The sequence below is a fragment of the Lampetra planeri genome, chromosome 78, assembly GCF_965212315.1.
Source record: "Lampetra planeri chromosome 78, kcLamPlan1.2.h2, whole genome shotgun sequence".
In the NCBI taxonomy this organism is placed as follows: Eukaryota; Metazoa; Chordata; class Hyperoartia; order Petromyzontiformes; family Petromyzontidae; genus Lampetra; species Lampetra planeri.
In genome coordinates, this window is record NC_136183.1 from 3,249,040 (window position 1) to 3,393,218 (window position 144,179).

The 144,179-nt window shown below is 48.4% G+C and overlaps 3 protein-coding genes across 11 annotated transcripts; 1 reads left to right on the top strand and 2 right to left on the bottom strand.

Annotated features, from left to right (window-relative positions):
- The first annotated feature begins 2,124 nt into the window (after window positions 1-2,124).
- LOC144738179 (uncharacterized) lies at window positions 2,125-12,661 on the top strand. 3 transcript variants are annotated; one of them, XM_078621174.1, is made up of 2 exons: window positions 2,125-2,258; window positions 10,821-12,661. In XM_078621174.1, exon 2 carries the CDS (start codon window positions 11,469-11,471, stop codon window positions 12,462-12,464), a length of 996 nt encoding a protein of 331 aa, XP_078477300.1. In that variant the 5' UTR covers window positions 2,125-2,258; window positions 10,821-11,468; the 3' UTR covers window positions 12,465-12,661. The 3 variants fall into 3 exon arrangements, with proteins under 3 accessions (XP_078477300.1, XP_078477302.1, XP_078477301.1); XM_078621176.1 differs by having other exon boundaries at window positions 2,128-2,258; window positions 10,851-12,661; XM_078621175.1 differs by having other exon boundaries at window positions 2,145-2,258; window positions 10,848-12,661.
- Window positions 12,662-21,048: 8,387 nt separating this feature from the next.
- LOC144738134 (uncharacterized) lies at window positions 21,049-87,209 on the bottom strand. Of its 7 annotated transcripts, none has more exons than XR_013589146.1 (6): window positions 87,004-87,209; window positions 71,751-71,864; window positions 66,625-66,746; window positions 50,520-62,860; window positions 48,694-48,766; window positions 47,655-48,357 (listed from the first exon to the last, which is right to left on the bottom strand). XR_013589146.1 is itself a non-coding variant. In XM_078621072.1 (4 exons), the coding sequence occupies exons 3-4, from the start codon at window positions 37,008-37,010 to the stop codon at window positions 22,751-22,753; spliced, it is 2,397 nt and encodes a 798-aa protein (XP_078477198.1). In that variant the 5' UTR covers window positions 37,011-37,738; window positions 48,694-48,766; window positions 50,520-61,372; the 3' UTR covers window positions 21,049-22,750. The 7 variants fall into 7 exon arrangements, 4 of the variants coding, with proteins under 4 accessions (XP_078477198.1, XP_078477196.1, XP_078477197.1 ...); XR_013589145.1 differs by having other exon boundaries at window positions 47,655-48,495; XM_078621072.1 differs by lacking the exons at window positions 47,655-48,357; window positions 66,625-66,746; window positions 71,751-71,864; window positions 87,004-87,209 and adding exons at window positions 21,049-24,836; window positions 36,700-37,738 and having other exon boundaries at window positions 50,520-61,372.
- A 9,240-nt stretch (window positions 87,210-96,449) lies between these two features.
- Window positions 96,450-129,386, bottom strand: LOC144738227 (uncharacterized). Its single transcript, XM_078621221.1, has 5 exons — window positions 129,286-129,386; window positions 127,774-127,964; window positions 122,479-123,574; window positions 115,693-115,760; window positions 96,450-104,266 (listed from the first exon to the last, which is right to left on the bottom strand). Exons 2-5 carry the CDS (start codon window positions 127,926-127,928, stop codon window positions 103,108-103,110), a joined length of 2,478 nt encoding a protein of 825 aa, XP_078477347.1. The 5' UTR covers window positions 127,929-127,964; window positions 129,286-129,386; the 3' UTR covers window positions 96,450-103,107.
- Between the last annotated feature and the right edge of the window lie 14,793 nt (window positions 129,387-144,179).

Sequence of the window (144,179 nt, forward strand, 5' to 3'; positions counted from 1 at the left end):
TTAGGTTAGGCTAGACGACTAGAGAGAGCGCATTTATATTTACGTAATAAAGGACTCTTAGGCGATGTAGGTCTCCTTCTGTCCTTTATTGGGTTCTTGTCTCGCACCCCGCGATATCCCCGGTCGGACCCGCACCTCTTCCCTCGCGTGCCCCGCACGCCGTTCGAGTCCTGCGCTCTCTCTGCAGCCACACCGCTGCCCGTGTGCCCCGCACACTCTGCAGCCACTCTGCTGCTCCGTGTGCTCCCGCACACTCTGCAGCCACTCCGCTGCTCCACGTACACCGCTGGCCGACGGTGCCGTGACTCCAACCACGTGGCAAATGGTGCCACTCCTCCGCCAGCACGCCGCGTGGCTTCTATCTTCACTCTCGACTCCCGATCCCCTTCCGGCTCTCACCCTATATCCTCCTCCTCACGTGACCCTGACTCCTCCTCCTCACGTGACCCTGACTCCGCCCCCACTCACCCCGACGATCAGGCTCCCCCTCCCCTATACTCCGGCCCGCGTGAGTGGTGCGGAGGCAGCGCCCACCTTGTCCTTGCTCGCATTACATTTACGCGATCTAACCCAAAAAAAATGTTATGGATGATATTGGTCGCGAAAGTCTACGTGTTAAACTTGCTTAATTGCCTCAGCAATTCGGAGTTTTGTATCATATCTCATCACAAACACTCGAAGAGCACCCCTAAGTGGCAACTGCCTCTGTGTGGCATAAGGTGGCCCAGCACTAGCCTGCATGTGGACATGAGTCTGTCAGTCAGGGGTGATAATTAATGTGTAATCTCAGTTGTGCATTTTCTGGATAATATTTGGAATTTCCCAAATTTGTACAATGACACCAACATGCAAAGACCTATGTGTTTTGAATGACACAATAGTATTTTTACATCCACTCTTTAAGCAGACGGTGCATATTTTGGTTGAGGTTACTGGAGTAGCCAGGGGCGCCTGTCGGATTTGAACCTTGAACCTCTGCAATAAATAGAGAATGCGCTACCACTTGGCTTCCCTCAACCTGAGTGTAGGCATGCCAACCAATGTTTCTAACCAGCGCAGATGTTCCATTTAGAGGGGTCCACGTTTCACATGCCTAGAGAACGGAGGGCATGACTGTTGCCGAGAAGACCCGGTGCTTCATGTGGAGCGACAGGCCAGGTAGCTTCCACACAGCATTGTAGAGCTGATGAAAAGATAATGCCGCCGACTGATTCGGACCACCCAAACACTGTACACATACGCAGTGTAGACGTATTGTGTACACACAATGTATTTACAGCGTACACATAGTCTGCACATGCACTGTATACACTATACACAAACACACTAACAAAAACGACTGCCATTCGCCAATACGTGGTGGTGACGTCACCATGGCGCTTGTGCCAAGCTATGTGCACGTTAAGGCCACGTGTAGTGTCGAACTCCCACCGGCAGGAGGTTACAGGGCAGACTCAGGTGCCATGGTTCAACTGAAATGACTGGCCGATGCACCACCTGTGCCTCCTAGTGTGCTAACAGTGTACACAAACACGGTGTGTGCGCGCACACCGTGTGTGTGTACACAGTTTGTATACAGGGGCCGTCCATAAATGACGTTACGCGATTTTGGACGCTTTTGACCTCCCCCCCCCCCCGTCGTCACACGACGTCACAAAAAGTCAGACACCCCCACCCTCAAATATGACGTCACAAAGGTCTGCCCACCCCCCAAAAAAACATGCTTCAAATCGCTTTAAACTATTGTCATTGCAGTGCGTATTTAATGTGGCGCTACACTCTGATGTTGTAATAGAAAACATTTATTAAAAGTCTATTTAATGAAGTCGAACGTGTTGTCTATATTTATTTAAGTTGCGCATTTTGATGTGACGTCACATTTATCACACCCCCCCCCATCGTCACAAATCGTCACAAATGTCTGACCGTCCCCTCCCCAGTTGCGTGACGTCATTTATGGACGGCCCCACACACTGTTCACACAGTTTGTACACACACACACTGTATACACAGTTTGTACACACAATGTTCACGTTGTTGAGCTCGCGCACCCAAAGGGTCAATGTTCAATAGATGGATCAATGGAATCTTAATAAACTTAAACTCTAACCCCGCTCTCTGACGTCACCACTGCATTACCTCATCGGCGTGAGGGGGAGGTTTACCCCGCTAGTGACGTCATGTAACCTGCTGCCGCGTGACGTCACGAGACACCAGGAAGCTGCCGGTCTCCGCGCGCGCGCTCACTGAGATCCGAGGTGAGAAGTTCACATCGTGGTTGTTGTTGTCGTGGTGGTTGTTGTTGTTGTTTACCCAGGTAGAGCCTCGCTCCTCTCGTAGGGATATCAATTGAGTAGCAGCGAGGATGGAATCGATGTCCAGGTTGGAACATTACAACGCGGGGCCTACCCATGCGGGGCCTTGCCTCCTGCCCTCGCCTGATTGCATTTGCTTTAATTCTCTGCTTAAGTTTAATTTGTCTTCATCTGGCTCACTACTTTGAAACTTTGTTTCTTTTAAATATTTCTACAGTTTTTTTTTATCTTACCAGGTCAAGCCCACTTCAGCTGCTATACCGCTCTTGTTTTCAGAAGCGACCTGCCCACAACAAAGTGTAGCTATACTACACTTTGTGTAGCTATACTAACTCTATAGCAGTGTGTAGTGGCTGTAGTCGTAGCTATACTAACTCTATAGCAGTGTGTACTGGCTGTAGTCGTAGCTATACTATATAGCAGTGTGTACTGGCTGTAGTAGTAGATATACAAACTCCATATCAGTGTGTACTGGCTGTAGTAGTAGCTATACTATATAGCAGTGTGTACTGGCTGTAGTAGCTATTCTAACTTGATATCAGTGTGTACTGGCTGTAGTAGTGTCTATACTAACTTTATAGAAGTGTGTACTGGCTGTAGTAGTAGCTATACTAACTCTATAATAGTAATCTTTGGTTCTTTCGTTGAGTCATGTAGATAGAAAAATAATACAAATAAAGTGAATAATAACGTGAATTAAAAAAAACCCATTAATGTAAACTGTAGCCTGGTTATTAAGTTTTGTGAGTGTACTGGCAGTCTATGATGTAGACTATAGAAATGGTTATTAATAACTAAGAATAAGTCTATAGACTGCCAGTACACTCGCTCAGCTGAATAACCATTGCTACAATCTACATTATAGACTGCCAGTACACTCACCAAATTTGATAAGCAGGCTACAGCCTACATTATAGAGTGCCAGTACACTCACCAAGGTTAAGAATGATGCTAGTCTACATTATAGACTGCCAGTACACTCACCCAGCTTAATAACCATTGCTACAGTCTACATTATAGACTGACAGTACACTCACCGAGGTTAAGAACCAGGCTATAGTCTACATTATAGACTGCTAGTACACTCAACCAACTTAATAACCATTGCTATAGTCTAATCTTGATTTTAAGCTTTCGTGACTGCAGGAATCCATACTCTTTGGTTCTTTCGGTAAATTCACGTAAATAGAAAAAATAATAGATCACGACGTTTCGATCGCAACTCAAGCAACTGTCATCAGGTGTGAAACAAACAGCAGGACGACTGCTGTCGTAGGAGAAAGAGCTGCTGCAACAAGAGTTTTTATAGGATTTTGGTGGGCCCAACCCAAGGATAAGTGGGTGGAGCTAGAGAAGGAATTTGTACACAAATGTGAGAGATTAGTATGTCAATGTGAGACAGCCCAGCCACCGGGGGTGTGCCAATGAGAAGATTAGCATGTCATTGTCAGAGAGCCCGGCAATAGGAACAAACAAAATCCCTAAGAGCACGAGGTACACATGGTGAGAGAGAGACACAGAGAGAGAGAGAGACACACAGAGAGTCGGAAATAACAGCTCACATAAGCAGGTAGGATGGAAACATCAGTCAGTTAAGACTTTACTTGGTTTATAACGTCCTTCCAATGATTGCTCAGTGTGTACCCATCTTCTCAGTTGAAGTTGTGTCTGTGTTTATATATCTGGATGGCTTCATGAACATGAACACATCTTTGATGATAGCCGGTGGGTTTGCAGAGTACCTTCGTCTTGGAAAAATCAATTTCGTGTGAGCCCACAGCATTAAAACAATGATCAACAATGGCAGAGGTATTGACCCTACCGTGTTTCAGATCTGCCTTGTGTTCGCGAACACGGTCTGAGACATGTCGTTTCGTTTCCCCAATGTAACTGCTGCCGCAGCCACAACTTAGTTTGTAGACACGAGGGTATTGCATGTCAGGAATCACATCCTTCACAGATGGGATCAAATCACGGATTTTGTGTACTGTTTTGAAACAAACCTCGATCTTGTGTTGGTTTAAGATTTTTGGAAATATTTTTGGTAACCCCTGCTATGTATGGCAAAGTGATGGTTTTGATTGGATCCTAAGATGGTTGTCTCCCCATGGCTGGGGAGACAGCTTTGCAGATTGTACTGTCAGAATATCCATTCATCCTGAGGGCTTGGTGTACGTGCTACAGCTCACTGGCTAAGTGGCGCTGGTCGGAGATGCAACGGACTCTATGGTGTAGTGTTTTGATTAGGGAATTATCCTGGGCTGGATGGTGGTGGGAGTCAGGCTTTAGATTGGCATCCATGTGGATAGCTTTCCTGTAGACAGTGTCCCAACAAGCCATCAGGTCTCTTATCGATCACAACATCCAGGAATGGTAGCTTGCCATTTTCCACTTGCATGGTGAATTTGATAGATGGGTGTATGGAATTGACGTGGTTGAGCGTTAATATGGCTACTATTATGGCCAGTACACACTGCTATAGAGTTAGTATAGCTACTATACTTTTTAGCAGCGTGTACTGGCTGTAGCAGTAGCTATGCTAACTCTATAGCAGTGTGTACTGGCTGTAGTAGTAGCTATACTAACTCTAAAGCAGTGTGTACTGGCTGTAGTAGTAAGGTAGAACCCATTGGGGTACCCTCATTTTGTTTGTGGAATGTACCATTCCAGGTGAAGTAAGTGTTGGTAAGGCAGTGCCTTACCAAAGTTGGTACATCTGGGTTCAGTCACTGTTGGACCAAGTCTTCAATGATTGCAATGGTGTCAGGTACATGTACCTTGGTGAACAGGGAGTCTACATCGAAACTGACAAGCAAATCATCGGGAGACAGTGAGATGTCCTTGATTAGTGAAACCAAGTGAGCTGAGTTAAATACAGCTGAGGTGGTCGTGCCCGTGAAAGGAAGCAGGGTCTCAGACAGAAATCGGGCCAGTTTGTAGGTGGGTGAGTTAACGGTGAAGACGATAGGACGGAGCAGGGTACCTACTTTGTGGATTTTTGTAAGGCCATAAATCTTGGGTGGTCTAGCAGCCGAAGGTTTTAGAGAGAGCTGCTTGGTCGGTTCGATTAGCGAAGTCGAATTAGTGATGATATTGTTGGTTTTCTTAGCTAGGCGGTTGGTGGGATCTCTATTGATTTTGGTATAGCTACCATCATTAAGAAGGTCCTAAATTTTGTTGTTGTAAGTGGTTCTATCCATGATGACAGTGGCATTGCCTTTGTCGCCTGAGAGGATGACAATGTCATCTCTCTTTTTTAATTGAGTGAGTTCAAAACGCTCGTCCTTGCTGATGTTGCTAACGGGTTTCTTCGCGTTTTTGAGGATTGCAGCGATTTCAGATCTTGCAATGTCTGCCAGGATGTGTCCCAAACCTTTGAGGGCTATGTCGACCTGGGCAATGATATCACACACTGGGATGTGTTTAGGGGAGACTGTGAAATTCAACCCTTTAGCTATTACCGATTTTCGGCTGTCGGAAATTGGGCTGTTACTCTGATTGATAAAAATCTTGTTAACATGTGACTTTTTAATGTGTGGCTTGGGCTTCTTTTTTGACAGGAGGTTTAATTTAGCAATAAAGTTAACTTTACATTTAGTTGACATTGAAGTAGCTGAATAAACTATCATGTTATCTATATGGTCCCAATCAGTTTTTATGACATTTTATCTGTTAATGCTAAGTGTGATTGTAAGAGAGTCTTGTCTAAATTATCAAGTTAAAATTGGAGCAATCTTATTCTCTCTGAGATTAGAGCTAGGTTGGCCCTAAGCATAGTCTACATTATAGACTGCCAGTACACTTAACTCTGATTAAGAACCAGGCCTACATTAGTGTTTCTTTTTATTTTTACTATTTCGATTTTAATTAACTTATTTTTTTATTAAGATTTTTCTATCAACGTGACTGTACCGAAAGAACCAAGAATATAGTACTTAACAGTGCTTTGATAAGGCCTAGTCCCATGCAGGGCCCCCGGCCTCGCGCATGCGCAGATGTGTGCTTTGGCGCGCGCTCAGCGTAGTAATATAATCATTAATAGTACTAAATTGTTATACCATGGGACCTCCTTCGCCTTTTGGCGTCCTCTGGTCTAACACTGTTTGAGACTAGGCTCGAAAGAAAGCTGTCTCTGGTGTAGACCAATCAGTTTCAAGGACATTGCATATAGTATCCGTGATTTTTTTAGCATTTTGACTGCAAATATTGTGGTTAATGCAGATATGAATCCTTGTAAAAAGGTTTCAGTTTTGTTGGCAGAAAAAAAGGTAGAACAACCCTATTATTATTATTATATTTTGGTACTGGCAAAGGAGGTCTAATGATGTAGATGCTTACCCCGAGCCCTCATTACTTTGATAGTGCATTGTCTTTGAGCTGTACGTCTTTTGGCGTCATCTGGTCTAGCACCAATTGAGACGAGGCTCTAAAGAAAGCTGTCTCTGGTGTGGACCAATCAATTTCAAGGACAATTAATATATTATCAGTGTTTTTTTGTTTGCATTTTGACTGCAAGTATTGTGGTTAATGCACGCATGACTATGTAAAAAGGTTTCAGTTTTGTTGCCAGAAAAAAGGGGAACAACTCTATTATTATGACAATGCATATACTATCAGAGCATGTTTTTTTTGCATTTTGACCACAAATATATGTGGTTAATTGCAAAGGTTTCAGTTTGGTGTTTTAACTTCTTAACACCAGTTTTGTTGCCAGAAAAAAATAGGAAAACCTATTCTTATACTAAATTGTTAATTTAACTACTTTAAAGTTGACGGACGCAAAATACGATTAGCGCTGGCTCACCACGGGGCTTATCGCATGGTACCCGGGTACTTTTTTTAAACAAAACTCCACGGTTCGTGAGTCAAATCCGTCACAAGTTTCGTATACAGACAGACGGACAGAAAAACAGACAAAAATTACTTGTATAGGTAAGATGTTAATGATCCATGTGAAATGCATGTGTATTTAAGAGTTTATCTTTGTGGGGAGCTGTAGCGCAGTTATTTCACTGCATTATAAACTCTACAATTAGTTTGATTATTGCCAACGGCAAACATGATTGATAACACTGCGTAACAAAAAAAAATTGTCCCTGCATAGTAAGTGTTATTTTCTAATTGCTTATGCCTCAAAAGTACAGAAAATGGCTATTATTCCCCACAAACTTTGCTTTTGTGACCAGGACAGTGATATTTTGAAATTTACCTATTTTCAATGAGAAAATGTGTGCATTTGTGTCATTGCTTAACATAAAGTCCTGGTCACAAAAGGAAAGTGTGTGGGCATAACCAATAAAAAAAATCGCACTAGCCATCCATGAGGCAAAAATCGTGTTACATAGTGTAAGTGAAAACTGAACTTATTGTGGGCCTTGCTATGTTGATTCATCTTGAATTAATTACATGGTGAAGTGTGAGGAAGCATTAATACTGAGCAGATGAAGGTGGCCAGGCATGGTTCTGGACACACCACCTTTGTACCATGCCGGTGTGTGACAGTGTCAAGTTTGTATTTGCAGTAAAGTATATTAACTTTTGAACATGTAGGTTAAATCAAAACAATAGTTTAATTTAGTTTTCCTCTGGGACTTTTTGAAAAAAAAGGAAACGGGAAAATATCTCAGCACATATGCAGCTGAAGTTAGATCTGTTCACCCGAGCATTCAAGCAAATCTGAGCCTGGCTTCCACCTCGAAGTTTCGATTGAACTATTCTTTGGTTCTTTCGGTTAAGTCACGTCTAAAAATAAAATAATAAATTAAAATAATAGCGACGTTTCGATTGCAACACAAGCAATCATCATCAGGCATAAAAGAAATAGCAACAAAAATCTAACTAGAAAACTATAGACAGACATACAAGCAGACAGACATCACAAGGACACAGAGAGAGGGGTCGTTTCTGTGACGGTCCCTTAAATATAGAGAGGGGAGGCGGGGACGGAGAGAGGGAGGGGGCAGAGAAAATTAGCATATCAATGAGTGGACGGCAACGTGTTGCTGCTGCGCAAGTAAGATGACGACGTGGCACGGCACGCAAGCTTGAAAATTAGGAGAAAGGCACACTAAAATTAAATAACCTCGCAAAATATCGAAATGTGATGTAATGCAACACAGAGAGTCGGTCAACACACAATTAACGCATAGCCTGGTTGATTACGTATTTCAAAGATTGCTAAGTTAGAATTTAAGTGTGAAAATTCCAAAGAGAGGACACAGGCAGAGAGAACAAATAGCCAGAGAGAGAAAAAAGATAAGCTTAAAACTTCCCCGTAGAAGTGGTTCAATCTTAATTTTTGGAGCTTTCGTGACTGCAGGAATTATTATTTGGTTCTTTCGGTTAAGTCACGTCTAAAGATAAAATAATAAATTAAAATAATAGCGACGTTTATTAATTTATTATTTTATCTTTAGACGTGACTTAACCAAAAGAACCAAAGAATAATTCCTGCAGTCACGAAAGCTCCAAAAATTAAGATTGAACCACTTCTACGGGGAAGTTAAGCTTATCTTTTTTCTCTCTCTGGCTATTTGTTCTCTCTGCCTGTGTCCTCTCTTTGGAATTTTCACACTTAAATTCTAACTTAGCAATCTTTGAAATACGTAATCAACCAGGCTATGCGTTAATTGTGTGTTGACCGACTCTCTGTGTTGCATTACATCACATTTCGATATTTTGCGAGGTTATTTAATTTTAGTGTGCCTTTCTCCTAATTTTCAAGCTTGCGTGCCGTGCCACGTCGTCATCTTACTTGCGCAGCAGCAACATGTTGCCGTTCACTCACTGATATGCTAATTTTCTCTGCCCCCTCCCTCTCTCCGTCCCCGCCCCCCCCTCTCTATATTTAAGGGACCATCACAGAAACGACCCCTCTCTCTGTGCCGATATGTGTCCTCTCTCTGTGTCCTTGTGATGTCTGTCTGCTTGTATGTCTGTCTATAGTTTTCTAGTTAGATTTTTGTTGCTATTTCTTTTATGCCTGATGATGATTGCTTGTGTTGCAATCGAAACGTCGCTATTATTTTAATTTCTTATTTTATCTTTAGACGTGACTTAACCGAAAGAACCAAAGAATAATTCCTGCAGTCACGAAAGTTCCAAAAATTAAGATTTCGATTGAACATTAATTTATGTATAATTGTTTTTTTACCCTTCTATCTGGCAATAAAACTGACGCATTTTTACAAGGAGCCATGTTTGTATACACCGCAATACCTGCAGTCATAATATAAACAAAATACATAACTATGATAATGTGCACTGTCCTTGAAGTTGATTGGTCCACACCCGAGACAGCTTTCCTTAGAGCCTAGTCTCACATGGGTTGGACCAGATGATGCAAAAAGGCGCACAACTCAAAGACAATGCACCATCAGAGTATGAGAGCTCGGGGCATGCATCTACACTATGGGAACCTCATTTGCCATGATAATTGGTTTAATACACCTTCTATCTGGCAACAAAACTGACACCTTTTTACAAGGAGTCATGTTTGTATAGACCGCATTACCTGCAGTCATAATACAAACAAAAGACATAACTCTGAGGTTCCCATAGTGTAGATGCTTGCTCCGAGCTCTCATACTCTGATGGTGCATTGTCTTTGAGTTGTGTGCCTTTTTGCGTCATCTGGTCTAACCCATGTGAGACTAGGCTCTAAGGAAAGCTGTCTCGGGTGTGGACCAATCAACTTCAAGGACAGTGCACATTTTCAGAGTTATGTCCTTTGTTTGTATTATGACTGCAGGTATTGCGGTCTATACAAACATGACTCCTTGTAAAAAGGTGTCAGTTATGTTGCCAGATAGAAGGGTAAAAAAACAATTATCACATTTTTACTGGCAAATCAGGTTCCCATAGTGTAGATGCTTGCCCCGAGCTCTCATACTCTGATGGTGCATTGTCTTTGAGTTGTGTGCCTTTTTGCGTCATCTGGTCCAACCCAGGTGAGACTAGGCTCTAAGGAAAGCTGTCTCGGGTGTGGACCAATCAACTTCAAGGACAGTGCACATCAGAGTTATGTCTTTTGTTTGTATTATGACTGCAGGTATTGCGGTCTATACAAACATGACTCCTTGTAAAAAGGTGTCAGTTTTGTTGCCAGATAGAAGGGTAAAAAAACAACTGGCAAATGAGGTTCCCATAGTTATTAATTTATGTATTTCTGCATAATACAAATAGTATTATTTTCAACACACTTTGCTATTATAGCTGAATTTTTCTTAAATATTCCTTTCATAGCTAGACAGCCGAAATTGTGTGCTTTGAGTTTTGGGTAAACATTCATTTTGAAGATACTAGAGCATCCAGGCATATTTATGACCATTGGCCCTCTCATTGTGTACCTTAACAGCCCGCGTGATGAATTGGGGAATTATTTTCACTATATCATGAATATATGAATAAGTTTAGATATGCAAGTCATATGTGACTGTGTATATATGAATTCTTCTGTGCCTTGATACTGATGTAGATGGTGTGGATATGTTTTTCTGTCTGCAGCTGACGCTTCATCTGACTCTTCCTCAGCAGAATTGGTCTGATGGAGCAAAGGGACTCGGCGCAGCTCGGTACAAGAAGGAAACAATGCGACCAGCATGCAAACAGCAAGGATCGTAGGGGAGTTTGACGCAGCACCAGAGAACTCACACAGGAGAGAAACCATTCAAGTGCACTGTGTGTGACAAGGCATATGCACAGTCATCAACTCTTCAGATCCACCAGAGAACACACATGGAAGAGAAACTTTTCAAGTGCAGTTTGTGTGTAAAGGTATTTTCAGGTTCATCTCCTCTGAAACGACACCAGATAACACACAGGGGAGAGAACCCCTTCAGGTGCCTTTTGTGCGATAAAGCATTTGCAAAGTCATATCTTCAAAAACACCAAAGAACACACATGGGAGAGAAACCCTTCAAGTGCAGTGTGTCTGAGAAGGCATTTGCAAAGTCATCAAATCTTCAGAACCACCAGAGAACACACACAGGAGAGAAACCCTTCAGGTGCACTATGTTTGAAAAGGCTTTTACAGAATCATCAATTCTTCATGACCACCAGAGAATGCACACATGAGAGAAACCCTTCAAGTGCACTGTTTGTGAGAAGGCATTTGCAAAGTCATCAAATCTTAAAAAACACCAAAAAACACACATGGGAGAGAAACCCTTCAGGTGCACTGTGTGTGAGAAGGCATTTGCAACGTCAACAAATCTTCAGAGCCACAAGAGAACACACACAGGAGAGAAACCCTTCAGGTGCACTGTGTGTGATAAGGCATTTACAGAGTCATCACATCTTAAAATACACCAGAGAACGCACACAGGAGAGAAACCCTTAAAGTGCAATGTCTGTGGAAGCGCATTTGCAACGTCATCACATCTTCAGAGCCACCAAAGAACACACACAGGAGATAAACCATTCAAGTGCACTGTGTGTGAGAAGACATTTACAGAGTCATCACATCTTAAAATACACCAGAGAACGCACACAGGGGAGAAACCCTTCAAGTGCACTATGTGTGAGAAGGCATTTTCAGATTCATCACTTCTTAAAATACACCAGAGAATACACACAGGGGAGAAACCCTTCAAGTGCACTGTGTGTGAGAAGGCATTTGCAAATTCATCACATCTTCAAAGACATCAGAGAATGCACACAGGGGAGAAACCCTTCAAGTGCGCTCTCTGTGAGAAGGCATTTGCATGGGCATCAGATTTTCATCGACACCAGAGAACATACAGGCATCAGAAGATCCCCAAGGAGTGTCGTCTGAAATCGACTTGTGAAAGTCAAAGTGCTGCAATGAGCCCATCCCTCCTGAAAAAAGAACCAGAAGTACATTCCAGCTTGGACACTATGAAATGTATCAAGGTGAAATGTGAAGAGGCGATAGTGAAGAGTGAAGAAGTGAAGGTAAAATGTGAAGATGTGATGGTGAAGAGCGAAGATGTGAAGGTAAAATGTGAGGATGAAGATTCAACTCCAAAATCGGACCTTCACATCGATGGAGGCAACGTGAAGCAGGAGGAGAATTCTGACTGTGAGGCAGAGCGAGGCAACTCTCAGCAGTTTGTGGAAGTTGAGGTGTGGGTGGACTTCTTAGACAAAACAAAGTCAAATGGAGACCCGGTAGATGTGTATGCTTGAGACAATGATGCCCCACTAGATTCACCTTTGTCACAGGCCTTTAATGAAAGAATGTGAAGTTGAACGCTCAATTCAGTATTTGCAGACCTGTGGGTTGGGTAGTTCTATATCAATTTATAACATTTTTGACATGCGTTTTTCTGGATTTTTTTGTTCTTCTGTCTCTCACTGTTCAAATAAACCTACCATTAAAATTATAGACTGATCATTTCTTTGTCAGTCAAAAAAAAAGTCAAAAGTCACTTTATTGTCAAGTGTGTTACATGCATAACATACAACACAGATGAAATTACAGTCCTCTCTCTTGGTCCCACGGTGCAACCAAGCAATAAAAAAATGAATCACAATTAACAGACATAAATAAACAATAAACAATCGGCGATCAACACAAGATAAATAATCAAAAATGTAATAGACTTAAAATAAACAACAGTCAAGAATTATAAAATGTAAAATATTATTTAAATAAAGTATTTAAAGAAATAAGATATTTAAACTGGTGTGGTAGTGCGATGTAGTGCAATGTGCAGTCCAGAGATCAGGATGTACGAGTGAATGTGTGTGTGGGGGTTGGGGTCAGGGGGCAAAGGGGGGAGGGTGGGCAGAGGAGGGGAGTGATGGTAGAGCAGGGAGGGAGTTGAGTCTCCTGACAGCCTGGTGAAAGAAACTGTCTTTGAGCCTGCTGGTCTTGGCCCGAAGACTCCGCAATCTCCTGCCTGACGGCAGCAGGCTGAAGAGGCTGTGAGATGGGTGGGTGGGATCACCTGCAATCTTGATTGCTTTGCTGGTGATGCGGGTGTTATAAATGTCCAGAAGAGGGGGGAGAGAGACACCAATGATCCTCTCAGCTGCTCTCACTATGCGCTGCAGAGTCTTGCGGCAGGACACGGTGCAGGTGCCGTACCACACGGTGATGCAGCTCGTCAAGATGCTCTCAACGGTGCCTCTGTAGAAGGTGTGCATGATGGGGGGCGGGGCTCCTGCTCTTCTCAGTTTGCGGAGAAAGTACAGGCGCTGTTGGGCTTTTTTGGCCAGTGATGCAGTGTTGTGACTCCACGACAGGTCTTCAGACGTACAAAATCAGCAGGGGATCAAATACTTTTTGCCCTCACTGTATATATATGTTTTACTTCCAACCCATGATGAGAGGACGGAATACATGGTGACAGCAAGCACACGCATGCACAACAGGTCACGACTTTAAAGGCCACAGCGCCCCTTTTTGACAGATACTGCAAGTCTGATGCAAAAAATGTTTAACGCTTCCAACCCGTTATGGAATTGTGGGGAACGCTGCCCAAAACGAATACACACAAACAGGGATACAATTGTGTTAAAAGCTTTCTTTTCATCACATAATCTTGCCGGCGAATGTATTAAAGCCCTTAGCCAATTGATGCACATTTGTTAGACAAGCAAGCATACTACCGCACACCATTGTTCCAAGGCATTACGTTAATTGCATAATCTAACAAATGAATTCATTGAGGTCTACCTTTGCTTAGGCACATGTTTCTTTATTACTGTTCGTATGAATATTGTCACATTAATTAAAAAACGTTTTCCTGTCGCTGTGTATGATCACCTTACTCTGAAGAATGAGCCAATTGTTCTGTTACCCAGTTTGACAAACAATTATTGAGGGTTAAATGTACGGATCAATGAGGAGGACATCTCCAGGAGTACTGTGTTGGCATTCCTAGCATAAGAGTTCGCATGTTAGAATGTTATGTGTTTTTTAGAGATTAAAGTTGCTTAACACAGAAGAGTCTGAGTGGTGCCTTTCTAAGTCCATACATAATATAAATTTTAAGAACTGTATCCTGCGGAGTGATCTGAATTTTGAGACCTGATATAACACTAAGGCATAATCAGTAAAAGTTAAAGTGAAAATCATTGTATTATCCTGATTGATAATTCACTGGTCAACACACTTTTTCTGGCATAAGGTATTCCAACGGGTTTAATGTAATTTTGGGGTGCTGCTTCCAAATCTAGCATCAGTTTGTGTCTATCACATCAGGTTTTTGAGATATCAAATATTGCATTTTCAATAAAAACTGCGGAAGAAAAATAAATAAATGTGGATATCTACATAAAATGATTAACACTAAAGCAGTCACTGACTCGCAACAACTTGCAATCATAAATGACAGAGTTAATTTCGGGTAAAATCAATGAAAATGGGGTATGCCGATAGCATAAAATGAGATGTGATAGAGCAAATCTGAGATCAGATTTGGAATCAGCACCCTGAAATTAGTCTAGAACAGCTGCAAAAGTCCAGGCCAGAAAAAAAGTTTTTTTTGTTGACCAGTGATAATACAACCCTAGACAACGAAGCAGAAGCTAATGATCATAATTGAATTCATTAGCATAATTACATACACTTGCATAACTGAATACAATTACACCTACCTAATTAGCATACACGCAACATTTTCATGATTAAATAAATTAGCATAATTTCGGGAACATTACAGTTTTAAAAAAGTCATTTCATTTTTTACATTTTATAATTTTTCAGACCGAATATATACAACAAGTGGAAAATATATATAAGCAAGAATGCAAGAATAGAAATCAGCACTGCTCAACGAAACACCCAACTACGACTGGAGAAGTCCAAACCATCAAGCACATCACCGATGAATGCTCCATCCATGCACATCCTGGCGGTATCGCTAAAATTCACACTGCATCAACCACATCATTGGACTGGATAAGAAACCTTTGCATTCATTCATGAAGATCATTTAAAATAAAAACTGTTGCTTTTCACAATGCCATATGAAAGAAGAAGTACTGCGAGTGCTCGACTCCGGGGATTGCCCTCGTGACTGGCAAATTGATAGGGAGCTCTGCATCGTCAAAAGCCACGCATCACGGAGAGTTTTTTGTTGTTGCGTCATTGAGGCTGCCAGCCATGGCTGGTGCTCGCAGTATTGCAATACAGACGCGGGGAAGAGTGCCAAGCATTACTATTCCCGGTGGCGAGATCGTTCTGTACAGCAAACACGATCATAGTGACAATCGTTCGGATTGTGCTCAGATCAAAGTCAACCCTTTGAGGGAAAACTGGTGCAACCACTATTCGTGAGAGTGCCCCTTGAAATCGCAACTCACAGGCGAAGTTGTGTTGAGGGTCGGATCAGAGACTGACACGGAACGATATAACTTGATTTGTAGCGTGTCCTCTGTGCAGCACGAGTCGTACAAACAACTGGAAGAGGACTCTCTTGAAGAGGGGGGAGACGACAGGCGCTGTCTCTCCAACTCGCTCCACAGTCTGCAAGGATCAACAGTGTCTGGTGCGAGTGGTTTCTGGTGACGGGATGATCGCGCACATCGACGCAGACGGAGCCGGACCTGCCAGCACGGGCACTGCCGACAGAGTGACCAGCGTGCCGACTCGGCAATCACCTGAACGGTGGAGAGAGACTGACGAAGCAGCCGAGAGCGCCGTGTGCTCAACACACACGCTGACCCAGCGCCCCTGCTGGGCACCTGAGGTATTTTCGTTTCAAGGAACGCAGCGCCTCGGAAGCCGCAAGAAGACAACAACTTCAATTTCGATTTAAAGCTTTCGTGACTGCAGGGATTCATCTTCTTGGTTCTTCCGGTAAAGTCACGTTTCAGACGCTGTCGCCTCGACAGACCTGGTTTTCACCTGATGACGGCTGCTTGCGTTGTGGCCGAAACGTCGTGAGAATTATTTTATTATGTTTTATTTTTATTATTTTATTACTTCCCTTCTACGTGACTTTACCGAAAGAACCAAGAAGAAGACAACTGCCATTCGCCACGAAGTGGTGGTGACGTCACCACGACGCTTGTTCTAGACTATGTTTTTAATCTTCTTAGGTTTTTTCGGTAAAGTCACGTAGAAAGTAAAATAAAATAAAAAACAAAAATCACGACGTTTCGGAGGCAACACAAGTCTCCGTCATCAGGTGGGACCGTCACAGTCAGATTAGCTGTATCAAGTGAGGCAATGATTCAAGATGTAATCCCTTAAAAGCGAGTTGAGGGGGGAGGGAGAGGGAGGGGGGAGCTCATCAGACTATGGTAGCCAATGAAAGGAACGTATCGGGAGGGAGGGGGGGCGAGGCCAAAAGGGTGGGCGATGGACGTGGAAGCACTTGTGCACCAGCGGCCAATTACTGCACACGCCAACACAATGGAGTAATTGGCCGCTGGCGCACAAGCGCTTCCACGTCCATCGCCCACCCTTTTGGCCTCGCCCCCCCTCCCTCCCGATACGTTCCTTTCATTGGCTACCATAGTCTGATGAGCTCCCCCCTCCCTCTCCCTCCCCCCTCAACTCGCTTTTAAGGGATTACATCTTGAATCATTGCCTCACTTGATACAGCTAATCTGACTGTGACGGTCCCACCTGATGACGGAGACTTGTGTTGCCTCCGAAACGTCGTGATTTTTGTTTTTTATTTTATTTTACTTTCTACGTGACTTTACCGAAAAAACCTAAGAAGATGATTCCTTGCAGTCACGAAAGCTTCAAATCTAGAACTATGTTTTTAAGTTTTCAGTTTAATTTATTAGGTACTAGCGGTAAGTACCCGGCGTTGCCCGGGTGAAAAATATCTTTAAAAACCTCTCTTAAAATTTTCGATTTAAAGCTTTCGTGACTGCAGGGATTCATATTCTTGGTTCTTTCGGTAAAGTCACGTAGAAGGGAATTCTCACGATGTTTCGGCCACAACGCAAGCAGCCGTCCTCAGGTGAAGAACAGGTCTGTCGGAAAGACAGCGTCTGAATGAACACCACCAGGCTTGGCATCGTATATTTAAGCTGGGTTGGAGAGGGAAGAGCGCCTTGACAAAGGAATTGCATATCAATAGGAATTTAGCATATTTATGGAAAATGCAGATATGGGATTAGTCACTACTTGTGGAATGAGTTACAGCAGCAGAGGTTAGTGTAAATGCGATTGGTATTACCTTATAGTCGCGGCATCTCTTCAGAAAGGTGAGAGACTCAATTAGCTGAGCCTTCTTATCACGGAGTTTGTTGTCTCTTAAAAACCTTACATATGTAGGACTCGTACAAGGGTTGTCTTTCTCTCTATTTTCCTCTTAGAGTCCACCTTCGCCGCGCCACCGCTCCGCGTCTCGGCGCAACCCCGCTCCACTCCGCGTCGCTCTGCTGCGCCACCGCTCCGCGTCTCTCCGTGCCCTCACTCCGCTCCGCGTCGCTCTGCGTCTCTCTACCTCACTATCGCTACGCTTGTCGTCTCTACGGTTTCTCCTACTCTGCATCCTTCCGATGCATGGCTACCCTGTCTGCTCACTGCGTTCTCGCTACCACTGTCTCTCCACGCTTTACTCTACTGACACTGTCTCTCTACGCTTTACTCTACTAACACTGTCTCTCTACACCTTACTCTACTATCACTTGCTCTGCGACTCCCTGGGCACTGTTGCTGCAGCTCCATCCACGACGCCAACTCGTACAGGACTCCCTTCTCTTCGTTGCGCTCTGGCTTATATCCCCACACCAATTAATCACCCTAATTATCTCTACCCTCTGCTTATCGCTCGCCCCCTGGCCCCCCGTGTCACGTGGCCTTGTTTTCGCCGCCAGAGCGACGCCGTCTAATGCCCAATTACCTTTCCAGCCAATCACTGGCCTATGTCCTCCCGGCTACCCTGACACCTGTTTCAACTCTTAACGACCCACTTCGCCTAAAGTCACAACAACAACCATTACCTCACATCACCCCACTGTACTGTGCTTGCTCGCATAGCAACAGAGGTGGGGGATGCGTGGCGCGCTATCTCAAGCCCTACACATATACACACACAGACACTAAGGTATTGTGAAAGCCCGGTGGGCCGTTTGTACATTTCTCCATCAACAAAATTATTAGAAGCTTGCAAAAGTCCAAAAAGTTGTAGAAATTGTGGGGTAAATATTTGATGTAAAAGGTTTCCGAAAATTGTGGACACCCCCCCTCAAAAATTATATTTACACCACCCTACATACAACAGAGGAAGTATCTATTGACTCTGTAGTTGTATCTACTGACTGTCCAGTAGTATCTACTGAGCGAGTAGTAGCTACTGACTGGAGTATTATTTATTGATTGTAGTAACGACTGACCGTAGTAGTATCTACTGGGCCTACAGTAGTATCTACCGACTCTATAGTAGTAACAACTAACTGTATAGTAGTATTCACTGACTATAGTAGTATCCACTGACTATAGTAGTAACCACTAACTCTATAGCAAAATCTAGTCACTCTATAGTAGTATCTGCGGACTCTAATAGCTACTCACCGTACTAGTATGTACTGACTGTATAGTAGTATATACTGACTGTAGCAGTATTGACTGAGCTGTAGTGGTATATACTGACTGTTTTAGTATCTACTAACTCTATATAGCAGTATCTACCAACTCGATAGCAGTATCTACTATCACTACAGCAGTGCATACCGGCTGAGGTGGTACCTGCTATCACTACAGCAGTGCATACTGACAGTGATGGCACCTGCTATGACTACAGCAGTGCATACTGACTGTGGTGGTACCTGCTATGATTACAGCAGTGGATACTGATTGTGGTGGTATCCTATGACTACAGCTGTGCATACTGACTGGTGGTACCTGCTTTCACGACAGCAGTGCATAGTGGTGGTACATGCTATGATCACAGCAGTCCATACTGACTGTGGTGGTACATGCTATGAATACAGCAGTGCATACTGCTGTGGTGGTACCTGCTATGATCACAGCAGTGCATACTGTGGTGGTGGAACCTGCCATGATTACAGCAGTGCATACTGACTGTGGTGTTACCTGCTCTGATGACAGCAGTACACACTATGCTGGTACCTGCTATGACAGCAGCACATACTGTGGTTGTACCTGCTATGATGACAGCAGTACATACCGACTGTGGTGGTACCTGCTATGATCACAGCAGTACTGTGGTGGTGGTACCTGCTATGACAGCAGTACATGCTGTGGTGGCACCTGCTATGATGAAAGCAGTACATACTGTGGTGGTGGTACCTGCTATTACAGCAGTGCATACTGCTGTGGTGGTACCTGCTATGATCACAGCAGTGCATACCAGAGGTGTGGACTCGAGTCATGTGACTTGGACTCGAGTCAGACTCGAGTCATGAATTTGATGACTTGCGACTCGACTTGGACTTGCATAACAATGACTTTGTCCCACCTATGAGATGTGGACTCGAGTCATGTGACTTGGACTCGAGTCAGACTCGAGTCATGAATTTGATGACTTGCGACTCGACTTGGACTTGCATAACAATGACTTTGTCCCACCTCTGGTGCATACTGTGGTGGTGGAACCTGCCATGATTACAGCAGTGCATACTGACTGTGGTGTTACCTGCTCTGATGACAGCAGTACACACTGTGCTGGTACCTGCTATGACAGCAGCACATACTGTGGTTGTACCTGCTATGACAGCAGTACATACCGACTGTGGTGGTACCTGCTATGATCACAGCAGTACTGTGGTGGTGGTACCTGCTATGACAGCAGTACATGCTGTGGTGGCACCTGCTATGATGAAAGCAGTACATACTGTGGTGGTGGTACCTGCTATTACAGCAGTGCATACTGCTGTGGTGGTACCTGCTATGATTACAGCAGTGCATACTGCTGTGGTGGTACCTGCTATGATTACAGTAGTGCATACTGACTGTGGTGGTACCTGCTACTTTACTTAATAAGCAGGCTACAGTCTGCATTATAAACTGCCAGTACACTCACCCAGCTTAATAACCAGGCTACAGTCTGCATTATAAACTGCCAGTACACCCACCCAGCTTAATAACTATTTGTACAGTCTATATTTAAAGAATCGATTCATGGCACGCTCGGGTTTATTTTAATTTACTGAGTTTCATTTTCATTGCTATGTTATGTTTTAAAGTTTTCAGAAGTTTTTAAATGTATTTCCCCCCCGGGCAATGCTGGGTATATCGACTCTAACAAGAGTGGGGTGTCGAGGGCTAGTCCCGTGCAGAGCCTCTGGCCTCGCCTAGATTGCCCAGCCGGGCGAGGCTGGGGGCTGGGCCGCTACCCCCCACCCCCACGCTAGAATAATAGTTTAATCTCTATAATTTTATTATCTACCGACCCTATAATAGTAATTGCACACATTGGGGTGGGGGGTGGAGAGAGTAGAGGACGTGAAACTTTGATGTATTTACCTCAGCGTCGCGTGTAAATGTGTGCGCATATTTTTTAACGGCGTCCACCCTGCAACAACGGTGTGCTGCCCGTTGCCAGGGGCAACCCTTGGTCAGCGTTTCGTACATGCGCAACGGTGTGCTAAATAAATAAAGAGAAATCGCACTAAATGGATAATTAAACCGCTTTAAAGTTTAGGGACTAAAAAACGGAAATGCATATTCCCACCGCGGGGCTCGGGGCGTGCCTCCTGGCAAAACATTTCTCGGTAAACCCCACGGTACGAGAGCCAAATCACCCGCAAGCAAGCGTACGCAGACGGACAAAAAATGCCTTTCATAGGTTACAAAGATATTATGCATGGACTTAGGAAAACACCACTCAGACTCTTCTGTGTTAAGCAACTTTAATCTCAAAAAAATACGTGACATTCTAATATGCAAACTCTTATGCTAAGAATGCCAACACAGTACTCCTGGAGATGTCCTCCTCATTGATCCGTACATTTAACCCTCAAAAATGATGTTTGTCAAACTGGGTAACAGAACAATTGGCTCATTCTTCAGAGTAAGGTGATCATACACAGCGACAGGAAAACGTGTTTTAATTAATGTGACAATATTCATACGAACGGTAATAAAGAAACGTGCCTAAGCAAAGGTAGACCTCAATGAATTTGTTAGATTATGCAATTAACGTAATGCCTTGAAATAATGGTGTGCGGTAGTGTGCTTGCATGTCTAACAAATGTTCATCAATTGGCTAAGGGCTTTAATACATTCGCAGGCAAGATTCTGTGATGAAAATAAAGCTTTTAACACAATTGTCTCCCTGTGTGTGTGTATTCGGTTTGGGCAGCGTTCCCCACAATCCCATAACGGGTTGGAAGTGTTCAAAAAAATTTGCATCAGACTTGCAGTCTCTGTCAAAAAGGGGCGCTGTGGCCTTTGAAGTCGTGACCTATTGTGCAGGAGTGTGCTTGCTGTCACCATGTATGCTGTCCTCTCATCACGAGTTGGAAGTATTTTTTTTTATTCACCTCTTATAGCTTGGTACCGTACCACTTTCCGCAGTTTTGACTCTGCAAGTGACTCGAAGTACGTTTAGAGCAACATTCACTGCACTCACGTCGCTGTTTGGAATTCTTGCATGGTATTTGATATATTAGGGGAAGACGCCCCCCTGCATACATAATTTACTGCTACCACGTGCTGTTAGCTACTGGAAGACGAAGGCGTTTGGTGAGACTCTGATCCCGTGGAATATATTATCTTGTTCGTGAGATTGACATATTTCACATTGTATCTCTTCTGAATGACCCTAGGTCTAATACTTTCATAATTATTATTTGGTTCATGCTTAACCAAGATATGGTATACCGTAGTTGTTACCGAGTATATTCCGAGGGTTTTATTAACCTTTGTTCCCCGTCTATATCGCCAGGGATCTGTGCTTCTTATTCTCAAGTATATTTTGATATCCTGAGGTTGAACATATAGCTAAGCTTCGAACTTCACTGTTGTATTTTTAAAAACCCAGTCAGCTCATGATGATTAACTGCCCTTGGGTAGATTTCAAAGTCCAAGGGAGGTTCGTGACCCCTGCTGTTTCTATCTTATGGTTTGCCATTTTTTAAATTAAATTGTATTACTTTCCAAGCAGGCTTGTGAGTTATTATCCTCCACCGGTCTGGTGGCAAGGTAGGAGGCAGGGGGGGCGACTCACCCTTTCTGTGCCCCCGCGCTACATCCCGATCAAAATTATTACCAAAAAAGGCAGAATCACTTCATAATTTTTTTTGGAAAGGCATATGCACAACATGCTCTTCGAGTGTTTGTGATGAGATATGATACAAAACTCCGAGCTGCTGAGGCGATTAAACAAGCATCATTATAATATTATAACATTATGAACGCTTGGGAGCGTATTGGCTCTGGCTCGTGGTTAGAGATCTACCCAACCCACAGGTCTGCAAATACTGGCCCCTCTTACTCGGCAGGCTGAACCTACGAATTGAGTGTGTAACGTCACTTTAATGTAATTAAAGACCTGTGACAAAGGTGAATCTACTGGGGCTTCATTGTCTCAAGCTTACATATCTACCGGGTCTCCATTTGACTTTGTATTGTCTAAGAAGTCCACCCACACCTCCACTTCCACAAACTCCTGGGAGTTACCTCGCTCTGCCTCACAGTCAGAATTCTCCTCCTGCTTCACATTGCCTCCATCGATGTGAAGGTCACATTTTGGAGTTGAATCTTCATCTTCACATTTTACCATCGCTTCTTCGCTCTTCACCATCACTTCTTCACATTTCACCTTTTCAAAATCCACCTTGACACATTTCATTGCGTCCAAGCTGGAATTAAATTCTGGTTCTTTTTTCAGCAGGGATGGGCTCATTGCAGCACTTGGACTTACACAAGCCGATTTCAGACTCCGCTCCTTGGGGATCTTGTGATGCCTGTGTGTTCTCTGGTGTCTTTGAAGATGTGATGACCGTGCAAATGCCTTCCCACACACAGTGCACTTGAAGGGTTTCTCCCTTGTGTGCTTTCTCTGGTAACTATGAAGATTAGATGACTTTGCAAATGCCTTCTCAAACATAGTGCACTTGCAGGGTTTCTCTCCTGTGTGTATTCTCTGGTGTCTTTTAAGATTTGATGAATGTGCAAATGCGCTTCCACATACAGTGCACTTGAAGGGTTTCTCTCCTGTGTGTATTCTCTGGTGTTTTTTAAGATGTGATGACTCTGTAAATGCCTTCTCACACATAGTGCACTTGAAGGGTGTGTCTCCTGTGTGCGTTCTCTGGTGAATATGAAGATTTGATGGATTTGTAAATGCCTTCTCACACAGAGTGCACTTGAAGGGTTTCTCTCCTGTGTGCGTTCTCTGGTGGCTCCGAAGAGTTGATAACGTTGCAAATGCGCTTCCACACACAGTGCACTTGAAGGGTTTCTCTCCTGTGTGCGTTCTCAGGTGTGTTTTTAGATATGATGACTTTGTAAATGCCTTCTCACACATAGTGCACCTGAAGGGTTTCTCTCCTGTGCATGTTCTCTGGTGACTCTGAAGATTTGAGGACTTTGCAAATGCCTTCTCACACACAGTGCACTTCAAGGGTTTCTCTCCTGTGTGCGTTCTCTGGTGTGTTTTTAGATGTGATGACTCTGTAAATGCCTTCTCACACAGAGTGCACTTGAAGGGTTTAGCTCCCGTGTGCGTTCTCTGGTGGCTCTGAAGATTTGATAACATTGCAAATGCCTTCTCACACACAGTGCACTTGAAGGGTTTCTCTCCTGTGTGTATTCTCTGGTGTCTTTTAAGAAGTGATGAATCTGAAAATGCCTTCTCACACACAGTGCACCTGAAGGGTTTCTCTCCTGTGTGTGTTCTCTGGTGTTTTTTAAGATGTGATGACTCTGTAAATGCCTTCTCACACATAGTGCACTTGAAGGGTTTCTCTCCTGTGTGCGTTCTCTGGTGACTCTGAAAATTTGATGACTTTGCAAATGCCTTCTCACACACAGTGCACTTGAAAGGTTTCTCCCCTGTGTGCGTTCTCTGGTGTGTTTTAAGATGTGATGACTCTGTAAATGCCTTCTCACACATAGTGCACTTGAAGGGTTTCTCTCCTGTGTGCGTTCTCTGGTGATTTTGAAGACTTGATGACTTTGCAAATGCCTCCTCACATACAGTGCACTTGAAGGGTTTCTCTCCTGTGTGTGTTCTCTGGTGGTCGTGAAGAATTGATGACTCTGTAAATGCCTTCTCACACACAGTGCACTTGAAGGGTTTATCTCCTGTGTGCGTTCTCTGGTGTCTTTGAAGATTTGATAACTTTGCAAATGCCTTCTCACACACACTGCACTTGAAGGGTTTCTCTCCCATGTGTGTTCTTTGGTGTTTTTTAAGATATGATGACTTTGCAAATGCTTTATCGCACAAAAGGCATTTGAAGGGTTTCTCTCCCCTGTGTGTTATCTGGTGTCGTTTCAGAGGAGATGAACCTGAAAATACCTTTACACACAAACTGCACTTGAAAGGTTTCTCTTCCGTGTGTGTTCTCTGGTGGATCTGAAGAGTTGATGACTGTGCATATGCCTTGTCACACACAGTGCACTTGAATGGTTTTTCTCCTGTGTGAGTCCTCTGGTGGTGTGTCAAACTTCCAGTAAGATCCGTGCTGTTTGCATACTGGTCGCATTGTTTCCTTCTTGTACCGAGCTGTGCCGAGTCCCTTTGCTCCATCAGACCAATTCTGCTGAGGAAGAGTCAGAGGAAGCGTCAGCTGCAGACAGAAAACATATCCACACCATCTACATCAGTATCAAGGCACAGAGGAATGCACATATATGCACAGTCACACATGACTTACACATCTATACTTATTCATATATTCATGATAAAGTGAAAATAATTCCCCAATTCATCACGTGGGCTGTTAGGGCACACAATGAGAGGGCCAATGGTCATAAACATGCCTGGATGCTCTAGTATCTTCAAAATGAATGTTTACCCAAAACTCCAAGCACACAATTTCGGCTGTCTAGCTATGAAAGGAATATTTAAGAAAAATGCAGCTATAATAGCAAAGTGTGTTGAAAATAATACTATTTGTATTATGCAGAAATACATAAATTAATGTTCAATCGAAACTTTGAGGTGGAAGCCAGGCTCAGATTTGCTTGAATGCTCGGATGAACAGATCTAACTTCAGCTGAATGTGCTGAGATATTTTCCTGACTGTTTCCATTCTTACAAAAAGTCCCAGAGGAAAACTAAATTAAACTATTGTTTTGATTTAACCTACATGTTCAATAGTTAATATACTTTACTGCAAATACAAACTTGACACTGTCACACACCCGCATGGTAAAAAGGTGGTGGTGTGTCCAAAACCATGCCTGGTCACCTTCATCTGCTCAGTATTAATGCTTCCTCACACTTCACCATGTAATTAATATAATAGGGTTGTTCCCCTTTTTTCTGGCAACAAAACTGAAACCATTTTACAAGGAGTCATGCGTGCATTAACCACAATACTTGCAGTCAAAATGCAAACAAAAAACCACTAATATATGAATTGTCCTTGAAACTGATTGGTCCACACCAGAGACAGCGTTCTTTAGAGCCTCGTCTCAATTGGTGCTAGACCAGATGACACCAAAAGGCGGACAGCTCAAAGACAATGCACTATCAAAGTAATGAGGGCTCGGGGTAAGCATCTACATCATTAGACCTCCTTTGCCAGTACCAAAATATAATAATAATAATAGGGTTGTTCCCCTTTTTTTCTGGCAACAAAACTGAAACCTTTTTACAAGGATTCATGTCTGCATTAACCACAATATTTGCAGTCAAAATGCAAAAAAAATCACGGATACTACATGCAATGTCCTTGAAACTGATTGGTCTACACCAGAGACAGCTTTCTTTCGAGCCTAGTCTCAAACAGTGTTAGACCAGAGGACTCCAAAAGGCGAAGGAGGTTCATGGTATAACAATTTAGTACTATTAATGATTATATTACTACGCTGAGCGCGCGCCAAAGCACACATCTGCGCATGCGTGAGGCCGGGGGCCCTGCATGGGTCTAAGCCTTATCACAGCACTGTTAATATTCTTGGTTCTTTCGGTACAGTCACGTAGATAGAAAAATCTTAATAAAAAATGAGTTAATAAAAATCGAAATAGTAAAAATAATTAAAAAACACTAATGTAGATAGGCCTGTGGATTGTAGCAATGGTTATTAAGCTGGGTGAGTGTACTGGCAGTCTATAATGTGGATTGTAGCAATGGTTATTAAGCTGGGTGAGTGTACTGGCAGTCTATGATGTAGACTAGCATCATTCTTAACCTCGATGAGTGTACTGGCAGTCTATAATGTAGGCTGTAGCCTGCTTATTAAGTTTGGTGAGTGTACTGGCAGTCTATAATGTAGACTGTAGCCATGTTTATTCAGCTGAGCGAGTGTACTGGCAGTCTATAGACTTATTCTTAGTAATTGATAACCATTTCTATAGTCTACATCATAGACTGCCAGTGCACTCACAAAACTTAATAACCAGGCTACAGTTTACATCAGGGGTCTTCAAACTACGGTCCGCGGGCCACATGCGGCCCACCGAGGGCATTTATCCGGCCCATGGTCACTAATTGGGCTGCGCTGGTGAGCACTAATTGGGCTGCGCTGGTGAGCACTAATTGGGCTGCGCTGGTGAGCACTCATTGGGCTGCGGTGGTGGGCACTGATTGGGCTGCGGTAGCGAGCACTGATTTGGCTGCGCTGGTGAGCACTGATTGAGCTGCGGCGGTGGGCAATAATTGAGCTGCGGCGGTGGGCACTCATTGGGCTGCGCTGGTGAATGGTTCAATGGGCCAATTGACTGGACTTGCCCCCCAGGCCTAAGGCTGCCAGCCCTCCCCTGGCTGCGCTTGACTGGCTCTCCCTCCCTCAGCTCCCTCACTTGCCCCTCGGCTCCACTCCCAGTGATATTCCCGTGTGCTGAGTAAATGATAGAGGGGTAATAACAGAGTGATCTCTGATCTCTGGAGGGGCTGCCTGCTGTTTTCCCGTGCTGGTCAGTGACAGACAGCCGAGGAGTAGGAAACCCAATTGAAATGACAGTAAGTGCATTTATATTCTGATTGCTATTCAATTATATGAGGTTATATGTTGTATGTTGTGTAAGCCCCGGTTCATACTGTTGCGATCTCTGAGCAGTGCGAGTTCAGCCATGTGCTTGTATGGCTGAACTTGCATTAGATTCGGAAGAAAAAAGTCACATGTGCCTTCTTTTTTCCTGCAGTGGAATCGGATCGCATGAGTCTTCTCCCCCATGCGATCAGATTCCTATGCGAGTTCGCAGATCGCACTGCGATCTGTGAACAAAACTGCAGGTGTAATTAACTTTTTAATGGCACCCGCACCAGTGTGAGCCTGGGGTAAAAGCGGAGTTCCCCCAATCAGACTGCATTGATGGGCAGTGCAGTCTGTATGTCTCTGTGTGGGCAAAGTTATTGCTGGTATATTGTTTTTGTAGCGCTGTATATATATTGGTATTTTACTAATAGCAATTTTGACTCCCTAGGAAACAATGATGTCAAGAAAGAGAAAAATTGACTCGGAGTGTAGGATATTCAAAAAACAGTGGACTTATGATTACTTTTTCATGCAGTACAAGGAAAGAGCTGTGTCTGATATGCCAGAATATAGTGTCTGTGTTCAAAGAATACAATTTACGTCGACACTATTAAACTCAACATAAAGATAAATATGATTGTTTGGTCGGAGAAGTGAGAAAAGATAAAATATTAAAACTGAAAAATACATTAACAACTCAGCAAAATACTTTTGTGAAGCAGAAGCAGCTAAATATTTCATCACTGCGAGCAAGTTTTCAAGTTGCCAAGCTAATAGCGTGCACTGGCAGACCATTCGTGGAGGGAGAATTTGTTAAAGAATGCCTTCTTTCTGTTGCCAAAGAGATGTGTCCAGAGAAGGCCGATTTATTTAGTACAGTGAGTCTTTCAGGACCTACAATTATACGGAGGATTGAAGAAATGGGACACAATTTGCATCAGCATTTGCAAAACTCCACAAAAAAAACTTTCCTATTTTTCCTTGGCACTCGACGAAAGCAATGATGTGCGTGATTCTGCACAACTTCTAATTTTTATTCGTGGGACGAATGACTATTTCGAAGTCACAGAAGAGCTTGCTGCACTGCAAAGCATCAAAGGAACAACTACAGGAGAGGATATCTATGAAAAGGTTTGCCAAACTGTGAATGGTTTGGAGCTGAACTGGGCTAAACTAGCCAGTGTGACAACTGATGGTGCTCCTAGCATGGTGGGGTCTAAGAAAGGAGTAATTGCTCGTATTAACCAAGAGATGGACAAACATAACCATTCTCATCCAATAGCCATACACTGCCTCATCCACCAACAAGCGCTGTGTAGTAAATCACTCAAGTGGGACTCTGTTAACTTCATTAGAGCTCATGCACTAAACCACAGACAATTTCAGGAATTTCTGTCTGAGCTAAATGTTGACTATGAAGATGTTCTGTACCACACAGAAGTCCGTTGGCTGAGTCGAGGGAGAGTTTTGAAACGTTTCTATGACTTACTTCCACAGATTACAGCTTTTCTGTTTTCAAAAAACAAAGAAGTACCAGAGCTCAATGATGCAGAATGGAAATGGCACCTTGCCTTTCTGACAGATGTAACAGAGCTACTCAACAGTTTCAATGTGCAACTTCAAGGAAAGGGGAAGCTCATCTGTGAAATGCAATCACATGTCAAAGCATTTGAAGTAAAATTAGGCCTCCTCATCAAACAAGTGAAGGAGGAAAACTTCTGCCATCTCCCCACAACTCAAAATCTGTTAGCGAAAAAACCATTGGTTGCATTCCCAAACAAAACATGTGTGGATTCACTGGAAAAATTGCAAAAGGAGTTCCAATTTAGATTTAAAGAGCTTCATCTCCATGAACAGGACATACAGCTTTTCCGTAACCCATTTTCTATTGACATTGAAAATGTGGATACAATTTACCAAATGGAACTGGCTGAACTGCAGAATTGTGACTCTCTGAAAGACGCATTCAAGTCAAGCAGCCTTCATAATTTCTATGCATTTCTCCCCTCTGAGACATATCCTCATCTCAGGAACCATGCACTCAAAATGGCAACCATCTTTGGCAGCGCTTATGTCTGTGAACAAACTTTTTCCAGAATGAAACATTTGAAATCTCCAACCAGATCTAGACTAACGGATGCACACTTGCATCACTTGTTACGACTAGCAGTGACAAATATGGAACCGGACATTGACCATCTCATTAGCCAAAAGCAGGCCCATAGTTCCCATTGAAATACTGGCAAGTTTGTTGATTTAACTTTACTGCTCTTCATTTTAAATATTGTATTTGTTCCCGTTTTGTTTCTTCACTTCAAAATAAGATATATGCAGTGTGCATAGGAATTTGTTCATAGTTTTTTTAACTATAGTCCGGCCCTCCAACGGTCTGAGGGACAGTGAACTGGCCCCCTGTTTAAAAAGTTTGACCCCTGGTTTACATGAATGGTTATTTTTATTATTATTCACGTTATTATTCACATTATTTGTATTATTTTTCTATCTACATGACTCAACGAAAGAACCAAAGATTACTATTATAGAGTTAGTATAGCTACTACTGCAGCCAGTACACACTGCTATAGATATTGTATAGCTACTACTACAGCCAGTACACACTGCTATAGATATAGTATATCTACTACTACAGCCAGTACACACTGCTATAGAGTTTGTATATCTACTACTACAGCCAGTACACACTGCTATATAGTATAGCTACTACTACAGCCAGTACACACTGCTATAGATATAGTATAGCTACTACTACAGCCAGTACACACTGCTATAAAGTTTTTATATCTACTACTACAGCCAGTACACACTGCTATAGAGTTAGTAAAGCTACACAAAGTGTAGTATAGCTACACTTTGTTGTGGGCAGGTCGCTTCTGAAAACAAGAGCGGTATAGCAGCTGAAGTGGGCTTGGCCTGGTAAGATAAAACAACTGTAGAAATATTTAAAAGAAACAAAGTTTCAAAGTAGTGAGCCAGATGAAGACAAATTAAACTTAAGCAGATAATTAAAGCCAATGCAATCAGGCGAGGGCAGGAAGCAAGGCCACGCATGGGTAGGCCCCGCGTTGTAATGTTCCAACCTGGACATCGATTCCATACTCGCTGCTACTCAATTGATATCCCTACGAGAAGAGCGAGGCTCTACCTGGGTAAACAACAACAACCACCACAACAACCACCACGATGTGAACTTCTCACCTCAGATCTCAGTGAGCGCGCGCGCCGAGACCGGCAGCTTCCTGGTATCTCGTGACGTCACGCGGCAGCACGAGGTGACATTACGTCACTAGCGGGGTACACCTCCCCCTCACGCCGATGAGGTAATGCAGTGGTGACGTCAGAGAGCGGGGTTAGAGTTTAAGTTCATTAAGATACCTATTCCATTGATCCCTCTATTGAACATTTACACTTTGGGTGCGTGAGCTCGACAACGTGAAGATTGTGTGTACAAACTGTGTATACAGTGTGTGTGTGTACAAACTGTGCAAACAGTGTGTGTTGGGCCGTCCATAAAAGACGTCACGCAACTGGGGAGGGGACGGTCAGACATTTGTGACGATAAGTGACGATGGGGGGGGGGGTGTAATAAATGTGACGTCACATCAAAATGCGCAACTTTAATAAATATAGACAACACGTTCGACTTAATTAAATAGACTTTTTAATAAATGTTTTCTATTACAACATCAGAGTGTAGCGCCACATTAAATACGCACTACAACGACAATAGTTTAAAGCGATTTGAAGCATGTTTTTTTTTGGGGGGGAGGGTGGGCAGAGCTTTGTGACATAATATTTGAGGGGGGGGGTCTGACTTTTTGTGACGTCGTGTGATGAAAGGGGGGGGGGGGGTCAAAATCGTCCAAAATCGCGTAACGTCATTTATGGACGGCCTCTGTATACAAACCGTGTACACACACACGGTGCGCGCGCGCACAGTGTGTGTGTACACTGTTAGCACAGTAGGGGGCACAGGTGGTGCATAGGCCAGTCATCTCAGTTGAACCATGGCACCTGAGTCTGCCCTGTGACCTCCTGCCGGCGGGAGTTCGACACTTGACTTGGCCTTAACGTGCACATAGCCTGGCGCAAGCGCCATGGGGACATCACCACCACGTATTGGCGAATGGCAGTCATTGCTTTTGTTAGTGTATTTGTGTATACAGTGTATGTGCAGACTGTGTGTACGCTGTATATACATTGTGTGTACACAATACGTCTACCCTGCGTATGTGGACAGTGTGTGGGTGGTCCGAATCAGTCGAGCGGCATTATCTTTTAATCAGCTCTGCAATGCTGTGTGGAAGCTACCTAGCCTGTCGCTCTGCATGAAGCTTCGGGTCTTCTCGGCAACAGTCATGCCCTCCGTTCTCTAGGCATGTGAAATGTGGACCCCTCTAAATGAAACATCTGCGTAGAACCACTGGCTGGCATGCCAACACTCAGATTGAGGGAAGCCAAGTGGTAGCGCATTCTCTATTTATTGCAGAGGTTCAAGGTTCAAATCCGACAGGCACCCCTGGCTACTCCAGTAACCTCAACCAAAATATGCACCGTCTGCTTAAAGAGTGGATGTAAAACATATTGTGTTATTCAAAATACATAGGTCTTTGCATGTTGGTGTCATTGTCAAAATTTGGGAAATTCCAAATATCCAAAAATTGCACAACTGAGATTACACGTTAATTATCGCCCGACTGACTGACAGACTCATGTCCACATGCAGGCTGGTGCTGGGCCACCTTATGCCACACAAGAGGCAGCTGCCACTTAGGGGTGCTCTTCGATTGTTTGTGATGAGATATGATACAAAACTCCGAATTGCTGAGGCAATTAAGAAAGTTTAACACGTAGGCTTTCGCGACCAATATCATCCATAAGATATTCATATTCTTAGGTTTTTTCGGTAAAGTCACGTAGGTAAAAAATTTAAATTAATAAAAGTAAAATAACAAATTTAAATCACGATGTTTCGGAGGCAACACAAGCTTCCGTCTTCAGGTGGAACCGTCACAGCACGGCAGCTGTATCAAGTAAATGAGAGATTACAAGAGATACCACTCCGTATATATAATGGTTGAGGGGGGGGGAAGGGCCAGGAACGGCCCACTTTTTATTATTATGGTAAGGTGCGGCTTGAGACTACGGCTAGACTGTATAACAAATGACTGAGCCTTTATTATGGTGAGGTGCGGCTTGAGACTACGGCTAGCCTACATAACAAAATGCTGCAAATGAGACCGAGCATCTGCCATGTAGATGGTAAAAGCACAAAAAGCAGGTCAGGAAGAAACAGCCTCCTGCTATGTTGTTTGGTGGGTAAAACTTATAGCAGGAAACCAGTGTGTGAAAAAAGCTAAACCTGGTAAAACAAAACTGGCTGACTATCAGTAACCTGTACAGTAACTCAAGAATAGTTGTCTGTCAAATAAGATGGTCCAAATAAGTGTAGTTAAATCTTTTTTGCATGGTTAATCACATCTTTCCAATGATTACTCAGTTTGTAACCATCATCACGGTTGAAATTATGTCTGTTTGTATATTTGTATGGCTTCGTGTACAAACCTTTGATGGTAGCCAGGAGGTTTGCAGAGCACCTTGGTCTCGGAAAAGACAATTTCATGAGAGCCCACAGAGTTTTAGCAATGATCGGCAACAGCCGAAGAATCAGTTCTGCCGTGTTTCAGATCTGACTTGTGCTCGCGGACACGATCAGAGACATGACGTTTCGTTTCTCCAATGTAGCAATCACCACAACTGCAACTCAGTTTGTAGACTCCAGGATACTGTAAGTCAGGAACGACATCCTTCACAGACTTTACCGTAAAAACCTAAGAATATGAATCCTTGCAGTCACGAGCTTCAAATCTAGAATCATCCATAAGATTTTTTTTGGGTTAGATCGCGTAAATATAAATGCGCACTCTCTAGTCGTCTAGCCTAGCCTAAACACAACCCTGCCCGTGTAGCACCGATGGCGCTGACCGAGACAGCCTACAACTATCTGGCCGCACAATATCTAGCGAAGATGACAGTGACGACGACACGAGCCCACTTCCAGAACCAGCAGCGCTGAGCTCCCGCTCTCAGCTGCTTTTATTGTACCCAGCGTGGCCTGGCTCTGCATTGGTCGCACCTTTCTTCTCGAACCCTCTAGCAGGTTCCAGGGGCTTCCAGATAGGGTCTTCCATGCCCATTGCCCCAGTTCCTCCACCCTGCCGACACATTCGTGTATATGCTCACCGGCGTGTGTATTATTTGTCCACCGCAGTTGCCGTTGCAACTGCAACCGGGGGACAGGCAGAGCAACCCCAACCCCGAGGAACACCATCAACACGAAAAAACTATTTACCCCAAAAAAAAAACCTTGGTTGCAACACTTCCCGCGACCATACAACACAACCGCAGTGTCTCCCGCAAACCATAACCACGTAGTGCAACTCCGGCGCCCCCCGCGGACCGCCAACAAAAAGGACAACCCGTGGCACCCCCCCACAAGCCGCCAACACGCAGCGCAACTGCGGCATGGGCAAGAACCCCATCAGGGACCACATAACCGTGACGCCCCCCCCCCCCCCCCCCCCCACGAGAGCCGATAACACAAGCCAAACAATATACACAACCCCCCCAAATCCCACCTTACAAGGGAGAGTCCGCCTTTACCAGAACATAGCTCACGTGAGCCGGTCCTCGACACTTGTTACCCCCGCCTTGGCAGGGTTTGCATTCCTTGAGATTCCGAGGAATGGGAACAAAAAAACAATGGCCGAAGGGCACGGCCCTTTCCTGAAATCTGCAGTAGCATCTAATCAGATCCAGTCCCTGACACTTTGCACACGGCAGTTACGGAAAGCATCAGAGACTGGTATCCGGTGCAGCTTGGGAAAATGTTGCCGGCAGGTCGGAGTGCTACGGTGGCGTTGCCGGCACCCTACTGACACCCCGGCATTCTATGGCGATGTGGCTCGGCTGACCACACCTGAAACACTTGGCCGTGGGACCCCAGGGCGGAGGGGGCTTCGCCGGTTGCCAACCCACCCGTGGGGGCCTTCTCCCGTGCGTCCCCAGGCCGCACACCACAGCCACCATGTCCTCCTCCCGCCACGGCCAAGCCTCCATTTTGGGCCAATGCTGGCAGGCCTCGTGGCCCTGAATTTCCCGGGCCACCTTATAAATACAACCCTGACCATGTAACACCAATGGTGCTGACCGAGACAACCAACAACTATCCGGCCGTGCAATATCTTCCCAAGACGGTATTGACGAAGGCGGCGAAGATGACAGCCACGACGAGATGAGCCCACTCCCAAAACTGACAGCCCTGAGCTCCCACTCTCAGCTGCTTTTATGCTACCCAGTGTGGCCTGGCTCTGCCCTGGCCGCGCCTCCCTTCTCGAAACCACTAGCAGGTTCCAGGAGCTTCCATATGGGGTCTTCCATGACCCTTGCCCCAGTTTTTCTGCCCTGCCGACTAACCCGTGTATATGCTCACTGGCGTGTGTATTATTTGTCCACCGCAGTTGCCGTTGCTGGACAACAATCGGCGTTATTACACTACACTAGTACAGCACACCGGTGTGTTGGAGAAAAAATCACGTAGTGGCGGGTTTCACCAAACATTGAAATTAACGCGTTCTTATTATGGGCAATTAAGCTCCACATGAATGCAAATATTATCATAATATAGTGAATGCTTGGGCGCTTATTGGCTCTTACTCCTGGTTAGAGATCTACCCAACCCATATGTCCACAAATACTGGCTGCTCTTACTCTGCAGGTTGAACCTAGGAATTGAGTGTGCAACTTCACGTTATTTTAATTAAAGGCATGTGACAAAGGTGAATCTATTGGAGCTTCATTGTCTCAAGCTTACACATCTACCGGGTCTCCATTTGACTTTGTATTGTTTAAGAAGTCCAGCCACACCTCCACTCCCACAAACTACTGGGAGTTGCCTCGCTCTGCCTCACAGTCAGAATTCTCCTCCTGCTACACGTTGCCTCCATCGGTGTGAAGGTCCGATTTTGTAGTTGAATCTTCATTTTCACATTTTACCGTCACTTCGTCGCTCTTCACTGCCGCATCTTCACATTTCACCTACGCCTCTTCAAATTTCACCTTGATACATTTTAAAGTGTCCAAGCTGGAATTTTCTTGTAGTTCTTATCATTAAGGATGGGCGCCTGGCAGCACTTTTGACTTTCACAAGCCTCTGCTCCTTGGGGATCTTTTGATGCCTGTGTAATGGGTTCATATTAGGCGCACACACTTCTTGGGAGACAACACTCATTTCTTAATGAACACAACAGTGACTCAACAGTTACTCTTACTTTACACATAGGGTGTGACCACCGACCTACCCTAGCTAACACACACTTATCTCTTAGCTACTCTAGCGTGACCCAGCCAGGTGGCTGCTGGCGGTCCGCTCACTGTAGGCATTCTCTTCTTGGCATCTTCACGAGGCATCTTCATTCTCGGCACGGGCAGCCTCGAACCCCGAGGCTGCTTATATGGGCCTTGGCGTGCCCGGCCTCACCCTGGCCACGCCTCCCTTCGAGCACCCTCTCGAAGCCCCCCTACTGTCCACGTGCCCCCCCTCGGTCCCCCTCGGATTCGGTCACGTGTCCAGCACCGGCCCTGACGTCATTCCCGCCTCCAGCCGGGATGACGTCATGTGTGTGTGCAGACCCACGTGGTCGTAACGCAGTGACGTCACACGTGTGCGTGTGTACACAGCAGCGACACCACAATCATTACACCTGTGTTCTCTGGTGATTTTTAAGAGCAGGTGAACCTGGAAATGCCTTCCCACACACACTGCACATGAAGGGTTTCTCCGTGTGTTCTCTGGTGGATCTGAAGAACTGATGACCGTGCAAATGTCTTTTCACAGACAGTACTTTCTTTGGTGTTCTTTTAGTCTGTGACAAAAGTGCATTTATTGGAGCTTCATTGTCTCAAGCTTACACATCTACCGGGTCTGCATTTGACTTTGTATTGTCTAAGAAGTCCACCCACACCTCCACTTCCACAAACTGCTGGGAGGTTCCTCGCTCTGCCTCACAGTCAGAATTCTCCTCCTGCTTCACGTTGCCTACATCGATGTGAAGGTCCCATTTTGGAGTTGAATCTTCATCTTCACATTTTACCATCGCTTCTTCGCTCTTCACCATCACTTCTTCACATTTCACCTCTTCAAAATCCACCTTGATACATTTCATTGCATCCATGCTGGAATTAAATTCTGGTTCTTTTTTCAGCAGGGATGGGCTCATTGCAGCACTTGGACTTGCACAAGCCGATTTCAGACTCCGCTCCTTGGGGATCTTCTGATGTCTGTGTGTTCTGTGGTGTCTTTGAAGATGTGATGACCGTGCAAATGCCTTCCCACACACAGTGCACTTGAAGGGTTTCTCTCCTGTGTGCGTTCTCTGGTGGTCGTCAAGACTTGATGACTGTGTAAATGCCTTCTCACACACAGTGCACTTGAAGGGTTTCTCCCCTGTGTGCGTTCTCTGGTGGTCGTCAAGACTTGATGACTGTGTAAATGCCTTCTCACACACAGTGCACTTGAAGGGTTTCTCCCCTGTGTGCGTTCTCTGGTGGTCGTCAAGATTTGATGACTGTGTAAATGCCTTCTCACACACAGTGCACTTGAAGGTTTTCTCCTCTGTGTGCATTCTCTGGTGTTTTTTTTAAGATGTGATGACTCTGTAAATGCCTTCTCACACACAGTGCACTTGAAGGGTTTCTCCCCTGTGTGCGTTCTCTGGTGTTTTTTAAGATGTGATGACTCTGTAAATGCGCTTCCACACACAGTGCACTTGAAGGGTTTCGCTCTTGTGTGCTCTCTGGTGTCTTTTAAGACTTGATGACTCTGTAAATGCCTTCTCACACATAGTGTACTTGAAGGGTTTCTCTCCTGCGTGCGTTCTCTGGTGACTCTGAAGATTTGATGACTTTGCAAATGCCTTCTCACACACACTGCACTTGAAGGGGTTCTCTCCCATGTGTGTTCTTTGGTGTTTTTGAAGAGATGATGACTTTGCAAATGCTTTATCGCACAAAAGGCACCTGAAGGGTTTCTCTCCCCTGTGTTATCTGGTGTTGTTTCAGAGGAGATGAACCTAAAAATACCTTTACACACAAACTGCACTTGAAAGGTTTCTCTTCCGTGTGTGTTCTCTGGTGGATCTGAAGAGTTGATAACTGTGCATATGCCTTGTCACACACAGTGCACTTGAATGGTTTTTCTCCTGTGTGAGTTTTCTGGTGCTGTGTCAAACTTCCAGTACGATCCGTGCTGTTTGCATACTGGTCGCATTGTTTCCTTCTTGTACCGAGCTGTGCGGAGTCCTTTTACTCCATCAGACCAATTTTGCAGAGGAAGAGTCAGAGGAAGCGTCAGCTGCAGTCAGAAAGACATATCCACACCATCTACGTCAGTATCAAGGCACAGATGAATAGCATATATACAAAGTCACATATGACTTACACATCTATACTTATTCATATATTCATGATATAGTGAAAATAATTCCCCAATTCATCACGCGGGCTGTTAAGGCACACAATGAGAGGGCCAATGGTCATATGCCTTGATGCTCTAGTATCTTCAAAATTAATGTTTACCCAAAACTCCAAGCACACAATTTCGGCTGTCTAGCTATGAAAGGAATATTTAAGAAAAATTCAGCTATAATAGCAAAGTGTGTTGAAAATAATACTATTTGTATTATGCAGAAATACATAAATTAATGTTCAATCGAAACTTCGAGGTGGAAGCGAGGCTCAGATTTGCTTGAATGCCCGGATGAACAGATCTAATTTCAGCTGCATTTGTGCTGAGATATTTTCCTGACTGTTTTCATTCTTACAAAAAGTCCCAGAGGAAAACTAAATTAAACTATTGTTTTGATTTAAGCTACATTTCCAATAGTTAATATACTTTACTGCAAATACAAACTTGACACTGTCACACACCCGCATGGTAAAAAGGTGGTGGTGTGTCCAGAACCATGCCTGGCCACCTTCATCTGCTCAGTATTAATGCTTCCTCACACTTTACCATGTAATTAATTCAATATGAATCAACATAGCAGGGGCCCACAACAAGTTCAGCTTTCACTTACACTATGTAACACGATTTTTGTCCCTGGATGGCTAGTGTTATATTTTTTATTGGTTATGCCCACACACTTCCCTTTCGTGACCAGGACTTTACGTTAAGGAATGACACAAATGAACACATTTTCTCATTGAAAATAGGTAAATTTCAAAATATCACTGTCCTGGTCACAAAAGCAAAGTTTGTGGGGAATAATAAGCAATTAGAAAATAACACTTACTACGCAGGGCCAATTTTTTTTTGTTCCGTAGTGTTATCAATCATGTTTGCTGTCGGCGATAATCAAACTAATTGTTGAGTTCATAATGCAGTGAAATAACTGCGCTACAGCTCCCCACAAAGATACACATGCATTTCACATGGATCATTAACATCTGACCTATAAACGTCATTATTTCTGTCTGTGTGTCTGTCTGTGTACAAAACTTGCGAAGGATTTGGTTTAAAACAAAAGAACCCAGGTACCACACCATAAGCCCTGTAAGTGAGCCAGTGCTATTCCATTTTCGCATCAGTCTACTTTAAAGTATCTTCTTGGTTCTTTCGGTAAAGTCACGTAGAAGGGAAGTAATAAAATAATAAAAATAAAATACGTAAAAATAAAACCAGGTCCGTCGAGGCGACAGAGTCCGTCGAGGCGACAGACTCCAAGCACGTGTGCTGTTTCATTCAGACGCTGTCGCCTCGACGGACCTGGTTTTCACCTGAGGATGGCTGCTTGCGTTGTGGCCGAAACGTCGTGAGAATTATTTTATTGTGTTTTATTTTTATTATTGTATTACTTCCCTTCTACGTGAATTTACCGAAAGAACCAAGAAGATGAATCCCTGCAGTCACGAAAGCTTTAAATCGAAATTTACTTTAAAGTAGTTAAATAAAAAATGTAGTGCTAAAGTCATGTATATAAAAAACTATTTTCAAACTTATTTACTCTATAAAAGTTTGTGTGTGCGTGGGCACGTCCATGTGGGTGTGTGAGTCTACATATGTGTATGCGTTGTGTGTGCGAGTTCGTGTGTGTGTGTGCGATGAATCAGATGCCTTCTATGACCTCCTGTCACAGGTGCTAGCTCAAGTGGTCCCACGGGATAGAGTCATCTTGTTGGGTGACTTCCATGCCCGAGTTGGTCATGATGCTGGCACCTGGTCTGGAGTGATTGCAAGGCATGGGCCAGATCAGCTTAATAACAACGGTAGGAGGCTACTCGATGCATGCCGGGTCCAAGCAAGAACATCTTCTGGACTACATAGTGACGGAACAGCGGATGCGGGCCCATGTCCTTGACACCAGGACCTACCGTGGAGCTGATCTGCCCATCGACGTCTCAAGATGGCGGCGGCGTGTGCAGCGGTGTCAGTTGGAAAACAATCAAAAGTATCGAAAAGGCATCTAACACAGATAATCTGCCCGTTGAGCTTAACCGAAATGGGGAATATTTTTCAGAGCCCCAAAAAATAGTTGACAATTTTAACCTTCATTTTTCTGATAATGTATTGGGAGTCACCCCTGCGCATGCAAATTCCTACACCCCTGTCCAAACATTAAACGAATTGTTTCCAGCCAATCCACGAAAGTAATGTTCTGAAACAACTGTCCTACCTCAAAGGGTCTTCCTCTACCGGAGCAGATAGTATTCCCGTCTTTGCTCTGCTAACTGTTGGTCACCTAATATACAAACCTATAGCCCATATTTTCAACCTGTCCATCAAAGAAGCATCAATACCTCTAGAATGGAAACATTCATATGTTCGTCCACTTCACAAAGGGGGCCCTAAAGATGATCCAAATAACTACCGACCAATCTCAATTTTGTCCCCGTTGATGAAAATTTTAGAAAAATTATTGAACTACCAAATTAGCAGTTTCCTGTCCGACAACATTTTATTACATCGAAAACAATCTGGGTTCCGAAAAAAATACAGCACCACATCTGCTGCATTAGACTCTCTGAATCACATTTACAGTAGCCTTGATAATAAGCAGTACTGCGTAAGTCTTTTTCTTGACTTGTTCAAAGCCTTTGATACAGTCGACCACAACACCCTGCTTAGTAAACTAAGTTGCCTCCGTTTCTCCAAACACGCAGTAGAATGGTTAAAAAATTACCTCTCTTTTCGCACCCAAACTGTACTCACAGATGGTTGGAGGTCAAACAGTGTTAAGATAACAAAAGGGGTTCCACAGGGTTCAATCCTCGGCCCCCTCTTGTTCTCTCTTTATGTCAATGAATTGGGCACTGACCTGGATCATTCCATGGTAAATCTTTTTGCAGATGACACGATACTGATTACTGCTGGCCGCTCTCTGGATGACGTGATTGCTAAGCTCCAGGGGGATTTCAACAAACTACAACATCAGCTAGTTGCTCTTAAACTAGTCCTGAATACCTCCAAAACCAAGGTGCTATGCTTCTCACCAGGACTAAAGCAGGAAGTAATTTTTCCCCAATTACATTCCTTAAATAATTATCAAATAGAGCAAGTCAAGATCTATAAGTATATCGGGGTCATTCTTGATTCAAAACTGAAATTTGAAGATCACATTGATTATATTCGTAAAAAAACTTTAATTAAAATTGGTTTTCTGTATCGACACAAGCACTGCTTCCCCCCTATGTTCCGTTTGGAATTGATAAAAGCTACCATACTGCATGTACTTGATTACTGTGACATCGTGGATAAATCAGCCCCAAGTACTGTACTGAAGAAGCTTGACTCAATGTATCACTCGGCCTTACGATTTGCATTGAACTGCCCATATAGGACTCACCACTGTGATCTCTACATTGGGTCAAACTTAACATCTCACAATGTTCGACGGCTTGTGCATCAGATCTTATTTATTCATGATGTACTTGCAAAAAAATCCGCAGATTACCTGCTGGATCTCCTCTCTGTTTCAAAGAACAAATTTGACCTAAGGTCTTCGCTCATTTACCAGCTTCACATTCCCTATTGCCGTACAAATACTGGAGGAAGGGCCTTTGCTATTGATGCCCCCAGGGTCTGGAATGCTATTGCCAATAAACTGCAACTTGAATCACTACCTATGAGATCTTCACTCAAAACTGCTCTAGAGGAGTTGTACACCTCTAGCTGCCACTGCAATTTAGTGGCCTAAAATACAATGTTTCGCTCCGGATGATTGCTGCAAAGTATGACCTGTGTTTTGATTTAGTGTGCTGATCTTAAAAGGTGCATTGAAAAATGTTGATACTCCGACTGATGCTCCTACTGTTGTGGAGTGACTCATGCAGCCAGCTATGGCTGCAGAATTTGGTAGTACCTGTTGTTTATGTAGTTTATTGTGAAAATTCGGTCACAGTTCCTATGACCACTGTTTCATTGCTTTTATGGCTTTATTTTGATTTTCGAAAAGTTTTTTGGTTTGGCCATGTTTGTTTGCTGTAGTACAGAGTTAGACTGATGGCCTTAATCTAAGTTGTCTTGTGGTTGTTGTTGTTTGACTTGCATCCCACTGGGATTTTTGCACAGTGTTGGTGTACGGTGCTTTTTATGCAATATTTTGCTGTCTTTTCTTGGATTTTCTGTTTGCACATAGTCACTATAAGATGTATTCTTGTTCATGTTTTTGTTTGTTTCGGTTGCACCCGATTTAAGAGCCGAATGGCTCACAGGGCTATACCTAATAAATGAACTTGAACTTGAGTTGTGCTGCGTGAGTGTGAGGTGTGCATGAGAATGAGCTGCGTGTGAGCTGCGTGTGAGCTGTGTGTGTTTAAATTGAGATTGGCGGCTTAATCGAGACGCCGTGCCCTGTGCATTGTGCTGAGGAAGGCCCGTTTGCAGACACGTCGCCTCTATATATATTGCCAAACGTGTTTGAGTTTTTGTCTTGTGCACCACTGCCTAAGCAGCAGCATCACGCAACAGGCTGTTATGCGGCGTGTGTGGCTTACGGTTAAGCGGTGTGTATGGCTTAACGACGAGTGAGGGAGCGAGGCCTTGCCTGGATTGGGCCGAGGCCTCCACCCCCCCCACCCGCCGATTGGAAGCAGTGGCGCAGCGTGGGGAAGGATAAACTCAACTTAAAGGGATACAGCTAAAGGATAAAGCCTACGTGTTCGACAAACTAAACTTGTTCTTTGATCTAATGTTCTAATGTTCACGCCGTCAACTCGCCGACATCTTCGAGATTTTAACGGAGGCTGCTTGGTTGAGGATTCGAAATAACCACCTCACCACGATCACTGTGGGGGTATCGTGAGTAACCGCAGCAACAACTACTGCAGCTGTGCCACGGGTGGGGTGGAGGCAGCGGCGGCGGCTGCAATCCATCAGGGCTGACTCGTGGCGGTGTTCACTGCATGGAGAGAGACGCCACCACCCACACGGAGGTTGCGGCCTAGCTCGCGCCCCCCACGCACCCCCCTGCTTGCCTGGATATCCCTGCCGGCGAAGGTGCGATGCATTGAGAGCGACGCCACCCACACAGAAGTTGTGGCCTAGCTCGCCCCCTCAAGCTCCTCCAAACACTCTAGCACACGGGCAAGAAGCCGTGTATGTGTGACGAGTGCGGCAAGACATTTCTCAACACTCGGCCTACAAGTATTTTTTTTTCTTTTCGCTTGTGTGTTAAACTGTGTGCAACCCTGATATTTTAAAGATGGCAATTCTCCTGCTGTGTATCCTACTGCTGTCCCTCCCAGCTATATCTAGTGCCACACTCAACTCTACAAACGGCTACCCGCCTAACTTCGCGTCCATACTTGTTGCTCAATTTTCCACTACACCTGCTAATGAAACAGCTTATAGACATATTCTTGGTTCTTTCGGTAAAGTCACGTAGAAGGGAAATAATAAAATAATATTAATATAAAACAATAAAAATAATATTTATATTATTTTATTATTTCCCTTCTACGTGACTTTACCGAAAGAACCAAAAATATAAATCCCTGCAGTCACGAAAGCTTTAAATCAAAAGCTTATAGACACTTCTAACCCTATCTTTGTCCCATTATTTCACCAGTACTCCTTCCAAACTTCATTCTGCTCTTAAAAATATAACCAACTGCGAGCTGCTGCTATTCGTCCAAGGTTCGCCGCTCTTCATCCTTTCACAGAAAATACCTGTGCAGACTATTAATTCTACTTGTCATGTTTCTGGGTGGTATTGAGCTTCATCCTAGCACAAATGAAAAGAACTCGTATAATTCTGTAGATTTTTCTGGCAGAAAAGGTGTCGGTGTTCTACATGTCAACATCAGAGGGCCTGTGATTAAATTAAGTCAACTAAAACTTGAAGAGGCAAATCTGGACCGGGATATTTTTTGCCTAAAAGAAACATTCCTCACTCCTGCCTTTAATGACTTGCAGATTACGATTGGCAACTACAACCTTTCTCGGCGTGACCGAGGATCTAAAGGAGGTGGAATTGCCATCTATGTTCGTAATACTATTGCATGTTCACCAGCTCACTAATTGTTTAAAAAAAAGTTGCTTTGAAGGTCTGGCTCTCAGAATAACTGTCCCAAATAATCAACAGATATTGGTAGTGTGCTGCTATACCGCCTAGTGGGAAGGATGTTGAAGCTGCGTCTGCACCGAGAGAGCTTCTTGGGGGGCTCCCTAAAGGTGAAATAATTTTAGTGGGTGATCAAAATTGGAATTGGCTAAACCCGCCGGCCGTGGCCACAAATTTTGCAGATGAATTTAGCCTGTTTCAATAAATGTCCCCACAATACCCAACCTAAAAAATCCGGGACAGTCATCTCTGCTAGATGTGCTATTGACAAATGCCCCTCACAATTTTGTACTGACTAATGTTCTGGCTAATAGCCTAAGTGATCACTCCTTCATATTTGGGGTGAGATCATCAGCCAGACCCAAAGCCCCCCCTAAATTGGTTGAGAAGCACTCCGAGAGAAACTTTAGCATTCAGGAATTTACTAATGATGTGCTTCACTCGGTTATTGACAAGGTCTGTGATATCCCCAACCTGACTACAGCTTGGGAGACCTTCAGAAACACGTTTCTCCAAATTATTAACAAACATGCTCCGTTTGTATAGATTTAAAACTAAAGGCAACTGCCCACCATGGTTTGATCCTTTGATTACTAAGCTATGAAAACTAGGGACAAGGCTTGGGCATGTGCTCAGAAAATTAATTTGATCAATGACTGGCTAGAATGCAGGATTTTAAGGAATAGATGCGTCAAAAAAATACGGCATGCAAAAAATGCCTACTTTTCCTCCACTCTCCTGGAATCAAGTGGAAATGCCAGGATCTGCTGGAAAACAACATTTTTTTTCGAAAAGGCATCCAAAACAGATAATCTGCCCATTGAGCTTCCCCGAAATGGGGAATATTTTTCAGAGCCCAAAAAATATGTTGACAATTTTAACCTTAATTTTTCTGAAGCTGGTAACCTTTTTGATAATGTACTGGGAGTCACCCCTGCTCATTCAAATTCCTATACCCCTGTCTAAACATTGAACAAATTTAGTTTCCAGCCAATCCACGAAAGTAATGTCATACCTCAAAGGGTCCTCCCCTCTAACGTAGCAGATAGTATTCCCGTCTTTGCTCTGCTAACTGTTGGTCACCTAATATATAAACCTATAGCCCATATTTTCAACCGGTCCATCAAATAAGAATCAGTACCTCAAGAATGGAAACATTCCTATGTCCGTCCACTTCACAAAGGGAGCCCTAAAGATGTGATCTTAATAACTACCGACCTATCTCAATTTTGTCCCCGTTGACGAAAATTTTTGAAATAATTATTGAACTACCAAATTAGCAGTTTCCTGTCCAACAACAATCTATTACATCTAACACAATCTGGGTTCCGAAAAAAATACAGCACCACATCTGCTGCATTAGTAGCCTTGATAAAATGTAGTACTGCGCCAGTCTTTTTCTTGACTCGTCCAAAGCCTTTGATACAGTCGACCACAACACCCTGCTTAGTAAACTAAGTTGCCTCGGTTACTCCAAACATGCAGTAAAATGGTTAAAAATGTACCTCTTTTCTCGCACCCAAACTGTATTCACAGATGGTTGAAGGTCAGTGTTAAGATAACAAAAGAGATTCCACAGGGTTCCATCCGTCGGCCCCCTCTTGTTCTCTCTTTATGTCAATGACTTGGGCACTGATCTAGATCATTCCAGGGTAAATCGTTTTGCAGATGACACGATACTGATTACTGCTGGCCGTTCTCCGGATGACGTGATTGCTAAGCTCCAGGGTGATTTCAACAAACTACAACATCAGCTAGTTGCTCTTAAACTAGTCCTGAATACCTCGAAAACCAAGGTGCTATGCTTCTCACCAGGACTAAAGCAGGAACTTCATTTTCCCCAATTACATTCCTTAAATATTGATCAAATAGAGCAAGTCAAGATCTATAAGTATCTTGGGGTCATCCTGGATTTAAAACTGAATTTTGAAGATCACATTGATTATATTTGTAAAAAGACAAAAATAAAAATTGGTTTTCTGTATCGACAGAAGCACTGCTATGTTCCATTAGGAATTGATAAAAGCTACCATACTGCCTCTACTTGATTACTGTGACATCGTATATAATACAGCTCCAAGTACTGTACTGAAGTAGCTCGACTCAATTTATCACTCGGCCTTAAGATTTGCATTGAACTGCCTATATAGGACTCACCACTGTGATCTCTACATTGGGTCAAACTTAACATCTCTTAACATTCGACGGCTTGTGCACCAGATCATATTTATTCACGATGTACTTACAAAATAATCTGCAGACTACCTGCTGGTTCTCCTCTCTGTTTCGAAGAAAAAGTATGTGACCTAAGGTCTTTGCTCATTTACCAGCTTCACATTCCTTATTGCCGTACAAAAACTGGAGGAAGGGCCTTTGCTATTGATGCTCCCAGGGTCTGGAATGCTATTGCCAATAAACTGCAACTTGTATCACTACCTATGAGATCTTCACTCAAAACTGCTCTAGAGGAGTTGTACACCCCTAGCTGCCACTGCTATTCAGTGGCCTAAAATCAAAAGTGTCGCTCCGGATGACCGCTGCAAAGTATAATCTTGTGTTTTGATTTAGTGTGCTGATCTTTAAAGGTGCATTGAACATTTTTGATACTCCTACGGATGCTCCTGCTGTTGTGGAGTGACTCATGCAGCCAGCTATGGCTACAGGGTTTGGTGGTACATGTTGTTTATGTGGTTAATTGTGAAATTTCGGTCACAGTTCCTATGATCACTGTTACATTGCTTCTATGGCTTTATTTTGTGATTTCGAAAAGTTTTTTGGTTTGGCCACGTTTGTTTGTTGTAGTACGGAGTTAAACTGATGGCATTAATCTAAGTGGTCGTGTGGTTGTTGTTGTTGTTGTCGTTTGACTTGCATCCCACTGCGATTTCTGCACACAGCGTTGGTGTAATGTGCTTTTTCTGGAAGACTTTGCAATTTTTTCCTGGATGTTTCTGTTTGTGCATAGTCACTTTAAGATGTTTTCTTGTTCATGTTTTTTGTTTGTTGCGGTTGCACCCGATTCAAGAGCCGAATGGCTCACAGGGCTAAACCAAATAAATTAAACCGAAACTGAAACCCCCTGCTCTCTGACGTCACAACTCCGCAATACCTCATCGGTGTGAGACGCTTGAGGTGTACCTCGCTAGTGACATCATGTCACAAAACGCCTTCTCACACAGGAAGGTGTTTGCCTTCAGGGAAGTCGTGTACTGTATACAATTATGTGAGTCGCTTGTAACTGCTTTCCCGTTAATTGTTGCCAATTATGGACTTGGACTGTTGTCCTCTCATAGAGTCCCTGGCACCTAATAATATGCCACACGGTGGCAGTGGGAGTTCGCAAAATGCCGATTTATCTATTTATTTAAAAGGGAAATGTGTGGATACGTGTCTGTTCGAAATGTTTAGCATACTTCCCAACATGCCACAAACATGAAATTTGGCATGTGGGTAGGTTCCATACTGTACACAATGTACACAGTATAAAAATAGACTTTTATATTTGGGGGGGGGGAAATGACCATGAAGTATGTGGCGTCAACCCGCATCACACCTGAGTTAAGCGCTCTGCAATGCTTATCCCTACCATATGGCTCTTCGCGCGCTGTACTTCTAGAGCTGTTAACAGTGTGCAGGTTGGTGCTTCCCTCTAGGCCGATGAAGCCATTGGCTTCTCGGAGTTTCAATACAATCCGTGCGAAGAACGGGTACAACTGATATCTTTAATATAAAGCAGGAATTACATCTGTTTGTTTGTGTGAAGCAGCAAAAACTCTCCAACGCTGAGCTCTGGCTACATGAAATTTTCACAGCTTATGCTGTCTGGAATTTCTAAGCGAACGCAACTATTTTCAGCTCGCCACGTCATTCTCTTCCCGAGTTGTCAAAATCGACCTTACATAGAAGTGGGTTACGGTTGAATATCCTCAAGTGAAAACATCCGATTTAGGTAAATTGATGTGTTTCGGCTTTTTTCTTTCTTGCAAGCATACATTTTTTCAGGGATTTTCAGTGAAAGATAATGGAATATGAAATTTGAAATTTATCCAAGACAAGAATCCAAGTCCAAGGCGAAGCCGGGTAGTGAAGCTAGTTACTAATAAACCTCAATGATCCGCTCAAAATTAGGGATTTTGATCGGATCGTTGGGGGGGCACGTGCCACCCCAACCCCACTGGCTCCACCACTGTCACACACTGGCACGGTTCACAGGTGGTGGTGTGTCCAGACCCACGCCTGGCCACCTTCACCTGCTCAGTATTAATGCTTCCTCACTCCACCAAGAAATTCATTGAGGATCAATCAACACAGCTGAGGCTGCGTGTCTTTCTCTCTCCCCGTGGTCGCGTTGATTTCCTTCCCGATCCCCGGGTTTCCCCTCCACATGTAGAGAGTGACCACCGCCACGTGTCTAGAGTGAACACCGCCACGCGTCCAGAGTGAACACCGCCACACGTCCAGAGTGAACACCACCACGTGACGAGAGTGAACACCGCCACATGTCCAGAGTGAACACCGCCACGCGTCCAGAGTGAACACCACCACGTGTCTAGAGTGAACACCGCCACACGTCCAGAGTGAACACCGCCACGCGTCCAGAGTGAACACCGCCACGCGTCCAGAGTGAACACCGCCACGCGCCTAGAGTGAACACTGCCACACGTCCAGAGTGAACACCGCCACGAGTCTTGAGAGAACACCACCACGCGTCTAGAGTGAACACCACCACGCTGTTGACAAGCCCCACCTTGTTGTTATTGTTGTTGTGGGCAGGTCGCTTCTGAAAACAAGAGTGGTACAGCAGCTCAAGCGGGCGTGGCCTGGTAAAAAAAAAAAACCGTGAATATTTAAAATAAAAACAAAGTTAGAAAGTAGCGAGCCAGGTGAAGAGAAATTAAAACTTAAGCAAGATACTCTTTGGTTCTTTCGGTAAAGTCACGTAGAATAAATAAATAAATTTATTAACAGCATACGACGTTTCAATTGCAACACAAGCAATCATCATCAGGTACAAATGAAAGAGAAAAAAAAACCTAGTAAACTTACAAATGTTATGCAATACAACACAGAGAGTCGGCTAACATAAGTCAACACCCCACCTGGTTGATAACGTTCTTCCAAAGATTGCTCAATTTGAGAGAGAGACAAAACACAGACACGGAGACACATAGACAGACACATAAGCAGAGAGAGATGACACAAAGACACACAGAGAGAGATACACACACATAGACACACAGAGAGAGATGACAGAGAGACACTCAGAGAGAGACACACATAGGCACACAGAGAAACAACGCCTCTGTATCGAAGTCAACATTGGGGGGGACCAAATCTTCAAGGGGGTCTGGGGTCCCCCACCAGAAAAATATATACATTTGAAAACTAATTTCCTGCCATTTCCTCCCTAAAATATTTCTTTAAGTTCACTAACACATGATTTGGATTTTTTTTATTTGATACAATGTCTAATAGTGTATTGTATTACATTGCTCTGTTGTTTTCTTTTTTACCTTTTCTTGTTTCATAGTGTGTAATGGCAGAGATTAGGGATTCATAAAGACCAACGCAATCATATAAACAGAAATCTATGCTTTGTTATATGAAGACAAGTCCAGATTTTGTGGCCAAGGTTTAGCAAATTGTTGTTTTTATTAACATAGCATCGCAATTATTATTTACAAATATTTTTACAGCAATATATTGGAGGGGCATATTTGATTATTATAATTATAACATTATAATTATTATAACATATTATTTATTATTATAACATATTATTATAATTATAACATTATACTTATTATAACATTATAATTATAACATGTTGTACTTATTATAACATTATAATTAATATATATTATTATAATTATTATAACATATTATAATTACGGCCTTGTGTCAATGAGAGATTTGGAGGTTTGGTGACTGCACAGAGAGAGAGAGAGAGCACACTTAATCAAAAAACTTAATAAAATTTGAAATGTAATGCAATGCAACACAGAGTCGGTCAACAGACAACTAACGTACTCTTAGGTTTTTTCGGTAAAGTCACGTAGGTAAAAAATGAAATTAAAATTAATAAAAGTAATAATAGAAATAAAATAATAAAAAATCACGCCTCACTTGATACAGTAATTTTAACTGTGGCGGTCCCACCTGATGGCGGAGACTTGTGTTGCCTCCGAAACGTCGTGATTTTTTATTATTTTATTTATATTATTACTTTTATTAATTTTTATTTCATTTTTTACCTACGTGACTTTACCGAAAAAAACCTAAGAGTATGAATCCTTGCAGTCACGAAAGCTTCAAATCTAGAATTAACACAACTAACGCATCGCCTGGCTGATTACGTTCTTCCACAAGTTGCTAAACTAAGCGAGATAATTGAAGCAAACGCGATCAGGCGAGGGCAGGAGGCAAGGCCCAGCGTTGTAAAATTCCAACCTGGAAATCGCTTCCATGTTGCTGCTACTCAATTGACATCCCTACGAGAGGGAGAGCGAGGCTCTATCTCGGCAAACAACAACAACCACAACAACCACCACAACCGCGATGAGAATTTCTCACCTCGGATTTCAGTTCCCGCGCGGAGCGGCAACTTTTCCGTTACCTCGTGACGTCACGCGGCAGCAGCAGGTGACATGACCTCACAAAAATGAGCGGCTCTGTAACTTTAATAAATTATGTTAATGACCTGGCCCAAACAAGGAGGGATGGGGCGTGGGTGCCGAACCAGTCAGGTGGGGTGAATACCTTGGTGACATGACGTCACTAGCGAGGTACACCTCCCCCTGGCGTTTCACGCCGATGAGGTAATGGTGACGTCACAGAGCGGGGTTGGAGTTTAAGTTGATTTAGATTCATTTTCCATTGCTCCCTCCCTTGAACAGAGACCCCTTGGGTGTGTGAGCTCAGCAACAACAACGTGGACATTATTATGTGTACACACTGTGTGTGTTCACACTGTGTGTGTGTGTACACTGTGTATGTGTGTGTTCACACTGTGTGTGTGTTCACACTGTGTGTGTGTGTACACTGTGTGTTCACACTGTGGGGGGCACAGCAATCTCAGTCAGTCGACCAAATCTTTTCACCAATGTATTATTTTCCAACTTTTTTATTTTATTCATCTTATATATAAAAGTCTCCGCGCACTCGAGCTTGCGGGGGATTTGGCTCTCGGACGTTGCGGTTTAAGACCGAAATAACTTGCCAGCCGGCACGCCCTAAGCCCCGCGGTGGGAATAGGCTATTCCGTTTTCACGTCCGTAAATTTTAAAGTCGTTTAATTAACAAATTAGTGGCATTCTTATTTTAATTATTTACTTATTGCGTGACATCGACCGTACCAACTCACGACAATTGCCTGGGGGGGCGGACCCTGCCAAGTGATGCGCGTTGCCTCCAGCTCACGGGGGGACATTTTATTCTACGCGTTTAACTTGGACTAGATATACACATCACGCTGCCGATTTCTCTTCACAGTGTGATGTCCTCTTCCCCCCCCATCCCAATGCGTGCAGTTACTGATATAAAGTCCTTAGATATTAATTTAATATTATTTAAGCGCTTACATAGTATTATTCTGCCTCGGGCGGGGGGATGTTGGGGGGGGGTAGCGGCCCAGCTCGCAGCCTGGCAACGTCTCACCTCGTCCGGCTTGCCAATTTAGGCGAGGCCGCGGGCTCTGCACAGGACGAGGCATCACCATGCCAATGTAAAGTACAATTTTATTAAATATTTCGCTAACAACTCAGGTTTATTGTTTACTATTATTAAACAAATACGTTTACAAATATTACAATGATAATGTTTGTGTGCACATAACTCTGCTTCATTCTTTACTATTATGAAACTAATAAGTTGCCTAATACTGTATTACTATTATAATGTTCGTGTGCAGAAACTACATGCGTGTGCCTAAAGTCGATGTCTGTGTGTGTGAGTCCATATGTGTTTGTGTGCGTGTAAGTCGATGGGTTTCTATGTGTGTGGGTCCATGTCTGTGTGTAAGTCCATGTGTGTGTCTGTCTTTTTCAAACGGACAACGCCCCGTGTGTGTGTGTACGTAAAAGTGTTTGTGTGTGTCAGTCCATTTGTTTGCGTATCAGTCGCAGTGTGTTAGTCCACATGTTTGTGTAAGTCCATACGTCTGTGTTACCCTCGATGCGTGTGTAAGTCAATGTGTGTGTGTGAGTCAATGTGTGTGCATGGCTCCATCTGAGTGTGTAAGTCAATGTGCGTTTGTGTGTCTATGTGTGTCAGTCGATGTGTATGTGTGTGTCAGTCTATACGTGTGTGTTAGTCCACATGTGTAAGTCCATACATGTGTGTGTCACTCGAAGTGTGTGTGTAAGTCAATGCGTGTGTGTGAGTCGATGTGTGTTAGTCCATGTGTCTGTATCTAGAGTATATGTCTGTGTGTCACAGTCCATATGTGTATGTGTGTGTAGGGCAATGTGTGTGCAAGTCTATGTATGTGTAAGTCCATTTGTGTGTGTCTTAGTCGATATGGATGTGTGTAAGTACATGTGTGTTTACCTCAATGTGTGTGAGTCCACGTATGTCTGTGTGTGAGTCGATGTGTGTGTGTGTGAATCGCTGTATGTGTGTTCGTCGATATATGTGTGTGTAACTCCATGTGTGTGTATCTAAAGTGCATGTCTATGCGTGTGTGAGTCCATATGTGTGTGTGTCAGTCCATGGGCGTCTGTTAGTCGCTTTGTGTGCATGGCTCCATGTCAGTCAGTGTAAGTCCATTTCTTTGCATGTCTGTAGGTCCATGTGTGCGTGTGAGTGAATGTATGTGCTTTATTGACCTGCTCAAGGCCTATGATATCATCGGTAGGCATGGCCTCTGGGTTGTTCTTCATGCTTTCGGAGTCCCTCAAACTTAGCTCACGATCCTTAAGGACCTTCATGATGGTGAGCGGCCCCGCGTCGAACTACATGGCCGTCAGTCAGAACCATTCCCTCTACACCAGGGGTCCTCAAACTTTTTAAACAGGGGGCCAGTTCACTGTCCCTCAGACCGTTGGAGGGCCGGACTATAGTTAAAAAAACTATGAACAAATTCCTATGCACACTGCATATATCTTATTTTGAAGTGAAGAAACAAAACGGGAACAAATACAATATTTAAAATGAAGAACAAGTAAAGTTAAATCAACAAACTTGCCAGTATTTCAATGGGAACTATGGGCCTGCTTTTGGCAAATGAGATGGTCAATGTCCGGTTCCATATTTGTCACTGCTAGTTATTTTATATATTATTGTTTGCTTTCTATCTGCGTGACTTTACCAAAAGAGCCAATAATATGGTAGCGCATTCTCTGTTTTTTTGCAGAGGTTCAAGGTTAAAAATAAGTTCTAGATACACACAGACTCACATAGAGATCCATATATTAGCACGGTTCGCTATGTATGGTGTGAAAGAAGTTCCAGATACACACAGAGACTCGGAGCAAGTTTGAGTCGCGTGTAGTCGTGGGCTCGTGGAAGTTGAACAGGCGCGTGTTGCTACTGACAGTAGTTGAATACGGTTGGATATACGCAGAGACAACAACCGCCATTCGCAACCAAGTGGTGGTGACGTCACCACGACGCTTGTGCCAGGCTATGTGCACCTTGAGGCCACGCGAATTGTCGAACGCCCACCGGCAGGTCACGGGGCAGACCCAGGTGCCACGGGTCAACTGAGATGACTGGCTGATGCACCACCTGTGCCCCTACTGTGCCAACTTGCTGTGCTTTAGCCACCCGGTGCCCCGCTCGTTGTCGTGAGCGTCGCTCCTCCACCCTCCGTTGTTGTTGGAGGGCAACTGCCTTGAGATGAACTGTATAGACTCGTCCTAAGCCATCAGATTCACCGTCAGCAGCACGTCGCTTCCATTTTTTTAGCAGTCCATGTAAAGTAGGAGGGAACTTAATGGTAGAGCAGGTGGGCAGCAAATGGGTCACTTGGGCACAAAACCAAGAACGCCATCATGGTGGTATCTTGTGGAGCCAGGGCCTGTTGTGGGGCATTTCCTTTGGTGACGTAGATGCGTTGACCATTTTGGAGGTGAAGTGCCGAATGGACGACTGTGGGGGAATGGTCATGGATGGGGAAGCCAAGAATTCTGCAAATGGCCTTAATGTTGCTGATGTATCTTCCTTGGAAAAAAAGTTTGAGCTCATGCACACTTTGCCCCTCTGTTTTGTAATGCAAAGACAGCCATGTCAGAGCCTTTGTTGATGTATTGGCAAACATATTTGATGGCTTTTTTAGAATAGCAAAATTTCACTTTAAAGTGGGCCTGGAAGATCTTGCACAGAAGAGGGCAGTAGGGAACGATCCACCGGTTGTGAACTTAATTAGCGAGTTAGTGGCAGGTCTGAGCGTTGTTTGAAATCCATGCTCAGTATTTCTGTGACGATATCGAGGATAGCCATCATGGGCCGACTGAGTGTCTTGCAAGTAGTTCCCTGGATACCTTTTGGTACACCTGTGGTCTTGCATACATGGTGCATTTGGATAGAACTGGACACATGGGCCATGGACGATTTGGTTGCAGACCACATAGAAAAAAGGGCAGGGTCTTGATCGGGTTAAGATAGCTCAGCACTGATAAATGTGTCAATGTGACTTGCATGAATTGTTTCCCTCATCCATAGCGAAATGTGAGCATGAGGTGGACGACGTTTTTGCCACCCAATGGTGTGCAAGCTACTGTTTTTCTATCCAAAGACGCCGCCTTCGTTAGTCATAATAAGCCTCTCATTAACTTTGAGTTTTTAGACCTAAGCTAAGATGTCATGTTTGTCTGGTGGCTTTTGGATTGGATAAAGGTAAACCTGCAACTCCTTTCATTTGAGATTGCAAGTGAAGGTGATGAATCACGCAGGAATAGAAGTTTCTTTAGAGACAGTTTTGTGAGGATGTCTTTGTCCTGCAGCTTTGTAATTGGAGGAATCTTGACGTGGTACCCATCTTGGCCTTGCGACAGAAAAATGTGTTATTGTAGGGCATCGTATGCTCCGTTAGTGTCAAGAAATTGTGCGATGGTGTTTTCTTGGTATGGAAGAACAATGTCTCTCTCACAATGTTCCTCACCCACCGTAAGAAAGCAAGGTCAATAATATTTGGGACATTGAACCTCCCTGCGTGCTCCCCGCTTTGGTGGAAAGTAAAGGTGCGGTATGGAAAAATTTAAATGGGTGCTGTTCCCACGAATGTCACAAAACGATAGACGAAATGCAATGGGCTGTAGCTAAGAAAATCCAACGTATTTAGCAGTATAACATATTAATCGGCATCGCAGTACTACATATCAGTAAATAGCGTGACGTGCGCAATCGAAACAATAGAAATGCAGTGAAGAAATAAGATGAAATAAGTTTATATTAAAGAGCAGCAGAGCAGTACGTACAGGTAAGTTGAGAAGTAGGCTACAGTCTAGATTACAGACTGCCAGTATGCTGACTCAATGACATAAGCATTGCTACAAAAGCTGGCAATATGGTCAGCAGCTGAAAAAGCAGGATACAGTCGACATGAAAGGCTGGCAGTACACTGAGTGAGGTAAAGAAGCAGGCAACAGATTATAGACTGTTCTGCCTCACGGCAGGGGTTTTGCCTCACGGCAGATGGGGGACGGGCGTATGTACACAGGGATTTCCTGTTTTTGATGCTAATTTGGTCACGTGACCAGGAAGTTGTGATTTAAGATTCCCGCTAAACCACGCGGGCATCGGCCATTACACACATAATTCAAGATGGCGGCACACATCACGTCCCAGTGAAGCCAGCCGCAATTGTCCATTGTGGGACTTTAAGAAGCATTGTCTGTAAGTCCGTTTATGTTCTTATATTGGCAATGCTGTTATAATGTTAGAATGACTGTTATAATGATGTAAATGCCTTTATAATGCTGTAACATTTTTATGATAAATACGAGTGCTAGTTAACAACGAAGCCTGCTACTGTACTTTCCATATTGTGAATGTTACTTGTAATTTAATAAATCGAGTCAAACTTGTACCCAAGTAACTTCATTGCGATCCTGAGAGCAAGGATGACGAAATATCTCATCCACAATTTAGTGTTATGTGTAATACTGTACATTTGGGGTGCAGTGTGATGAATACAAGATGTGCCTGTGTAGGGGTGTTAGAGAGAGAGCCCGTTATGCATGGCAGCTTAGGGCAAACAAACACAGTGGGCGGGGCTACGTGAGTGCACGGGGAGGTGCTCTCTACGACGTCCGCGCCAGGCACCCCGGGGGGGCCCCACCCCTCAGCAGGGGGTTGGGTATAAAAGGGGATGTATCGGAGGGCTCGGGGTTCTTGTTAAGCTAACCAGTGAAGACTGAAGACGTCTTAGCTAGAGCCCTGGACTCCCCTGGTTCGACGTCCTTATCAGGGCCGAACAGGACCGAGCCAGCGGCGTGGTCCCGAGATCCAGAGCCGGTGCTCCTGTCAGCACTGGTCTGGGACTCAGGGTACCGGGCCCGACTTACCAGTGTCGGGCCAGATAGCCTCCCCTAGCCCGTTAGAGGAGGACTAGGAGGCAGGCTAGAAAGTAGCTAGCGCGTGTATCCCCAGCTAGCCGGGTGAGGGGGCCGACACCCCCTCTAGAGTTGTATGCCACAACCGTGCTGTGTGTAATAAACCCGTGTGCCTCCAACTCCGGCGTCCAAGAGTCGTGAACTCTACTACATCTGGTGTCAGAAGTAAAGATCTACGAACATGGACACGCGCCGGACAGCTCGAGTCAGGGTACCGGAGGGGGAGGACACCGTTGCAGTCAGGGAGCCCGGGACGGCTGAAGAAAACACGGAGCAGTCGGGGTCGGATGCGTCCACACCGCAGCAACAGGAGAATGGGGAGCCGTCGACAGAGGGGCTGAGGGAGGCAGACGCTAAGCTGGCGGAGCTGCTGTACGCCGCTGCCGCAATGCTGGACCACATCACACAGCTGGGGGCTGCTGGACCGCCACGGAGCGACGGCAGCCGGCGACCACAGCGCCTTCCCGCCATTTCGGCGGAGCACCACTTTGAAAATCCCGCCATCACCGCAGCTGCTGTTGAGGGCGTGGCCGGGTTGAGCATCGAGTCCAACGGCGGGCATACAGTACCTGCCGCGTCATCACCAACGAACGGCACGTCACCACGAGTGCGGCCGGCGATGCCATCGGTTGTTCGCGCCGAGGCAGAGCCGGGTGAGGGGGACGGGGGAGTGCGACCTTCCACGGCAGCCGCTGCGTTACATCAGCGACTACCTCCACTCAAAGAATTTGTGGGCGAGGAAGGCGACTGGGGCGGCTTCCAGCGGCGCTTCCTCGCTCACCAGGAAATAGCGCAGTGGACGGACGCCGAGGCTCTCCGCGCGCTGCCGGCACTCCTCGACAGCGACGCCCTCGCCACTCTAACATCGGCACCGAAGGAGAGGCGCTCCACGCTGCAGACGGCGATGCAGCTGCTGGCTGCAGTCTACGGTCCGCCGTCGGACTGTCGCCAACTCTTTTACGATCGCCAGCGGGGGGCAAAGGAGTCGCCCCTGGCGTACCGCACAAGCCTCCTGGCACTGGCGAAGGCGGCCTTTCCACGGATGGACATCGAAGGGGTCGACGCCATGGTTACGGAAAAGATACTCCTGCTGGCGGACGACCTGGATATCGTCATCGTCGCACAAGACGACGCGGAGATGTGCTCCCTCCAAGCGGCACGACTCCTCCACGCAAACCTGCTCGCGCAACGACGGAAGGCCAGCAAGGCGGCGAGCGGGCGTGCCGTGGCTGCAGCCACCCTCCCGGCGGAAGAGATTTGCGCCATCGACCATCAACGGCAGCAGGGAGCGGGAGTACGGGCGGACCGGGGCGGTTCGAGCCATCTCGACCATCCATCGTCATCGCCAGCGCTCCCGCGCTGTTACAACTGCGGCATCCGGGGCCATGTCGCCTCGGGGTGCCGCTCTCCTCGGCAGCGGGGGACGACACCTCGACGGGACGCCGGCCCTCTTCCCAAGCTCCATCATCATAACCCGGCGAGTCGCGGCACCCCCCATGTTTGGCCCACGCACACGCCCGTCACACACTCAAACACCGCAGCGAATGGGGGGTCGATATCGCGCACCATCGCACCAACACGCACCACTCTGGGTACTCATATCGAACCCAGCCAGTGGTCCGTGTTGGCCCATCGTGTTGTAGCCGCTTCGTCGGGGTCGTCGGCCGTTGTGGGGCACATCGACGGGGTTGAGGTGCGCATCCTGGTCGATACGGGAGCATCGGCGACCATTATTTCGGAATTGATTTACAATATTCTCCCTGTCCAGAGCCGTCCTTTGATGCCCGTTAACGTGCCATTCTATGCTGCGAATGGGGGCTCACTTGGCATCATTGGACAAATTCGAGCCCAAATTTGTGTCGGGGATATTAAATTTTCTGGGCCGATTTTTGTTTCCTCCTCGCTGGCGGTTCCGTGCCTGCTGGGGACGGACTTCCTGGCCAAAATGCCGATTAGGATATTAATCGACCAGGGATGCATTGAGCTCCCGTCGGGCCGACGCATGGCGTTTCTGCCATCCCCCGTTAAGAGTCGGACGGCGTTCGCGACGGTGCCGGCGTTCGTAGATAGAACGGTGCGCGTTCCTCCGGGGGCACAAATGTTGATTCCTTTGAAACTTCGGCGGCCCTTCGCTAAGGGTATTGGGGCCCAGGGGGTTCTGCTGGGGCCGTCTAGGGCCGGGGTTAGTGGACCTCATTTACTTCCGGCCCAGACCATAGTAAGAGGGGACGGAGACCCCTTCATCGCGGTCCTCAATGTGGGCTCGCAGACGGTGGTGGTCCCACAGGGGACCGTGCTTGCTCACGCAACGCCGGTGCCCTGTGAGGAACCCGTCGCGAATCACGTGAGCGCTGTCTCTGCGCCGCGACCACATTCGGACAGCGATGAAGGGTGGCTCGAGGCGCTTTGTGCGGGATCGACGGACCTGTCAAATTCAGAGCGTCACCAACTTAAAGCACTACTGCGGGAATTTTCCGACGTTTTCAGTCGGGACAAATACGATTTGGGCTGAACTCATCTGCTGCGTCACCATATTGATACGGGTGACAGCGCGCCGATACGCCAGAATCCTTTTCGGTTAAGTCCCGCCGAAAAGGACCATGTCAAATCAGCTGTTGATGACATGTTAGCCGCCGACATCATTTCTCCTTCCACCAGCCCTTGGGGAGCGCCGATCGTCCTAGTTAAGAAACAGGACGGCTCGTTGCGGTTTTGCGTTGATTTTCGGCGCCTTAACAAAATTTCGGTGGCCGACGCATACCCGCTCCCACGGATGGACGAATCGCTTGACGCCTTGGCGGGAGCGCGATTCTTCTCCACATTGGATTTACTTTCGGGATTCTGGCAGCTTCCTCTGGACGATGATTCAAAGCCTAAAACTGCTTTCCGTACACCGCACGGCCTGTTCCAATTCAACCGGTTGCCGATGGGACTCCACTCAGCGCCGGCAACTTTCCAGCGTTTGATGGAATTAGTTTTGGCTGGATTGCAATGGGACTCGTGCTTGATTTATTTGGATGACGTTATCGTCTTTGGTAAAACATTTGACGAACATCTCCAGAGGTTGCGGGCGGTTTTCCAAAAGATGCGGGCTGCTAATTTGAAATTCAAACCCCAAAAATGTCACCTATTACGCAAATCGGTGCGTTATTTGGGACACATCGTGGGACGCTCGGGTATTGCTACCGATCCCGCCAAAACGCAGTGCGTCAGCTCCTGGCCAACTCCCACCTCGGTGGGGGAGGTCAGGAGTTTCATTGGCTTCGCGTCCTATTACCGACGGTTTGTCGCGGATTTTGCGACGATTGCGAAACCCCTACACGCTTTAACGTCAAAAGGGGTTCGGTTCCACTGGGGACAGGAGGAGGAGGCTGCTTTCCGCTCCCTTCGGGATGCTCTGGTGAAAGCTCCTCCCTTGGTTTACCCCGATTTTTCTAAGCCCTTTTTGCTTGACACCGATGCGAGCAACACGGGTATTGGGGGCGTGCTTTCCCAGGTGGTTGACGGCGTGGGACGGGTGGTCGCGTACGGTAGTCGGGCGTTGTCTCCTGCGGAGCAGAGATATTGTGTCACCCGTCGGGAACTGTTGGCAATTGTCTATTTCATCCAACAGTATCGCCCATATCTGTACGGTCGGCATTTCACCGTCCGCACAGATCATGCGGCACTACAGTACGCCCTGCGAGTTCAACAACCATCGGGACAATTGTCTCGATGGTTGGAGATTCTCCAGGACTTTGATTTTGAAACCACCTACCGTAAGGGCGTTCGCCACACCAATGCGGACGCTCTGTCACGCATGCCAACCACCTCCGAATGTGCATGCCTCCTGGGGTCTGGACGTTGCAGGCCTCCGGGGGACATATCGGTTCCGGTCTTGGCGGCCGCCGACGACGACGAAACATTGATTACTAATTCGATCGCACAACAGGGAAAAGATTCCCTGTTGGGGTTGCCCGTCACTGAATGGGGGCGCCTCCAGATGGAGGATACCTCCCTCCTTGGGTGGCGTCGTCGCGTCGGCGGTGCTGGGCGGGGGAGGGGTGGTGCCAACGCATGGGAAATGGTGCAAAGTCTGCTGATGTATTGGGACAGGAAATCCCATCGACACCGGCTGGTGGTCCCTTCTGGGTTGCGGGGCAAGGTGGTGTGGGCCGCTCACGAGCGCCTCCTACACCTGGGGACCCAAAAGACCCTCGCCTTGCTACAACTTGATTTTTTTTGGCCAGGCATGATGAGGGATGTCGGGGATTTATTGGGGTCATGCCCTCGGTGCGCGCAACGAAAACTGCCGGCACGGGAGTCTAACCCACCCTTGCAATCAATCAAAGTGTCCAGAATAAATGAGCTTGTCGCGCTGGATATTTTGGGCCCATTCCCCGCCACCCCCAGGGGCAATAGATATTTGTTGACTGGTGTGGAGTATTTTACGCGCTGGCCTATGGCCTAGCCCCTTGCCAACCAGTCGGCAGCAGCCATCGTGGAGGCCTTTGTTCAGGGATACGTCCTGGACAAAGGTGCTCCGAAGCGGCTGCTGACCGACCAGGGCAGACATTTTTCCGGCAAACTACGCCAACAAGTCTGTGAGCTCCTGGGCACGAAGAAAATTCGTACCTCCCCGTATCACCCGCAAACTGACGGGATGGTCGAGCGTCTGCATCGCACCATCACGTCAATGTTGTCACAGCAGGTTTCGGACTCACAGACTGATTGGGACCTGCAAATTCAAGGGGTCTTGGCGGCATACCGAATGGCCCCCCATGCAGCTACGGGATTTCCCCCCTTCTACCTCATGTACGGCCGCGAACCTGACCCGCCTGTTCGTGCCCAGCTGCAGATCCCCGCGCCACAGGGAAAAACTAAATTGGCTGACCATGTAAAATTTAATCTGGCCAAATTAACAGAGGCACGGGATGCTGCCATGCAAAACTCTGACCTCCGTCAGAAAGCGAATGAGCGGCTCAGACTGGGTCGGGCGCACATGCTGCAGTGGAAGCCGGGGGACAAGGCATGGCTGCACTGTCCCCAGGTGCCACTTGCAACCTCCTCTAAGCTGGTGCGACCATGGCGGGGCCCTGTGGAGGTGGTCGAGGTTTTGCGGCCGCAGTGCGTGCGCATCAAATGGGGGAAGCGGCGGTGGTTCGTGCACCCCTCTAGATTAAAACCCTTCGTTGCGGTACACATCCCCACTTCACACACGCGTGGCCAAACATGTGGGGGGTCGACCGACTCACTGGGTCCGTCTCCGTCGCTCTCATCTAATGCCTTGCTGGCTGTGCCACCTCCAGGTGCATCAGGAGTGACGGGCTCACGCCCGATCACCCCTCCTGGGGATGCCAAGGGTCAAGCGGCGTCGGATGAGGACTCACTCCAAGACGGACAGTTGCCACCTGACGGTCCGCCACCCGGGGTTACCCCGTGTGAGGGGCCCGCTGCAAGGACGCGCGCTAAAATGCGCAGACTGTTGTGAGGCCGGAAGATGTGTACATAGGTTGTGTTCATTGTGTGTTGTGTGTGTGGTGTGTTCCCTGCTCATTGGATGTACATATGTTGGGTTCGCCATGTGTTGTGTGTGTGGTGGATTCCCTGCAAATTGTATATAGGCTGGTTTTACGGAATTCGTATTTATTCGGGGGGGGGGGTGCGTCGGGTTGTTTCTCTTCTCGCTGTTGCGTTCTTGTGTTCTTGTTGTTGTTCTTGTTGAAAAATAGTGAGGCACACGCGCGGTCAGGGGGTAAATGCGCTTTTATTGTCGTTTTTTTTGTGTGTTGGCAGCCGGGACGGCTGCAAGCTATGCGGGGGGTGATGTAGGGGTGTTAGAGAGAGAGCCCGTTATGCATGGCAGCTTAGGGCAAACAAACACAGTGGGCGGGGCTACGTGAGTGCACGGGGAGGTGCTCTCTACGACGTCCGCGCCAGGCACCCCGGGGGGGCCCCACCCCTCAGCAGGGGGTTGGGTATAAAAGGGGATGTATCGGAGGGCTCGGGGTTCTTGTTAAGCTAACCAGTGAAGACTGAAGACGTCTTAGCTAGAGCGCTGGACTCCCCTGGTTCGCCGTCCTTATCAGGGCCGAACAGGACCGAGCCAGCGGCGTGGTCCCGAGATCCAGAGCCGGTGCTCCTGTCAGCACTGGTCTGGGACTCAGGGTACCGGGCCCGACTTACCAGTGTCGGGCCAGATAGCCTCCCCTAGCCCGTTAGAGGAGGACTAGGAGGCAGGCTAGGAAGTAGCTAGCGCGTGTATCCCCAGCTAGCCGGGTGAGGGGGCCGACACCCCCTCTAGAGTTGTATGCCACAACCGTACTGTGTGTAATAAACCCATGTGCCTCCAACTCCGGCGTCCAAGAGTCGTGAACTCTACTACACATACACACACACAGATACATACACACAGACACACACACAGTCACAGTGACACACACACACACACAGATACACACACACACACAGAGATACACACACAGACACAGTGACACACACACACACAGATACACACACACACAGATACACACACACACACACAGATACACACAGACACAGTGACACACACACACAGATACACACACACACAGAGATACACACACACACAGATATACACACACACACAGATACACACACAGACAGTGACACACACACACACAGATACACACACACACAGAGATACACACACACACAGATATACACACACACACACAGAGATACACACACACACACACAGATACACACACACAGATACACACACACACAGATACACACACACACAGATACACACACAGACACAGTGACACACACACAAATACAGACACACACAGATACACACACACACACAGACACACACACAGACATGAGAGTGGGCCTGTCGCTTTTTCTCAATTAACCTGAACACCTCCTCTGTCAGCCAGGGTTTCTGGGGAGGTCTGGACCGCGTACCCAAAGCAGCCATTGCAGCTGCATGAGTCACAGTCTTAAACCTCGCCCATTTACCCTCGACATCAGGTGGAGTGGGGGACGATGCCAACCCCAGCTGCAAGCAATGATGAAATTCTCGCTTGCAACTTTCATCAGCTAGCTGAGACCAGGCCACTTTTGGTTGGAATGGGGTCCTGGGTGTACACCCACCACCGGAGTGGAAGAATGGCAGGCGCATCTTACAGATGACTAGTCGATGGTCAGGGGTCAGATCAGCTCCACGGTAGGTCCTGGTGTCAAGGACATGGGCTCGCATCCGCTGGTCCGTCACTATGTAGTCCAGCAGATGTTCTTGCTTGGACCCGGCATGTATCCATGATGTTGTGTGGATGCGCCGATGCCGGAAGAGCGTGTTGGTAATTACAAGCCCATGGGCTGCACAAAAATCTAGCAGCCTTCTACCGTTATTATTGAGCTGATCTGGCCCATGCCTTCCAATCACTCCAGACCAGGTGCCAGCATCATGACCAACTCGGGCATTGAAGTCACCCAACAAGATGACTCTGTCCCGAGTGGCCACTTTAGCCAGCACCTGTGACAGGTCATAGAAAGCGTCTGACTCATCGGCTTTGCCTGCATCCCTCCACGGATGTTCGTCTTCGGTGGGGGCATAAGTAACCACGACCACCACTCCTCGCCTCTGGTTGATGGGAAGGCGAGCCCAAAGTATCCTGGGGCTTACAGCTTCCCACACCTCACCGCCACGCTCCCACGCCCCCTTCATTCTTTTGTTCAGAAGAAGAGCCACACCCTGTTGTTTGGCAGTCTCCTGCCCCGAGTAGAGGACTGTCCACCCCTCATGGTGGCAGGAGCCAGAACCGGTCCACCGGACCTCCTGAATGCCACAGAGATCCAGGCGGTACCGGTCCAGCTCCCGACAGAGGAGTGGCAGCCTCTCCTCCGCAGTGAGCGTTCGAACATTCCACGTGGCCATCCGCAATGGTTTTTCGTTGTTTCTGGAGGAGCCCCGAGGGTGAAAATTCAATCTCCTGGCTCCGCCAAATGGGGTTTGGCCAGGAGACGTCATAAAAGCCTGACCCCCCGGGGCCTCCGGCACAAGCTTATTAATTACAGGTTTATGTTTAATTCGTGGTTTAGTGGTGGTTAATTGAAGGTGGAGGGGTTACCAGCCCCTCGCACCCGTCCAGAGCCCCCGTTTAGCCACTGTGGTGGTCACAGACGCTATGAGGGGAGAGGCCAATGGGCATTGGCCCTCCCCCCACAGCACTGCCCACGACAGTGTTGCCCGTCCGGCACCGCGAGGAGGTAGGAGGTTGTTTTGCCGGACAGCGACACACACACACACACAAACACAGACACACACAAATACACACACACAGACACACACACAGACACCCGCCCACCCAACCACTTGCTCACTCACCCACTCACCCACCCACCCACTCACCCACCCACTCACTAACTCACCCCCCCACCCCCCCACCCACCCACCCACTCACTCACCCACCCACCCACTCACTCACCCACCCACCCACACACTCACCCCCCACCCACTGCCCCACTCACCCACCCACCCACTCACCACCCACTCACCCACCCACCCACTCACCACCCACTCACCCACCCACCCACTCACCACCCACTCACCCACCCACCCACCCAATCACTCACCCACTCCCCCACTCACCCACCCACTCACCCACCCACTCACCACTCACTCATTCACCCACCCACCCACCCACTCACCCCCCACCCACTCACCCACTCACCCACCCACTCATCCCCCCACTCTCACCCACCCACTCACCCACTCTCACCCTCCCACCTCACTCACCCACCCACCCACCCACTCACTCACCCACCCACTGACCCACCCACCCACTGACCCACCCACCCACTGACCCACCCACTCACCCACCCACTCCCCCACCCACCCACCCACTCACCCACCCACTCACCCACCCAACCACCTACCCACCCACCCCCCCACCTACTCATTCACTCACTCACCCACCCACCCACCCACCCACTCACTCACTCACTCACTCACCCACCCACCCACCCACTCACCTACCCGATCCACCCACCGACCCACTCACCCACCGACCCACTCACCCACCGACCCACTCACCCACCCACCCACTCACCCACCCACCCACCCATCCACCCACCCATCCACCCACCCACCCACCCATCCACCCACCCACCCACCCATCCACCCACCCATCCACCCACCCACCCACCCATCCACCCACCCACCCATCCACCCACCCACCCATCCACCCACCCACCCATCCACCCACCCACCCATCCACCCACCCACCCACCCACCCACTCACCCACCCACCCACCCACTCACCCACTCACTCACTCACTCACCCACCTACCCACTCACTCACCCACCCACTCACTCACCCACTCACTCACTCACTCACCCACCCACTCACCCACTCACTCACCCACCCACCCACCCACTCACCCACTCACCCATCCACTCACCCACCCACCCACCTACCCACCCCCCCACCTACTCACTCACCCACCCACCCACCCACTCACCCACCCACCCACTCACCCATCCACTCACCCCCCCACCCACTCACCCCCCCACCCACTCACCCACCCACTCACCCACCCACTCACCCCCCACTCACCCACCCACCCACTCACTTACCCACTCACCCACTCACTCACCCACTCACCCACCCACTCACCCACCCACTCACCCACTCACCCACCCACTCACCCACTCACCCACCCACTCACCCACCCCCTCACCCACCCACCCACTCACCCACCTACCCACTCACCCACCCACCCACCTACCCACCCCCCCACCTACTCACTCACCCACCCACTCACCCACCCATCCACTCACCCCCCCACCCACTCACCCACCCACTCACCCACCCACTCACCCACTCACCCACCCACTCACCCACCCACCCACTCACCCACCCACCCACCCACCCACTCACCCACCCACCCACCCACTCACCCACCCACCCACTCACCCACCCACCCACTCACCCACCCACCCACTCACCCACCCACCCACTCACCCACCTACCCACTCACCCACCCACCCACCCACTCACCCACCCACCCACCCACTCACCCACTCACCCACCCACCCACCCACCCACTCACTCACTCACCCACTCACCCACCCAACCACTCACTCACTCACTCACCAAGAAACTGGAGGACGCTGCTGAACCCCGAGGAGATCAGGTCAAATATGAAGGACATGACGTGGCTGGACGCAGCAGCAGCAGATTGAGGTCCGTGTGGGAGGCAGAGAGACCTTGACAAGCTGTGGGAGATGAGAGGGAGATGTGAGTGAGTTGGTGAGTGAGTGGGTGGGTGAGTGGGTGGGTGGTTGAGTGGGTGAGTGAGTGAGTGGGTGGGTGGGTGGGTGAGTGAGTGAGTGGGTGAGTGGGTGAGTGGGTGGGTGAGTGAGTGGGTGGGTGAGTGAGTGGGTGAGTGGGTGGGTGAGAGAGTAAGTGGGTGAGTGGGTGAGTGGGTGGGTGAGTGAGTGGGTGGGTGGGTGGGTGAGTGAGTGGGTGAGTGGGTGAGTGAGTGGGTGGGTGGGTGAGTGACTGAGTGGTTGAGTGGGTGGGTGAGTGAGTAAGTGGGTGAGTGGGTGGGTGAGTGAGTGAGTGGTTGGGTGAGTGAGTGAGTGAGTGGGTGGGTGGGTGAGTGAGTGGGTGAGTGGGTGGGTGAGTGAGTAAGTGGGTGAGTGGGTGAGTGGGTGGGTGGGTGAGTGGGTGGGTGGGTGAGTGAGTGAGTGAGTGCGTGGGTGAGTGAGTGAGTGAGTGGGTGAGTGGGTGGGTGGGTGAGTGAGTGAGTGGGTGAGTGGGTGGGTGAGTGGGTGGGTAGTGAGTGGTGAGTGAGTCTCTGGGTGAGTGAGTGAGTCCGCGAGTGAGTCTCTGAGTGAGTCTGTGAGTGAGTGGTGAGTTAATCTCTGAGTGAGTCTCTGGGTGAGTGAGTGGTGAGTCTGTGAGTCTCTGAATGAGTCTCTGGGTGAGTCTGTGAGTGAGTCTCTGGGTGAGTCTGTGAGTGAGTGGGTGAATCTGTGAGTGAGTGGTGAGTCTGTGGGTCTCTGGGTGAGTCTGTGAGTGAGTGGGTGAATCTGTGAGTGAGTGGTGAGTCTGTGAGTCTCTGGGTGAGTCTGTGAGTGAGTCTGTGAGTGAGTGAGTCTCTGGGTGAGTGAGTGAGTCTCTGGGTAAGTGGTGAGTGAGTCTGTGGGTGGGTGAGTGAGTCTGAGAGTCTCTGAGTGAGTCTCTGAGTGAGTCTCTGAGTGAGTCTGTGAGTGAGTCTCCGAGTGGGTCTCCGAGTGAGTCTCTGGGTGAGTCTCTGGGTGAGTCTCTGGGTGAGTCTCTGAGTGAGTCTCTGAGTGAGTCTGTGAGTGAGTCTCTGAGTGAGTCTGTGAGTGAGTCTCTGAGTGAGTCTGTGAGTGAGTCTCTGAGTGAGTCTGTGAGTGGGTCTCCGAGTGAGTCTCTGGGTGAGTCTCTGGGTGAGTCTCTGGGTGAGTCTGTGAGTGAGTCTCTGAGTGAGTCTCTGAGTGAGTCTGTGAGTGATTCTGTGAGTGAGTCTGTAAGTGAGTCTGTAAGTGAGTGAGTCTCTGGGTGAGTCTGTGAGTGAGTCTGTGAGTGAGTCTGTGAGTGAGTCTGTGAGTGAGTCTCTGGGTGAGTCTGTGAGTGAGTCTCTGAGTGAGTCTCTAGGTGAGTGAGTGAGTCTGCGAGTGAGTCTCTGAGTGAGTCTGTGAGTGAGTCTCTGAGTGAGTCAGTGAGTGAGTGGTGAGTGAGTGGTGAGTGAGTCTGTGAGTGAGTCTGTGAGAGAGTCTGTGAGTTAGTCTGTGAGTGAGTCTGTGAGTGAGTCTCTGAGTGAGTCTGCGAGTGAGTCTCTGGGTGAGTCTGTGAGAGAGTCTGTGAGTGAGTCTGTGAGTGAGTCTGTGAGTGAGTCTGTGAGTGAGTCTGCGAGTGAGTCTCTGAGTGAGTCTCTGAGTGAGTCTCTGAGTGAGTCTCTGAGTGAGTCTCTGAGTGAGTCTCTGAGTGAGTCTCTGGGTGAGTGAGTCTCTGAGTGAGTCTGTGAGTGAGTCTCTGAGTGAGTCTCTGAGTGAGTCTCTGAATCTCTGAGTGAGTCTCTGATTGAGTCTCTGGGTGAGTCTGTAAGTGAGTCTCTGAGTGAGTCTCTGAGTGAGTCTCTGGGTGAGTGAGTCTGTGAGTGAGTCTCTGGATGAGTGAGTGGTGAGTCTGTGAGTCTCCGAGTGATTTTCTAGGCGAGTCTGTGAGTGAGTCTCTGAGTGAGTGGTGAGTGAGTCTCTGAGTGAGTTTCTAGGCGAGTCTCTGAGTGAGTCTGTGAGTGAGTCTGTGAGTGAGTCTCTGAGTGAGTCTCTGGGTGAGTGAGTGAGTCTGTGAGTGAGTCTCTGAGTGAGTCTCTGAGTGAGTCTCTGGGTGAGTGAGTGAGTCTGTGAGTGAGTCTCTGAGTGAGTGGTGAGTGAGTCGCTTGGTGAGTCTGTGAGTGAGTCTGTGGGTGAGTGTCTGAGTGAGTCACTGGGTGAGTCTGTGAGTGAGTCTGTGAGTGAGTCTGTGAGTGAGTCTGTGAGTGAGTCTCTGGGTGAGTCTGTGAGTGAGTCTGTGAGTGAGTCTGTGAGTGAGTCTCTGAGTGAGTCTCTGGGTGAGTGAGTGAGTGAGTCTGTGAGTCTGTGAGTGAGTGAGTGGTGAGTGAGTCTCTGGGTGAGTGAGTGGTGAGTATGTGAGTCTCTGAGTGAGTGAGTGGTGAGTGAGTCTCTGGGTGAGTGAGTGGTGAGTGAGTGGTGAGTCTGTGAGTCTGTGAGTGAGTCTCTGAGTGAGTCTCTGGGTGAGTGAGTGAGTGGTGAGTGAGTGGTGAGTGAGTGGTGAGTGAGTGGTGAGTGAGTCTCTGAGTGAGTCTCTGAGTGAGTCTGTGAGTGAGTCTGTGAGTGAGTCTCTGAGTGAGTCTCTGAGTGAGTCTCTGAGTGAGTCTCTGAGTGAGTCTCTGAGTGAGTCTCTGGGTGAGTCTCTGGGTGAGTGAGTGAGTCTGTGAGTCTGTGAGTGAGTCTGTGAGTCTGTGAGTGAGTCTGTGAGTCTGTGAGTGAGTCTGTGAGTGAGTCTGTGAGTGAGTCTGTGAGTGAGTGAGTCTGTGAGTGAGTCTCTGAGTGAGTCTCTGAGTGAGTCTCTGAGTGAGTCTCTGGGCGAGTCTCTGAGTGAGTCTCTGGGTGAGTCTGTGAGTGAGTCTCTGGGTGAGTCTCTGAGTGAGTGAGTCTTTGAGTGAGTCTTTGAGTGAGTCTCTGAGTGAGTCTCTGAGTGAGTCTCTGAGTGAGTCTGAGTGAGTCTCTGAGTGAGTCTCTGGGTGAGTGAGTGAGTCTGTGAGTGAGTCTCTGAGTGAGTCTCTGGGTGAGTGAGTGAGTCTCTGGGTGAGTCTGTGAGTGAGTCTCTGAGTGAGTCTCTGAGTGAGTCTCTGAGTGAGTCTCTGAGTGAGTCTCTGAGTGAGTCTGTGAGTGAGTCTCTGAGTGAGTCTCTGAGTGAGTCTCTGAGTGAGTCTCTGAGTGAGTCTCTGAGCGAGTCTCTGAGTGAGTCTCTGAGTGAGTCTCTGAGTGAGTCTCTGGGTGAGTGAGTGAGTCTCTGAGTGAGTCTCTGAGTGAGTCTCTGAGTGAGTCTCTGAGTGAGTCTCTGAGTGAGTCTGTGAGTGAGTCTCTGAGTGAGTCTCTGAGTGAGTCTCTGAGTGAGTCTCTGAGTGAGTCTCTGAGCGAGTCTCTGAGTGAGTCTCTGAGTGAGTCTCTGAGTGAGTCTCTGGGTGAGTGAGTGAGTCTCTGAGTGAGTCTCTGAGTGAGTCTCTGAGTGAGTCTGTGAGTGAGTCTGTGAGTGAGTCTGTGAGTGAGTCTGTGAGTCTCTGGGTAAGTCTGTGAGTGAGTGAGTGGGTGAGTGAGTCTCTGGGTGAGTCTCTGGGTGAGTCTGTGAGTGAGTCTGTGAGTGAGTCTCTGGGTGAGTCTGTGAGTGAGTCTCTGGGTGAGTCTCTGGGTGAGTCTCTGGGTGAGTCTCTGGGTGAGTCTCTGGGTGAGTCTGTGAGTGAGTCTCTGGGTGAGTCTGTGAGTGAGTGGGTGAATCTGTGAGTGAGTGGTGAGTCTGTGAGTCTCTGGGTGAGTCTGTGGGTGAGTCTGTGGGTGAGTCTGTGAGTGAGTCTGTGGGTGAGTCTGTGGGTGAGTCTCTGAGTGAGTCTCTGAGTGAGTCTCTGAGTGAGTCTCTGAGTGAGTCTCTGAGTGAGTCTCTGAGTGAGTCTCTGAGTGAGTCTCTGGGTGAGTGAGTGAGTGGGTGGGTGGGTGAGTGAGTGGGTGGGTGGGTGAGTAGTGAGTGGTGAGTGAGTCTCTGGGTGAGTCTCTGAGTGAGTGAGTCTCTGAGTGAGTCTGTAAGTGAGTCTGTGAGTGAGTCTGTGAGTGAGTCTGTGAGTGAGTCTCTGACTGAGTCTCTGGGTGAGTCTGTGAGTGAGTGGGTGAGTCTGTGAGTGAGTCTCTGAGTGAGTCTCAGACTGTGTCTCTGACTGAGTGTGAGTGAGTGGGTGAGTCTGTGAGTGAGTCTCTGGGTGAGTGAGCGAGTCTGCGAGTGAGTCTCTGAGTGAGTCTGTGAGTCTGTGAGTGAGTGAGTCTCTGAGTGAGTCTCTGAGTGAGTCTCTGAGTGAGTCTCTGAGTGAGTCTCTGAGTCTCTGAGTGAGTCTCTGAGTGAGTCTCTGGGTGAGTGAGTGAGTCTCTGAGTGAGTCTCTGAGTGAGTCTCTGGGTGAGTGAGTCTGTGAGTGAGTCTCTGAGTGAGTGAGTGAGTCTCTGAGTGAGTCTCTGAGTGAGTGAGTGAGTCTCTGAGTGAGTCTCTGAGTGAGTCTGTGAGTCTCTGAGTGAGTCTCTGAGTGAGTCTCTGGGTGAGTGAGTGAGTCTCTGAGTGAGTCTCTGAGTGAGTCTCTGGGTGAGTGAGTCTGTGAGTGAGTCTCTGAGTGAGTGAGTGAGTCTCTGAGTGAGTCTCTGAGTGAGTGAGTGAGTCTCTGAGTGAGTCTCTGTGTGAGTCTGTGAGTCTCTGAGTGAGTCTGTGAGTGAGTCTCTGAGTGAGTCTCTGAGTGAGTGGTGAGTGAGTGGTGAGTGAGTTTGTGAGTGAGTCTCTGAGTGAGTATCTGAGTGAGTGAGTCTGTAAGTGAGTCTCTGAGTGAGTCTCTGAGTCTCTGAGTGAGTCTCGGGGTGAGTCTCTGGGTGAGTCTCTGAGTGAGTGAGTCTGTGAGTGAGTCTGTGTTTCTCTCCGCCGTGGCTCCAACACTAACCAAGGCAGAGCAAGGGGGTGTAAACCAACCGGCTCCAACGTCCACCCAACATCCACCCAACGTCCCCTCAACGTTTCCGAGGGAGGGAGGGGTCGACTTAAAGCCCCTTTAATTCTGACACAAACAAACAAACAACAACAAACCACGAGACTTCAAAAAAATTAACCCATAAAAACAAAGTGTTTCACTATAAATTCTTTATATGCGTGGCGGCTAGAGTCCTCTCGTCCTCTGGCTTGAGATGGCTGCCACCTATGGGTCAGATGATTGCCTGCCACCATTAAGCAATTGGTAATTAAATATAAAAATTTTGTCCTAGAAAGTGTAAAAATTTTTAATTGTTTTTTTCACGAACATCAATTGCCACGCACAACGAGTCTGTGTGCAAAATGTCAGCTCGATTGGATCACGGGAAGTGGGTTAAAAAACGACCAAAAGATTTGCACGGTCATAAGCGCGCAAGCAAGCAAGCGAACTTAATATAAAGGATTTAAAAAATTAACCCGTAAAAACAAAGTTTTTCACTCTAAATCCTTTATATGCGTGGCATCGGTTTTATTTTATTATTCATTTCTGTTTTTCTTGAGTAAGAGTTTCATTTTGATCACATTGGTATTTTAAATTAAATATGACATTTTTTTTCTTCTAAAAAGTGGAAAATTTTGGAAGTTTTTTTTTTTCACGAAAATTAATTGTCACGCACAACGAGTCAGTGTGCAAAATGTCAGCTCGATTGGATCACGGGAAGTGGGTTAAAAAACGACCGCAAGATTTGCACGGTCCTAAGCAAGCAAGCAAGCAAACTTAATATAAAGGATTCAAAAAATTAACCCGTAAAAACAAAGTTTTTCACTCTAAATCCTTTATATGCGTGGCATCGGTTTTATTTTATTGTTCATTTCTGTTTTTCTTGAATAAGAGTTTCATTTTGATCACATTGGTATTTTAAATTAAATATGACATTTATTTTTTTCCTAAAAAGTGGAAAAATTTTTCACGAAAATCAATTGTCACGCACAACGAGTCTGTGTGCAAAATGTCAGCTCGATTGGATCACGGGAAGTGGGTTAAAAAACGACCGAAAGATTTGCACGGTCCTAAGCAAGCAAGCAAGCGAACTTAATATAAAGGATTTAAAAATACAACGGTTTTGTCAACAACTGGTCCAACACCAAATGAGACTAGGCTCTAAGAAAAGCTGTCTCGGGTGTGGACCAATCAACTTCAAGGACAGTGCATACATTATCAGAGTTATGTTTTTTGTTTGCATTACGACTGCAGGTATTGCGGTCAATGCAAACATGACTCCTCGTAAAAAAGGTGTCAGTTTTGTTGCCAGATAGAAGGGTAAAAAAACAATTATCATATTTTTCGACTGGCAAATGAGGTTCCAATGGTGTAAATGCTTTACCCCGAGCTCTCAATACTCTGATGGTGCATTGTCTTTGAGTTGTACGCCTTTTGGCGTCATCTGGTCCAACACCATGTGAGACTAGGCTCTAAGAAAAGCTGTCTCGGGTGTGGACCAATCAACTTGAAGGACAGTGCATATCATTATCAGAGTTGTGTGTTTTGTTTGCATTATGGCTGCAGGTATTGTGCTTATTGCAAACATGATCCCTTGTATAAAGGTGTCAGTTTTTGTACCAGTTGAAAGAGTAAAAACCTATCACTATATTTTGATACTGGTAAAGGAGATGTCTCATAGTGTAAATGCTTTACCCCGAGCTCTCATACTCTGATGGTGCATTGTCTTTGAGTTGTGCGCCTTTTGGCGTCATCTGGTCCAACACCATGTGAGACTAGGCTCTAAGGAAAGCTGTCTCGGGTGTGGACCAATCAACTTCAAGGACAGTGCATATCATTATCAGAGTTATGTTTTTTTCATTATGACTGCAGGTATTGTGGTCTATGCAAACATGACTCCTCGTAAAAAAGGTGTCAGTTTTGTTGCCAGATATGAAGTATTCGGAATGACGGCGGAAAACCACTTGACGGGTAGCACACTTTATAAAATCTTGTCTTTCCACAATAACACGTGTGGTCACTATTTCTCACACTACACACTCCACTTGACACGTGTGGTCACTACAACTCACGCTGCACATTCCACTTGACACGTGTGGTTACTACGGCTCACGGTGCACGCTCACGCTACTCGCTCACGGTGCACGCTCACGCTACTCGCTCACGGTGCACGCTCACGCTACTCGCTCACGGTGCACGCTCACGCTACTCGCTCACGGTGCACGCTCACGCTACACGCTCACGGTGCACGCTCACGGGCACTCCAGCCCCGTAGCGTCCGTGGAGCCTACAGACCCACCCCAGCTTGGGCGTGGGTCACGACCTCTGGGTCCCGCGGGCCGGCCCTCACACAGACGTTCGGCCCCGGGTCCCAAGGTCCCGCCTCTGAGCCACACAGGGCCCCGGTCCCCACAAGGACAGCGGGACTAGGTGCCTCAGGGCCCTATCTCTTCCTCCTCCGTCTTCTGTCTTCACTGGTCACCAACTCCTCGTGCGCCTGTGCGCACCGCCTTATATAGCCTCCGCTCCCGGGAGACGGAGCGTATGCGGACCGCGACGTGAGCACCCCCTTAGTTGACCAATCCCCACGCGCTGCCACACGATCCCCCCGCTGTCAGCGCGCGTCACCGATACCCAGCCAATCACTACCTCATAACCCATGACCCCGCGCTGACCCATGATCCTTCACCGTCAGCGCGCGTCACCAACACACACAGCCAATCACCACGCGCTGGCACACGATCCTTACCCCAGCGCGTATCACCACTACAGATAGAAGGGTAAAAACCAGTTATCATATTTTCTACTGGCAAATGAGGTTCCAATGGTGTAAATGCTTAACCCTGAGCTCTCATACTCTGATAGTGCATTGTCTTTGAGTTGTGCGCCTTTTGGCGTCATCTGGTGCAACACCATGAGAGACTAGGCTCTAAGGAAAGCTGTCTCGGGTGTGGACCAATCAACTTCAAGGACAGTGCATATCATTATCATCATCAGAGTTGTTTCTTTTTGTTTGCATTTTGACTGCTTGTGTTGTGGTTATTGCAAACATGATGCCTTGTATAAAGGTGTCAGTTTTTGTACCAGTTGAAAGGGTAAAAACCTACCACTATATTTTGCCACTGGTAAAGGAGATGTCTCATAGTGCAAATGCTTACCCCGAGCTCTCATACTCTGATGGTGCATTGTCTTTGAGTTGTGCGCCTTTTGGCGTCATCTGGTCCAACACCATGTGAGACTAGGCTCTAAGGAAAGCTGTCTCGGGTGTGGACCAATGAACTTCAAGGACCATGTGAGACTAGGCTATAAGGAAAGCTGTCTCGGGTGTGGACCAATGAACTTCAAGGACCATGTGAGACTAGGCTCTAAGGAAAGCTGTATTGGGTGTGGACCAATGAACTTCAAGGACCATGTGAGACTAGGCTCTAAGGAAAGCTGTCTCGGGTGTGGACCAATCAACTTCAAGGACAGTGCATATCATTATCATCATCAGAGTTGTTTCTTTTTGTTTGCATTTTGACTGCTTGTGTTGTGGTTATTGCAAACATGATGCCTTGTATAAAGGTGTCAGTTTTTGTACCAGTTGAAAGGGTAAAAACCTACCACTATATTTTGCCACTGGTAAAGGAGATGTCTCATAGTGCAAATGCTTACCCCGAGCTCTCATACTCTGATGGTGCATTGTCTTTGAGTTGTGTGAGACTAGGCTCACACAACTCAAGGAAAGCTGTCTCGGGTGTGGACCAATCAACTTCAAGGACCATGTGAGACTAGGCTCTAAGGAAAGCTGTCTCGGGTGTGGACCAATCAACTTCAAGGACAGTGCATATCATTATCATCATCAGAGTTGTTTCTTTTTGTTTGCATTTTGACTGCTTGTGTTGTGGTTATTGCAAACATGATGCCTTGTATAAAGGTGTCAGTTTTTGTACCAGTTGAAAGGGTAAAAACCTACCACTATATTTTGCCACTGGTAAAGGAGATGTCTCATAGTGCAAATGCTTACCCCGAGCTCTCATACTCTGATGGTGCATTGTCTTTGAGTTGTGCGCCTGTTGGCGTCATCTGGTCCAACACCATGTGAGACTAGGCTCTAAGGAAAGCTGTCTCGGGTGTGGACCAATGAACTTCAAGGACCATGTGAGACTAGGCTCTAAGGAAAGCTGTCTCGGGTGTGGACCAATGAACTTCAAGGACCATGTGAGACTAGGCTCTAAGAAAAGCTGTCTCGGGTGTGGACCAATGCACTTCAAGGACCATGTGAGACTAGGCTCTAAGGAAAGCTGTCTCGGGTGTGGACCAATCAACTTCAAGGACCATGTGAGACTAGGCTCTAAGGAAAGCTGTCTCGGGTGTGGACCAATCAACTTCAAGGACAGTGCATATCATTATCATCATCAGAGTTGTTTCTTTTTGTTTGCATTTTGACTGCTTGTATTGTGGTTATTGCAAACATGATGCCTTGTATAAAGGTGTCAGTTTTTGTACCAGTTGAAAGGGTAAAAACCTACCACTATATTTTGCCACTGGTAAAGGAGATGTCTCATAGTGTAAATGTTTACCCCGAGCTCTCAATACTCTGATGGTGCATTGTCTTTGAGTTGTGCGCCTTTTGGCGTCATCTGGTCCAACACCATGTGAGACTAGGCTCTAAGGAAAGCTGTCTCGGGTGTGGACCAATCAACTTCAGGGACAGTGATTATCATTATCAGAGTTTACACCATTGGTACCTCATTTGCCAGTAAAAAATATGTGAGTGGTGAGTCTGTGACAATTATCATTATCAGAGTTGTTTCTTTTTGTTTGCATTCTGACTGCTTGTGTTGTGGTTATTGCAAACATGATGCCTTGTATAAAGGTGTCAGTTTTTGTACCAGTTGAAAGGGTAAACACCTATTACTATTGAAGTACCGGTGAAGACGCTGGACACCCAGGTTGAGGCACACGTATATTTATTTCAGCTTATCGGTACAGGACAACACTAGAGGGGGTAGCGGCCCCCTCACCCGGATAACTGGGGATACCCCCTAGCTAATCTCACCTATCCCCAAGTCCTCCTCTAACGAGCTAGGGGAGGCTAACTGGCCCGACACTGGTGAGTCGGGCTACGGTCTCCGGAGTCCCAGGGTCTAACCCTGGTTCACGGAACCACGCCTCTGGCTCGCTCCTCTGCAGCCCTGACAAGGGCGGCGTCGAGGGGAGTCCAGGGCTCTAGCTAGAGGATCTTCACTCTTCCTCCTTCGTTCCCAGACTGAGCCCCGAGCTCTCTTTGTCCTCCCCCTTTATACCCCCCATCAGGATCACAACCCCCCAGGCTGCCTGATGCGGACGTCGCTGCGGGCACCCCCCCCGTGTACTCCCGTAACTCCGCCCACTGTGTTTGTTACCCATTGGATCGTATGCACTTACAGCCCTCCCGTAACAGCCCTACATCACCCCCCCCATTACAGCTCGCAGCCGTCCCGGCTGCAACAATTCCAAATAAAGGAACAATTACCCCTCGACCCCGTGTGTGCCTCATTTTTTCAACAAAATGCAAATAGCAGAACAACAACAAGAACAACAACCATACCCCTGAAGGGAATGTCCGACGCACCCCCCCCCCCCGCATAAATACGAAATCCGTAAGCACGTATGTACAACTAGCCAGGAACTCCCCCATCACACACAGCACACCCACGACACACAACGCACCCACAACACACACACCGCGCCCACACAACACAACACACTCAGTGTGCAAGGAGCACACCACCGACGCAGCATACAGTAACCATGACACGTGAAGGAAAATAAATAAGAAAAGTTTTTTTTTTTCTTTTTCTTCCTGCTGTATATTATAAGAGTCTGCGCATTTTAGCGCGCGTCCTTGCCGCAGGCCCGTCACACGGGGCAACCCCGGACGGCGGACCATCCGGTGGCGGCTGTCCCATTCGAGGTGAGGTCGCGATTGAAGTCGCGCGACTGTCGGCATCACCTGTGGGGGTTCCAGGGCGTGAGCCCGTCATTCCCGGTACACCTGTGGGTGGGACAGCCGGCAACACATCAGGCGAGAGCAGCGACGGACCCTCCGAGTCGGTCGACCCCCCACATGCTTGGCCTCGCGTGCGTGGCGTGGGCCCCCGCACCGCAACAAACGGCTTCAGCCTAGAGGGGTGTACAAACCACCGGCGCCTCCCCCATTGGATTCGAACGCACTGAGGCCTCAAAACCTCAATAACCTCGACGGGGCCCCGCCACGGGCGTACGAGTTTAGAGGAGGTCGCGAGTGGTACCTGGGGACAGTGCAGCCATGCCCTGTCCCCCGGCTTCCACTGCAGCACGTGCGCGCGAGCCAGTCTGAGGCGCTCGTTCGCCTTCTGACGCCTGTCAGAATTTAGCCTCGCCGCATCCCGCACCTCAGTCAGTTTGTCAAGGTTAAATTTAACGTGATCGTCCAATTTAGATTTGCCCAGCGGCACGTGGATCTGCAACTGTGCCCGAACAGGTGGGTCGGGTTCGCGGCCATACATAAGAAAGAAAGGTGAAAACCCCGTCGCAGCATGGGGAGCCAATCTGTATGCCGCTAGAACCCCTTGAATTTGTAAGTCCCAATCAGCCTGTGAGTCCGAAACTTGCTGCGACAACATAGACGTGATGGTGCGATGCAGACGCTCGACCATCCCGTCCGTTTGCGGGTGATAGGGGGAGGTTCGAATTTTTTTCGTTCCCAGGAGATCACAGACTTGTTTTAGGAGTTTCCCCGAAAAATTTCTACCCTGGTCGGTCAACAACCGCTCCGGGGCACCTTTGTCCATGACATAACCTTGGACAAAGGCGTCGACGATGGCTGCTGCCGACTGATTCGCCAGGGGCCAGGCCATAGGCCAGCGCGTAAAATATTCGACCCCAGTAAGCAAATATTTATTTCCCCTGGAGGTGGCGGGGAATGGCCCCAGAATATCCAGTGCGACCAGTTCATTTATTCTGGAGACCTGGATGGATTGTAAGGGCGGGTTCGACTCCCGTGCCGGTGGTTTGCGCTGCGCACACTGAGGGCATGCCGCCAACAGATCAGCAACATCCCTTGTCATACCCGGCCAAAAAAAATTCAGCTGAAGCAAGGCGAGTGTTTTCTGGGTACCTAGGTGGAGGAGGCGCTCATGAGCAGCCCACACCACCTTACCTCGTAGGCCAGAAGGGACCACCAGCCGGTGACGCTGGGATTTCCCGTCCCAATGCATAAGCAAGCCCGCATGGGTTTCCCATGCGTCGGCATGACCCGTCACACGCCCCCTCTCCCCGGCGCGACGACGCAACGCGAGGAGGGAGGCATCCTCCAACTGGAGGCGCCCCCATTCATCAACGGGCAATCCAAGCAGGGAATCTCTCCCCTGTTCGGCGATATCAATGGGGACTACCGTTTCATCGTCGGCGGCCGCCGCCAGGACCGGAACCATCACGTCCCCCACTGGCTTGCAACGCCCCGACCCCAGGAGACATGCGCATTCGGAGGCGGTTGGCATCCGTGACAGAGCGTCAGCGTTGGTGTGGCGAACGCCCTTACGATAAGTGGTTTCAAAACTGAAATCCTGGAGGACCTCCAGCCATCGGGACAATTGTCCCGATGGCTGTTGAACCTTCAGGGCGTACTGCAGTGCCGCATGATCTGTGCGGACGGTGAAATGCCGACCGTACAGATATGGGCGATACTGTTGGATGAAATAGACAATTGCCAACAGTTCCCTACGGGTGACACAATATCTTTGCTCCGTTGGAGACAACACCCGACTGCCGTACGCGACCACCCGTTCCACGCCGTCAACCACCTGGGAAAGCACGCCTCCAATACCCGTGTTGCTCGCGTCGGTGTCGAGCAAAAACGGCCTCGAAAAATCTGGGTAAATCAAGGGAGGAGCCTTCACCAGCGCGTCCCGAAGGGAGCAGAAAGCAGCTTCCTCATCCTGACCCCAGTGGAACCGAACCCCTTTAGATGTTAACGCGTGTAGGGGTTTGGCAATTGTTGCAAAATTAGCGACGAAGCGTCGGTAATATGATGCGAAGCCAATAAAACTCCTGACCTCTCCCACCGAGGTGGGAGTCGGCCAGGAGCTGACACACTGCGTTTTGGCGGGATCGGTAGCAATACCCGAGCGCCCTACGATGTGCCCCAAATAACGCACCGACTCGCGTAACAAATGGCATTTTTGGGGCTTAAATTTCAAATTAGCAGCCCGCATCTTTAGGAAAACCGCCCGCAACCTCTGGAGATGTTCATCAAAAGTTTTACCAAAGACAATAACGTCATCCAAATAAATCAGGCACGATTCCCATTGCAATCCAGCCAAAACCAATTCCATCAATCGCTGGAAAGTTGCCGGCGCTGAGTGTAAGCCCATCGGCAACCGGTTGAATTGGAACAGGCCGTGCGGTGTACGGAAAGCAGTTTTAGGCTTAGAATCATCGTCCAGAGGAAGCTGCCAGAATCCCGAAAGTAAATCTAGTGTGGAGAAGAATCGCGCTCCCGCCAAAGCGTCCAGCGATTCGTCCATCCGTGGGAGCGGGTATGCGTCGGCAACCGAAATTTTATTAAGGCGCCGAAAATCCACGCAAAACCGCAACGAGCCGTCCTGCTTTTTAACCAGGACGATCGGCGCTCCCCACGGGCTGGTGGAGGGAGAAATGATGTCGGCGGCTAACATGTCATCAACAGCCGATTTGACATGGTCCTTTTCGGCGGGACTTAACCGAAACGGATTTTGGCGAATTGGCGCGCTGTCACCCGTGTCAATATGGTGACGCAGCAGGTGAGTGCAACCCAAATCATATTTATCACGACTGAAAACGTCGGAAAATTCCCTCAGTAGCGTTCTAAGCTGTTGGCGCTCTGAATTTGTCAGGTCCGTCGATCCCGCACAAAGCGCGTCGATCCACCCTTCATCGCTGTCCGAATGTGGGAGCATCCGGGAAGCAGTGCCAACGTGGTTCGCGACAGGTTCCTCGCAGGGCATTGGCGTCGCGTGAGCGAGCACCGTCCCTTGAGGAACCACCACCGTCTGCGATCCCACATTTAGGACCGCGATGAAAGGGTCCCCGTCCCCTCTTACGACGGTCTGGGCCGGAATCAAATGAGGCCCATTAACCCCGGCCCTAGACGGTCCCAGCAAAACACCCTGATCCCCTATGCCCTTAGCGAAGGGCTTACGAAGTTTCAGAGGCACTAGCATTTGAGCTCCCGGCGGCACACGAACAGTTTCAACGACGAACGCCGGTACCGTCGCGAACGCCGACCGAGCCGCCGCAGGGGATGGCAGGAACGCCATGCGCCGCCCCGATGGAAGCTCAATGCATCCTTGGTCGATCAAAATACGAATGGGCATTTTACCTAAGAAATCCGTCCCCAGCAGGCACGGAACCGCCAGCGAGGAGGAAACGAAAATCGGCCCCGACAATTTGATGTCCCCAATAGAAATTTGCGCTCGAATCTGTCCCATGATGCCGAGAGAGCCCCCGTTAGCGGCATAGAATGGGACGTTAACCGGCAGTAAAGGCCGGCTTTGTACGGGCAGAATATTGTAAATTAATTCCGAAATGATTGTCGCCGATGCCCCCGTATCGACCAAGATGCGTACTTCTACCCCGTCAATGTGTCCGACTACGGCCGACGACCCTGACGACGCGGCTACCACGCGATGGGCCAACACGGACCACTGTTTGGGCTCGATTTGAGTCCCCGCAGTGATCCGCGTTGGCCCCTCGCAACGCGACATCGGCCCCCCGTTTGTTGTGGTGCGAGAGCGTGCAACGGGTAGGTGCTTTGGCCAAACATGTGTGGTGCCGCGACTCGCCGGGTCATGTTGCTGGAGCTTGGGAGGAGGAGGCCCGGCGTCCCGTCGAGCCGTCGTCCCGCGCTGTCGAGGAGAGCGGCACCCCGAGGCGACGTGGCCCCGGACGCCGCAGTTGAAACACCGCGGGAGCCCCGGTGGAGACGACGGGCGGTTGAAACGGCTTGACCCGTCCCGGGCCGACCGTACTTCTTGCGCCTGTTGCCGTCGATGGTCGACGGCGAAGAGCTCCTCCGTCGGAAGGGTGGCTGCAGCCACCGCACGCCCTGCCGATGCCCTGCTGGCTTTCCGCCGCAGGGACAGAAGGTTGGCGTGAAGGAGGCGCGCCGCCTGAAGAGAGGTCATCTCGGCGTCCTCCTGTGCGACGACAGCGATGTCCAGGTCGTCTGCCAGGAGGAGTATTTTCTCCGTGACCATCGCGTCCACGCCATCGTCGTCCATACGGGGAAAAGCCGTCTTAGCCAGCGCTAGGAGGCTCGTCCTGTATGCCAGGGGCGACTCCTTCTCACCCCGCTTGCGCTCGTAGAACCGCTCTCTGCATTCCGCTGAAGGTCCATAGACCCCGGCCAGCAGCTGTAGTGCCTTCGGCAGAGTAGACCGCTTCTCTTTCGGCGCCGATGTGAGGGCGGCGAGCGCGTCTGCGTCGAGGAGCGCCGGCAGCGCGCAGAGGGCTTCATCGTCGGACCACCTTGCCATTTCTTGGTGGGCGATGAAGCGTCGCTGGAAGCCGCCCCAGTCGCCCTCTGCACCAACAAATTCTTTCAGCGGAGGCAGCCGTTGTTGTAGCGCAGCGTTCGCCTTGGACGTCTGTAGGCTGCTATCCCCGGGACTCGGCTGTGCGTCGGCGCGAATGGCAGATGGAATCGCCTGTCGCGGATGTGATGACGCTCCCTCCGCTGGAGATGACGCAGCTGTCCCAGCGAGAGCGGTGTCGGACCCAAGGTTGAGCCCGGCCACGCCCTCCGCAGCTGCCGTGACGATGGCGGGAAATTCAAAGTTTGAGTTTTCAGAAATGGCGGGAAGGCGCTCAGGTTGACGACTCCCCTCGCCCCGTGGTGGACCACCAGCCCCCAGCCGCGTGATGTTTTCCAGCGTGGCGGCAGCGGCGTACAGTAGCTCCGCCAGTCTCTCGTGAGCCAGCCGTAGCGCGTCTGGCTGCGGCCCCTCTTCATGCCGATGCCCCGGTAGGAACGCGTCGGCCCCCGGCTGCGCCATGTCTTGGTGAGCCGCCTCGGGCTCAACGACTTCAGCAGTGTCCTCCTCCGGTACTCTGGCTCGAGCTGTCTGACGTGTTTCCATGTCCGTAGTACTTCTGACACCAGATGAAGTACCGGTGAAGACGCTGGACACCCAGGTTGAGGCACACGTATATTTATTTCAGCTTATCGGTACAGGACAACACTAGAGGGGGTAGCGGCCCCCTCACCCGGATAACTGGGGATACCCCCTAGCTAATCTCACCTATCCCCAAGTCCTCCTCTAACGAGCTAGGGGAGGCTAACTGGCCCGACACTGGTGAGTCGGGCTACGGTCTCCGGAGTCCCAGGGTCTAACCCTGGTTCACGGAACCACGCCTCTGGCTCGCTCCTCTGCAGCCCTGACAAGGGCGGCGTCGAGGGGAGTCCAGGGCTCTAGCTAGAGGATCTTCACTCTTCCTCCTTCGTTCCCAGACTGAGCCCCGAGCTCTCTTTGTCCTCCCCCTTTATACCCCCCATCAGGATCACAACCCCCCAGGCTGCCTGATGCGGACGTCGCTGCGGGCACCCCCCCCGTGTACTCCCGTAACTCCGCCCACTGTGTTTGTTACCCATTGGATCGTATGCACTTACAGCCCTCCCGTAACAGCCCTACACTATTATCAGAGTTGTGTTTTTTGTTTGCATTACGACTGCAGGTATTGTGGTCTATGCAAACATGACTCCTTGTAAAAAAGATGTCAGTTTTGTTGCCAGATAAAAGGGTAAAAAAGCAATTATATTTTTACTGGCAAATGAGGTTCCAATTGTGTAAATGCTTTACCCCGAGCTCTCAATACTCTGATGGTGCATTGTCTTTGAGTTGTGCGCCTTTTGGCGTCATCTGGTCCAACACCATGTGAGACTAGGCTCTAAGGAAAGCTGTCTCGGGTGTGGACCAATCAACTTCAAGGACAGTGCACATTATCAGAGTTGTGTTTTTTGTTTGCATTACGACTGCAGGTATTGTGGTCTATGCAAACATGACTCCTTGTAAAAAAGATGTCATTTTTGTTGCCAGATATAAGGGTAAAAAAACAATTATCACAATAAAATTGCATTCGAGAGAGAGGCAAAGGTCCCCCGTGTAGCCTCTGACAGGCTGTAGGGGCAAGTGCTGTTAGCGAGCACCTATGAAGGCCGGCACGGCACACGAGGGGGTGGGTGGCCAGCACCACGCCCGACCGCCTTTGTCTCCCCAGTGGCGATGTTTACACACCGCACCAGGTACTCATTTCAGGCTGAGTCGACCTAGGGGAGGCCCGGGACTGGTTCAGATAATCGTCACTGGTGTTGGCCGTGAGCGGGAATCGAACTCGGGTCGCCGGGTTCGTAGCGCAGCGTAGCGCTAACCGCTACACTACCACTCCCCACACACAGACAGACACATACACACAGACACACACACAGACAGAGACAACACAGAGACACACAGAGAGAGAGAGACAACAGAGAGAGAGAGACAACAGAGAGAGAGACACACACACAACAGAGACACACAGAGAGAGACAGAGAGACAGAGACACACAGAGAGACACACAGAGAGAGACAGAGACACAGAGAGAGAGAGACACACACACAACATAGACACAGAAAAACACACAAAATAGACACACAGAGACACACAAAATAGACACACAGAGACAGAGACACACAACTTAGACACAGAGAGAGACACACAACATAGACACACATAGAGAGAAACACAGAGACAGAGACACACAGAGACAGAGAGACACACACAGAGACACACAGAGACAGAGAGAGACACACAGGGAGAGAGACAGAGAGACACACACAACATAGACACAGAGACAGAGAGAGACACACAGAGACAGAGAGAGACACACAGAGACACACAGGGACAGAAAGAGACACACAGAGAGAGACACAGAGAGAGAGACACAGAGAGAGAGAGAGAGAGACACACAACATAGACACACACAGAGACAGAGAGAGACACACATAGACACAGAGACCCACACAACATAGACAGACACACAGAGAGAGACACACAGAGAGAGAGACTCACACAGAGAGACACACACACAGAGACAGAGAGAGACACGCAGAGACACACACAGATAGACACGCAGAGACACAGAGAGAGAGAGAGACACACACAGAGACAGACACACACAGAGAGACTCACACAGAGAGACACACACAGAGACAGAGAGATACACACAACAGAAACACACACAGAGACACACACATATAGACAGAGAGACACGCAGAGAGAGACACACAGAGAGAAACACACACAGAGACAGAGAGAGAGACACGCAGAGAGAGACACACAGAGAGAAACACACACAGAGACAGAGAGAGACACGCAGAGAGAGAGACACACAGAGAGAAACACACACAGAGACAGAGAGAGACACGCAGAGACACACACAGATAGACACGCAGAGACACAGAGAGAGAGACACACACATAGACACAGAGAGACACACAACATAGACACACATAGAGAGAGACACACAGAGACAGAGATACACAGAGAGACAGAGACACACACAACAGACACAGAGACAGAGAGGCACACAGAGAGACACACAGAGAGAGACACACACCACAGACACACAGAGAGACACACACACATAGAGAGACACACAGAGAGACACACATAGACACACACCATAGACACACAGAGACAGACACAGAGAGAGACACACCGAGACAGAGAGAGACACAGAGAGACACACAACATAGACATACACGGAGACAGAGAGACACGCACACAGAGAGACACACACAGAGACACACACCATAGACACACACCATAGACACACAGAGACAGACACAGAGAGAGACATACAGAGACACACACCATAGACACACAGAGACAGACACACAGAGACAGAGAGACACACACACAGAGACACACAACATAGACACGCACAGAGACACACAACATAGACACACACAGAGACACACAGAGACAGAGACACACACAGAGGAAGACACACACACAGACACACAACATAGACACAGAGACACACACAGAGAGACACACCGAGACAGACACACCGAGACAGACACACAGAGAGAGACACACACAGAGAGAGACACACACAGAGAGACACACACAGAGATACACACAACATAGACACACAGAGACAAGACACACACAGAGAGACGCACACAGAAAGACACACACACAGAGACACAGAGATACACACAACATAGACACAGCGAGAGATACACACATAGATACATAGACACACAGAGACACACAGAGACAAGACACACAGAGAGACACACACACAGAGACACACACAACATAGACAGAGACACAGAGAGAGATACACACATAGATACATAGACACACACCATAGACACACAGAGACAAGACACACAGAGAGACACACAACATAGACACACACAGATAGAGACACACACAGAGACACACACAGAGACACACAACATAGACAAAACATAAGACACACAGAGACAGACACAGAGAGACACACACAACAGAGACACAACATAGACACAGAGACACACACAGACACACACACCACAGACACACACAGACACACACACCACAGACACACACACAGAGACACAGACACACACAGAGACACACACAACACAGACACGCAGAGGGACAGACACACGCACAGAGACACACGCACAGAGACACACAGAGAGATACACACAGACACACACACACAGAGACGCACACAGAGACACACATTTTGGCAACAACAAAAACCGGCAACACGAAGGATTTCCCATCCCCGGCCGAAACCATCAAAACGCCGCCTTCAAAGCGTCAGACCGTAGCCATCTAGCACCTCGTTAGCTCGGGCACAAGACGGGAAGACCTCCACAGCAGTCTAGGCGAGAGTCCGAAACGTTGGACTTCAATAAGATCAATAGAACCTCACCGGTGGGGATCTAAATCTTGCGCAGCGCGCTCGTCTAGAAAGGCGAATCGAAGCCTCTTGCCGGCATCGGATCGCAAGATCCGACGCACGGTTAGATCGGACACAAGGCGAGGAAGAAGATGAGCCGCTCCGTACGTCCGTGGGACGTTCGTAACGTCGGCTTTGAGCGCTTTAACGCGGTCATCCTAAATTATCTGAAACACCACCGCCATCGCTACTAGCCCCCGCGTACGAGAAAAAAAAACGCCGTTCGCAAAACGCGTCTCACCTCTCAATTCCTTCGTCTCTATCGCTCCCCCGACTCTCCTTCCCTTCCCCTCCTTCCTTCCACCGCCGCTGCCGTTGTCGTTCGTTCCTTCCTCTCCTTCCTCTCCTTCTCTGTCGTTCCCTCCCCCACTTTTCCACTCCGCTCTGGGAAGCCACGAAGCAAACAACAATGGCCGCCGTGAGGTGGGGGGGAGGGGGGAGGATGTGACGTCACTGCCGGTCACGTGGTGGTTGCCGACCGCCACCCGCCCTACATAAGATGACGACCCCGCCCGTATTGTAATGATGGGGGGGGGGGGGAGCTTCCCTGACCAAGATGGTGGGAATATGACGCTACTTCCGGTCCATGTTAACAATTGAGGTGGGGGGGGTTTAGCCGGCTCGTGACGTCGCTACCGGTCACGTGGCGTTGTCCCATCTCCTTACGTAAGATGGCGACCCACGTATTGCTATGAGCGCGAGTGGGGAATACCCCTCACCAAGATGGCAGAGGGTTGAGGTATGACGTAAACTTCCGGTACACGTCACCAATCGAGTGCGTTGGAGGGAGGGGGTTAATCCGTTTGGTGACGTCACTGCCAGTCACGTGACGTTGCCCAGCTCCCACAATCTTGGGTCGGGGGAGAGAGAGGAACACGTCGCCATCTTGGGTAGGGAGAGAAAGGAAGACGTCGCCATCTTGGGTAGGGGGATAGAGGAAAACGTCGCCATCTTGAGTAGGGAGGGGAGAAGGGACGACGTCGCAACATTAGGTAAGGGGGTTGGAAGACGTCGCCATCTTGGATAGGGGAGAGAAAGGAAGACGCCGCCATCTTGGGTAGGGGGGGAGAAAGGAAGACGTCACCATATTGGGTAGGGGAGAGAAAGAAAGACGTCGCCATATTGGGTAGGGGAGAGAAAGGAAGACGTCGCCATATTGGGTAGGGGAGAGAAAGGAAGACGTCGCCATATTGGGTAGGGGAGAGAAAGGAAGACGTCGCCATATTGGGTAGGGGAGAGAAAGGAAGACGTCGCCATCTTGGGTATGGGGAGAGAAAGGAAGACGTCGCCATCTTGGGTAGGGGAGAGAAAGGAAGACGTCGCCATCTTGGGTAGGGGGAGAAAAAGGAAGACGTCGCCATCTTGGGAAGGGGGAGAGAAAGGAAGACGTCGCCATATTGGGTATGGGAGAGAAAGGAAGACCTCGCCATATTGGGTAGGGGGAGAGAAAGGAAGATGTCGCCATATTGGGTAGGGGAGAAAAAGGAAGACGTCGCCATCTTGGGTAGGGGGGCGAAGACGTCGCTATTGTGAGTAGGGGAGAGAGACGCTGAAGCCACCATCTTGGGTAGGGGAAGAGAGGAAGACGAGGCTCTAAAAGCTGTCTCGGGTGTGGACCAATCAACTTCAAGGACAGTGCATAGCATTATCATCATTAGAGTTGTTTATTTTTGTTTGGTTATTGCAAACATGATGCCTTGTATAAAGGTGTCAGTTTTGTACCAGTTTAAAGGGTAAAAACCTACCACTATATTTTGCCACTGGTCAACAAAAAAAAACATGTTTTTCTGGCCTGGACTTTTGCAGCTGTTCTAGACTAATTTCAGGGTGCTGATTCCAAATCTGATCTCAGATTTGCTCTATCACATCTCATTTTATGCTATCGGCATACCCCATTTTCATTGATTTTACCCGAAATTAACTCTGTCACTTATGATTGCAAGTTGTTGCGAGTCAGTGACTGCTTTAGTGTTAAAATATGGTGCTGTATTTTTAGGATAGTGTGTTTATAATATCATTTTATGTAGATATCCACATTTATGTAATATTTTTCTTCTGCAGTTTTTATTGAAAATGTAATGTTTGATATCTCAAACACCTGATGTGATAGACACAAACTGATGCCAGATTTGGAATCAGCACCCCAAAATAACCTTAGACCCGTTGGAATACCTTATGCCAGAAAAAGTGTTTTTGACCAGTGTTTTTATTTCGATTTAAAGCTTTCGTGACTGCAGGGATTCATCTTCTTGGTTCTTTCGGTAAAGTCACGTAGAAGGGAAATAATAAAATAATAAAAATAAAACATAATAAAATAATTCTCACGACGTTTCGGCCACAACGCAAGCAGCCGTCCTCAGGTGAAGAACAGGTCTGTCGGGGAGACAGCGTCTGAATGAAACACCACCAGGCTTGGAGCGTCTATTTAAGCTGGGTTGGAGGGGGAAGAGCGCCTTGACAAAATAATTTGCATATCAAGAGGAATTTAGCATATTTATGGGAAATGCAGATATGGGATTAGTCACTACTTGTGAAATGCGTAGGAGGTAGGCAAGGGTTTCAAAGTCATATTATGCCCGTGCATTATGCAGGATTAGCAGCATCAAAGGGAGGGAGTAGGGTTAGCATTAATAATATATTATATTGGCAGAATTATTTTTAATATAAATTTTGAAAAAAGGCCTATATATACACAACGGCTGACATCTTGACTTTGAGGTGGTGCCTCCAAAGGAGACTTTTACATATTTAAGTAAACATTTGGTAAGCAGTGGGATATCGATGGACACGGTTATTTAAGTTGAATTTAAACAGATTAAAATTCAATAAATCCAAGACTAGAAGACAAATTTGTAACAAAAATCCACGATGCATTTCAAAAGTGCTCTTAAAATTACCTCCTTGCAATGAAACAGATTAGCAGACACGACGTCTCTTTCATTTATTGGTCTCTTCACGACACGGAGAAATGTTTTCTACAAACTATAACTATCAGCCTTCTAGAAGTACATCATTGATTCAGTGCAAGCCACATGTGCACAGGTATTGGTGTACAATGTCTCAACAGCAGTCGGGCTGGCTTCAACCGATGGTTACGAACATCCAAATGTTAATCATCAAGGAGCATTTCTAGTCCAAGTTCGACAAAATCTAAATAAAACGTTGCAATGGTGCGTCCTTTTGGGACACGCGTTAGCGGGTTTCGGTCTATACCCGAAACCCTAGCTAGCATCACTGTTGTTTAAATTACTGTGGGGCCTCCATTTCACACGACGCCCCAAGTTACCGTGCACGAAACACAACCAAGACCACCGCTGGTAGATTTCGAATGTATAGTGTTAACTTAGAATTTAATCTCTACAGAAAACTTACAATTTACACCATTGGAACCTCATTTGCCAGTAAAAAATATGATAATTGGTTTGTTACCCTTTTATCTGGCAACAAAACTGACACCTTATTTACACATGACTCCTTGCAAAAAAAGGTGTCAGTTTTGTTGCCAGATAAAAGGGTAAAAAAACAATGATCATATTTTGCTACTGGCAAATGAGGTTCCAATGGTGTAAATGCTTCACCCCGAGCTCTCATACTCTGATGGTGCATTGTCTTTGAGTTGTGCACCTTTTGGCGTCATCTGGTCCAACACCATGTGAGACTAGGCTCTAAGAAAAGCTGTCTCGGGTGTGGACCAATCAACATCAAGGACAGTGCATATCATTATCAGAGTTGTGTTTTGTTTGCATTATGACTGCAGGTATTGTGGTCTATGCAAACATGACTCCTCGTAAAAAAGGTGTCAGTTTTGTTGCCAGATAGAAGGGTAAAAAACCAATTATCAAAACTTACAATGTTCTAGGGGGACAGGCCTTACTACTTCTCCGGAGGAGTGCACGCATCACAAGTCACCATACCAACCCAAATGACCCTGGCAACAACACAACAACCAACACAGTCACACAATAACCTCACAACGCTGGTGGGAGAAAACCGCTGAGCAAAACTCCAAAGGGCACCAATGACGCACCGCCCGGCTCTGGAACAGACCAAACAGAAATGCTCCAAACACCACCTCGGTGGTTCATCTTCTTGGTTATTTCGGTAAAGTCACGTAGAAGGGAAGTAATAAAATAATAAAAATAAAACATAATAAAACAATTCTCACGACGTTTCGGCTACAACGCAAGCAGCCGTCTTCAGGTGAAGAATGAGACACTGCCAAGCTAGGAGCTTATATATAAGCTCAGTTGGAGGTGGAAGAAGAAGAGCGCCTTAACAAAAGAATGTGCATATCAAGAGGAATTTAGCATATTCATGGCAAATGCGTAGGAGGTGGGCGGGGGGGTTTTCAAAGTCATATTATGCCCATGCATTATGCAGGATCAGCAGCACCAAAGGGAGGGGGGGGGTAGCATTAACAAAGGGAGGGCATGTTAATAGTATGTAGAAGCAATGACACATGTGAATGGGAAAACGGTGGCAGGAGATCCGCAGCGGAGCAAATAATGCATTCCCTGTGGAGAACACAAGATACCACCTCGGTGGGTCAATCCCAACCACCTCGAGCTGGATCAGTAGCGGAATGAAATCCCCCCCACAGCTTTCTCTCGGTTCCCCACGGCGGGGCCATTTATTGAAACGAGTTCCTTTCGGAGTGGGCTGGTAGGGGGACTTGGTTGAACGGCGCATTCGTGAGATCCGCGTCACGTGGTGCTGAGCCCGCTCGAAGCACTCTTTGAATAACAAATCCAGGGCGTGGCTATGCATGACGGACAGACAAATGATAATACAGGTAGGAACAATGTTCCACACTGCCCACCAGGGATTGTTTGTCTGTCTGTCGTTGCATAAATAAATATATAATACAAACAGCTCTTTGATTGGTGGAGACCTACAGCCGGGTACGGAGAGGGGAGGAGCCTAAGGGAGGGGGGGTCAGGGGAGGGGGCTAAGTGAGGGGGGGTCAGGGAAGGGGGCTAAGGGAGGGGGGGTCAGGGGAGGGGGCTAAGGGAGGGGGGGTCAGGGGAGGGGGCTAAGGGAGGGGGGTCAGGGGAGGGGGCTAAGGGAGGGGGGGTCAGGGGAGGGGGCTAAGGGAGGGGGGTCAGGGGAGGGGGCTATGGGAGGGGGGGGGGTCAGGGGAGGGGGCTAAGTGAGGGGGGGTCAGGGGAGGGGGCTATGGGAGGGAGGGGGTCAGGGGAGGGGGCTAAGTGAGGGAGGGAGGGTCAGGGGAGGGGGCTAAGTGAGGGAGGGGGGGGTCAGGGGAGGGGGCTATGGGAGGGGGGGGTCAGGGGAGGGGGCTAAGTGAGGGGGGGGTCAGGGGAGGGGGCTAAGGGAGGGGGGGTCAGGGGAGGGGGCTAAGGGAGGGGGGGGTCAGGGGAGGGGGCTAAGTGAGGGGGGGGGGTCAGGGGAGGGGCCTATGGGAGGGGGGTCAGGGGAGGGGGCTATGGGAGGGGGGGGGGTCAGGGGAGGGGGCTAAGGGAGGGGGGGTCAGGGGAGGGGGCTAAGGGAGAGGGGTCAGGGGAGGGGGCTAAGGGAGGGGGGGTCAGAGGAGGGGGCTAAGTGAGGGGGGGTCAGGGGAGGGGGCTAAGTGAGGGGGGTGGGGTCAGAGGAGGGGGCTAAGTGAGGGGGGGTCAGGGGAGGGGGTTAAGTGAGGGGGGGGATCAGGGGAGGGGCCTAAGAGAGGGGGGGGGTCAGGGGAGGGGGCTAAGTGAGGGGGGGTCAGGGGAGGGGGCTAAGTGAGGGGGGTCAGGGGAGGGGACTAAGTGAGGGGGCTCAGGGGAGGGGGCTAAGTGAGGGGGGGGTCAGGGGAGGGGGCTAAGGGTGGGGGGGGGTCAGAGGAGGGGGCTAAGGGAGGGGGGGTCAGGGGAGGGGGCTAAGTGAGGGGGGGTCAGGGGAGGGGACTAAGTGAGGGGGCTCAGGGGAGGGGCCTATGGGAGGGGGGGTCAGGGGAGGGGCGTAAGGGAGGGGGGGTCAGAAGAGGGGGCTAAGGGAGGGGGGTCAGGGGAGGGGATTAAGGGGGGGGGGGGGGTCAGGGGAGGGGGCTAAGTGAGGGGGGTCAGGGGAGGGGCCTATGGGAGGGGGGTCAGGGGAGGGGCCTAAGGGAGGGGGGGGGGGGGGGTCAGGGGAGGGGCCTAAGGGAGGGAGGGGGGGTCAGGGAGGGGGCTATGGGAGGGGGGGGGGGGGGTCAGGGGAGGGGGATAAGTGAGGGGGGGTCAGGGGAGGGGGCTAAGGGAGGGGGGGTCAGGGGAGGGGGCTAAGGGAGGGGGGGGTCAGGGGAGGGGGCTAAGTGAGGGGGGGGTCAGGGGAGGGGGCTAAGGGAGGGGGGGTCAGGGGAGGGGGCTATGGGAGGGGGGGGGGTCAGGGGAGGGGGCTAAGGGAGGGGGGGTCAGGGGAGGGGGCTAAGGGAGGGGGGGGTCAGGGGAGGGGGCTAAGGGAGGGGGGGTCAGGGGAGGGGGCTAAGGGAGGGGGGGTCAGGGGAGGGGGCTAAGGGAGGGGGGTCAGAGGAGGGGGCTAAGTGAGGGGGGGGGGGTCAGGGGAGGGGCCTAAGGGAGGGGGGGGTCAGGGGAGAGGGCTAAGTGAGGGGGGGTCAGGGGAGGGGGCTAAGTGAGGGGGGTCAGGGGAGGGGGCTAAGGGTGGGGGGGGTCAGAGGAGGGGGCTAAGGGAGGGGGGGGTCAGGGGAGGGGGCTAAGTGAGGGGGGGTCAGGGGAGGGGACTAAGTGAGGGGGCTCAGGGGAGGGGCCTATGGGAGGGGGGGTCAGGGGAGGGGCGTAAGGGAGGGGGGGTCAGAAGAGGGGGCTAAGGGAGGGGGGTCAGGGGAGGGGATTAAGGGGGGGGGGGGGGTCAGGGGAGGGGGCTAAGTGAGGGGGGTCAGGGGAGGGGCCTATGGGAGGGGGGTCAGGGGAAGGGCCTAAGGGAGGGGGGGGGGGTCAGGGGAGGGGCCTAAGGGAGGGAGGGGGGGTCAGGGAGGGGGCTATGGGAGGGGGGGGGGGGGGTCAGGGGAGGGGGATAAGTGAGGGGGGGTCAGGGGAGGGGGCTAAGGGAGGGGGGGTCAGGGGAGGGGGCTAAGGGAGGGGGGGGGTCAGGGGAGGGGGCTAAGTGAGGGGGGGGTCAGGGGAGGGGGCTAAGGGAGGGGGGGTCAGGGGAGGGGGCTATGGGAGGGAGGGGGTCAGGGGAGGGGGCTAAGGGAGGGGGGGTCAGGGGAGGGGGCTAAGGGAGGGGGGGGGTCAGGGGAGGGGGCTAAGGGAGGGGGGGTCAGGGGAGGGGGCTAAGGGAGGGGGGGTCAGGGGAGGGGGCTAAGGGAGGGGGGGTCAGAGGAGGGGGCTAAGTGAGGGGGGGGTCAGGGGAGGGGCCTAAGGGAGGGGGGGGGGTCAGGGGAGAGGGCTAAGTGAGGGGGGGGTCAGGGGAGGGGGCTAAGTGAGGGGGGTCAGGGGAGGGGGCTAAGGGAGGGGGGGGTCAGGGGAGAGGGCTAAGTGAGGGGGGGTCAGGGGAGGGGACTAAGTGAGGGGGCTCAGGGGAGGGGCCTATGGGAGGGGGGGTCAGGGGAGGGGCGTAAGGGAGGGGGGGTCAGAAGAGGGGGCTAAGGGAGGGGGGGTCAGGGGAGGGGATTAAGGGGGGGGGGGTCAGGGGAGGGGGCTAAGTGAGGGGGGTCAGGGGAGGGGCCTATGGGAGGGGGGTCAGGGGAGGGGCCTAAGGGAGGGGGGGGGTCAGGGGAGGGGCCTAAGCGAGGGGGAGGGGCCGATAGTGAAAGGGGCTGGCTACCTGGCTGGTTGCCTGGCTACCTAAATTCAAGTTATCTTCTACACAGGTAGAGGAACAACAGGTTCCACACTTGCCCACCAGGGATTATTTGTCTGTCTGTCGTGCATATTTGTCTGTTGTGCACGAATGCGCTGTCCAACCAAGTTGCAACCTGCCCACTCTGAAGGAACGTGTTCCCTGGTGAGCAGTAGGTCTCGGCAAGGTAAGGTAAAAGTGTAAAAACGAGCCTTTTACCCTACCTTTTACCTTACCACAATCCAATCACTCTACCCTACCTTGTACCCTTTAGCAGGTAAGGTAAAAAGCAACGAGCCTACCTTTACCCTACCTTTTACCTTACCACAATACAATGACTCTACCCTACCTTGTACCCTTTAGCAGGTACGGTAAAAGTGTAAAAACGAGCCTACCTTTACCCTACCTTTTACCTTACCACAATACAATCACTCTACCCTACCTTGTACTTCAAGGACAGTGCACATACATTATTAGAGTTGTGCTTTTTGTTTGCATTGCGACCGCAGGTATTGTGGTCTATGCAAACATGACTCCTTGTAAAAAAAAAGGTGTCAGTTTTGTTGCCAGATAAAAGGGTAAAAATCAAATTATCAGTTAAGCCCCTTGGCACCACCAACGGGGGGGGGGGGGGGCTGTATGTGCTCTGTGGGTTATCTGGGGGCGCACACAACGCCACCCCTCGTTGGGGACAAGGCATAAAAGGGCAGCTCCCTGGCCGATCGGGGCCAGTTGCAGCTCAAGACCCAAGATCAGCCAGCTTAGGACCCTGGACCCCCTCGCCCCGCTTGTCCTTGTAAGGGCCGGGACGCTGTGCGGGCTAGTGGTGGGACTCTGGGACTCCCGGCTCTACGCCTTTGTAAGGGCGAGTTCCGAGGAAGTCAGAGTCCAGACCCGCACCTTGGCTGGGTCGGGTAGCCTCCCCTAGGGTAATTGTAGCCGGAGGACCCCAGAGTGTAGCCAGAGTAGTGCATCTAGGCTGTGTATCTAGGCTGTGTACCTAGGCTGTAACAGAGGACTGTTGGAGTGTTGTATTGTAATAAAGAAGTTACCTCTACAAGTGTCTTCGGAACCCATTACACACGTACAGTGATACCTCGGTTCACGAACGCTTGTTCACGAACAACTCGGTTCACGAACAGAAAAGTTCATAAAAATATGCTCCGGTTCACGAACTCCGCTTCGGTTCACGAACAGGAGCCACGGCCATTTTAATGCTATTTCCAGGCTGTCACATGGTGGTGACTTCCTGTAGGAAGATCGTGGAGAGAAGAAGAGACACAGAAATAAGTACTGTGAGTACTGTGAAGACACTTTCAGTGACTTTTTGCTTTTTGGTGTGCTTTTTAGCACATACAGTACTGTACTACTGTACTGTACAATACTGTACTTACTGTATTGTACAGTTCACCCGTTTTGAGTGCTTACTGAAGTCATCTCAAGCAAGGTTAGTGTTCTCTCTTTATACATTACTATACTGTACAGTACTAATGTGTATTGTAATTTGTTTCATATTTTTGTGCTTCAAAAACCAAAAAAAAAAGGTCAGAACGGATTAACCGGATTTACATTGAACCCTATGGGAAAATGTGCCTCGGTTCACGACCAATTCGGTTCGCGACCAGAGTCAGTTCACAAATTAAGTTTGTGAACCGAGGTATCACTGTAATACAAAATTATAATTTGTGTTGTGGAGAATGTATCTCCTATACGTAACTTTTAAGTGGTATGCCTTGTAACTAACGAATGATGCGAATGTTCCTTATTTCAAAGACGATGACTTGTTCCAGAGGCAGATGCTTCCTGAATCACGAAAAATACCAGTTGACCCGTATCACAAGAACAACAGCTCCCACGTGAGTTATCTGTACAGCTTACTTCTGTAGTAGGTTCAATGAGACGTGGACGATGTAGTCTGAGGCACACTTGTTTATTAACCGTTTCACTCAGCACAGGCCAATGTATACAACACTCGAAGGGGTAACGGCCCCTTCACCCGTCTAACAGGGAGATCCCACGATCTCTAACCCGGCTAGTCTACTCCCAGAGCTAGGGGAGGCTAGCTGATCCAGCTCTGGCCAAGCTGGGATCACGGCACCCTTAGTCACCAGACCGGCTCTTACAAGAGCATCGGCTCTGGGCTCTCGGGGCCACGCCACTGGCTTGCCCTGGTCGCTCCTTAGGACGGCGATCCAGGGGAGTCCCAGGACCTATCTAGCCGGTCTTCCTTCTTCGCTGGTTTAAGCTGAACACTGAACCCCGAGCCCACCGGCTCACCGCCTTATATAGCAACTCCCCCCCCGAGGGGTGGAGCCGTGGGGGATCACAGCGTCGTTTCAGCCCCCCAGGGCTAACCGATGCGGACGTGGATGTAGGCATCCTTCCGCGTGCGGGCGTAACCACCTCTGGTGTGTTTGTTCGCCCTCCCGTAACACCTCTACACTTCCAAAAAAACACACTTTCTCCTAACAATCACGTATTCCATGTTTGACCCTTATAGACAAAATGTTACACATACGCACAGAATCAGACGAAGTATTAGTTAAATTATCATTCTACATTATCGATAGGCATATTGACAAAACGTAATTAAATTTCGATTTAAAGCTTTCGTGACTGCAGGGATTCATCTTCTTGGTTCTTTCGGTAAAGTCACGTAGAAGGGAAATAATAAAATAATAAAAAATAAAATACAATTCTCACGACGTTTCGGCCACAACGCAAGCATTTTTATTATTTTATTACTTCCCTTCTACGTGACTTTACCGAAAGAACCAAGAAGAAAAATTTAATTACTGAACCGTAATGTACTTCATGAAGTTGATCTCTGTCGGATGAGGCCTATACCTGTCGCACTTAGATTGAGGGAAGCCAAGTGGTGGTGCATTCTCTTTTTGCTGCAGAGGTTCAAGGTTCAAATCCGACAGGCACCCCTGGTTAGTCCAGGAACATGAATTACAAATATGCACCATCTTCTTAACAGCGGATTCTAAAACACCGTCGTTCAAAACGTGTATGCGATTGCATGCTGGCGTTGTGGTTACAATTAGGCAAATTCAAAACATTACCCACAAATTACACAACTGAGATTGCACATCAATCATCGCCCCCTACTAACAGACTCATGCCCAACATCAGAGGTCGCAATCGGGTACCCGATACCCGTACCCTACCCGATACCCGGCTACCTGTACCCGGCCGGGTACGGGTAGGCCGTGAGTCACTGGTGAGTCACCGTTTGTCACTCATTTCCCAACGTCTTGTCTCTTCTCACAATTCAAGTTCCTAGAATCAACCCACCCGCGCCTGCAACATGGCTTCATCCCAGAGGTTGCAATCAGGTACCCGATACCCGTATCCTACCCGATACCGGCTACCCGTACCCGGCCGGGTACGGGTAGACTGTGAGTCACTGGTGAGTCACCGTTTGTCACTCATCTCCCAACGTCTTGTCTCTTCTCACAATTCAAGTTCCTAGAATCAACCCACCCGCGCCTGCAACATGGCTTCATCCCAGAGGTCGCAATCGGGTACCCGATACCCGTACCCTACCCGATACCCGGCTACCCGTACCCGGCCGGGTATCGGGTAGAATCAACCCACCCGAGCCTGAAACATGGCTTCATCCCAGAGGTCGCAATCGGATACCCGTACCCTACCCAAAACCCGGCCGGGTACGGGTAGCCGGGTATCGGGTAGGGTACGGGTACCCGTTTGAGACCCTGGTGCGGCCGGGTACGGGTAAGGAATCAAAACCCGTTTGCGACCTCTGCCCAACATGCAGGCTGGTGCAGGACCACCTTATGCCACACAGGGGCAGCTGCCACTATAGTCTTGAAAAATGACATTTGATTAAATTATGCTAAATTAAATAAGGCGTTTACACTATGAGACATCTCCTTTACCAGTGGCAAAATATAGTAATAGGTTTTTACCCTTTCAACTGGTACAAAAAATGACACCAAAACTAACTTCAAGGACAGTGCATATCATTATCAGAGTTGTTTCTTTTTGTTTGCATTTTGACTGCTTGTGTTGTGGTTATTGCAAACATGATGCCTTGTATAAAGGTGTCAGTTTTTGTATCAGTTGAAAAGGTAAACACCTACTACTATATTTTGCCACTGGTAAAGGAGATGTCTCGTAGTGTAAATGCTTACCCCGAGCTCTCAATACTCTGATGGTGCATTGTTTTTGAGTTGTACGCCTTTTGGCGTCATCTGGTCCAACACCAATGGAGACTAGGCTCTAAAGAAAGCTGTCTCGGGTGTGGACCAATCAACTTCAAGGACAGCGCATATCATTATCATCATCAGAGTTGTTGTTTTTTGTTTGCATTTTGACTGCTTGTGTTGTGGTTATTGCAAACATGATGCCTTGTATAAAGGTGTCAGTTTTTGTACCAGTTGAAAGGGTAAACACCTACTACTATATTTTGCCACTGGTAAAGGAGATGTCTCGTAGTGTAAATGCTTACCCCGAGCTCTCAATACTCTGATGGTGCATTGTTTTTGAGTTGTACGCCTTTTGGCGTCATCTGGTCCAACACCAATGGAGACTAGGCTCTAAAGAAAGCTGTCTCTGGTGTGGACCAATCAACTTCAAGGACAGCGCATATCATTATCATCATCAGAGTTGTTTTTTTTTGTTTGCATTTTGACTGCTTGTGTTGTGGTTATTGCAAACATGATACCTTGTATAAAGGTGTCAGTTTTTGTACCAGTTGAAAGGGTAAACACCTACTACTATATTTTGCCACTGGTAAAGGAGATGTCTCGTAGTGTAAATGCTTACCCCGAGCTCTCAATACTCTGATGGTGCATTGTTTTTGAGTTGTACGCCTTTTGGCGTCATCTGGTCCAACACCAATGGAGACTAGGCTCTAAGGAAAGCTGTCTCGGGTGTGGACCAATCAACTTCAAGGACAGCGCATATCATTATCATCATCAGAGTTGGTTTTTTTTGTTTGCATTTTGACTGCTTGTGTTGTGGTTATTGCAAACATGATGCCTTGTATAAAGGTGTCAGTTTTTGTACCAGTTGAAAGGGTAAACACCTACTACTATATTAGGCTCGGTTTCGTTACCGAGGGGTGTATTTACCAATCTCGATAATACAATGAAAAATTTGTCGTAGCTCAATCTAGATTTGTTAACGCACCACCTTGGTATGGCATCCCTGTTCAGTAGTGTAGCGGTTAGCGCGCTGCGCTATGAACCCGGCAAACCGGGTCCGATTCCCGCTCACGGCCAACACCACCAGTGACTATTTATCTGAACCGGTCCCGGGCCTCCCCTAGGTCTACTCAGCCTCAAATGAGTACCTGGTGCAATGTGTAAACATCGCCACTGGGCAGACAAAGGCGGTCGGGCGTGGTGCTGGCCACCCACCCCCTCGTGTGCCGTGCCGGCCTTCATAGGTGCTCGCTAACAGCACTTGCCCCAACAGTCTGTTAAGGCTACACGGGGTATCTTTGTCTTTATCTTTGTCTTCTTGCTCACTGTTGGGAGTGAGCGGCTTCTGAGGTGCTGAGTTCCTTGTACCGAAAATCCGGCCTTCATAGGTGCTCGCTACCAGCACTTGCCCCAACAGTCTGTTAAGGCTACACAGGGGATCTTTGTCTTTATCTTTGTCTTCTTGCTCACTGTTGGGAGTGAGCGGCTTCCGAGGTGTTGAGTTCCTTGTACCGAAAATCCCTCAGGTGTCCAGCAAGGTCGCTGGGTCGGGGTGTGTGTGAACACACGGTGCTCTCGGCTGCTTGGTCAGTCTCTCCACCGCTGGGGTGATTGCCGAATCGGCACGCTGGTCACGATGTCGGCGGTGCCCGTGCTGGCAGCAGAGGTCGCAAACGGGTTTTGATTCATAGTAGTAGGTGTTTACCCTTTCAACTGGTACAAAAACTGACACCTTTATACAAGGCATCATGTTTGCAATAACCACAACACAAGCAGTCAAAATGCAAACAAAAACAACTCTGATGATGATATGCACTGCCCTTGAAGTTAGATTTGGTGTCATTTTTTGTACCAGTTGAAAGGGTAAAAACCTATTACTATATTTTGCCACTGGTAAAGGAGGTCTCATAGTGGGTTTTGATTCCTTACCCGTACCCGGCCGCACCATGGTCACAAACGTGTACCCGTACCCGGCCGTACCCGTACCCTACCCGTACCCGGCCGGGTATCGGGTAGGGTACGGGTATTGGGTACCCGGTTGCGACCTCTGGGATGAAGCCATGTTGCAGGCGCGGGTGGGTTGATTCTAGGAACTTCAATTGTGAGAAGAGACAAGACGTTGGGAAATGAGTGACAAACGGTGACTCACCAGTGACTCACAGCCTACCCGTACCCGGCTGCACCAGGGTCGCAAACGGCTACTCGTACCCGGCCGGGTACGGGTAGCCGGGTAGCCGGGTATCGGGTAGGGTACGGGTATCGGGTACCCGGTTGCGACCTCTGGCTGGCAGGGATGATGGGTCCGGCTCCGTCTGCGTTGATGTGCGCGATGATCCCGTCGCCAGAAACCACTCGCACCACACACTGTTGATCCTTGCAGACTGTGGAGCGAGTTGGAGAGACAGCGCCTGTCGTCTCCCCCCCCCCTCCCCCTCTTCAAGAGAGTCCTTTTCAAGTTGTCTGTGTAGTGACATAGAACGGTCACTACTGTGTCGGTCCGTACGAGGGCTGGGGGCTCCAAGGGGGTGCCTGGGGGGGTCACGTGGTGGAGGGACCCAGACCTTCCCAGAGGTGGGGGCAGGGAGGCGTGGCCTGGGCAGGGAGGCGTGGCCTGGGCAGGGAGGCGTGGCCTGGGCAGGGAGGCGTGGCCTGGTCAGGGAGGCGTGGCCTGGGAAGGGAGGCGTGGCCTGGGAAGGGAGGCGTGGCCTGGGAAGGGAGGCGTGGCCTGGGCAGGGAGGCGTGGCCTGGGCAGGGAGGCGTGGCCTGGGAAGGGAGGCGTGGCCTGGGAAGGGAGGCGTGGCCTGGGAAGGGAGGCGTGGCCTGGGCAGGGAGGCGTGGCCTGGGCAGGGAGGCGTGGCCTGGTCAGGGAGGCGTGGCCTGGTCAGGGAGGCGTGGCCTGGGCAGGGAGGCGTGGCCTGGGTAGGGAGGCGTGGCCTGGGCAGGGAGGCGTGGCCTGGGAAGGGAGGCGTGGCCTGGGAAGGGAGGCGTGGCCTGGGCAGGGAGGCGTGGCCTGGGAAGGGAGGCGTGGCCTGGGCAGGGAGGCGTGGCCTGGGCAGGGAGGCGTGGCCTGGGAAGGGAGGCGTGGCCTGGGCAGGGAGGCATGGCCTGGTCAGGAAGGCGTGGCCTGGGCAGGGAGGCGTGGCCTGGGTAGGGAGGCATGGCCTGGGTAGGGAGGCGTGGCCTGGGAAGAGCCGGCCACGCTACCCACTACATCTGTAGGACTCGTGCTGCACGGAGGACACGCTACAGATCAAGTTATATCGTTCCGTGTCAGTCTCTGATCCGATCCTTAACTAAACTTCGCCTGCCGGTTGCGATTTCAAGGGGCACTCTCACGAAGTGGTTGCACCATGATAATTGGTTTTTTACCCTTCTATCTGGCAACAAAACTGACACCTTTTTTACAAGGAGTCATGTTTGCATAGACCACAATACCTGCAGTCATAATTAAAACAAAACTCACAACTCTGTTAATGTATGTGCAATGTCCTTGAAGTTGATTGGTCCACACCCAAGACAGCTTTCCTTAGAGCCTAGTCTCACATGGTGTTGGACCAGATGATGCCAAAAGGCGCACAACTCAAAGACAACGCACCATCAGAGTATGAGAGCTCAGTGTAAAGCATTTACACCATTGGAACCTAATTTGCCAGTAAAAAATATAATTGTTTTTTTACCCTTTTATCTGGCAACAACACTGACACCTTTTTTAGTGGTTGCACCAGTTTTCCCACCAAGGGTTGACTTTGATAGGAGCGCACTCTATGGTCGTAAGTGTTGGCTGTACACTGCCACCGAGAATAGTAATATTACAGCACTCCTCCCTAAGGTTTGTATTGGCGTCATCTGGTCCAACACCATGTGAGACTAGGCTCCAAGGAAAGCCGTCTCGGGTGTGGACCAATCAACTTCAAGGACAGTGCACATACATTATCAGAGTTGTTTTTTGTTTGCATTACGACCGCAGGTATTGTGGTCTATGCAAACATGACTCCTTGTAAAAAAGGTGTCAGTTTTGTCGTCAGATAAAAGGGTAAAAAAACAATTGTCATATTTTTCTACTGGCAAATGAGGTTCCAATGGTGTAAATGCTTACCCCGAGCTCTCAATACTCTGATGGTGCATTGTCTTTGAGTTGTGCGCCTATTGGCGTCATGTGGTCGAACACCATGTGAGACTAGGCTCTAAGTAAAGCTGTCTCGGGTGTGGACCAATCAACTTCAAGGACAGTGCACATACATTATCAGAGTTGTGTTTTTTGTTTGCATTACGACCGCAGGTATTGTGGTCTATGCAAACATGACTCCTTGTAAAAAAGGTGTCAGTTTTGTTGCCAGATAGAAGGGTAAAAAAACAATTATCAAAGGTGAATCTATTGGAGCTTCATTGTCCCAAGCTTACACATCTACCGGGTCTCCATTTGACTTTGTCTTGTCTAAGAAGTCCACCCACACCTCCACTTCCACAAACTCCTGGGAGTTGCCTCGCTCTGCCTCACAGTCAGAATTCTCCTCCTGCTTCACGTTGCCTGCATCGATGTGAAGGTCCCATTTTGGAGTTGAATCTTCATCTTCACATTTCACCATCGCTTCTTCGCTCTTCACCATCACTTCTTCACATTTCACCTCTTCAAAATCCACCTTGATACATTTCACAGTGTCCAAGCTGGAATTCACTTCTGGTTCTTCATTCAGGAGGGATGGGCTCATTGCAGCACTGTCACAAGTCGATTTCAGACTACGCTCCTTGGAGGTCTTCTGATGCCTGTGTGTTAGCTGGTGTCTTTGAAGCTGTGGTAACTGTGGAAACGTCTTCCCACACGGAGTGCACTTGAGGAGTTGATCTCCAGTGTGTGTTCTCTGGTGTATTTTAAGATAAAATGAACTTGAAAATGCCTTCCCGCACACACTGCACTTGAAGGGTTTCTCTCCTGTGTGCGTCCTCTGGTGTATTTTAAGATTTGATGACTGTGAAAATTCCTTCTCACACACACTGCACTTGAAGGGGTTATCGCCTGTGTGTATTTTCTGATGTATTTTAAAATAAAATGAACTTGAAAATGTCTTCCCGCACACACTGCACTTGTTTGGTTTCTCTCCTGTGTGCATTCTCTCGTGTATCTTAAGATTTGATGACTGTGAAAATGCCTTCTCGCACACAGTGCACTTGAAGGGTTTCTCTCCTGTGTGTGCTCTCTGGTGGATCTGAAGACCTGATGCCCATGCAAATACCTTCTCACACACGGTGCACTTGAAAGGTTTCTCTCCCGTGTGTGTTCTCTGGTGTAGTTTAAGTTGTGCTGACAGTGCAAAGGACTTCCCGCACAGAGCGCAACTGAAGGGTTTCTCTCCCGTGTGTGTTCTCTGGTGTATTTTAAGATGTGATGAATCTAAAAATGCCTTCTCACACACAGTGCACTTGAAGGGTTTCTCTCCTGTGCGAGTTCTCTGGTGCCGTGTCAAACTTCCAGTACGATCCGTGCTGTTTGAATCCTTGTGCCATTGTTGTATTTTTGTACTGAGCTGCGCCGAGTGACTTTGCTCCATCAGAACAATTCTGTAGAAGAAACGTCAGAGGAAGCGTCAGGTGCAGACAGAAAAACATATCCACACCATCTACATTTCGATTTAAATTTCGATTTAAAGCTATTTGTGACTGCAGAGATTCATCTTCTTGGTTCTTTCCAACCCAGCTTATATATATGCTCCAAGCACGTGTGCTGTTTCATTCAGACGCTGTTGCCTCGACAGACCTGGTTTTCACCTGAGGACGGCTGCTTGCGTTGTGGCCGAAACGTCGTGAGAATTGTTTTATTGTGTTTTATTTTTATTATTTTATTACTTCCCTTCTACGTGACTTTACCGAAAGAACCAAGAAGAACCATCTACATTAGTATCGAGACACAAGAGGAATGAATATATACACAGTCACACATGACTTACACGTCTAGATTTATTCATATATTCAAGATATTCCCCAATTCATCACACGGCCTGTGAAGGCACACAATGAGAGGGCAAATGGCCTATAAATATGCCTGTAAAAGCCCTAGTATCTTAAGAATAAATGTTAACCCAAAACACAAAGAACACAATTTCGGCTGCAAAAGGAATATTTATAAAAGCTAAATTCAGCTAACATAGCAAAGACTTTATCTTATTGGTTCTTTCGGTAAAGTCACGTAGAAGGGAAATAATAAAATAATAAACATATTTTTTATTTCCCTTCTACGTGACTTTATCTTCTTGGTTCTTTCGGTAAAGTCGCGTAGAAGGGAAATAATAAAATAATAAAATTATTTTTTATTTCCCTTCTACGTGACTTTACCTTCTTGGTTCTTTCGGTAAAGTCGCGTAGAAGGGAAATAATAAAATAATAAAAATATGTTTTATTTCCCTTCTACGTGACTTTACCTTTTTGGTTCTTTCGGTAAAGTCGCGTAGAAGGGAAATAATAAAATAATAAAATAATTTATTATTTCCCTTCTACGTGACTTTACCTTCTTGGTTCTTTCGGTAAAGTCGCGTAGAAGGGAAATAATAAAAATATGTTTTATTTCCCTTCTACGTGACTTTACCTTCTTGGTTTTTTCGGTAAAGTCACGTAGAAGAGAAATAATAAAATAATAAAATAATAAAAATATTTTTTATTTCCCTTCTACGTGACTTTACCTTCTTGGCTCTTTCGGTAAAGTCGCGTAGAAGGGAAATAATAAAATAATAAAATAATTTATTATTTCCCTTCTACGTGACTTTACCTTCTTGGTTCTTTCGGTAAAGTCACGTAGAAGGGAAATAATAAATAATAAAAATACGTATTATTTCCCTTCTATGTGACTTTACCGAAAGAACCAAGAAGATGAATCCCTGCAGTCACAAAAGCTTTAAATCGAAATTTAGCAAAGGCTGTCGCAATTTAAGAGGTGTGAAGAGGCATAGATTTGAAAACAAATAACAACCCAAAGCCCCAAGCCTCTTTATGGTACAATAGGCCTTAATTAAATCAAGAATGCAGATATCTTGCTTCTGTTGAAAATCCGTACACCTTTGCTGTATCAGTAGACATAAAATAAAGCAAAACTTACATATTGTGGCGGTTACGTTCTTGTTAATTGCCGCGCGAAAGCTAAAAGCGCAACATTAAATACTTAAGCCTGATCTAAGTAATGGCGTTTGGTAAACGTCAACTAAATTCACAACATCACAATTGAAACAAGTACTGTACTGTATTCCAAATTAACTAAAAATAGAAATAAACAGGGAGACATGATATACAAAAAATATTCCTAGACAAAAAATTGCATAAATCTATTCGACCAGATGACGCCTTTTGGAGTCATCTGGTCGAACACCATATGAGACTAGTCTCTAAAGGCTGTCTCTGGTGTGGACCAATCAGTTTCAAGGACAATGCATACATTATCAGAGTATTGTTTTTTTTATTGCATTTGACTGCAAGTATTGTGGTTAATGTAAGCATGATTCCTTGCAAAAAGGTGCCAGTTTTGTTGCCAGAAAAAAGGGGAAAACCCCTATTAGTATATTTTGGTACTGGCAAAGGAGGTCCCATGATGTAGCTGCTCACCCCGAGCTCTCATTGTTATGATAGTGTGTTGTCTTTGTGCTGTACGCCTTTTGGCGTCCACTGATCTAACACTGTTTGAGACTAGACTCGAAAGAAAGCTGTCTCTGGTGTGGACCAATCATTTTCACAGACAATGCATATACTAATAAAATAATTGTTTTTTTACCCTTCTATCTGGCAACAAAACTGACACCTTTTACAAGGAGTCATGTTTGCATTGACTACAATACCTGCAGTCGGAATGCAAACAAAAAACATAACTCTGATAATGTGTGCAGGTGTCAGTTTTGTTGTCAGATAAAAGGGTAAAAAACCAATTATCATATTTTGCTACTGGCAAATGAGGTTCCAATGGTGTAAATGCTTTACCCCGAGCTCTCATACTCTGATGGTGCTTTGTCCTTGAGTTGTGCGCCTTTTGGCGTCAACTGGTCCAACACCATGTGAGACTAGGCTCTAAGGAAAGCTGTCTCGGGTGTGGACCAATCATTTTCACAGACAATGCATTTACAATCAGAGCATGTTTTTTGTTTGCATTTTAATCACAATAACACTGGTCAACAAAAACAAATTTTGGCCTGGACTTTTGCAGCTGTTCTAGACTAATTTCAGGGTGCCGATTCCAAATCTGATCTCATATTTGCTCCTTCACATCTCATTTTATGCTATCGGCATACCCCATTTTCATTGATTTTACCCGAAATTAACTGTCACTTATGATTGCAAGTTGTTGCGAGTCAGTGACTGCTTTAGTGTTAAAATATGGTGCTGTATTTTTAGGATAGTGTGTTTATAATATCATTTTATGTAGATATCCACATTTATGTAATATTTTTCTTCTGCAGTTTTTTATTGAAAATGCAATATTTGATATCTCAAAAACCCGATGTGATAGACAAAAACTGATGTCAGATTTGGAATCAGCACCCCAAAATTACCTTAACACCGTTGGAATAGTGGAGAGTTTGGAGAGATTTCCATACCTGGCCAGTGTGCTAATGACCGGCTCCGGTTTAACAGCAGAGGTCTCACTCCGAATCAGTCGAGCGCCATTATCTTTTCATCGGTTGCGTAACGCTGTGTGGAAGCTACCTGGTCTCTCGCTCCACACGAAGCTTCAGGTCTTTTCGGCCACGGTTATTCCCTCCCTTGTCTACGCTTGCGAAACGTGGACCCCCCTAATGGAGCATCTTCGCCGGTTAGAAACATTTAGGCTGGCCTGCTAACAATCCATCCTGGGTTTAACCATATATGTGTGTGTGCATCTAAGTCGATGTGTTTCTACGTGTGTGGGTCGATGTCTGCGTGTAAGTCCATTTGTCTGTCTGGCTTTTTCGCCCGGGCAACGCCGGGTACTTAACGCTAGTAAATGATAAAGTGTGTTGACCAGTGTTATCTGTGGTTAATGCACACGTGATTCCTTGCTAAAGGTTTCAGTTTGATGTTTTAACATCTTAACACCTTCTAGATTTGAAGCTTTCGTGACTGCAAGGATTCATATTCTTAGGTTTTTTTCGGTAAAGTCACCATGTAGGTAAAACATTACAATTAATAAATCAATTATTTCATTTTACTTTTATTAATTGTAATGTTTTACCTACGTGACTTTACCGAAAAAAACCTAAGAATATCTTAACACCTGTTTTGTTGCCAAAAAAAGGTGGGAAAACATCTTCTTATATGTTGCTACTGGCAAAGGAGGTACCATGAAGTAGTGAGCCAGATGAAGACAAATTAAACTTAATCAGATAATTAAATTTCGATTTAAAGCTTTTGTGACTGCAGGGATTCATCTTCTTGGTTCTTTCGGTAAAGTCACCACGTAGAAGGGAAATAATAATATAATAAAAACAAAACATAATAAAATAATTCTCACGACGTTTCGGCCACAACGCAAGCAGCCGAAACGTCGTGAGAATTATTTTATTATGTTTTATTTTTATTATTTTATTATTTCCCTTCTACGTGACTTTACCGAAAGAATAGAGAATTAAAGCAAATGCAATCAGGCGAGGGCAGGAGGCAAGGCCCCGCATGGCTAGGCCCCGCGTTGTAATGTTCCAACCTGGACATCGATTCCATCCTCGCTGCTACTCAATTGATATCCCTACGAGAGGAGCGAGGCTCTACCTGGGTAAACAACAACAACCACCACAACAACAACCACCACGATGTCAACTTCTCACCTCGGATCTCAGTGAGCGCGCGTGTGGACTGGCAGCTTCCTGGTGTCTCGTGACGTCACGCGGCAGCAGGAGGTGACATGACGTCACTAGCGGGGTTCATCACACAATCCCCTCCCCCAACGAGCGGCGGTGTAATTGAATAAATTATGTTAATGAGCTGGGCCCACGTGGGATGATTGGGCTTGGCTGCTGAACCCGTCGCAATCAAATAGCGACGGTTTCATGAATAAATTATGTTATTATTTGGTTCTTTCGGTTAAGTCACGTCTAAAGATAAAATAATAAATTTAATTAAATAATAGAATACGACGTTTCGATTGCAACACAAGCAATCATCATCAGGTATAATGAAATAGCGACATAATATCTAACCAGAAAACTATAGACAGACATATTAGCAGACAGATATCACCAAGATACATACATAGCGAGAGCAACACAGGTAACAGAGAGGGGTGATCGTCTCTGTGGGGTGGCCTTAAATAGACAGAGGGGGGCGGAGGCAGAGAGAGGGAGGGGGGTTAGAGAAAAAATTAGCATATCAATGAGTGGTCAACAAAACGTGGTGCTGCAAGTACGATGACACGGCAAGCAAGCCTGAAAATCAGGAGAAAGACACACTAAAATTTAATAACCTAGCAAAATATCGAAATGTAATGTAATACAACACAGAGGGTCGGTCAACACACAATTAACACATAGCCTGGTTGATTACGTATTTCAAAGATTGCTAAGTTAGAATTTAAGTGTGAACATTCTAAAGAGGACACAGGCAGAGAAAACAAGTCGCCAGAGAGAGAGAAAAAAGATAAGCTTAAAACTTCCCTGTAGAAGTGGTTCAATCTTTATTTTAGAACTTTCGTGACTGCAGGAATTATTATTTGGTTCTTTCGGTTAAGTCACGTCTAAAGATAAAATAATAAATTAAATTAAATAATAGAATACGACGTTTCGATTGCAACACAAGCAATCGTCATCAGGTATAATGAAATAGCGACATAATATCTAACCAGAAAACTATAGACAGACATATTAGCAGACAGATATCACCAAGATACATACATAGCGAGAGCAACACAGGTGTAATAGAGTTCACGACTCTTGGACGCCGGAGTTGGAGGCACACGGGTTTTATTCACACAGCACGGTTCTGGCATACAACACTAGAGGGGGTGTCGGCCCCCTCACCCGGCTAGCTGGGGATACACGCGCTAGCTACTTCCTAGCCTGCCGCCTAGTCCTCCTCTAACGGGCTAGGGGAGGCTATCTGGCCCGACACTGGTAAGTCGGGCCCGGTACCCTGAGTCCCAGACCAGCGCTGACAAGAGCACCGGCTCTGGATCTCGGGACCACGCCGCTGGCTCGGTCCTGTTCGGCCCTGATAAGGACGGCGAACCAGGGGAGTCCAGGGCTCTAGCTAAGACGTCTTCAGTCTTCACTGGTTAGCTTAACAAGAACCCCGAGCCCTCCGATACATCCCCTTTTATACCCAACCCCCCACTGAGGGGTGGGGCCCCCCCGGGGTGCCTGGCGCGGACGTCGTAGAGAGCACCTCCCCGTGCACTCACGTAGCCCCGCCCACTGTGTTTGTTTGCCATAAGCTGCCATGCATAACGGGCTCTCTCTCTAACACCCCTACATCACCCCCCCCCCCCCCCCGCATAGCTTGCAGCCGTCCCGGATGCCAACATACAAAAAAAAATGACAATAAAAGCGCATTTACCCCCTGACCGCGCGTGTGCCTCACTATTTTTCAACAATAACAAGAACAACAACAAGAACACAACAAGAACGCAACATCGAGAAGAGAAAACAACCCGACGCACCCCCCCCGAATAAATACGAATTCCGTAAAAACAGCCTATATACAATTTGCAGGGAACCCACCACACACACAACACATGGCGAACCCAACATATGTACATCCAATGAGCCGGGAACACACCACCCACACAACACACAATGAACACAACCTATGTACACATCTTCCAGCCTCACAACAATCTGCGCATTTTAGCGCGCGTCCTTGCAGCGGGCCCCTCACACGGGGTAACCCCGGGTGGCGGACCGTCAGGTGGCAACTGTCCGTCTCGGAGTGAGTCCTCATCCGACGCCGCGTGACCCTTGGCATCCCCAGGAGGGGTGATCGGGCATGAGCCCGTCACTCCTGATGCACCTGGAGGTGGCACAGCCGGCAAGGCGTTAGGTGAGAGCGACGGAGACGGACCCAGTGAGTCGGTCGACCCCCCACATGTTTGGCCACGCGTGTGTGAAGTGAGGATGTGTACCGCAACGAAGGGTTTTAATCTAGAGGGGTGCACGAACCACCGCCGCTTCCCCCATTTGATGCGCACGCACTGCGGTCGCAAAACCTCGACCACCTCCACAGGGCCCCGCCACGGCCGCACCAGCTTAGAGGAGGTAGCAAGTGGCACCTGGGGACAGTGCAGCCATGCCTTGTCCCCCGGCTTCCACTGCAGCATGTGCGCCCGACCCAGTCTGAGCCGCTCATTCGCTTTCTGACGGCGGTCAGAGTTTTGCATGGCAGCATCCCGTGCCTCAGTTAATTTGGCCAGATTAAATTTTACATGGTCAGCCAATTTAGTTTTACTCTGCGGCGTGGGGATCTGCAGCTGGGCACGAACAGGCGGGTCAGGTTCGCGGCCGTACATGAGGTAGAAGGGGGAAAATCCCGTAGCTGCATGGGGGGCCATTCGGTATGCCGCCAAGACCCCTTGAATTTGCAGGTCCCAATCGGTCTGTGAGTCTGAAACCTGCTGTGACAACATTGACGTGATGGTGCGATGCAGACGCTCGACCATCCCATCAGTTTGCGGGTGATACGGGGAGGTACGAATTTTCTTCGTGCCCAGGAGCTCACAGACTTGTTGGAGTAATTTGCCGGAAAAATTTCTGCCCTGGTCGGTCAGCAGCCGCTCCGGAGCACCTTTGTCCAGGACATATCCCTGAACAAAGGCCTCCACGATGGCTGCTGCCGACTGATTGGCAAGGGGCCAGGCCATAGGCCAGCGCGTAAAATACTCCACACCAGTCAACAAATATCTATTGCCCCTGGGGGTGGCGGGGAATGGGCCCAAAATATCCAGCGTGACAAGCTCATTTATTCTGGACACTTTGATTGATTGCAAGGGTGGGTTAGACTCCCGTGCCGGCGGTTTTCGTTGCGCGCACCGAGGGCATGACCCCAATAAATCCCCGACATCCCTCGTCATGCCTGGCCAAAAAAAATCAAGTTGGAGCAAGGCGAGGGTCTTTTGGGTCCCCAGGTGTAGGAGGCGCTCGTGAGCGGCCCACACCACCTTGCCCCGCAACCCAGAAGGGACCACCAGCCGGTGTCGATGGGATTTCCCGTCCCAATGCATCAGCAGACCTTGCACCATCTCCCATGCGTCGGCATCACCCCTCCCCCGCGCAGCACCCCCGATGCGACGACGCCACCCGAGGAGGGAGGTATCCTCCATCTGGAGGCGCCCCCATTCAGTGACGGGCAACCCCAACAGGGAATCTTTTCCCTGTTGTGCGATCGAATTAGTAATGAATGTTTCATCGTCATCGGCGGCCGCCAAGACCGGAACCGATATGTCCCCCGGAGGCCTGCAACGTCCAGACCCCAGGAGGCATGCACATTCGGAGGTGGTTGGCATGCGCGACAGAGCGTCCGCATTGGTGTGGCGAACGCCCTTACGGTAGGTGGTTTCAAAATCAAAGTCCTGGAGAATCTCCAACCATCGAGACAATTGTCCCGATGGTTGTTGAACTCACAGGGCGTACTGTAGTGCCGCATGATCTGTGCAGACGGTGAAATGCCGACCGTACAGATATGCGCGATACTGTTGGATGAAATAGACAATTGCCAACAGTTCCCGACGGGTGACACAATATCTTTGCTCCGCAGGAGACAACACCCGACTACCGTACGCGACCACCCGTTCCACGCCGTCAACCACCTGGGAAAGCACGCCCCCAATACCCGTGTTGCTCGCATCGGTGTCAAGCAAAAAGGGCTTAGAAAAATCGGGGTAAACCAAGGGAGGAGCTTTCACCAGAGCATCCCGAAGGGAGCGGAAAGCAGCCTCCTCCTCCTGTCCCCAGTGGAACCGAACCCCTTTTGACGTTAAAGCGTGTAGGGGTTTCGCAATCGTCGCAAAATCCGCGACAAACCATCGGTAATAGGACGCGAAGCCAATTAAACTCCTGACCTCTCCCACCGAGGTGGGAGTTGGCCAGGAGCTGACGCACTGCGTTTTGGCGGGATCGGTAGCAATACCTGAGCATCCCACAATGTATCCCAAATAACGCACCGATTCGCGTAACAGATGACATTTTTGGGGTTTGAATTTCAAATTAGCAGCCCGCATCTTTTGGAAAACCGCCCGCAACCTCTGGAGATGTTCGTCAAATGTTTTACTAAAGACGATAACGTCATCCAAATAAATCAAGCACGAGTCCCATTGCAATCCAGCCAAAACTAATTCCATCAAACGCTGGAAAGTTGCCGGCGCTGAGTGGAGTCCCATCGGCAACCGGTTGAATTGGAACAGGCCGTGCGGTGTACGGAAAGCAGTTTTAGGCTTTGAATCATCGTCCAGAGGAAGCTGCCAGAATCCCGAAAGTAAATCCAATGTGGAGAAGAATCGCGCTCCCGCCAAGGCGTCAAGCGATTCGTCCATCCGTGGGAGCGGGTATGCATAGGCCACCGAAATTTTGTTAAGGCGCTGAAAATCAACGCAAAACCGCAACGAGCCGTCCTGTTTCTTAACTAGGACGATCGGCGCTCCCCAAGGGCTGGTGGAAGGAGAAATGATGTCGGCGGCTAACATGTCATCAACAGCCGATTTGACATGGTCCTTTTCGGCGGGACTTAACCGAAAAGGATTCTGGCGTATTGGCGCGCTGTCACCCGTATCAATATGGTGACGTAGCAGATGAGTGCAACCCAAATCGTATTTGTCCCGACTGAAAACGTCGGAAAATTCCCGCAGTAGTGTTTTAAGCTGTTGACGCTCTGAATTTGACAGGTCCGTCGATCCCGCACAAAGCGCCTCGAGCCACCCTTCATCGCTGTCTGAATGTGGTCGCGGCGCAGGGACAGCGCTCACGTGATTCGCGACGGGTTCCTCACAGGGCACCGGCGTTGCGTGAGCAAGCACGGTCCCCTGTGGGACCACCACCGTCTGCGAGCCCACATTGAGGACCGCGATGAAGGGGTCTCCGTCCCCTCTTACTATGGTCTGGGCCGGAAGTAAATGAGGTCCACTAACCCCGGCCCTAGACGGCCCCAGCAGAACCCCCTGGGCCCCAATGCCCTTAGCGAAGGGCCGCCGAAGTTTCAAAGGAATCAACATTTGTGCCCCCGGAGGAACGCGCACCGTTCTATCTACGAACGCCGGCACCGTCGCGAACGCCGTCCGACTCGTAACGGGGGATGGCAGAAACGCCATGCGTCAGCCCGATGGGAGCTCAATGCATCCCTGGTCGATTAATATCTTAATCGGCATTTTGGCCAGGAAGTCCGTCCCCAGCAGGCACGGAACCGCCAGCGAGGAGGAAACAAAAATCGGCCCAGACAATTTAATATCCCCGATACAAATTTTGGCTCGAATTTGTCCAATGATGCCAAGTGAGCCCCCATTAGCAGCATAGAATGGCACGTTAACGGGCATCAAAGGACGGCTCTGGACAGGGAAAATATTGTAAATCAATTCCGAAATAATGGTCGCCGATGCTCCCGTATCGACCAGGATGCGCACCTCAACCCCGTCGATGTGCCCCACAACGGCAGACGACCCCGATGATGCGGCTACAACACGATGGGCCAACACGGACCACTGGCTGGGTTCGATATGAGTACCCAGAGTGGTGCGTGTTGGTGCGATGGTGCGCGATATCGACCCCCCATTCGCTGCGGTGTTTGAGTGTGTGACGGGCGTGTGCGTGGGCCAAACATGAGGGGTGCCGCGACTCGCCGGGTTATGATGACGGAGCTTGGGAAGAGGGCCGGCGTCCCGTCGAGGTGTCGTTCCCTGCTGCCGAGGAGAGCGGCACCCCGAGGCGACATGGCCCCGGATGCCGCAGTTGTAACAGCGCGGGAGCGCTGGCGAAGACGATGGATGGTCGAGATGGCCCGAACCGCCCCGGTCCGCCCGTACTCCCGCTCCCTGCTGCCGTTGATGGTCGATGGCGCAAATCTCTTCCGCCGGGAGGGTGGCTGCAGCCACGGCACGCCCGCTCGCCGCCTTGCTGGCCTTCCGTCGTTGCGCGAGCAGGTTTGCGTGGAGGAGTCGTGCCACTTGGAGGGAGCACATCTCCGCGTCGTCTTGTGCGACGATGACGATATCCAAGTCGTCCGCCAGCAGGAGTATCTTTTCCGTGACCATGGCGTCGACACCTTCGATGTCCATCCGTGGAAAGGCCGCCTTCGCCAGTGCCAGGAGGCTTGTGCGGTACGCCAGGGGCGACTCCTTTGCCCCCCGCTGGCGATCGTAAAAGAGTTGGCGACAGTCCGACGGCGGACCGTAGACCACAGCCAGCAGCTGCATCGCCGTCTGCAGCGTGGAGCGCCTCTCCTTCGGTGCCGATGTTAGAGTGGCAAGGGCGTCGCTGTCGAGGAGTGCCGGCAGCGCGCGGAGAGCCTCGGCGTCCGTCCACTGCGCCATTTCCTGGTGAGCGAGGAAGCGCCGCTGGAAGCCACCCCAGTCGCCTTCCTCGCCCACAAATTCTTTGAGTGGAGGTAGCCACTGATGTAACGCAGCGGCTGCCGCGGAAGGTCGCACTCCCCCGTCTCCCCCACCCGGCTGTGCCGCGACTCCGTCTCCCCCACCCGGCTTTGCCGCGACTCCGTCTCCCCCACCCGGCTGTGCCGCGACTCCGTCTTCCCCACCCGGCTGTGCCGCGACTCCGTCTCCCCCACCCGGCTGTGCCGCGGCTCGAACAACCGATGGCATCGCCGGTCGCACCCGTGGTGACGTGCCGTCCGTTGGTGATGACGCGGCAGGTACTGTATGCCCGCCGTTGGACTCGATGCTCAACCCGGCCACGCCCTCAAGAGCAGCTGCGGCGATGGCGGGATTTTTAAAGTGGTGCTCCGTCGAAATGGCGGGAAGGCGCTGTGGTCGCCGGCTGCCGTCGCCCCGTGGCGGTCCAGCAGCCCCCAGCTGTGTGATCTGGTCCAGCATGGCGGCAGCGGCGTACAGCAGCTCCGCCAGCTTAGCGTGCTCCTGCCTCAGCCCCTCTGTCGACGGCTCTCCATTCTCCTGTTGCTGCGGTGTGGACGCATCCGACCCCGACTGCTCCGTGTTTTCTTCAGCCGTCCCGGGCTCCCCGACTGCAACGGTGTCTTCCCCCTCCGGTACCCTGACTCGAGCTGTCCGGCGCGTGTCCATGTTCGTAGATCTTTACTTCTGACACCAGACTCTTGGACGCCGGAGTTGGAGGCACACGGGTTTTATTCACACAGCACGGTTCTGGCATACAACACTAGAGGGGGTGTCGGCCCCCTCACCCGGCTAGCTGGGGATACACGCGCTAGCTACTTCCTAGCCTGCCTCCTAGTCCTCCTCTAACGGGCTAGGGGAGGCTATCTGGCCCGACACTGGTAAGTCGGGCCCGGTACCCTGAGTCCCAGACCAGCGCTGACAAGAGCACCGGCTCTGGATCTCGGGACCACGCCGCTGGCTCGGTCCTGTTCGGCCCTGATAAGGACGGCGAACCAGGGGAGTCCAGGGCTCTAGCTAAGACGTCTTCAGTCTTCACTGGTTAGCTTAACAAGAACCCCGAGCCCTCCGATACATCCCCTTTTATACCCAACCCCTGCTGAGGGGTAGGGGGGTGGGGCCCCCCCCGGGGTGCCTGGCGCGGACGTCGTAGAGAGCACCTCCCCGTGCACTCACGTAGCCCCGCCCACTGTGTTTGTTTGCCATAAGCTGCCATGCATAACGGGCTCTCTCTTTAACACCCCTACACAGGTAACAGAGAGGGGTGATCGTCTCTGTGGGGTGGCCTTAAATAGACAGAGGGGGGGGGGGGGCGGAGGCAGAGAGAGGGAGGGGGGTTAGAGAAAAAATTAGCATATTAATGAGTGGTCAACAAAACGTGGTGCTGCAAGTACGATGACACGGCAAGCAAGCCTGAAAATCAGGAGAAAGACACACTAAAATTAAATAACCTAGCAAAATATCGAAATGTAATGTAATACAACACAGAGGGTCGGTCAACACACAATTAACGCATAGCCTGGTTGATTACATATTTCAAAGATTGCTAAGTTAGAATTTAAGTGTGAACATTCTAAAGAGGACACAGGCAGAGAAAACAAGTCGCCAGAGAGAGAGAAAAAAGATAAGCTTAAAACTTCCCCGTAGAAGTGGTTCAATCTTAATTTTAGAACTTTCGTGACTGCAGGAATTATTATTTGGTTCTTTCGGTTAAGTCACGTCTAAAGAATAAATAATAAATTTAATTAAATAATAGAATACGACGTTTCGATTGCAACACAAGCTTATCTTTTTTCTCTCTCTCTGGCGACTTGTTTTCTCTGCCTGTGTCCTCTTTAGAATGTTCACACTTAAATTCTAACTTAGCAATCTTTGAAATACGTAATCAACCAGGCTATGCGTTAATTGTGTGTTGACCGACCCTCTGTGTTGTATTACATTACATTTCGATGTTTTGCTAGGTTATTTAATTTTAGTGTGTCTTTCTCCTGATTTTCAGGCTTGCTTGCCGTGTCATCGTACTTGCAGCACCACGTTTTGTTGGCCACTCATTGATATGCTAATTTTTTTTCTAACCCCTCTCCCTCTCTCTGCCTCCGCCCCCCCCTCTGTCTATTTAAGGCCACCCCACAGAGACGATCACCCCTCTCTGTTACCTGTGTTGCTCTCGCTATGTATGTATCTTGGTGATATCTGTCTGCTAATATGTCTGTCTATAGTTTTCTGGTTAGATATTATGTCGCTATTTCATTATACCTGATGATGATTGCTTGTGTTGCAATCGAAACGTCGTATTCTATTATTTAATTTAATTTATTATTTCATCTTTAGACGTGACTTAACCGAAAGAACCAAATAATAATTCCTGCAGTCACGAAAGTTCTAAAATTAAGATTGAACCACTTCTACGGGGAAGTTTTAAGCTTATCTTTTTTCTCTCTCTCTGGCGACTTGTTTTCTCTGCCTGTGTCCTCTTTAGAATGTTCACACTTAAATTCTAACTTAGCAATCTTTGAAATACGTAATCAACCAGGCTATGCGTTAATTGTGTTGACCGACCCTCTGTGTTGTATTACATTACATTTCGATATTTTGCTAGGTTATTTAATTTTAGTGTGTCTTTCTCCTGATTTTCAGGCTTGCTTGCCGTGTCATCGTACTTGCAGCACCACGTTTTGTTGACCACTCATTGATATGCTAATTTTTTCTCTAACCCCCCTCCCTCTCTCTGCCTCCGCCCCCCCCCCTCTGTCTATTTAAGGCCACCCCACAGAGACGATCACACCTCTCTGTTCCTGTGTTGCTCTCGCTATGTATGTATCTTGGTGATATCTGTCTGCTAATATGTCTGTCTATAGTTTTCTGGTTAGATATTGTCGCTATTTCATTATACCTGATGATGATTGCTTGTGTTGCAATCGAAACGTCGTATTCTATTATTTAATTTAATTTATTATTTCATCTTTAGACGTGACTTAACCGAAAGAACCAAATAATAATTCCTGCAGTCACGAAAGTTCTAAAATTAAGATTGAACCACTTCTACGGGGAAGTTTTAAGCTTATCTTTTTTCTCTCTCTCTGGCGACTTGTTTTCTCTGCCTGTGTCCTCTTTAGAATGTTCACACTTAAATTCTAACTTAGCAATCTTTGAAATACGTAATCAACCAGGCTATGCGTTAATTGTGTTGACCGACCCTCTGTGTTGTATTACATTACATTTCGATATTTTGCTAGGTTATTTAATTTTAGTGTGTCTTTCTCCTGATTTTCAGGCTTGCTTGCCGTGTCATCGTACTTGCAGCACCACGTTTTGTTGACCACTCATTGATATGCTAATTTTTTCTCTAACCCCCCTCCCTCTCTCTGCCTCCGCCCCCCCCCCTCTGTCTATTTAAGGCCACCCCACAGAGACGATCACACCTCTCTGTTACCTGTGTTGCTCTCGCTATGTATGTATCTTGGTGATATCTGTCTGCTAATATGTCTGTCTATAGTTTTCTGGTTAGATATTGTCGCTATTTCATTATACCTGATGATGATTGCTTGTGTTGCAATCGAAACGTCGTATTCTATTATTTAATTTAATTTATTATTTTATCTTTAGACGTGACTTAACCGAAAGAACCAAATAATAATTCCTGCAGTCACGAAAGTTCTAAAATTAAGATTAAATTATGTTAATGAACCGCCAGTCAAAAGCGCGGTGGAGGGGGGGGATTGAATATCTTGGTGACATGACGTCACTAGCGGGGAACAGCTTTCCCTGGCGTCTCACGCCGACGAGTTAATGAGCGGTGACGTCACTGTGTGTGTGTACACTGTGTGTACAAACTGTGTGTGTGCACCCTGTGTGTGTACAAACTGTGTGTGTGTACCCTGTGCGTGTACAAACTGTGTGTGTACAAACTGTGTGTGTACAAACTGTGTGTGTGTACCCTGTGCGTGTACAAACTGTGTGTGTACCCTGTGTGTGTGTACACTGTGTGTACACTGTGTGTACAAACTGTGTGTGTACACTGTGTGTGTACAAACTGTGTGTGTGTGTACACTGTGTATACAATGTGTGTGTGTACACTGTGTGTGTACAAACTGTGTGTGTGTGTACACTGTGTATACAATGTGTGTGTGTACACTGTGTGTGTACAAACTGTGTGTGTGTGTGTACACTGTGTTGGCACAGTCGGGGGTACAGATGGTGCATCGGCCAGTCAACTGAGTCAGTCGACCCATGGCACCTGGGTCTACCCCGTGCACATAGCCTGGCACAAGCACCATGGTGACGTGACCGCCACTTAGTGGCGAATGGCGGTTGTTGTTATTGTTACTGTGTGTCCGGCAAAACAAGAGATGCACCTCAGCCAGCCATCTCATTGAGTAGCCATTACCAGATCATCAGCAGATGCAACAGAGCTACCCAGCAGGGAATAATCCCTTAACTATAACCAGTCATAGATAAGCATATTATTTTTAACCGCGACGAATGCAATTCATTTATACGGCCATTGTGAGCTTCTCAAACTACATAATTATTGAAGATGCTATGTGATGTGTAATAAACCCCGTTGAGACGACGTCGTGAATTGAGAATTCTTTATTCAGTTTCGTTCACAGCTTCCACCACATTCGTTCCTCCAGTTCCCTTGCTCCTTCACGCTGTTGGCTAACAGCGAGAGAGACTGCAGCGGCCCGCCACGTGGCAGGCTCCAGACCACGGCACCAGCGTGGCTTCTCCGCTCCTTTAAATCCCTGGCTCACGTGATGCTCCGCAGCCAATCCTCAACCACACCCCTGGAACTTTCCCGAAGCTACTGTACGGCTCCAGGGCCACGCCCCTAACTCGACTCCCCATTGGTTGCGGGCTGAAGCCAGCAGAGCCAATCATCATCATCCAGGTGTAACCTCACATTACAAATGTAATGCATTGGGCCAGAGTGAATTTCTGTCACAAGCCGAGTTGAACAGGAAATGGTTCCAACTCCTGGTCACGCAGCTTTAGATGGGCCTGCCCAAAATCATAAAAATCCTCAACGAATGTGAGCAGAGGCAGAGACATCGAAATCAAGGAACCCAAAGCACCAAGCATCTTTATGGTACCATAGGCCTTAATTGCATCAAGAAAGCAGAGATATAGTTTCTAGTAAAAACCCGTACTACTCTGCTGTACTAGATCGACAGAAAATACAGCCGCTCCTTGAATATCGGAGGTTACGTTCTTGGAAAATGCCGCGCGACGGCTAAAAACGCGATATTAAATACTTAAGCCTTACCCAAGTAATGGCGTTAGGTAAACGTCAACTAAAATTTACATTACAATTTAAATAAGTACTGTATTCCAAATCAACTAAAAACAAAACAATTGAAATAAACATTGGGAAACCGTGTTTCATGCTCTTGGTTACAGGTCTACCCAACACTAATGACCACACATGCTGTCTGCTTCTACTCGACATTGTACGAAAAGTCCTCCCAAACCTCCACATCCACAAATGGATGTGATTAGTCTCTGGCTCCATTAGCGACCTGGAAGTCAAACCCTAGAGCCTTCACAGGTCACCTTCACGAATGGTGACGTTTCCCAGCTGCCATCTTTATTGGGTCCTTGAATCACAAAAGATGGGCTTACGGAACTTCGAATTTCACACGTCAATCTCAGACTCTGCTCCTTGTACACCTCCTTACGCGTGTTTCAGTTTCAAAACAATTCAAAAGGCCTTCCAAGTGTACTTTAAGTGGTTTTTAATGTGTGTTCCCTGGCAGTTATGAAGATTTGATTACTGTGTAAATGCATTCCAAGACAGTGCAGTAGTTAGATTCCGTGGAGGCGAGTTCTGCTCTTGGTGACATCACAAGCCAGAGAGAGGAGGCCCTGACGTAACCCACTCGTTAATTTGAGGTGATGTCTTCAGAGGAAGCGTCTACATATTTAAGTAAACATGTGGTAAACAAGGTGGGATATCAATGGACACATACACAAAGTTTCATTTAAATGGAAGTAAAAATTCAATAAAAACCTAGACTAGAATACAAATCTGTAACAAAAATCCGCGATGCCTTCAAATGTTTTACACAAACTATAAAATAACACTGCCTTATAGGAATGCATGTGTTCAGTACAGGCCACCTGTGGACTGGTTTTGGTGTACAATGTCTCAACAGTCGGGCTTTGCTTCAACTGATGTTCATCAGCAAGGTCCATTTCAAGTCTCAGTTCGACAAAATTTATATACGTAGTACAAAATGATAGTGTTCTCGTGGAGAATGTATCTCCTATACGTAACTTTTAAGTGGCATACCTTAACTGATGAATGATCCGACTATGCTCCCGATTTCAGAGACAATGAGTTGCCCCAGTCAGATGCGTCCTGATTCACAAAAATACCCTTTGACCCGTATCACAAAAATAAAACAGCTCTCACATGAGTTTTTGTACAGGTTACCACCAAAACAGATACTTTGTCCGGACATCACATATTCCATGTTTGACATTAATACACAAAATGTTGTATGTACGTACAAAATCAGACAGGTATTCTTTCAATTATGATTCAAAATAATCAAAAGGCACATTGGCAACATTGTATTACTATACCGAAATGTACTGCGTCACGTTGCAATGTATTTACAAGTTGATCTCTGACTCGATGAGGCCTATACATGCAGCACTCTCATAGAGGGAAGCCAAGTAGTAGTACATTCTCTATTTGTTGCAGAGGTTCAAGGTTCAAATCCGACTGGCATATCAATCATCGCCCCCGACTTACAAACACATATCCAGATGCAGGCCACTGAACGGTCACCTTGTGACAAACAGGGGCAGATGCCCACTATGGGCACCCATCGAGTGTCGAAGATGAGATATGATAAAAAACACTTGAGTCGCTCCTGACCCAACCCACAGGTCCACAAATACTGGCCACTCTTACACTGCAGTTTGAACCTAGAAATTGTGTTCAACTTCACATTATATTCATTAGAAAGGCCTGTGACAAAGGTGCATGCATTGGGGCTTTATTGTCTCAAGCTTGCACATCCACCTGATCTCCATTTGACTTTGTATTGTCTAAGAAGTCCACCCACACCTCCACATTCACAAACTCCTGGGAGTTGCCTCGCTCTGCCTCACAGTCAGAATTTAGTTCCTGCTTCAAACTGCCTCCATCTATGTGAAGGTCCGATTTTGGAGTTGACTCATCCTCAAATTTAACCTTCACTTGTATGCTCTTCACTGTTAATTCTTCACATTTCACCTTCGTCTCTTAATATTTCACCTTGATACCTTTCCAAGTGTCTAGGCTGGGGTTGTCTTCTGGTTCTTGTTTCATGAACAATGGAGTCATTGCAGCACTTTGACTTTCACAAACGGATTTCAGATTACATTTTTTGTGGATTTTCTGATGCTTGTGCATTCTCTGGTGTTGTTTAAGATTTGATGACTGTTTAAAAACTTTCCCACAAACACTGCACTTGAAGGGTTTCTCTCCTGCGTGTGTTCTCTGGTGTTTTTTAAGATTTGATGACTTTGCAAACACCTTCCCACACACAGTGCATTTGAAAGGTTCCTTTCCTGTGTCTGTTCTCTCGTGTTGTTTAAGAGTAGATGAATCTAAAAATGTCTTCCCACACACACTGCACTTGAAGGGTTGATCTCCTGTGTGCGTTCTCTGGTGTGTTTTTAGATATGATGACTGTGCAAATGCCTTCTCACACACAGTGCACTTGAATGGTTTATATCCTGTGTGCGTTCTCTGGTGGTTGTGAAGATTTGATAATGTTGCAAATGCGCTTCCACACACAATGCACTTGAAGGGTTTCTCCCCTGTGTGCGTTCTCTGGTGTGTTTTTAGATATGATGACTGTGCAAATGTCTTCCCACACACACTGCACTTGAAGGGTTGATCTCCTGTGTGCGTTCTCTGGTGTGTTTTTAAATTTGATGACTCTGTAAATGCCTTCTCACACACAGTGCACTTGAAGGGTTTCTCCCCTGTGTGTGTTCTCTGGTGGCTTTGAAGATTTGATGACTGTGCAAATGCCTTCTCACACATAGTGCACTTGAAGGGTTTCTCTCCTATGTGTGTTCTCTGGTGTGTTTTAAAATGTGATGACTTTGCAAATGCCTTCTCACACACAGTGCACTTGAAGGGTTTCTCCCCTTTGTGCGTTCTCTGGTGACTCTGAAGATGTGATGACTTTGCAAATGTCTTCTCACACACAGTGCACTTGAATGGTTTCTCTCCTGTGTGAGTTCTCTGGTGCTGTGTCAAACTTCCAGTACGATCCGTGCTGTCTGCATGCTGGTCGCATTGTTTAATTCTTGTACCGAGGTGCGCCGAGTCCCTTTGCTCCATCAGACCAATTCTGCAGAGGAAGAGTCAGAGGAAGCGTCAGCTGCAGACAGAAAAACATATCCACACCATCTACGTCAGGATCAAGGCACAGAGGAATGCATATATACACAGTCACACATGACTAACATATCTATACTTATTCCTATATTCATGATATAGTGAAAATAATTCCCCAATTCATCACGCGGGCTGTTAAGGCACACAATGAGAGGGCCAATGGTCATAAATATGCCTGGACACCCTAGTGTCTTCAAAATGAATGCTTACCAAAAACTCCAAGCACACAATTTCGGTTGTCAAGCTACGACAGGAATATTTATTTAAGAAAAATTTGTTAACATAGCAAAGGCTGTTGAAAATAATACTATTTGTATTATGCAGAAATGTATAAATTAATGTTAATTTGCAACTTAGAGGTGTGAAGCCAGGCTCAGATGAGCTTGAATGCGAGGATGAACAGATTTAACTTCAGCTGCATATGTGCTGTGTTAATTTCCTGACTGTTTCCATTCTTATGAAAATTTCCTGAGCAAAACTAAAATAAACTCTTCTCTCTTGTTCGTCCATCAAAGTTGATGATGACCAAGGCACATTTGTCATTATGTTGGGTTTTGATGAGTGCGCAAATGGCTGAAGAGGCCAATCTGAGCCCGGAATTCCCTGTGGCACACTGGACAGGTCAGGGAGGATGCAGAGCTCTGAGGTGCAGCCACACGTCCTTCCTTGGTAGATTTGCGCTGCTGCCTCTTCAAGATAGCACAGGAGCGTATCCTACTCTCACAGAGGACTGCACCGTCCTGTACTTTTCTTCTCCAGGCAGGTCGGTAAACTATTATTATGATTTAACCTCCATGTTCAATCGAGTCAATATACTTGACAGCAAATACAAACTTTACATGTTCATACACTTGCATGGTAAAAAGGTGGTTAAATTTTGACTTAAAACTTTCGTGACTGCAGGAATTAATATTCTTTGGTTATTATGGTAAAGTCATGTAGATAGAAAATAATAATACAAATAAAGTGAATAGAAGAAAAAAAACGACTAATGTAGACTGTAGCCTGGTTCTTAACCTCGGTGAGCATACTGGCAGTCTATAATGTAGACTGTAGCCTGGATCTTAACCTCGGTGAGTGTATTGGCAGTCTATAATGTAGACTATTGCCTGTATTTTGACGAGACCTTTGCAATGGACTAGACCTTTGCAATGGACACTCACAGCTTTGTATGTAAAAAAGTCCAGCAGCTTCCACATAGTGTTCCAGAGCCTAATGAAAGAATGCTGCTAGACTAATTTGAAGTGAGACTTTGGATGCCAAACCAGAGCTGGTCGTGAACACATTAACCAGTTATAGGAGCTCCTCCACCACGTGTAGAACGACCTGATTATTCATGGAGAGCTGAGCAGGTGCAGTGTTGAATGACATTAAATTCCCAGGGAGGTGTTCTTTGGGTCGTTCGGTAAAGTCACGTTATTTAACCGAAAGACCCAAAGAATATGAATTCCTGCAGTTACGAAAGCTTTAGGTCAAGATTTTCCCAGGGAGGTGATCTTTTTGTAAAACATATGCAAGGCCCCATTTCGTCATGGAATTCTCCAGGTACAGAACACGATTCTCCAACTCAATATCATTGAGTAGCCATGACCAGATCATGAAAATGCGTAACATGGTTGACCAGCAGGGGACAATCCCTTGACTATAACCAGGCATCGAATAGCGTATCATTGTTACTGTATGAAATGCATTTTTTATAGGGCCATTGTGAGCTTCTCAAAATACATCATTATTTGAAAATGCTACGTAATGTAATGCATGCGGCCAGGGGGAATTTCGGCCACAAGCCAAATTGAACAGGAAAGGGATCCGACTCCTGGTCACGCAGCTTTAGATGGGCCAGCCAAAAAAATCTTAAAATCCTCAACGAATGTGAGCAGAGGCAGAGATATCGAAAACAAAAAACAATCCAAAACCCCAAGCCTCTTTATGGTACTATAGGCCGTAATTACACCAAGAAAGCAGAGATCTAGTTTCTGCTGAAATCCGTACTCCTGTGCTATAGCTGATGGACATAAAATACAGCAGCCCCTTGAATAGCGCGGAGGTTACATTCTTGGAAAGTGCCGTGCGAAAGCTAAAATGCCGATGTTCAATACTAAAGCCTTACCTAAATAATGGGGTGAGGTTAACGGCAACTAAAGTATACATCACAATTTAAATAAGTACTGTACTGTATTCCCAATAAACTAAATTACTGAAATAAATGTGGAGAAACCGTATACAAAACATTCCAAGATGAGTATAAATGTATATAAATAAAGCACTCTGTGTGTTTTTTTGAGAACCAAATTGCGCCAACACTTTGAAACATACACACATAAAAAATTCCATGCGTACTCAAGGGAAAGTTATTATGTTTTTCACACAATTTTTAGCTTACCTGTTCACCTTCAACACCTGTAACACCTGCACACTCCAACACCCCGCCGCTGCTATATTTTTCTCATTTACCACATTATCCTTACATATAATCAGGCCTGCATTTTTGCCACAAAATTCATTAACTTCCGGCTCCTTATTGTCCTCTCTGCACACGCACGGCTCACCTCTAATATACTGTAATATTTCATCATGGCACCTTTGCCAGTACCAAAATATGAGAATAGGTTTCCCCTGTTTTTCTGGCAACAAAACAGGTGTTAAGATGTTAAAACACCAAACTGAAACCTTTGACAAGGAATCATGTGTGCATTAACCACAATACTTGTGGGTCAGAATGCAAAAAAAACACTCTGATAGAAAATGCATGGTCTGCTGCTGAGGCAGACTGTTTTAAAAGGTTTAAAATGGGTGTAGCCCAAGGGTCATAAAGAAGTGGCCGGGGCAAGTGATGTTAATGTAATAAATTAGCATGTTAATGTGAAATCGAAGAGTGGTGCAATCCAAAGCGGCCTCCCTACAAGACAGAGAAGGAGTGAGGCTCTACCTGGGTAAACAACAACGACCACCACGACAACAATAACCACGATGTGAACTTCTCACTTCAGATCTCCGTGAGCGCGCACGAAAATAAATCACGCTTGCTAACACAGAGCGCACGCCCGGGATACACTGCCGAGATCATCGATGACCTCGCCATCGAGAAAGTTCAGCAGCATCTGACAAGCACAACGGGGTGTCAGCCAGATGCGAACTGCCCATATCCCCCATTTAACACCCTTGCCGAGCACGCGCACGTGTGTGTGTGAGAGATTTGCTCACGAGCGTGCGGAATTCCGATGGCTGGGAAGGGATAGCACCATTGCAAGTCTTCTTCCAGAGGAGGAGGTGAGGGGGGGGGGACGAGGGAGCCTCCGGGACCCCGTGAGACAACCCCAGGATGGGTGGCAGGGATACAGACCGGCATAGGAGATATCACAGGCAATGCGACCCAAGTACGCGAGGAGGTAACCCAAGTATGCGGGGAGGTGACCCAAGTACACCTGAATGTGACCAAGCTGCAGTCCACAGCGGAGATAGTCCAATCCGAGGTGGGAGGGCTACGCTCCATGGTCGGGGGGCTAACCAGGCGAGTATCTCAATAAGAGGCAGAACTCGAACAAATGCGCACTGGGAGGGTAAGGGGGAGTGGGCACGGGGCCTCTTATGGAGACACCGCCCTTCCCCGTGCGTGCTATCTATGCGACCAATGGGGGCATCTCGTGAGAGACAGTCCCCAGATCGCCCGCGCGAGAGAAGCACCAGGGTTAAACACCAAGGCCTCCCTAAAGAGGGAACCACAGAGGGGTGCAATCGACGTGGTCCCAACACAAATAAACTGTCATGATAATGGTGAGCGATTGACCCCCACGCAGATGCCGACAACAACACCCCAGAATGCGGCGAATGCGGGTGACTGGCTGCGGGAGCTGGTGGCAGGAATAATGGGGGCCACGTCGCTCGTGGAAGGGCAGGTGAACAGGCGGCGTACTCAGATTCTGCTGGACACGGGGGGCGGTAACGTCACTCGTGAGTGCAACACACTGCAGTGTGGTCGGGGTTGACGTGAGCCGCCTACAGGCCTCGGATCGTGCGCTGCACACTGCAAGTGAAACTGGGATGGGACTGCTGGGGAGGGTCACCCTTAAGGGTCGCCTCGGACACCAGGTGTGTAACCAGGAGTTATATGTGTCGAGCGTGTTATGCCACGGGTGTATTGCAGGTACCGACCTCCTGGAAATGTTGGGGCTCAACGTGCATCCCCGCCGGCGATGCGCCACCGTTGAGGGCAGCGGGGAGCGGATTCCTTTCTTGGGACAAGAGCCAGGTTGCCCTCGCTTCGAGCGCGTGGCCGCTATCCTGGCGTCGGCCGTCGCCGTCGGCATTGTTGTTCCACTGGGTTTTCCGTTTTTCTCCCAAACCTAAACTCAAAATATAGTTGGTGGTGGTCAAACAGTCCAATGCAGGACCCTCCTGAAAAATAATCTTTAATTGCTAAATAAGAAATTAAATTGGAAAACCCTCAAACACAGTACACAATTTTTATTTTACCAGGTGAGGCCATCTAAGCTGCATAGCTCTTTTCAAAATCGACCTGGACACAAATGATAGCTCAACTTAGTGGGTTATAATATGGAAATGTATTGCAGCCAAATTCTCAAAATGCATGTTTCTAAATGTGGAGAAAAATCAATGCCACTACAGGGAGGAAAAAGAAAAATGTAAATTGCAATTATAAATGCGTCAGGGTTGGAATCGAACCCACCACAAACAAATTACGTACAATGAACACACCGACTCCCTCTCCCTACGTGCGTGAGTGCACTCACACACGTAGAGTACGCTTGCGGAGTACACTAACACAAATGAGTACACTCACAGTATTTGGTTTTCTTAGGGTCCTTCGATTTTTTCCCTCCACATTTAGCAACATGCATTTAGATTATCTGGCTGCTATAATCTTCCACGTGATAAGCCATTTCGTTGAGCTATCATCTATGGCCAGGTGGCTTCTGAAAAAGATCTAACAGCTCTGTGAGCCTTGGTTGGTCATATAAAAAGTTGCTCATCGGTCTAAAGGGTGCATCAGCAAAACCAACTCGGCAGAACGCTCCTGAATTAGAGTGCTGAAACTCATTGTGGTCATGTACTCGAGTGTGCACCATGGTGGCTGGGAGATGTTAACTGCCTCTCCTGGAATACAGGTGGTGGGTTCGATCCCGACGCCTCCTGTATATTTGCAGTTTGCGTGTCTCTCTCTCTCCCCGTGGTCGCGTGGATTTTCCTCCGGATCCTCAGGGTTTTCCCTCCACATTTAGAGTCAACATCACCACGCGCTTAGAGTATTTGACCGACAGACATTTCCACACGTTGATAGGCCACTTTGTTGTGGGCAGGTCGCTTCTGAAAACAAGAGCGGTATAGCAGCTGAAGTGGGCTTGGCCTGGTAAGAGAAAAAAAACTGTAAAAATAATTTAAAAGAAACAAAGTTTCAAAGTAGTGAGCCAGATGAAGACAAATTAAACTTAAGCAGAGAATTAAAGCAAATGCAATCAGGCGAGGGCAGGAGGCAAGGCCCCGCGTTGTAATGTTCCAACCTGGACATCGATTCCATACTCGCTGCTACTCAATTGATATCCCTACGAGAGGAGTGAGGCTCTACCTGGGTAAACAACAACAACCACCACCACGACAACAACAACAACCACAACAACAACAACCACCACGATGTGAACTTCTCACCTCGGATCTCAGTGAGAGCGCGCGGTGCAGCAGCTTCCGGATATATCGTGACGTCACGCGGCAGCAGGAGGTGACATGACGTCACTAGCGGGGTTCAGAACAATCCCCTCCCCCAACAAGCAGCTGTGTAATTGAATAGATTATGTTAATAAGTCGGGCCCATGTGGGGTGATTGGGCTTGGCTGGTAAACCCGTTGCAATGAACTGGCGACGGTTTTCCTGAATAAATTATGTTAATGCACGCCAGTACCTGGGCGTAGCTTCCCCCAAAAATGATTTTTACTGGAACGGAAATCGACAGTGACCAAACAGACGTGACGTCACGCTCAAAAGCGCGGTAGAGGGGGGGCTGGGGGGTTGAATACCTTGGTGACATGACGTCACTAGCGGGGTACAGCTCTCCCTCGCGTCTCAAGCCGACAAGTTAATGAGTGGTGACGTCAGAGAGCGAGGTCAGGGTTAGAGTTTAAGTTAATTTAGATTACATTTCTATTGTTGCCTCTCTTGAACAGAGACCCCTTGGGTGCGTGAGCTCAACAACAACGTGAACATTATTGTGTGTGTACACTATGTGTGTGTACACTGTGTATGCAATGTGTATGTGTACACACTGTGTGTGTGTACACTGTGTGTGTACAAACTGTGTGCGTGTGTACACTGTGTGTGTACAAACTGTGTGTACAAACTGTGTGTGTGTACACTGTGTGTGTCTACAAACTGTGTGTGTGTACACTGTGTGTACAAACTGTGTGTGTGTACACTGTGTGTGTGTACACTGTGTGTGTACAAACTGTGTGTACAAACTGTATGTGTGTACACTGTGTGTATACAAACTGTGTGTGTGTACACTGTGTGTACAAACTGTGTGTGTGTACACTGTGTGTATACAAACTGAGTGTACGTGTGTTGGGGCCGCTGGCCCCCGAGGCCTCTCCCTGGTCCGCACCTCCGCGAGCTCGCGTGAGAGGCATGGCTCGTCGCCGGCTCCCGTACGCCTGTAAACACTGTGTTGCCTCTTCGCCAATCACACGCTCTGAACGGGGGGTCAGGGGCCGGAGGGCGAATGACGTTGCTCGCACCCACGCGGCCTCCGCGAGCGGGCGGGAACGCCCGTTTAAAGGGACCGCGGAACGGGTGTTTCAGGTGGGTGTGAGAGCCCTCACACCGCACAAGTCTCCGAGGTGACAGACGGAGCGGGTACCCGTGGACGCACGACCACCCACGTTACGAGCGCCCACACGCGCTTTCACCCACTCGTAAAACCACACGAGGCTGCGATGGGTTATTAATGATTTATTATCGGGCGACTGCGATTTACTGTTGGGTCCGTATCCATCGGCGAGGTAGGTCTACGCTATCGTCCCAGGGTCTGTACCCAATTTATCTGATTTGATAGGTTCTAAGCGGTACTGGTTCCTCTAGCCTCTATCCCAATACTCCCTTTCCGCTTACTCACGGTTAGATGCCCACGGCGTTCCGTTGATCTCGTCCTCGCTGCGCACCTCGACGCGTCACACGGACGTCCGAGTGGCCGGGCTGGAGACCGTCCCGTGGGCTGACTTTGGAGCAAGAGAACTTCTACCTGTCTGCGCTCCCCTTTTATCGTTAATCTACATCAAAGGCCTCCGACCCGGCGCCCTCTCTGCCAATCAGGTCGCCCCGCCCGTTAAGCCGCATTCCAAGGTTTCCTTAACAATGGGTTTGCCTGCCGGCCGTAGCGCCGGCGGCAGCCCCCGGGCGCCTTTGTTATGTCAGTTAGCTGCGGCTTGTCGTAACAAGGCTCGCCGCGTGCTGCGGCGCGCCGGCAGTTCCCGAGCACACCGCCACGCCAATCAGCCGCCCCCCCCTCTGGCTTCCCCTTAGTTCATGGTTGTGGACCCCTGCCTGCCTCGCCGATACGTGTGTGGGGGGTGCGTTTCAACCGCGGTGGCTGGGCAGCCCCCCGCCGTGACCATGCAATCTTAACGCCGGTCACAGCGCCGCGGTGCGAATTAGCATCGGGGGAGGTCGTCCAATTCCCTGGCCGCAGGAAACCGTGAAGATTATCCCTACGAGGGCTTTCGGGTGAAAACCTGCCAGCCAGGGGACCTCCCCTCGGAGCTCTATGGGGGGGGAATTGAGTGAGGGTGTGTTTATGTGGGGAGCGGTGAGGGGGAAGCGGGGTCGGCCCCGTCGCTTGGTGGTGGCGAGGTCGTAGATGGGGCGCCCGCCGAGCGGCTTTGCGGCGGCGGCATCACACGTGTGTGTACACTGTGTGTGTGTACACTGTGTGTACAAACTGTGTGTGTGTGTACACTGTGTGTGTGTGTACACTGTGTGCAAACTGTGTGTGTGCGTGTACACTGTGTGTGTGTACACTGTGTATACAATGTGTATGTGTACAAACTGTGTGTGTGTACAAACTGTGTGTGCATGTACACTGTGTGTTGGCACAGTCGGGGGTACAGGTGGTGCATCGGCCAGTCAGCTGAGTCAGTCAACCCATGGCACCTGGGTCTACCCCGTGCACATAGCCTGGCACAAGCGCCATGGTGACGTCACCGCCACTTAGTGGCGAATGGTGGTGGTTGTTCTTGTTACTGTGTGTGTCCGGCAAAACAACCCCCTACCTCCTCGTGGTGCCGGACGGGTAACGTTATCGTGGACAGTGCTGTGAGGGGAGGGCCAATTCCAATTAGACTTTCCCCTGGGAGCTCTGGACGGGTGCGAGGGGGTGGTACCCCTCCACCTTCAATAAATTACCACTAAACCACGTCTAAGATATCTAATTAATAAGCTTTTGCCGGAGGCTCCAGGGGGACAGGCGTCTATGACTGTCTTGCCTCACGGCAGATGTGGAGTGTGTGTTCACAGGAAGTTCCTGTTTTTTTATGCTAATGTTGGTCACGTGACCAGGAAGTGACGATGTTAGATTTCCACTGTACCACGCGGGCGTCGGCCATTACACAGATAAGTCAAGATGGCGGCACGCATCGCATCTCAGTGAGACCACAGCCACACTTGTCCATTGTGGGAGCTTAAGAAGCATTATCTGTAAGTTGTTTATATTCCTATAATATTGGAAATGCTGTTGTAATGTTGGAATGACCGTTATAGCAATGTAAATGCCTTTATGGTGCCGTTAAGTTGTTGTAGTAAATACGAGGCCTAGTTAGTAACGAAGCCTGTGACTTTCCTTATTGTGGATGTTACTTGTGATTTAGTAGGTCGAGTCAGACTTGTGCCTATGTTGCGATCCTGAGAGTGATGACGAAATATCTCATCCACAGTTTAGTGTTAAGTGTAATGCTGTACATTTGGGGTGCAGTGGGATGAATACACTATGTGCCTGTATGCAACGCACATTGTTCAGGGGTAATGTGGGGGCCTGGTCCTTCCAGGATCTATTGTTATCTGAGACAATGTTCTGATGCTGTGGTGTTCATTGTGTGGGTGTTTCCGAATTATAACAGATGCTGTATCTGTGTTTTCTCACCAGTTTTACCTGTTACAATCAATAAATGACGATCGGAGTTGGACGGTCATCCTGGCTCTGAGGGTTTATTGAACACATGGTTGTCTACTCGACTAGCGGTGCAACGCAGCGCACAGCGAGGCCGAGATAGTAAAAAGATACTCTTCTTAAAGCTCCCAAGAAGCCCTGCAGCCAGCTCTGCAGCCAGCTCTGCAGTCAGCCCTGCAGCCAGCCCTGCAGCCAGCCCTGCAGCCAGCTCTGCAGCCAGCCCTGCAGCCAGCTCTGCAGCCAGCCCTGCAGTCAACTCTGCAGCCAGCTCTGCAGCCAGCCCTGCATTCAGCCTGCAACAAGCAAGGAGCTCTGCAACGAGTCTACATTAAAATCGTGCTGCAAACATCGCAGCATGGAAAGCCACAGTTCAGCAGGGAGAGATGCTGAATAAGGTGAACCAAGCAATCCAGGATCTCCCATCCTGTCTCAAGAGGACCAAGGGAGTTCAAGGCCCCAGAGGGAGGTCAGGTTGACGCAACGGGCCTTGGAAAGCTATGAGGCTGAGAAACAGGACCTGGATGCCAGGATACAACGGGCATGGGACCGGGTCGAAGCAGATTTATCTGAAGCTTCAAACGCCTCAGACACGGTGGTCTCAATTCAGCGGGCCATCCAGCGAGTGAAGGTGAGCAGCTCAAGCTACAAGCTCCTGGCAAATAAATACATATCCCTCCTGACGAAGATGAAAACAGATGAGGGCATTGAGAGAGTGCGCACGCAAGAGCACTTCCTCGAACTGCTCGATGATAATGTGCAGGCAGTGATACAAGATGCAATGGACCGTGTGGATGGCTTAAGAGAGACAGGATCTCAGCACTCCGTCTCATCCAGGTCCACCACAAGATCTAAAGCCTCAGCACACTCAAAGACATCATCTACTAGTATGGCAGCAGCTCAGGCACGCGCAGCAGCAGAAGCAGCAAACGCCCGTATTGCCTACATGGCTGAAGAGGAAGCCATGCTAATTGAAAAGGCTCGCATACAAGAAGAAGAGAGTACATTAGCAGCTACTGCCACACGGAAGAAAATTGAGCTGGATGCTAAGTTAAGCACCCTACAACTCAAAAGGGAAGCAGCTGCTGCAAGGGCCCAGGCAGAGGTGCTCGAAGCAGCAGCCAACCTGGATAAGGAAGAGAATTGGAGTGAGTTTGGCACGCAGATACCTGTCAAGGACCGTGATCAACTCACCAGAAAAAATATTTTGGACTGGTCTGAACAATGCATCAATGCTCCTCCACCAAACGATACTGAACAAAGGGTGGACGTTCAGGCATCGCCATCTCCACACCGAATGAACATGAATGCTGTCTACAGGAATGGTGAAAATGCATATCCTGCCCTGGCAGTTAGTCGCCAACTCAGCGTCGCGCACGTGGGGTCAGACGTGGATGCACCAAGTCAGACCCACATTCCAGACAGTCATATAAGGGATCCAGCCAACGTGATCGAAACCCTTTGGGCCCACAGTCCAACGCCATCGCAAATGACGGCATGCTAGGCAATACAGCCAATAATGCCGCCTCACAAGCACCAGTATGGACACACCCTGGATCAGCAGGACTAGGAGACTTTGCTAGGTACCTGGCTCACCGCGAACTAATCAACACAGGACTCGTTAAGTTTGATGACCACTCTGAGAACTATCGAGCCTGGAGATCTACCTTCAGGAATGCAATCCGAAATGCAGACATCTCTGCAAGTGAAGAACTCGACCTGTTGGTGAAATGGTTAGGAAATGAATCTGCAGAGTACGCAAAGAGGATCCGGTCAGCAAACATTGACGACCCCGCCTCAAGCCTGCATGCGGTGTGGGAGAGGCTCGAGGAGTGCTATGGTAGCCCAGAAACCATTGAGAAGACTCTCTTCAAGAAGTTGCAGAACTTTCCAAAAATCTCTGGTCGAGACAATAAAAGGTTACGGGAGCTTGGAGAACTTTTGATCGAGCTTGAATCAGCCCAGGCTGATCCCTACTTACCAGGTCTCATTTTCTTGAATACCTACCATGGCGTGAACGCCATCGTAGAGAAATTGCCATTTGACGTGCAGGAAAAATGGAGAACAGCGGGTTCAAGATACAAGTCAGAGCATCAGGTTGCATTCCCCCCATTCTCTTTTTTCTCAAAGTTTATCCGCAACCTGGCTAAGACTAGAAATGACCCGAGTTTCATGTTTGGCACCACGGGGATTTCCAGTCCAGATCTCCCAAAAATGGAAAGGACAACGGCGAAACGAGGAACAGCGAGAGTGCCAATTGCCGTACACAAGACTGAGGTCTCTCCTGCGACATTCGCAAACTCCGTCCAGGCAACCACCACAAAGAAAAAGATAGAGGATCCAGAGAAGCAATGCCCATTGCATGATAAACCTCACTCCCTCCAGAAATGCCGTGAGTTCAGGAGGAAGCCATTGGAAGAGCGGAAGAACATGCTGAAATAATTTGGAGTGTGCTTCAAATGCTGTGCTTCTACTAACCACCTTGCAAGGAATTGCAAGGCAGATATCAAGTGCGAGGAATGTGGCAGCGACAAACACGCAACTGCTCTGCACACATTTTACTCGAAACCCAGTAGCACTAAGGCTTCCGATCCCGAAGCAGAGCACGGCGGGGAGCAAGGCGAGACCGCCGCACTCACTTCGTCAATCACAACCAAATGCACAGAAGTCTGTGGAGAAGGCTTCAAAGGAAGATCTTGCTCAAAGATATGCCTCGTCCGACTCTATCCCAAAGGACATCCTGAAAGGGCAGTAAGGATGTACGCCATAATGGACGACCAGAGCAACAGGTATTTGGCAAGGTCAGAGTTCTTTGATCAGCTAAGTGTAGGTGGGAATTCCTTTCCATACACGCTCAGAACATGCTCAGGACTGATGGAGACAGCGGGAAGAAGAGCGAGCGGCCTCATGGTGGAAACCATAGATAGCACCATGAAGCTAGCCCTTCCTCCGGTGACAGAGTGCAACGAGATACCGGACGACAGGAGTGAGATTCCCACGCCCGAAGTTGCACGTCACCACCCACACCTGAAACCCATAGCAGAGTTCATCCCGCCATTGGATCACGCGGCACAGATTTTACTTCTGCTCGGCAGGGACATGCTGAGAGTCCACAAGGTTCGTAACCAACGCAATGGACCTCACGACGCTCCCTACGCCCAGAGACTCGATCTAGGATGGGTCATCGTGGGTGACGTTTGTCTCGATGGGACCCACAAACCAGACCACATTAGCACATTCAGAACGAGTGTGCTCACGAATGGACGCACGTCGCTCTTCAAACCGTGCCCCAACCATTTCACGCTGAAAGAGGAACTCGGCGAGAGAAGTCAAGGCTGTACCGTGCAGACTTACGAAGAAACCACCATGACTTCGCTTGTGCATCCACCGTCTTCGTTGGAGTTTGTTCCTCCACGTTTCTCCAAGCCAGTCCTGACTGACGGGAAGAAGACTAAGGTGAAGCCGCTGCTCGTCGCTCTGCTGGTGGTCATGGCGGTGGTCGCTGTGACCGTGGCCTCTCCGTTCCTCGACTCGGAGCTATCGTCCGAGTGGGAATTCTGGAAGGAGTTCCACGGCAAGGCCCCACAACCGGACCATACCATCCCAAGGCTTGAGCTGTGTGGAGCGGTTCTTGTTACAGAGGTGGCGGAACTGATCTTAGACGAATTTGACGTCAAAATGGACGCGGTCAAGTTCTACACGGACAGTAAGGTCGTACTAGGCTACATAAACAACCAAACCAGAAGGTTCTACACCTACATCAGCAACCGGGTGGAGCGCATCAGGAGATCGACGCAGCCGGAGCAATGGAATTACGTTCCAACTGACCAGAATCCAGCAGATCTCGCAACTAGGTCCGTCCCTGCATCTCTGCTGAATCAAACCATCTGGCTGACGGGTCCAGCGTTCCTGTTACGACGTGACGTTGGCCCATGTACTACCAAGGAGACCTTTGGACTCTTAGAGCCCGAGTCCGACAAGGAGATTCGTCCTCTAGTGACAACTTTCGTAACAAATGTGCGACCAAGAAGTCCACTGAGTCCACACCATTTTGAACATTTCTCGAAATGGACGACGCTCGTGCGAGTGATAGCACATTTAACGCATATCGCAGACTGCTTCCATCGCCCGATGAGAGGCACCACTGGTAGCTGCAATGGATGGCATTACTGCACAGTGCCACGCACTGAAGACGAGCTTTCCAGAGCAAGGAAATCAATCTTCCGTTGTGTGCAACAGGCAGCTTATGCAAGTGAGATCAAGGCCATTAACAAGGGAGAAGACCTTCCTAGGGTCAGCACCCTCAGGAAGCTAAACCCCGGGATGGACAAAGACGACTTGCTCAAGATCGGTGGTCGGCTAGGGAATGCAAAATTAGATGAGAATGAACGAAACCCCCTCATAATCCCAAGCCAGAGCCACATCGCAATCTTACTCGTGCGCCACTACCACGAGAAGGTCAAGCACCAAGGTCGGCACTTCACAGAAGGAGCAATCCGATCTGCAGGGCTGTGGATCGTTGGAGCAAAGAGGTGCATCGCCAGCACAATCCACAAGTGTATCCGGTGTCGCAAGCTACGTGGGAAACAGGAAGAACAGAAAATGGCAGACCTCCCAGCCGATCGACTCAGTGTGGAACCTCCCTTCACCTCTGTAGGGATTGACGTGTTCGGACCGTGGACAGTCATCTCCCGCCGCACCAGAGGAGGGCTCGCGAACAGCAAACGTTGGGCAGTGCTGTTCACCTGTATGAGTACACGAGCAGTGCACATAGAAGTCATCGAGTCCATGGACTCTTCGAGCTTTATAAATGCACTCCGGAGGTTCTTCGCCATCAGAGGGCCAGCCAAGCAACTCCGTTCTGATTGTGGAACCAATTTCATAGGAGCATGTAAAGAGCTTAAGATCAATACGGAGAATGTCGAAGATTATTCTGTCAGGAAATACCTTGGTGACCAAGGCTGCACATGGATCTTCAATCCTCCCCACTCTTCGCACATGGGTGGAGCCTGGGAACGCATGATCGGGATTGCTCGACGCATTCTCGACTCCATGCTATGTGATGTCGGGTCCACACGGCTCTCTCACGAGGTCTTGACCACTCTCATGGCCGAGGTCTCAGCCATAATTAACTCAAGACCCCTGATCCCCGTCTCAACCTACCCGGAGTCACCATTCATCTTGACTCCTGCTACACTTCTTACCCAGAAGACAGATGTGCTCACAGCACCTACCGAGGAGGCCAGCACTGCAGACCTCTGCAGACGTCAATGGAGACAAGTGCAGAGCTTCGCGAACACGTTCTGGCGTCGATGGAAAAACGAGTACCTTACGACACTCCAAGTGCGCAACAAGTGGCAGTCTAATAGACCAGACATCCAAGAAGGCGACCTCGTCCTACTGAAGGACAACCAAGCCAAACGGAATGAGTGGCCAATGGGGTGCATCCTCAAGTCGATTCCAAGTGCCGATGGAAAAGTTCGAAAGGTCGAGGTTATGATTGCGAAGCAAGGTGTCGCAAGAACTTTCATCAGGCCCATAGTCGAGATAGTACTACTTCTCTCTCGCAAAGATATGGACAAATAAGTCGACCCGTTGAAGTTGTTATACACTTGTTTATGAGATAGGAAATAAATGGTGGTATCTCCTAGATACCAGATGGGGAGTGTCTTGCCTCACGGCAGATGTGGAGCGTGTGTTCACAGGAAGTTCCTGTTTTTTGATGCTAATGTTGGTCACGTGACCAGGAAGTGATGATGTTAGATTTCCACTGTACCACGCGGGCGTCGGCCATTACACAGATAAGTCAAGATGGCGGCACGCATCGCATCTCAGTGAGACCACAGCCGCACTTGTCCATTGTGGGAGCTTAAGAAGCATATTCTTAGGTTTTTTCGGTAAAGTCACATAGGTAAAACATCAAAATTTATAAAAATAAAATAAAAATCACGACGTTTCGGAGGCAACACAAGTCTCCGTCATCAGGTGGGACCGTCACAGCCAGATTAGCTGCATCAAGTGAGGCAATGATTCAAGATGTAATCCCTTAAAAGCGAGTTGAGGGGGGAGGAGAGGGGGGGGGAGCTCATCAGAATGTGGTAGCCAATGAATGGAATGTATTGGGAGGGAGGGGGGCGGGGCCAAAAGGGTGGGCGACGGCATAGAAGCGATTGTGTGCAAGCGACAAACTGCTGCACACGCCAACACATTGGACAGAGAGGGGGGAGGGGGAGGCCTGATACACATGATAGAAAAGAACGAAAATGCCCATGTTTATACCAATGCTGGCTGAACAATGAAGAGATTACTGTTAAACACTGGGGATGTTAACACTCGGTAAAGTAAAGTAAAATAGTGCCTGTCAGATAAGATGGTCCAAAAAAGTGTAATTAAGTATTTTTTGCGTGGTTAATAACATCTTTCCAATGATTACTAAGTTTGTACCCATCATCACGGTTGAAATTATGTCTGTGTTTGTATATTTGTATGGCTTCGTGTACAAACCTTTGATGGTAGCCAGGAGGTTTGCAGAGAACCTTGGTCTCGGAAAAGACAATTTCATGAGAGCCCACCGAGTTGTAGCAATGATCGGCAACGGCCGAAGAATCAGTTCTGCCGTGTTTCAGATCTGACTTGTGCTCGCGGACACGATCAGCAACATGACGTTTCGTTTCTCCAATGTAGCAATCACCACAAATGCAACTCAATTTGTAGACTCCAGGATACTGTAAGTCAGGAACGACATCCTTCACAGATGGAATCAGATCACGGATTTTATGCACTGTACTGAATCGGACTTGGATCTTATGTTTGTTTAGAATTTTGGAGATCTTTTTGGTCACGCCTGCTATGTATGGTAACGTGATAGTTTTGGTCGGAGTTTCATGTGGCTGTTTCTGTGTGGTGGGAGAGACAGCTTGGCGGATAGTACGGTCAGAGTATCCGTTCATCCTGAGGGCCCGATGTACATGTCTTAATTCACCGGTCAGGTGGTGTTGGTCAGAAATACCATGGGCTCTGTGGTATAGCGTTTTGATGAGAGAATTATTTTGAGATGGGTGGTGGTGGGAATCCGGTTTCAAGTAGGAATCTGTGTGGGTGGCTTTCCTGTAGACAGAATGTCCCAAGGATCCGTCAGGCCTCCTCTCAAACAGAATATCCAAGAATGGTAGTTTACCGTCTTTCTCCAGAAGCATTATCTGTAAGTTGTTTATATTCCTATAATATTGGAAATGCTGTTATAATGTTGGAATGACCGTTATAGTAATGTAAATGCCTTTATGGTGCCGTTAAGTTGTTGTAGTAAATACGAGGCCTAGTTAGTAACGAAGCCTGTGACTTTCCTTATTGTGGATGTTACTTGTGATTTAGTAGGTCGAGTCAGACTTGTGCCTATGTTGCGATCCTGAGAGTGATGACGAAGTATCTCATCCACAGTTTAGTGTTAAGTGTAATGCTGTACATTTGGGGTGCAGTGGGATGAATACACTATGTGCCTGTATGCAACGCACCAGCTTGTGCCTTTGTCTAGTTGTTCAGGGGTAATGTGGGGGCCTGGTCCTTCCAGGATCTATTGTTATCTGAGACAATGTTCTGATGCTGTGGTGTTCATTGTGTGGGTGTTTCCGAATTATAACAGATGCTGTATCTGTGTTTTCTCACCAGTTTTACCTGTTACAATCAATAAATGACGATCGGAGTTGGACGGTCATCCTGGCTCCGAGGGTTTATTGAACACGTGGTTATCTACTCGACTAGCGGTGCAACGCAGCACACAGCGAGGCCGAGATAATGACATCTCCTGGCCAAACCCCATCTGGCGGAGCCAGGAGATTGAATTTCTAACCTCGGGTCTCCTCCAGAAACAACAAAAAGCCACTACGGATGGCCACGTGGAATGTTCGAACGCTCACTGCGGAGGAGAGGCTGCCAATCCTCTGTCGGGAGCTGGACCGGTACCGCCTGGATCTCTGTGGCATTCAGGAGGTCTGGTGGATCGGCTCTGGCTCCTGCCACTATGAGGGGTGGACAGTCCTCTAATCGGGGCAGGAGACTACTAAACAACAGGGAGTGGCTCTTCTTCTGAACAAAACAATGAAGCGGGCGTGGAAGTGTGGTGGTGAGGTGTGGGAAGCTGTAAGCCCCAGGTTCATTTGGGCTCACCTTCCCATCAACCGGAGGTGAGGAGTGGTGGTCGTGGTTACTTATGCCCCCACCGAATACGAACATGCATGGAGGAATGCAGGCAAGGCCGATGAGTCAGATACCTTCTATGACCTCCTGTCACAGGTGCTGGCCAAAGTGGCCCCTCGGGATAGAGTCATCTTGTTGGGTGACTTCAATGTCCGAGTTGGTCATGATGCTGGCACCTAGACTGGAGTGATTGGACGGCATGGGCCCGATCAGCTCAATAACAACGGTACGAGTCTGCTAGATTTTTGTGCAGCCCATGCATGGGCTTGTACATACCAACACGCTGTTCAGGAATCGGCACATCCACGCAACATTATGGATGCATACCGGGTCCAAGCAAGAACATCTGCTGGACTACATAGTGATGGATCAGCGGATGCGGGCCCATGTCCTTGACACCATGACCTACCGTGGAACTGATCTGCCCTCTGACCATCGACTTGTAATCTGTAAGATGCGCCTGCCATTCTTCCACTCCGGTGGTGGGTGTACATCCAGGACCCCATTCCAACCTAAAGTGGCTTGGTCTCAGCTCGCTGATGAAAGTTGCAGGCGAGAATTTCATCATCGCTTGCGACTGGGGTTGGCATCGTCCCCCACTCCTCCAAATGTGGAGGGTAAATGGGTGAGGTTTAGGACTGTGACTCATGCAGCTGCAATGGCTGCTTTGGGTACGCGGTCCCGACCTCCCCAGAGACCCTGTCTGACAGAGGAGGTGTTCAGGATAGATGAGAAAAAACAATAAGCCCTCTCTAATCATCTACAGCATCCCACATCAGAGAATGAGGAGGCTTACCGGAGCCTTCGCTCCAAGGTTCGGAGAGCTGATGCACTGCAAGGATGGGTGGTGGTCGTGGGTTGCTGTGGAGATGGAGTCTGCCTTAATGGCCCGCGATCACAAATCCCTATTTAACTCCATCAAAAACAGTAACCTGCAGTGCCACACCTATTACCATCATTAGGGGAAAAAACGGTGATCCAATTTCCGACCGCCAGGAACAGGTTTGCAGATTTGCTGAGCATTTCTGTGAGGTCCTGGGGGAGGGGAAATTCCTTGACATGGGAAACATTGTGGGACAAAGTGGGGATGACGCTTCGGAGGCTGCGGTGCCCCAAATATTTGAAGAAGTCACCCCCTGTGAGTGGCTGACTGAGGTGCCATTAGTTGAGGAGGTACTAAAGGCAATCCAGAATCTGAGACCAGGAAAGACATTGGGCAGAGATGATCTCCAAAGCGAAATGCTGAAGGAGGGTGGCGTATGTGTACAAACTGCCCTACATGACATCATAACAACAGTCTGGACCACTGGACGGGTTCCGCAGGACTGAAAGGATGCCTTGGTGGTCCCCCTATTTATGAAGGGGGACCGCACAGACTGTAACAACTACAGGGGCATCTCACTCCTCAGTGTGCCGGGAAAGGTCCTGGCAAGGATTATTCAACATCGCCTTGCTAGTCACGCTGAGGAGAGGCTTGCAGAGCCTCAATGTGGTTTCAGGAAAGGGTGGTCCTGCACGGATGCCATTTTTTCTGTCCGTCTGCGATAGCAGAAGTGTAGGGAATTCCAACAAGACCTACATCTCTACTTGATTGACCTGGTCAAAGCCTGTGACACCATCAGGAGGCCTGGGCTCTGGGTAGTTCTTCGTGCTTTCGGAGTCCCTGACCCTCTGCTCACGATAATTAAGGCCCTTCATGATGGTGAGCGGACCCGGGTAAAACTACGTGGCCGGGAGTCTGAGCCATTCACTGTACACCTTAGGGTGTGACAGGGATGTCCTCTGGCTCCCACATTATTTAACATATCTTTTTACCACGTAGTTCGTGAAGACTTCAATGGCTGTTCCCGAGGAATTACCATATGGTACAGATACAATGGGAGGTTGATCGATGCCCGGATGCGGTCAAGGGATGCCTCCCTATTGCTCAGCCATGTTATGTATGCCGATGCTCTGGTGATTGCTGCTCACTGCGGCTGAACCTGGAGCTTGCCACTAAGAGGTGGGGCCTTATCATTAGCCCCACCAAAACTAAGCACCTACCTGGGTATTTTGTACCATCGAACAATCCACCCCCACAACTCACAATTGGTGATGCGGCAGTTGTGGAGAGATTGCCGAGATTCCAATACCTGCCCAGTGTGCTCATGACCGGCTCCGGTTTAACAGCAGAGGTCTCACTCCAAATCAGTGGAGCGGCATTATCTTTTCATCAGTTGCATAATGCTGTGTGGAAGCTACCTGGTCTTTCGCTCCGCATGAAGCTCCAGGTCTTCTCGGCCACGGTAATTCCCTCCCTTCTCTACGCTTGCGAAACATGCACCCCCCTAATGGAACATCTTCGCCAGTTAGAAACATCTAGGCTGGCCTGCTAACGATCCTTTCCTGGATTTAACCATATATGTGTGTGTGTGTGTGTCTAAGTTGATGTGTTTCTATGTGTGTGGGTCAATGTATGTGTGTAAGTCCATGTGTGTATCTTCCTTTGTCGCCCGATCAACGCCGGGTACTTACCGCTAGTCTAACCTATAAGACTCATTTTTTGTCTGTCTCTGTCCGTCCGTCTGCGTACGCTCGCGGGGGATTTGGGTCTCGGACCGTGGGGTTTGTCGTGACGTTTTTTTGCCAGGAGGCACGCCCCGAGCCCCGTGGTGGGAATAGGCATTTCCGTTTTTCGTCCCTAAACTTTAAAGCGGTTTAATTATCGATTTAGTGCGATTGCTCTTTATTTATTTATTTAGCACGCCATTGCGCATGCGCGAGACGCTGACCGAGGGTTGCAACGGGCAGCGCGCCATCGCTGCAGGGTGGACGCCATTTCTCACTCGCGTTAAAAATTATGCGCACACATTTACACGCGACGCTGAGGTAAATACATCAAAGTTTCACGTCCTCTTTTCTCTCCCCCCACCCCAATGTGTGCAATTACTATTATAGGGTCGGTAGATAATAAAATTATAGAGATTAGACTATGATTCTAGCGCGGGGGGGGGGAGGGGTAGCGGCCCAGCCCCCAGCCTCGCCCGGCTGGGCAATCTAAGCGAGGCCGGAGGCTCTGCACGGGACTAGGCCTCGACACCCCACTCTTGTTAGAGTCGATATACCCAGCGTTGCCCAGGGGGAAAATACATTTAAAAACTTCTGAAAACTTCAGAGCAATGAAAATAAAACTCAGTAGATTAAAATAAACCCGAGCGCGCCA

Bases quoted from the DNA above. Each gene is read 5' to 3' on its own strand.
- LOC144738227 (XM_078621221.1), bottom strand. From the start codon at position 127,928: ATGCCGACGGCGACGGCCGACGCCAGGATAGCGGCCACGCGCTCGAAG. The intron at 123,575-127,773 runs GTCGGTACCTGC...CTTCCTCTGCAG, and splicing joins AGCCCCAACATTTCCAGGAG to AATTGGTCTGATGGAGCAAA. The intron at 115,761-122,478 runs TATTAAGAGACG...TCCACACCGCAG, and splicing joins GGAAAGGTATCAAGGTGAAA to CAACAGGAGAATGGAGAGCC.
- LOC144738134 (XM_078621072.1), bottom strand. From the start codon at position 37,010: ATGCACACAGAGGAGAAAACCTTCAAGTGCACTGTGTGTGAGAAGGCA. The intron at 24,837-36,699 runs ATCACATCTTCA...CACGGATCTTAC, and splicing joins GGGAAGGCATTTGCACGGTC to TGGAAGTTTGACACACCACC.
- LOC144738179 (XM_078621174.1), top strand. From the start codon at position 11,469: ATGGGAGAGAAACCCTTCAGGTGCACTGTGTGTGAGAAGGCATTTGCA.